At 34.3% G+C, this 144,179-nt stretch overlaps 5 protein-coding genes and 1 long non-coding RNA gene across 13 annotated transcripts in view; 3 read left to right on the top strand and 3 right to left on the bottom strand.

Annotated features, from left to right (window-relative positions):
* LOC143240429 (lysosomal cholesterol signaling protein-like) overlaps positions 1-639 on the top strand; it is a 13,104-nt gene extending 12,465 nt beyond the window's left edge. For all 4 annotated transcript variants that reach the window (XM_076482848.1, XM_076482849.1, XM_076482850.1 and 1 more), the window contains exon 2: positions 1-639. This exon is cut by the window's left edge. The gene's annotated coding sequence lies outside the window, so the exon portion shown is untranslated.
* Positions 640-20,137: 19,498 nt separating this feature from the next.
* On the top strand, positions 20,138-30,446 carry LOC143237018 (ATP synthase subunit d, mitochondrial-like). Its single transcript, XM_076475811.1, has 5 exons — positions 20,138-20,686; positions 25,798-25,894; positions 27,321-27,392; positions 28,602-28,664; positions 30,133-30,446. Exons 1-5 carry the CDS (start codon positions 20,565-20,567, stop codon positions 30,298-30,300), a joined length of 522 nt encoding a protein of 173 aa, XP_076331926.1. The 5' UTR covers positions 20,138-20,564; the 3' UTR covers positions 30,301-30,446.
* Positions 30,447-41,146: 10,700 nt separating this feature from the next.
* Positions 41,147-51,961, bottom strand: LOC143237157 (G protein-activated inward rectifier potassium channel 4-like). 3 transcript variants are annotated; one of them, XM_076476103.1, is made up of 3 exons: positions 51,764-51,961; positions 44,312-45,857; positions 41,147-44,076 (listed from the first exon to the last, which is right to left on the bottom strand). In XM_076476103.1, the coding sequence occupies exon 2, from the start codon at positions 45,607-45,609 to the stop codon at positions 44,332-44,334; it is 1,278 nt and encodes a 425-aa protein (XP_076332218.1). In that variant the 5' UTR covers positions 45,610-45,857; positions 51,764-51,961; the 3' UTR covers positions 41,147-44,076; positions 44,312-44,331. The 3 variants fall into 3 exon arrangements, with proteins under 3 accessions (XP_076332218.1, XP_076332217.1, XP_076332216.1); XM_076476102.1 differs by lacking the exon at positions 51,764-51,961 and adding an exon at positions 51,068-51,755; XM_076476101.1 differs by lacking the exon at positions 51,764-51,961 and adding an exon at positions 49,350-49,488.
* LOC143237158 (carbohydrate sulfotransferase 11-like) lies at positions 49,584-77,679 on the top strand. Of its 2 annotated transcripts, XM_076476105.1 has the most exons (3): positions 49,584-49,809; positions 60,065-60,180; positions 75,947-77,679. In XM_076476105.1, the coding sequence occupies exons 2-3, from the start codon at positions 60,145-60,147 to the stop codon at positions 76,835-76,837; spliced, it is 927 nt and encodes a 308-aa protein (XP_076332220.1). In that variant the 5' UTR covers positions 49,584-49,809; positions 60,065-60,144; the 3' UTR covers positions 76,838-77,679. The 2 variants fall into 2 exon arrangements, with proteins under 2 accessions (XP_076332220.1, XP_076332219.1); XM_076476104.1 differs by lacking the exons at positions 49,584-49,809; positions 60,065-60,180 and adding an exon at positions 72,754-73,579.
* Positions 77,680-92,590: 14,911 nt separating this feature from the next.
* On the bottom strand, positions 92,591-100,787 carry LOC143238563 (uncharacterized). The gene is made up of 2 exons (XR_013020646.1): positions 100,703-100,787; positions 92,591-93,680 (listed from the first exon to the last, which is right to left on the bottom strand). It is a non-coding gene; the product is annotated as an uncharacterized LOC143238563 (long non-coding RNA).
* A 4,001-nt stretch (positions 100,788-104,788) lies between these two features.
* LOC143238562 (forkhead box protein K1-like) lies at positions 104,789-137,325 on the bottom strand. Of its 2 annotated transcripts, XM_076478906.1 has the most exons (7): positions 136,695-137,325; positions 130,447-130,623; positions 129,607-129,928; positions 121,376-121,560; positions 120,965-121,152; positions 106,492-106,650; positions 104,789-106,222 (listed from the first exon to the last, which is right to left on the bottom strand). In XM_076478906.1, exons 1-7 carry the CDS (start codon positions 137,051-137,053, stop codon positions 105,843-105,845), a joined length of 1,770 nt encoding a protein of 589 aa, XP_076335021.1. In that variant the 5' UTR covers positions 137,054-137,325; the 3' UTR covers positions 104,789-105,842. The 2 variants fall into 2 exon arrangements, with proteins under 2 accessions (XP_076335021.1, XP_076335022.1); XM_076478907.1 differs by lacking the exon at positions 106,492-106,650.
* Positions 137,326-144,179: the final 6,854 nt, after the last annotated feature.

Consider the following 144,179-nt stretch of genomic DNA (forward strand, 5'->3'; position numbering starts at 1 on the left):
AATTTTGTTACTACAGAAGAAAGTTATCTTCTCTTCACTTTCACTGTACATCCTAGTAATGGTCATAGCTATCTTTGATATTATATGTATTTAGAAACTATAAAGTTTATACTTTATTGTAAATGAACCAGGGAAATTAATTTTGAATGTGTCAGTAAAAAAAACAACTTGATGAAATGTTGTGCAGGATGTTTTTTGAATTTTTAATTTTGTTTGAAATGTTTAAGTCACTCAAGTTGTAATTTGAGAACCACTTAATAACTGAGACTGTGAGGAAAATTAAATTGTTTGTAAATCATTTTGAAATGTGATAAAAATGTGTATCCTTTGATTGATTTATCAGAGAGGAAGTGTTATTTGAATGCACTATTTTTCAATGTAAAGGTCTGGTGTGTGATTTTATGATTTTAATATTTATGATGAATTGAGGTTGTAGAGGTTTAAAGTGAATAGTTAGTATAACAATGTGTTCACTGATATTTCAGGGTTAATTTAGCTGAACATGAAAATGTTTAAAGGTTAAGAAACAAGCATGTTGTTCCCACTTAAACTTGCTTGTAATTTATGGACTGATAAATGTCTGCTTGTGACAACTCTGTGAATCAAAAGTTTTTAAAATAAACCTATTTTCTGCTTTAAGTAGTGTTTCTGTTTAGTTTGTTCTAAGTTTCTGCAAAGTAAATTATACAAACATTGTGTTGTGTAAAATTTAGAGAATGACCTTTTGGTCAGTGTTCCAGTCAAGGATAAGAGTGAAGAACAGTATAATATAATTCACTTGTTCTCTTTTAATGTATTGAACATTCAATACGTGTCTTCACATCAAATTCCTTAAGAAAGTTTTCTCTCTAGGAATCCATACAATTCTAAAATTTAAATTATTTGACTTCTAGTTATGTTGAGATGTAAATTTGATGATAATTTCAACTTGGACCTGATGTGAAGAACTGATGATTTCATTATTTTGATGTCTGTTTGTCTGACAACGTTGACTTGGATCTGATGTAAAGAACTGATGATTTCATTATTGTGTTGTCAGTTTGATGACAATGTTGACTTGGATCTAGTGTAAAGAACTGGTGAACAGTACTGATGTACTGTGTGTGACACTAGGTGTGGCTTTGTTTTATACAAACAGCTTAATGTACTGTGTGTGATGGTAAGTGTGGCTGTACATGTTTAAAAGAAACAGCATGATGTACTGTGTGATTAGGTGTGGCTGTACATGTTGCTTACATGTGTAGTTGTCACTTGACACCCACTTCAGAAAGGAGTTGAACACACCAATCATATTGTTTGCATCAAAAATTATTGAAATAAAAATAGACATAAATATATCTTTAACCCTTTTACTTCACTTACGATGTATATTTTTCTGTTCACTGAGAAATATATATTTGAGCCACAGTGAATGAGTTAAACTTGTGAAAACATCAACCCACACTACATGTCGATTTTTGATCACCTGTATGCTTGCATGAATTTTAAAGTGTGAACTTTTATTGCATTAAAACCTTAAGTTACATTGAGCCCTTCATTAATAATATATATAGTATGAAACCAGAAGGTTCCACATGAAAATTTGCTGATGAATGAGAAACAAATAAAAATGTCGTAAAGTATATAATAAACTGTAGATGTTCAAGATAAATCATACACCAGTTTCTAAATGAAGTGATCAATGTAGAAACTGTAGGTGTTCAACATAAATGATACAGTAGTTCCTACACCAATAGATAAATGTAGAAACTGTAGAAATTGAAGATAAATGATGCAGCATTTCCTAAACCAACTGATCAATGTAAAAAATGTAGAAATCAAAGATAAATGATAGAGTAGTTCCTAAACCAACTGATATATGTAGAAACTGTATTGAAAATTAAAGATTATTGATACAGTAGCTCCTGAACAAACTTATCAGTGGAGAAACTGTAGATGTTGAAAATAAATGATACACTAGTTCCTAAACCAACTAATCAATGAACAAACTGAAGATTATTTATACAGTAGTTCCTAAACCAACTGATCAATGTAGAAACTGTAGATGTTCAAGATAAATTATACACTAGATCCTAAACCAACTCATCAATGTAGAAATTGTACAAATTTAAGATTATTGATTTAGTAATTATTAACCCTTCTGATCAATGTAGAAACTGTAGAAGTTGAAGATAAATGATACAGTTGTTCCAAAACCAACTGATTATTGTAGAAACTGTAGAAGTTGAAGATTATTGATACAGTAGTTCCTACATCAACTGATCAATGCAGAAACTGTAGAAGTTGAAGATAAATGATACACAAGGTCCTAAATCAACTTATCAATGTAGAAACTGTAGAAGTTGAAGATAAATGATACACAAGGTCCTAAATCAACTGATCAATATAGAAACTGGAAAAGTTGAAGATTATTGATGTAGTAAGTAGTTTCTGAACCATGTGATCAATGTAGAAACTGTAGAAATTGAAGATAAATAACATTACAGTAGTTCTTGAACCAATTGATAAAAGTAAAGGACATAGATCTTTGAGGTAAATGATACAGTAGATCCTAAACCAACTAATCAAAGTAAAAACTGTAGAAATTGAAGATAAATGATAAACTAGTTCCTACAATAACAGCAATAACTACTATCTAGTACACATACATATGTAAATAGCAATAACTACTATCTAGTATGCATATGTATTGAAATAGCAATAACCAGTATCTAGTATACATACACATGTAAATTACAACTATCTAGTATACATACGAATGTAAATAACAATAACTACTATCTAATATACATACATATTTAAATAACCACTATCTAGTATACACATATATGTAAAAAATAATAACCATTAACTAGTATACATACATATCTAAATAACCACTATGTAAATAACAACACCCACTATCCAGTATACATACATATATAAATACCAATAACCATTATCTAGTACACATACATATATAAATGATGATAACCACTAGCCAGTGTAGAGAAACATTTAAATAACCAATATCTAGTATACACGCATACACAAATAACAACCATCTAGTACACATACTTATGTAAAATACTACTTTCTACCATACATACATATGTACATAACAATAATCATTATCTAGTATACACTCATATGTAAATATCAATAACCACTAACTAGTATACATACATATGTAAATAACCAATATCTAGTGTATATACATATGTAAATTACCACTACTGTGCATATATACGAGTAAAAACCTACTATCTCGTATACACATATATGTAAAAAAATAACCATTATCTAGTGTACATACATAGGTAAATAACAATGACAATTATCTAGTGTATACACATATGTAAATAACCAATATATAGTATACATATATATGTAAATAACAATAACCACTATCTACTACACACACACATTTAAAAACACAAATACCACTATCCAGTATACATACAGTCATGTGAAAAAGTTAGGACACCCTATGAAAGCCTGTGTATTTTTGTAACATTTTTGGATATATAGATATTTGATCTCAATATTTAAAATACTGAGGGATTATAGGAATATAACTAAACAATTACAACTGAAGAAAAGACTTTTCAAGATCTTCTGTAAATGTAATTCTACAAAAATGAATATTCTAACTGAGGAAAAGTTAGGACACCCCCACATTTATTCCCACTTAAAATGGCTCAACTCACACACAGGTGTATCACACCAGGTGCACATGATTAGAAGATTATTACTCAGCATTTTGAATGAGGCTTACCCTATTAAAACCTCAGACATTTAGTTTGGTGTACTCCTGACTGTTGAAGTGAGAGTGAGCACCATGGTGAGAGCAAAAGAGCTGTCTGAGGCCTTCAGAAAAAAAATTGTAGCAGCTTATGAGTCTGGTAAGGGATTTAACAAGATCCCAAAAGATTTTGAAATCAGCCATTCCACTGTCCCAAAAATAATTAACAAGTGGAGGGCTTTCAAAATAACTGCCAACATGCCTAGGTCTGGTCGTCCAAGCAAGTTCACCCCGAGAGCAGACCGCAAGATGCTAAAAGAGGTCTCCAAACACCCTAACATGTCATCATTGGACTTACAGCAGGCTCTGGCTACTGTTGATGTGAAAGTGCATGCTTCTACAATCAGAAAGAGACTGCACAAGTTTAACTTGCATGGGAGGTGTGCAAGGAGGAAACCTTTGTCCTCTAAGAGAAACATCAAGGCCAGACTGAAGTTTGACAGAGAGAATGTAGACAAAGACCAGGACTTCTGGAATGATGTTTTTTGGACAGATTAGTCCAAAATGGAATTATTTGGACACCAGAACAGAGGACATGTTTGGTGTAAACCAAATACAGCATTCCAGGAAAAGAACGTCATACCAACTGTGAAGCATGGAATTGGAAGTGTCATGGGTTGGGGCTGCTTTGCTACAGCAGGACCTGGACAGCTCACAATCCACCATGAATTCTACCATGTATCAGAGGGTGCTTGAGGATCATGTGAGACCATCTGTAAGAAAAGTAAAGCTGAAGCAGTCCTGAACCATACAACACGACAATGACCCAAAATATACCAGTAAGTCCACCCAAGGATTGGCAAAAAACTAAAAAATGGAGAGTCCTGGAATGGCCAAGTTAAAGCCTGGATCTTAATCCCATGAGATGCTGTGGAGTGATTTGAAATGGGCTGTACATGCAAGAAACCCCTCAAACATCTCACAGCTGAAAGAATTATGCATTGAGGAGTGGGGCAAACTTTCTTCAGACCAATGTCAGAGACTGGTAGATGGCTACCATAAGCATCTCACTGCAGTTTTCAGTCAAAGGGGGTAACACTAGCTATTAAAGGGTAGGGTGTCTTTACTTTTTCCTCAGTTAGAATATGCATTTTTGTAGAATTACACATACAGAAGATCTTGAAAAATCTTTTCTTCAGTTGTAATTGTTTAGTTATATTCCTATAACCTCTCAGTATTTTAAATATTGAGATTAAATATCTATATATCCAAAAATGTTAAAAAATACACAGGGTTTCATAGGGTGTCATAACTTTTTTACATGACTGCATATATGGAAATAACCAATATCTATTATACATATATATGTAAATGTCCACTATATAGTATACATGCATATGTAAAGCAATAATTACTATCTAGTATACTCACATTTGTAAAGCAATAACTACTGTCTAGTAACCAATCATATGCAACCAGCAATAACTACTATCTAGTACACATATGTAAGTAAATAGCAAAAACTACTATTTGGTACACATACATATGTAAATAGCAATAACTACTATTTGGTACACATACATATGTAAATAGCAATAACTACTATCTAAAGTATATATACATGTAAATAGCAACAACCAATATCTAGTTTATATATGCATGTAAATAACGACTATCTAGTATCCCTATGAATGTAAATAACAATAACCACAATCTAGTATACACACATATGTAAATAAACACTATCTAGTACACATAAGTAATTAACTACTATCTAGTATATATACATATGTAAATAACAATAACCATTCTCTAGTGTATATTCATATATAAATAAAAAATATATAGTATCCATACATAGGTAAGTAACCACTATCTAGTATACATACATATGTAAATAACCACTGTCTAACATACACCCATATGTAAATAACCACTGTCTAACATATGCCCATATGTAAATAATAATTTTTATCTAGTGTACATACATATGTATATAACCATTATCTAGTATACATTCACATTTAAATAACAATATCCATTTTCTAGTATACACATATGAAAAAATAGTAACCTCTGTCTACTAGACATATACATGTAAATAATAATAACTACTATTTAGCACACATTGATAAGTAAATAACTACTATCTAGTATACATAAATATGTAATTAACAATAACCATTATCTAGTATACACACATATGAAAAAATAGTAACCTCTGTCTACTAGACATATACATGTAAATAATAATAACTACTATTTAGCACACATTGATAAGTAAATAACTACTATCTAGTATACATAAATATGTAATTAACAATAACCATTATCTAGTATACATATGTATGTAAAAAATAGTAACCATTATACATTCGTAGGTAAATGACAGTAACCATTATCTATTACACACAGGTATGAAAATATCAAGAACCACTATCTTCTATACATACATATGCAAATAACCAATATCTAGTATACCTACAGAGGTAAATAACCCCTATCTAGTATACATAAAAAAACAATATCCATTATCTTATATACACACCCATATGTAAATAACAATAACTACTATCTAGTATACACACCCATATGTAAATAACAATAACTACTATCTAGTATACACATATATGTAAAAAATAATAACCATTATCAAGTATACACACCTATGTAAATAACAAGAACCACTATCTAGTGCACATACCTATGTAAATAACAGTAGCCATTATTTAGTATACATACGTTTGTAAATAACAATAACAACTATGTAGTTTACTGACATATGTAAATAACATATAAACTATCTTGTGTACATACATTTGTAAATGACAATATCCATTATGCATTATACACACATAGGTATGTAATGTTAATCACTATTTAGTACACACACATGTGTAAATATCAATAACTACTATCTGCTACACATACATAGGTAAATTGCAACAACCATTCTCTAGTATACACACATATGTAAATAACAATAACTATTATCTACTACAAGCAGATATAAAAATATCAAAAACCACTATCTTGTATACATACATATATGTAAATAACCAATATCTAGTATACCTACATAGGTAAATAACCACTATCTTGTATACCTACATAGGTAAATAGCCACTATCTAGTATAGATACATATGTAAACAACCTATGTCTAGTATATATACATATGTAAATAACCACTATCTAGTATACATACATAAGTAAATAAAAATAACCAGTATCTAGTATACACACATATGTAAAGCAATAACTACTACCTAGTATATACACATATGTAAAGCAATAACTACTATCTAGTACACATACATATGTAAATAGCAGTAACTTCTATCAAGTACAGATACATATGTAAATAGCAATAACTAGAAACTGTCAAAGCTGAAGATAAATGATACACTAGTTCCTAAACCAACTCATAAATTTAGAAACTGCAAAAGTTGAAGATACAGCATACAGTATTTCCTAAATCAACTGAACAAGGTAGGAAGTGTTGATGTTGAAGATGAGTGATACCATAGTTCCTAAACTAACTCATCAATGTAGAAATTGTAGATGTTCAAGATAAATAATACACTAGATCTCAAACCAACTGATTAATGTATAAACTGTAGAAGTTGAAGATTATTCAGACAGTTGTTTCTAACCCATCTGATCAATGTAGAAAGTGCAGAAGTTGAAGATAAATGATACATTAGTTCTTAAACCAACTTATCAGTGCAGAAACTGTAAGTGCTCAACATAAATTATACAGTAGTTCTTAAACCAATATCTAGTATACATACATATGTAAATAACAATAACCATTATCTAGTAGACACACACATGAAAATAACAATGACTATTATCTAGTATACATACATATGTACATAACCATAACCAATATCTAGTATACACTTATATGTAAGTAACCACTATCTAGTATACATACATGTGCAAATAACAATAACCATTATTTAGTACTCATACATAAATAAGAATAACCACTATCTAGCATACATAAATATGTAAATAACCACTGTCTAGTATACACAAATATATAAATAACCACTATCTAGTAAACACGTATATGTAAATTACCGAAATATAATATACATACATATGTAAATAGCAATATCTACTATCTAGTATACACACATAGGTAAATATCCTATATTTAGTATATATACATACATAGGTAAATATCCTATATTTAGTATATATACATATATAAATAGCAATAATCATTATCTAGTTTACACACATATGTAAATAACAATAACCACTTTCTAGTGTAGACACATATGTAAACAACCACTGTCTAGTATACATACATATGTAAATAACAATAACCATTATCTAGTATACATACATATGGAAATAACAATAACCACTATCTAATATATATACTAAGTAAATAACAATAACTTCTATCTAGTATACATACATATTTAAATAGCAATAATTACTATCTGGTATACATACGTATGTAAATAACATACATCGAGCATACATAATATGTAAATAACCCCTATCTAGTATACATATATGTAGTACACACAATTACACAAATAACAATAACCACTATCTAGTATACATACATATGTAAATAACCAATATCTACTATACATACATATGTGAATAACCACTATCTAGTATACATACATATGTAAATAACAATAACCATTATCTAGTATGCACATGTATGTAAATAACAATGACGACTATCTAGTATACATACATATGTAAAAACCCACTATCTATTATATCAGGGCATCCCATAAGTAATGCCCGAAAATTTAATACAGAAAGTGCATCATCATTTCTGTCTTTGTAGAAGGCTTTAATTACTAAAATAGGTTGTAGGACATGTATGAAAACGTTCAGACAAATAAAATAAACTAACACAACTCAACTTTTTCATATCGTTAATCAAATAAACCCTTATGAAGATGGATGTGTCTGAGGAGTACATTAGGCATATATTGCTTTATGAGTTTAAAAAGATCAACAGTGCAGTAGAAACTACATGAAACATTCAAGATGTTTATGGTGTGGAGTCACTCAATGATAGAAAATGTCGAAGGTGGTTTCATAAGTTCAGATCAGGTGACTACAGCTTAAGTGATGCGCCACGTTCAGGTCGTCCTGTTGAGTTTAATGATGACTTGCTGCTGGCTGCACTTGATGAAGATTGTGCTTTAGCAGTTAAAGAACTAACACAGAAGCTTAATTCAACCCATTCAACAGTTCACCGCCATCTGCAACAGCTTGGGAAGGTGTCAAAACTTGGAAAATGGGTCCTCCATGATTTGATCAAAGCCAACATACCACAAGAGTGGACATTTGCACTTCTATGCACTCTCATGAACGTATCTCACTTTTTTGGAGAGGTTAGTGAGTGGAGATGGAAAATGGATATTTTATAAACATATTAAGCACTGCAGACAATGGCTCAGTGCAGGTATTTTGGCTAAAGTACAGTGGAAAATGGATTTCCACCCTAGGAAAGTCTTATTAAACATTTGGTGGGATATTGTTGGTGTGATTAACTTTAAGTTGCTGCCACTCAATGTAACGATTACATCAGACTTCTACTGTCAACAGTTATTGCACTTGAATGTTGCACTGAAAGAAAAGAGGCCTGCTTTGATCATTCATAAAGGTGTTATGTTACACCACGATAATTCACGGCCTTATACAGCAAGGATCACATCTGCAAAGACTGAAGAGCTAGACTGGGAAAACTTCCATACCCTCCTTATACTCCAGACACTGCCCCATCTGATTATCATCTATTCTGAAGTTTACAGAACTATCTTGATGGAAAATATCTTGGAACACATGAAGATTTCAAAACTACCCTTTCTACATTATTTTTCTCCAAATCCCAAGAATTTTATAGAAGTGGCATTCAGTAGCTTATAAATTGTTGGCAGGAAGTAATTAATAACAATGAAACATACATTATTGATTAAATAACATTAAAAAGCATTTTGAATCCTTTTTTTTAACCTAAAATAAAACATTACTTGAGGGATGACCTGATACATACATATGTAAATATCCAATATCTAGAATACATACATATGTAAATAACCATTATCTAGTATACATATGTTTGTAAGTACCAGTATCCATTATCTAGTATACACACAAATGAAAATAACAGTAGTCACTGTCTAGTAGACATACATATGTAAATAACAACAACTACTATCTAGTATACATACGTATGTGAATAATCAATAATTACAGGGCGTTCAGAAAGTCACTGTGCACTTATATATTTATTAACAGACAAAACTGCACAGTAACTTTCCTAACACCCTGTAGTATACACACATATGTAAATAACCACTATCTAGTATACATACATATGTAATTAACAATAACCATTATCTAATATACATACATATGTGAAAACAATATCCATTATCTAGTGTACACACCCATATGTAAATAACAATGACTACTATCTATTATACATACATTTGAAAATAACAAGAACCACTATCTACTATACACACATATGTAAATAACAATAACTATTATCTAGTATATATACATATGTAAATGACAATAACCATTATCTAGTATACACACATTTGTAAATAACAATAACAAGTATCTAGTACACACACATATGTGAATAACAATAACCACTATCTAGTATACATACATATGTAATTAACAATAACCATTATCTAGTGTACATACGTATGTGAAAACAATATCCATTATCTAGTGTACACACCCATATGTAAATAACAATGACTACTATCTATTATACACATATATGTAATAACAACAACCATTGTCTAGTATACTTACATATGTAAATAACATGACCACTATACATACGTTTGAAAATAACAAGAATCACTATCTACTATACACACATATGTAAATAACAATAACTATTATCTAGTACACATACATATGCAAATGACAATAACCATTATCTAGTATACACATATTTGTAAATAACAATAACAAGTATCTATTACACACACATATGTGAATAACAATAACCACTATCTAGTATACATACATATGTAATTAACAATAACCATTATCTAGTGTACATACGTATGTGAAAACAATATCCATTATCTAGTGTACACACCCATATGTAAATAACAATGACTACTATCTATTATACACATATATGTAATAACAACAACCATTGTCTAGTATACTTACATATGTAAATAACATGACCACTATACATACGTTTGAAAATAACAAGAATCACTATCTACTATACACACATATGTAAATAACAATAACTATTATCTAGTACACATACATATGCAAATGACAATAACCATTATCTAGTATACACATATTTGTAAATAACAATAACAAGTATCTATTACACATACATATGTGAATAACAATAGCCACTATCTAGTATACATACATGTGTAAATAACCAATATCTAGTATTCATACATATGTAATCTATTACACACACATATGTGAATAACAATAGCCACTATCTAGTATACATAGATGTGTAAATAACCAATATCTAGTATTCATACATATGTAAATAATCACTATATAGTATACTTACATATGTAAATAACAATAACCTTTACCTTGTACACATGCATATATAAATAACAATAACCACTATCTAATATACATACATGTGTAAATAACAATATGCATTATCTAGTATACACACATATATAAATAACAACTATGCATTAAACACACCTATGTAAATAACAACAACTACTGTCTAGTTTACTAACATATGTAAATAATAACCATTATTTAGTATATCTACATATGTAAATAACAATAATCAGTATCTTGTGTACACCCATATGGAAATAACAATAACCATTATCTAGTATACACATATTTGTAAATAACAATAACAAGTATCTATTACACACACATATGTGAATAACAATAACCACTATCTAGTATACATACATATGTAATTAACAATAACCATTATCTAGTGTACATACGTATGTGAAAACAATATCCATTATCTAGTGTACACACCCATATGTAAATAACAATGACTACTATCTATTATACACATATATGTAATAACAACAACCATTGTCTAGTATACTTACATATGTAAATAACATGACCACTATACATACGTTTGAAAATAACAAGAATCACTATCTACTATACACACATATGTAAATAACAATAACTATTATCTAGTACACATACATATGCAAATGACAATAACCATTATCTAGTATACATATATTTGTAAATAACAATAACAAGTATCTATTACACATACATATGTGAATAACAATAGCCACTATCTAGTATACATACATGTGTAAATAACCAATATCTAGTATTCATACATATGTAATCTATTACACACACATATGTGAATAACAATAGCCACTATCTAGTATACATAGATGTGTAAATAACCAATATCTAGTATTCATACATATGTAAATAATCACTATATAGTATACTTACATATGTAAATAACAATAACCTTTACCTTGTACACATGCATATATAAATAACAATAACCACTATCTAATATACATACATGTGTAAATAACAATATGCATTATCTAGTATACACACATATATAAATAACAACTATGCATTAAACACACCTATGTAAATAACAACAACTACTGTCTAGTTTACTAACATATGTAAATAATAACCATTATTTAGTATATCTACATATGTAAATAACAATAATCAGTATCTTGTGTACACCCATATGGAAATAACAATAACCACTATCTAGTGTATATACATATATAAATAACAATAACCATTATCTAGTGTACATATGTAAATAACAATAACTACTTTGTAAAAATATACGTACACACATATCAGGTGGTTACTGACTTAATCCTCAGTGTTTTCTATTAACTAAGCTGTGCAAACATATCAGGTAGTTACAAACATCAAACTCAGCTATATATGAGGAAACAACTGAGGCAAAGAAACTGAAATGTATCATTTTTCAGAAAAATGTTTTGTATAATATCTTTCATCATTAACCCTGGTGATGAAAAGACTGCAAGTCATTCTATATGATCTTTAATTCGTATATAAATGTGATTTAAGTCACTCCACTGTCACTGGAGAATTCTCACAAGGTTTTAATATCTTATTAGCTTTCTTGTAAACACAGATTTTGCACAAAAATCTGCCCAAATAAAGAAACAAATATGGTTAATATAATTTGTTTTTAAAAATGTTAAGAGTCAATTTACTTTTCTCTATAAGGCCCTTGTTAATGTCTAGATTTCCATGCCTTAAATAAGTAAGATATCTATCTATGAGGTAGGATCCTATTGCATCCTATATCACAACAAAAATGTATTACCAGGCAGGAACAAACTGTGAAATAAAGTTAAGTTTAAGGATAAGTACATAAAACAATCACATAATAGTAATTTTAATTTGTAGACAAAATTTAAAATTTACAATCATAGTGAAAAATAAACTGTTGGTTAAACTGGAGGTATTACTGCACTTTTAGAGTGTTATGGTGCCACTACTTTTAACATTTTAGAATGCTTTAAGAGTATTTATAAAAGCATGGTTTAATATCTGTTATTATTAAAAAAATAGAATTAATCAAAAAGTTATCCATGTTCTTGTTCAGATATATATAGTAAACAAAGGTGAATAAACTATGTATTTGATCTTGTACAGATAAATAGGAAATGTGAGATTCAACATTTTCTGATATTAATATATTATATTTGACCCACTATAATACACCCCTGAATGTTGATCTATTGGATTACAAACAGAATGTTGAACTATCTGGGCTATAAGGAGGATGTTGAGCTATCTCGACTACAAGCAGGATGTTGAGCTATCTTGACCACTAGCAGACTGTTGAGCTACCTGGACTACAAGCAGGATGTTGATCTATCTGGACTGCAAGCAGGATGTTGAGTTATCTGGACTACAAACAGAATGTTGAGCTATCTGGACTACAAACTGAATGTTGAGCTTTCTGGGCTACAAGATACAAGTTTTTATAGCCTTTGCTTTATATCTCTGTTCTCAACAAGAAACAAATGAAATATATTGTACAAAAAAAGAAAAAAAGTTATTAGAATCAATGTGTTCTTGATTAAAAGTTTTGAATTATCGAAAACCTTAACTTGGGTCCTTCAGCGGCACTGCGAGATGTCTGCAGACTCACACCTCTAGAAACCAGGTTTTGATACCTGTGGATGGCAGACAACCACTAGCCCATTATGTAGCTCTGTGTTTAATTTCAAATATGCAATTCAGGTAAATATTGTTTAAAATAACTGAACATTCATTCAGCTTGATGAGGACGAATTACTTTATTTTCTCAAATAGTATTTCTAGGAACTTAAACACAGGTTTCACGAACTGGTTGAACGAATTTTCATCAAGTAATTTAAAAGAACATACCAACCATTTCAACGAAAGAACATTCTTATCACAACAACTTTTTGTTTGTTTGGGAATTTCGCACAAAGCTACTCGAGGGCTATCTGTGCTAGCCGTCCCTAATTTAGCAGTGTAAGACTAGAGGGAAGGCAGCTAGTCATCACCACCCACCGCCAACTCTTGGGCTACTCTTTTACCAACGAATAGTGGGATTGACCGTCACATTATACACCCCCACGGCTGGGAGGGCGAGCATGTTTAGCGCGACGCGGGCGCGAACCCGCGACCCTCGGATTACGAGTCGCACGCCTTACGCGCTAGGCCATGCCGGGCCATCACAACAACAACATAGGTGTTATGTCACTTTTGTTTTTCAGAAATCCGTATTATTGTGAAGAAAGTAAATTAACAAAGGTAAATAAACATTCGTCCATCGAAAATAATGAATAATTAATTGTGACTGTATTTTATGTGCTATCCAAACACCAAAGGTGCTGTTGTATACTGTTTTCAATGTTTTAATTTAGTGTTAGTTACATAGTGTATGGCATACTGATTTTCATTAAATATGCATTGATTTATGAGCTCACAAAGAAGAACATTTGTTGGAAATTCGGCAGCAATTCAGAATAACTACTAATTGATTGAAGAAAGAAATACCCAGAATGGCTAAGAATTTGACCTTCTATAACGAAAGCCTAAATTAAAAACATAATGCCCGATGTATTCCAATTAATCGAAAGTTCGAACAGGTATGTAAGATTAAAAGGGGCATATCAGCTTGGTTAAAGCCATATTCCTACTCCAAGATCCTTTACAAATAAGGCCATAACACTGTATTTTCACCAAACAATGTGCTCTGAACACTCTCATACCATACACTGACCATAGAAGACGTATCCCTAATGTTTGTGAATTTCTCAATTCCCAGGTTTTATTGGGTTTTCTCTTGACCAGCACCTTTAGCCACGCTGCCTTAGTTCATCCTTATCAGATAACAACTAACGTTTACTCTTCATCTCGGACTCATTCCTCTCCTTATAGTTTAGTTATCATGTATAGAGCCCAGTTTATGTAGGTATAAATTAGGTCGTGAAAACATTACTGGCTTGTACTCTAATGATCCGAGTTGGAACAGACGAAATCAAGTTTTACTTTCAATCATTAGAGTTCACTAATATTTCAACTGTCTCTATTTAGAGACATTCTTCCAGTTATAAGTTTAAAACTTCACTTTCGTATTTTATAAGTACATCAAGGTTAAGAAAATATTTGCTAAAACAAAATTATCCTCAAATATATTTTAATCTAACTTAATAAAATGTTCTTACGAAATTAAACTAAACACTATATATACTAAATTTACGTTTGTTATTATATCTTAGATACAGATGAATCTTACTAGAATAGACAGCAACTGTAGAGGACGTCGTTTCGAAGATGAAAGAAGGATGAATTTCGAAACGTCTTCCACTACAGTTGTCGTCCATTCAACTAAGTTTCATCAAGAATACTCAGCCTAAACACTCGATCACAGAATATCTAAGCTACTGTAGACGAATTTCATCTACTTATAAATATTCCACTTTGATCTAACCAAATGATCTTGTACTACTATTATTTACAATCACCAAATAAAACTGTGCAGTCTCTAAAACATAGCATTAATTTCCATGATAATTCACACTATATGCTAATAATTGTAATATAGAAATTAAACATTTTATTTCTAGCATCAATGAAACCAACATGTGCACTGTACCTTCAAATAACACCTTCTAGGTTTGTAATCACAATTAATTTTAACACTGAGATCAAATCTTTTGTTTAATTTTTCATTTCTTGGATTCAGAAAATCGCATACATAGTTTTATCATTGATCTGGGCTAGTCTTAGCTAGGTCTGTTGAGACTCCATTCCTTTCCACTACTTGTCCAAGAAACTCTACCCATATTGTTTTAGCCTCATTATAAACCCCACCATTTGAAAGAACTGTAGTTGTCTTTTCTTCCCTTTGGGTTAGATTGGAGTATGAGGGATACAGCCTACCAGATGTATCAGACATGTGCCCACAACGAGTATTAAAATCATTTTTAGCGTTATAAGTTCTCGGGCTTATCATTGTGACACTGGTGGCAGCAAAAGAACAAAGAGTTAAGATGACCAGAATAAGATAATGTTAGACGATTTAGACATCGTGTTGCTGGCATGACAATATATATCTATTTCATAATTTAGAAAAAGAATTACAATGCTGTGCAAAAGTGTTAAGACAAAGTCAACAATTAGATTTCAAGCTACTTTCATTGTTGCAACATATTTAATCAAAGCGTCCTTTGGGATTTTATTCAAAATGTTTCTAATACACTCCCATAATGTTTCTCCGGAAGAAACTTTTGGGTTGTCAAATTTTCGATCTATCAAATCCCAGAACTGCTCACCTGCATCGAGATCAGCATTTTGTGGGGGTCATTGTATCCTTTAAATCACTTCAGCAGCTTCTTTCTTAACTAAGTAATTTCTACACACATTGAATGAGTTTTTGAAGTCATTATCTTCTTGGTAGTAGAATCCTTTACCAATAATATGCAAACCACTAGATATATCACGACATATCAGTATATGCTGGTACTTCGGCTGGCCAATTATTTCATTTATTTTGCCTCAATGCATAGCACCTACCGTGAACAGCATGGGGGTAGGCAGTGTGATGATAGGTGCTATGAATTGAAGCATCTTTCACCGCTTTTCCGTCAGACGTACAACCTACACTTTGAAACAAATATTTAAACTTGGACACACCCGTCTATAACAGATTTTTCAAATTATCAACAGTTCAGTTTTGTACTTTATAGCAAATGTCTGTCTCTTGATAATACCTGAAGATCGAAGTAGAGTTTTTAACTGCTACACGACCAAATATTATATTCTTGTTGAGTCTCCTTAATACTGTAGATCTGAACAATTTTCTATCACTCGTTACATAGTTGTTTATCTCATGCTTGAAATCAGTGACAGTCTTTCATCTGTCCTGAAGGCTGCATAAACGAATATACTTAACATCAGTATCATTAATTTTAGGCCTTCTCCTTTTTCCTTTCCTATTTCCTGTCTTGGTCTAACAATTTAAGACGTCCTTGATAGTGTTTGAGGAATATTTCATGTCAACAATAATTTGTTGGAGAGTCCAACCAGCATCAGGTAAATTCATGATGTCCAACCAACATCAGGTAAAGATTTATCTGAATTCTTTACTCTAATGAGAATTCTTTATATTTTTTGGGTGGTGACATATAAGCAAAACTTAATATATATATATAGTGTTTAACACTATATGTATGAAAATGTATTTATGTAGTGCTATTAAACTGATTATGTTTAACATATACCGGTACCATACGCTAGCTTCTTTCTAAACAGTTAAGACAGTGCATGGAATCCCATGACAGCTATTTCATACCCTAAATTTGATCAGTATGTTTATTCAAACAGAACCCGTATGATATGTCCTTGATACAAGTATTCGGTAATTCTGAAGAATGATAAGTATTCTCACCTTGATTCATTCAATTGTCAACAGGGGTCAGTAAAGCATTACCACATTATTGAAATTTACATTATGTAATGGTATGGAATAATTAGGTGTATGGAATGGAAAGAATGACAAGATATTGTCTTCTCCTAACGCTTATTCACAGTACTGTATATCATTACAAATGATAAAAGATGGTATGCTTGCCTATCATACTGCCACAGCAATAAACAAAGCTTTGTAATGCCCAGAAAATGACACATAACCTGAAAACGCAATAAACGATTTAGAAAAAAAGTTATCTTTTTATTGTGTTATATCACACATCTCTACGTTTTCACAGGACATACGAAAATTCTCTGTTAGAATATTCAAATAATTCCACATGAATTTATATGTGAAATCTTCATTCTTACTAACAAGAAAACTAGGTAACTTGTTTCATATGGATGTGTTAATATTAACACATTAAGGATCCTTGTATCAAATTGCATTAAAGGGTGTGCTAATTCGTACATTGGAGAATCTTTCCAGAAAGTTTCTACCAGATTAAAAAGAAAACTTAAAACCTTCTTCTCTTGTGTTTGAGCACAAGACTCGAAATAATAACGTGTTTTGGAACTTTTAATTTCTTCAGATGATCCACACAAATATTCAGTCTTCTATATTCTACTTCAAGTGTCGTCTATGGCTGTCAAGTGGAACAACTCAGTAGTCGTACACGATTGGCTCATGCTTCCGGTATTTATCAAGACAGGCTTCCAATGCTGAGATTGTGTTGACACCATTTTTTATTCCGAGTAAATTCCATGGTTGATCTATTCTGTGTTAAAATGATTACTTTCTAGTTTGTTCTCTTAATGTATAGTTTTTTACTTTGGTCTCGCGTTTTGGTTTAAGTAAGTGCTGAGTCAAAGTCCTAAATCAATACATTCAAATATTCTTGTCATTAATAACCAGGAAAATTTTAGTATCGTCGGCAAATATATAAATATGAATGACTCATAACTGGTCGCAAGTCATTGATATAAGTAACCATTTTTGTTTTGTAATTAACCACAAATCTATACAGTGGATTATCTGTTCTCTGCCCACCACAGGTATCAAAACATGGTTCCAGCGTTGCAAATTATCAGACATACCGCTGTACCACTTGGGGCTGAAATAACGAATAAAACAGGATCAAGCACATTTCCTTAATAACTTCCAATAGCTGCATCTATATAAATAGAGAATTCGTTACTTGCAATATATACTCGTTGTATTCTGTCAGGCAAAAATGATGTAACAATGTCAAGTATCAGGTATGATTTAGCATTGTCATGTATCTGGTAGCTTTACACTTTTCCCAGTAGTACTAAGTGTGACACTTTATCAGTGGCCATCTTAAAATTTAGGAAAATTGAATCACCACATTCACCATTGACTAACACTTCACAACAGTCTTCCATCACATGCAATTACTGTAAAGTTGTTGAAGACAGTTAAAAAATCCAAACTGTTGTTTGTTGAATAATTTATTTCTCTTAAAATGTTCAATAGTATTGTCTTTTATAATTGATTTAAGCATTTTGTTTATGTGATACATGTCAAACTCATTGTTCTAAACTTCAGAAAATTATATGCATTGAATGTCAAATTTACTAGTCTGCATTCTGTAATGTTACATGCGGTACATGTCAAACTGATTTGTATGCAATTCAATAATGTTACATGTAATACATATCAAAGTAATTGGTCTAAAATTCAATAATTTTGTTTATGTGGTACACGTCAAACTGATTGATCTAGATGCAACTCAATAATTATGTATATGAGATACATCTCAAAATGATAGATCCACAATTTTTAAATAGGTTTATATTTTCTTTTTTAAAACAGCAGAGCCCCCCGCTGGCACAGAGGTAAGTCTAGTGATTTACAACGCTAAAATCAGGGGATTCGATTCCCCGCGGTGGGGAATAATAATTAAATATAATTACTTTATTATACTTCCCTTCTGTAACATTTTTAGTTTGTTTCATTTAAAAGGGGTTTTTAGGGACTTGACATTTTCATTTTGACTAATAAAGGTATCATTTTCATTGTTCTTTCTTACGACACCAAAATTTGGATTTCAATATTCTTGATGGATAAAGCAAAGATTGCACATTGTGTAGCTTTGTGCTTTACAACATCCAAACCAAACTTTGTTCTTTATTATCATGTTTTCTTACATATTCATTATTATTTATTTTTTTATTTACTTCGTAAAAATTATTTGTTGTCTTGAAAAATGTTCAACATTTCTTTTCTTTCTCAATTCTATTATAAGAGTTGTCACATAAAAACAAATAGTGTAATGAATTTTAAGAGAGGGTGGGTGGGAAAGAAACCCAAAACTCAAGCGGTTTCGAATATTTGACTAACCTGTTTTATTTTTCTGAAGAAGATTAACCAATTATTCGAAAGCGCTAAAGAGTGCTTTCCCCCCCTCACATTTCCATTTTTTTTATTATTCTTCTACATTCAGATGTATTCACCTGACGAGCCCTCAAAGCTAAAATCCACAGATAGATTTCCTGATGTGAACAAAACTAATTGTTTCCCGATATCACAACAGAATGTATACATACTTACAACTCTAAATTCAGGGGTGAGATTCCCCTGTGTGAACACATCGGATTACCCTAGGAGGCTTACTTATGAGAAAAGACACACACTCAGCACACCACCTGACGATGCTTAGTAAAACTACCGAAGTATAGTATTTGAAAAGAAATTACTTGTTTTATCCGTAGATAACATTTTAATTTGTATTTGAATTATTGCAACAACTTGGTCTGAAGCGACATCTACAATTCTATGGTAAATTATCTAAACTACTAATTGTAGGTAGGTGCTTGATCTCGGTCAAGTTAAGAAGGTGAAAATGGCTGCACGAAGAATATCTAAGTCTGCAATCGACTGGGTGGCTTTTTCGGAACGTGTTCCAGAAACTCAAAGAACGATGTATCAAGCCTTTAAGTCTAAATCAGATGGATATGTAAGGAAGTAAGAAGCTTTGACTCATATTCTGTTTTTCACTATCAGCTGTACAGTAATGAGCAAAAACTAATCCTATTAATATTGCATTATTACTATTAATAATAAAAATAATATTAGTATTAACTAGTATCCGGAATGAGCTGAACCAATAAGTTTGTGCACAAATTGGATACCGGTAGCAACGTAAAATTTAAATATTACTTCAGACATGTACTATAATTTTTTTTTCGATGTATAGAAACACATTTCTGAATAAGTTAATCCAATCAGTTATGACTTTAAAGAATAAACTGTTACCTACTACTAATATTTTACTAAAGCGAACTCCTGTGGCCACATTTACAGGACTATTATAATACAATCATAATGCTTCAATTACTATTTAGTACTTTTTCAGTTTAATGATAATTTCCACTGTAACTTGTATAATGCAAGTTTAATGTATTTAACCAAATGACCAATGGTAGTTATCATGCCTACTTATTTACATGCTCTAACGTAAATCAGTGTTAGATTTGGGGTCTGCTTTCAGCGAAATCCCATAGAAGTGTTTGTAAAATGCTTGGATTCCTAGGATGTTGACTGAAAAGTTGAACATTTTCACAAACCTTGCATCTGATACTGTTTTGTATTTTTTAAATTTTGAAGATTTCAAAAGTTCAAAACAGGTTGTTTTTTTAAAACCTTGGGTTACCCCAAGGGGTGTGATGGAACATTTTACCCTTTTGCTAAGCTTGGGACCAAAACGATTCATTCACCATCTAGAAGTTTGTGTGACTGGTAGTGTAGGAGCTAAGTGTCACACAATACACTGAATCGTACTCTATACATTTGGCAGAAAAACTGTTGGTTAAGATGGTTAAGTTCTGTCAGTTATAACTGACAGGGTAGGAAGTTTTTTTAATTGGTAGTTGTTTTTAGTATTTATCAAGCCTTCTCTTACTCTTGTATTGACTTCATCTAGTACATTTGAAGGCTAACTATTCCAAAGACCAACCACTATGTTACAGAGTTTGAAGAATAAAACTTTCTTAGCTGAAGATGACTTTGTGTTGCCACAATTTGTATATTTGTCTTCTAGTTTCACCAGTATCATTAGTAAATATAAAAGATGATGCCTAAACCAAGGCATTAACTGTCTTAAACATCTGTTAGATTCTCTCAAACTTTTTGTTTCGAGAGAAAATAGTTTCAGAGATCCTAACTTATGCTTTGTGATTTTTCCATCTGTGACATGCAAGTAACCCTCTTCTGAACTCTTCTTAACAAGTCATTGTCCTTTTTAAGATAAGGCATCCAAGAAAAAATACAGTATTCTAAATTTGACATATTCAGTGAGATATCAAATTATAACCTATTTAGATTTGTTTTCAGTACCACTGTAGATACAACTTAAACATTTATTTGCCCTGCCACAAACAACATAACATTGATTGAATGGTTTTAGAGACTGCTCAGCCAGAACACCAAGATCCATTTCTTTGAAACTGTTATTCTAAACCAAATTATGTTCATCATTTGCAAAATGATTCAAATCCTTTAGTAAAGCAGCAGCATACTAACAACTTTACTTTTGTTGATGTTAAAAATGTATTGACCATTTCTTTATCAATGTCTCTGATGTAAATGAAAAAGACAAGGATCCTAACATAGTCTGTATTGGCTTTATATTACATCAAACTGAAAGATGTTATAAAACAGACCTCAACTAGAATTAAAAAAGTAATAGAACCTTATAACAGTTTCCTAAATCACTTCTGTAATGGAAAAATGGTACCTTTTTCCTTTTTGTTTAATGTACCTTAATTTTGCACATTTATTATCATCAGTGACATTCTTTTAAAAAATTCTTCTGAAATCTTGGTAAAGTGAGTTTACTGCAGAACTTCGAAGTGAGTTCTCCTAGTGAAGAATCATTGTGTTATTTCAGAATAAAGTGACTGTCTGTTAGAGAATCCAAGCATACATACACTATGAATTCAATTGTTCTGGAACCAAAGGGACCACAAGTCTTTTGTACAAAGTTCATTACATACAAATTAGCAGGGATTCTCCAGTAACTCCATCTTTGTAAATTACACAAGTATTTTTTATTTCAACATAAGTATAGTGATAAAAAAAAGAAAATTGCAATGTCAAAAACTCTCAAATGCAAAAATGATTTATCATGGAGAATGTTTAGAACTTTCAGAAAGAAAATGAATCATGAGAAGGGAACTTACAGAAAGAAAAATATCAGCTTTCTCATGATTTTATGAGACTACATCCAATGAGAAGAAACCAGGAAATACCCAAAATAAAGAAGCACACCAATTTGCTTTGTAGGATGCAGGTAGAAGTCTGGAGAATTCTGATACAGTGATGTACATTGTTGAGGTTATAACTATCTTAACTGACAGCCATTACTAGTTTTCTATAATTCTTCATTTCTCTACCATTGCAATGAGTATGTGATCAAAATTTCATTATCACTGATCTCCGCATACAGTAAAACATCAGACCTGATTGGACAATCGAACCTTTCACACAGACGTTTACCAACCTCTACCCAATAGGCCATTTCTATGCTGAAAGTAAAAAGTCTTGAATAGGTTAATAGGTTCTCAAACCTTGTCTTTTCTCATAACTTAACATCCATGAATCACTTGTAATAATTCCATAAATAACTGAGCTCTTTACTTCATAGTTTCATCTAGTTGTTTGTAAAAAATTCCAACAAAAAATACATTTTACAACCACCAAGAGAAACTCCACAATTCCACCTTGTTGCTATCAGTCTGGTGAAGAGTATGTAACTCGCATGTTACATATAAAGACATTCCTTCCTATCTTTAATACTCTATTAAATAATCTACAAACCTCTATTTCAGTGAAGTTCTTGGCATCAAACATCACAATTGCCCAAATTTAACTGGATGTTACTTATTCACATTACATCTGTTCTGGCCAGTATTCTAAAACCATCTGTTTTATATCCTGTACTTCTAGTATTACAATAGTAAGTTACCATTAAAACACTTTACTTCATTCCTGTTCTATCTTTTTCTCTATATCATATTTTTCATCAGTATTTTGTCTGCCACTAGTATGTAGTTCTAGTTTTGAAGCTGTCATACTTCTAAACAAGCCAGCTTTTTCCCTATCCATGTATAAACTATCTATTTCAAAAGTGCTGTCTTATGAACTGATCCCATAAATGCAACCTGAAAACCTGGCCTGGCAGCAAGTCGTACTGACTTACTTATTACTTTGTCCACATAGTTAAGCCTTGGAAATAACTAATGGAATAAAATTATGAACCATTTCTTTCTCTTTATTAATTCTTTGTAGTTAAGAAATAACTCATCTAGTCAATCCTTCTTTGCATCATTAGTTTCTGTATGTGCACTAAAAAGAAAATATTACTGTTAGCACCCTTTACTGTGTCACTTGTTGTGTGTACTCCATCACTCCATTTTGGATAACATAAGTAATTCAAAACAACCTGCTCTTTACAATTAAATCCACAATTTCTAACCATATCAATCGCATTTCTATATTATTAGATTCTATATCCTTTACATGCCTAGTAATGTTTCAGTTATTTATCTTGTAAAACTAAAAATTCCCCACACCCAGGCATCATCTGGTTCATGTTTCAGCAGTTGGACAATGTGTGTGAAAAATTGTGTAATGAGATCTTTGCTGTTTCTAGGAAGATCACTGATACAGTAATTATGGAGGGCAAACTCTACATCACGTATTAGGACTTCGTACAGTCAAGTAATAACTTTAATCCATGATGATGAGAAAACCCACTTGTAGAGAAAAATTATATATTTAAAAACAGCTGATATAGGCAGAGAAGGCACTAATAGAGGAGCGAACAACTTTTTGATCTTCTTTGGTCATCGTCAGGTTCACAAAGAAAGAAAGGGTTACTGACCATTAGCTGACCACATGTTTGAAGGCAGTTGTGTAATTGTGTGTAGGAATGTAGAGGATGTGCTTAGATGTTGGATTATATTTATCAATATAGATATAAAGGTGTTCCTTTGTATTGGTTTATAACTTTTATGAACATTTAAGATTTGGTTTCAGTACCAAGTTGTTGAGTCTCTTCATTGACAAATTATACTAATTATTTAAAAGTGATAGCAAATATTTGATTATTTTTGAATTTTGTTTATCCAAGATATGTTCATAAAAGGAGAAAAAGTTTAATGGAAGGAATAAAACCTAATTGGCTTACTAAGCACTTGAAAGGAGAAATAAGTACTGTTTGTTTCAGTTCACAGATATGTTGTAATACTTGCAGAAGAGTTAGGGATTTGGTTTTAAAAAAGTGGGAGAAATTAGAGTTTGTGCAAACAGCTAGGGGATATTGTTAAAACATGGATTGTGTTGATGGCAAAGTTTTTGTTGAAAGATTTGTGTACAGATGCTGTTGGCAAGGCTTTCATTTATAACTAGAAAGACTGGTGAAATAAAAGTATATAAAACAGTAGGACTAGATAAATGATCATTTTAAAAGAGATTAGGAATCACTTCTACAAGTCTTTCATTTCTGTTAGGTCAGCAGAGATGTGGACAAGTGCCAGAGTTTGGATAGATGTTTATCTCAATCCTTATGATAGGTGTTGCCCTGATTAAAAAAAAGGGTCCATCTTGTAGAATATTTGGATGTTTATAGTATTGAACTTGTTTTATTTAGGGTTTTAATTAGTATATAAATGCATTCAAAAACTGAAAAAAAAAGACCAGTTGAATTTCTGACTAAAATCCTACCATGACAATAAACTTTATTACTGGGCTTTAAGATAACTTGATATAACTTTAAAGTTGTAGGTGTTAATGATTGTTGGAAAAGTTTTGGCTCTCTGTTTACATTTGTTATATGGAGAAAATAATAAATTTCTTGGGTAAACTATCAAGGAGTAAAGTGGATGTATATGTAAATATTTCATGAACATGAACTTATCATTTAGATAAATAACTTATCAGAATGTATTCTGTGAGAACAGCTGAGACACCATCTGAAATGTACATGTAAGAGTAATGTTCCTGTGTTATGTAAAAGTTTTAAAAGTAGTTTGGATGTCAGAAACTTTCTTCCTCACTTAGTTTTGTTTCCACAGAGTATGGAGTTACCCTGAAAATCCTCCAGCAATAGACTTTTCCTTCTATCGGGCTCGTGTGGCTATGCCTGCCATTGTTGGTGAATTTGAAAAGGCTGTAAGAAAACTCTTCAGTTTTATTGTGATATAATCAAATGTACAGTAGAGTTTATTGCATAAATTGTCTTTTTTTAATGTTAAATATCTCAACATTGTATAACATCTAAATGTTGAACTTTCATGAAAACAATGAAAGTTATGTAATTAGTGTTATGTAATCTTGTTTTTTGTTTAAAATCTGTTTAACTTGATAGAAAAAGTATGCTGTTGTCAGAGTCTCAGTTTCTGAGAATAAATTTATCATGATTCAGTTGTTATTGTGGTGGAGGTAAAACAAGTGGAACATTATACTTTACCATTTGAAATACTTCTTGTGAAATCAAGAGACTGTTGGATATATAAACAACTTCCAGTTGCATAGATTGGAAAACATCCAAAGAGTTTATTTTAAATGATGTATCATATAAAAAATTATACATATTTCATTATGCTGAGATTCAGGGTTATCTGGTTTATTGTAAGGTAGAGCCTAAACAGTTGTTAACCTGAAAATCTGTCTCCAACTTTTGAAATGCTGGAGTCAGTTGTAATAAGCCATTTGCCTCTTCTGTGTTTGGTATATTATTAATGACATTGTATCCAGTTGTGAAAGACTTAACACTTGTCACATCAAGTTGTGAATAGTCTTACACTTGTCACAAAAAGTTGATTCAATTCTTGATGATAAGAAACCCACTTGAATTAAAAATGTATTTCAGAATGGCTGGTATGGGTATTAATACTTTTACTAATAAAGCAGAGAACAATGTTTCGAGCTTCCTAGGTCATCTTCAGGAAATTTTCTCCTTTTCAAAACCAAAGTTAACTTAGCAAGTTTCAATTGTTTTCTGTCAATGCAAAGTTTTTTGTTGGATCCAGAAAAGTGCAAAAATTGTCTCAGTACAAAGATTTTAAAGACCCTGTGGTATATATAAAAATAATCTTAAAACTATCTTTGCTAACCTGAAGATGGCCTAGGAAGGTTGAAACATTGTTCTCTGCTTTATTAGTAAAAGTGTTAATACCCATAGTGGCCATTCTGAGATACAAGTTGTGAATGAGCTCTTCTTTTGTTCTTGGGTACAAATGTCACATAGATTTACCTATGAACACCCACCTCTCTAATAATCTTAGAATGTACATGAACTTGGAATCTGTGGTTCATAAGGTACTGTACTTGAGTTATTTAGATAAAAAAAAATATTGGTGGAGTTTGTGAAATGTTGGGAACAATTCTACTGACTGGTTTTTATGGCAACTGAACAAAAACTAAATGGCCAGTTTAGAAGTCTGTGACTACACTGCAGAAAAAAATGTAATGTTTTCCCATTAGGGTTTGGTTATATGAAAATCATAGCAATGTTTCACTATTTCTTTTCCTTGTTTTGTAAAAGTTTTCTGTGTAAACATGTGCAAATGCCTTATAAGCACATTGTTTTATTTAGTATAAAGCTCTGAAGGTACCTTACCCATCAGAAAAAGTCACTCCACAGATTGATGCTCAAGAGAAAGAGGCAGTAAGTAAAAATTATGGTAACTGTATTTTACTCAGGATACTAGGTATATAGTTAAACTATATTTTCTTAGAAGAACACAAACACTTTATGTTGTCTTGTTGATTATATTGTTTTCATTCTGATGTTTTATTGTTTTGTGAATTAGTTTAAATTAAGTAAAAGCAATAGAGTATAATTTACAGTACATAACACCAGTACTTTATCTATGTTAAGCCCTTTATGTTTGTAGAACACTATTTGCATATAATAGGTTTGGTCATCTAATACCTAAACTGATCTCTTGTCATATTCTGCAAGGCAGTTAGTGAGAACAAGGAGTGTAATACTCTACACACTTGTTAAGCAAGTATGTCTTTATCAGACTTCTTTTGTCAGACATCTTTCACTATTGAATAATCCATCAAAAAGGAATGTCTGTCATAAGATAAAACTATTGGCTGTAATGTAATAGACATTAACCAAGGAAATAGCTATTTGACCTACCTTTTATAATATAACTATCAGTACTTGCATTGTATATTACATTAAATATGACAGTTTTCAACTTTATAAATATACAGTTTGTGATTACAGAACATACAGCAGGTATACTGTGAGTGGACCAGTTTGTGATTACAGAACATACAGCAGGTATACTGTGACTGGACTAGTTTGTGATTACAGAACATACAGCAGGTATACTGTGACTGGACTAGTTTGTGATTACAGAACATACAGCAGGTATACTGTGACTGGACTAGTTTGTGATTACAGAACATACAGCAGGTATACTGTGAGTGGACCAGTTTGTGATTACAGAACATACAGCAGGTATACTGTGAGTGGACCAGTTTGTGATTACAGAACATACAGCAGGTATACTGTGAGTGGACCAGTTTATGATTACAGAACATACAGCAGGTATATTGTGACTGGACTAGTTTGAGGTGATAGAACATAGAGCAGGTGTACTGTGAACGGACCAGTTTGAGGTGACAGAACATAGAGCAGGTGTACTGTGAACAGAGCAGTTTGAGGTTCTATTCTTGCTAAAATGAATGATAAAAGGTAAAGTTAGTTTAGGATGGAGAGGGTTAATTATGTGAATCCTGTAGACAAAGTATTTATTGTGTTTATTCCTACACATTTATCCCATTATTGTTTTATGTACAAAGTTTGATATGTTTGTAATGATGTATATATAACTGAAATATTTTTTTTTATATATAGCAAAAGGAGGCTGAAGTGTTCAAAAAAGAATCCAGTAACAGAATAGAGGAATATAATAATCAGGTATGTTTAATACTTAGAGGAATATAACAATCAGGTATGTTTAACAATTAGAGGAATGTAACAATCAGGTATGTTTAACAATTAGAGGAATATAAGAGGTATCTTTAGCATTTAGATGAATATAACAAATAGGTATGTGTATTGATCTAGTGGTAACAACATATATTATGACTTAATGTATTTACCTTAAAGTATCATTCTATCAACAGTTTAGTGTGTAAACTTACTGGCTACTTTCTTTAGCAGATCATTTTGTCAATTTGTGAGTGTGTATTGTGATTAAACTTTCAAATTCGAATTTTGTCAGTATATAATTTCATTTTTATCCTAAACAAACACTAGAATATCTATATGTTCATCGTGATGTTGAAAACAACATACATGTAAACAGATCTAGCTTCCTGGCAAACGATACAAATGATAAAACACTATCATATCAACACACATTTCCAAAGACCCCATGATAGCATGTAATCCAAAGAACTTTTAAATATTCTGGTTTTTGCAGCTGTTTACAGGTAAAATCACAACTAATACATTTTGTAGGTAATTCATCAAGGGACTGTGTCCTGCCACTACTTCTCTATATAATCTTTGTTAACAATATCCAACAGGAGTACCACAGGGCTGTGTCCTGCCACTACTTCTCTATATAACACTGAATAATTATTACTGGACACTTTGAAAGTTGTACACTGGATACTAGTATTTTAAAAACTGAAGACATTATTAGACACTGAAAGTTGTATACTGGATACTAGTATGTTAAACACTGAAGACGTATTACTGGACACAATGAAAGTTGTACACTGGATACTAGTATTTTAAAAACTGAAGACATTATTAGACACTGTGAAAGTTGTATACTGGATACTAGTATGTTAAACACTGAAGACATATTACTGGACACAATGAAAATTGTACAGTGGATACTAGTATGTTAAACGCTGAAGACGTATTACTGGACACAATGAAAGTTGTACAGTGGATACTACTATGTTAAAATCTGGAGAAATATTACTGGACACAATGAAAGTTGTACAACGGATACTAGTATGTTAAACGCTGAAGATTTACTACTGTACTGAATAAAAGTTTGCTTTACAAACCTATAAGACACGTATAGCAAACCATAGAATATAGATGTCAAGTCATCAATTTCAAATTATCTAACAATATGCTCAAGAAACATCTTTAATAATATAGTTTTGCAGTTAGTCCTAGGATATCCAATTTACATCCTATTTACATGAATTTAGAAATATTGTTTTACTACTAAAAATTTAAGTTAGCACAGAATTACTACATTAAACCAGACTCTTACATCTTCACGACAATCAATATCACGTGCACCACAGAAGATGTATATGTCTGTGTTGGTACAAATGTCAGTTGGAACATCCATCTGTGTGTGTGTCAGTTGGAACTTCCTTTTTGTTTTATACCACTCAGTATATTTGTTTTCTAGCTTGCATGGTTTAAGAAACTCATACCATTTGACCAGATGACAATGGAAGACTTCCGAGATTATTTTCCAGACATTGCAGTGGATCCTTTAAATCGACCAACTTTTTGGCCCCATGATCCTGAGGAGGAAAAAGAAATTGCAGAGTTGGAAGCTCAGAAACACCATTAACCTAATTATATCGTATAGGTGGACAAGAGAAAGTTATTGGATTGATACAGTACTTAGCTTGTAGAAAGTTCCATTAGAAAATGTTTATCTTATGGCAATTCAAGTATATCTAGTATGAATAATAAAGATTTGTTTTTTGAATGTTACTTTTGTTTGTGAACCATATTTCTCAGCATTAATGAAACATTAACAACAGTTGTATAACCTATGAGACTGATAATGGAGTGCAAGTTGTTTATTCATGTTGAAGGAATTAAGCACATGTGAAATAATGTCAAACTAGTCCAGCTACAAATATGGTCAATAAAATTTAGTTCTGATATACAAATATGGTCAAGTGAAACTTTGTTCTAATATACAAACATTGTCAAGTGAAACTAAGTTGTAATATACAAATGTCGTCAATAGGTTGAAACTATTGATTAAATTTTGGCTGTACAGGTCTTTATAACAAAAAACAATTTTCATTAGTTTTGGTCCTGATGAAGTTAATATTTTTTTATTTTTTTAATTACTCTTGACTTCCTAATACAAAGAGGGATAGATTGTATTATATATTTTTAACAGGTTATATAAGTTGAACCCTAAACACCTCCAGATACTTTTTAGTTTGAAAAAATACTTAAGTTTTAGGAACAACTGTATGGTTTGTAACAGAAATATATCTTAGGTAGTGAAGGTTTATGGCTCAAACAGCAGTACTGGTAAAACAATGCATTCTAATATTTACATGAAACAGGTATGTTTAATGATTCAGATGACTGGGTTGATTTGATTTCTAAGTACAAAAAATATTTGATTAGAAGATATTGAACCTTCATCTGTTAATTTTACCTTGAAACCTTCAGTTCTTGTGTACGTTTCTAGTCTTCTGACAATAGAGTGGATACATATTGTATTACTGTCACTTCATTGTTTCAGGTATAACGAGAGAAAACAAAACCACTTGTGAATTGGGATGATAGCAAAGAGGAAGTCTAGATAGGGATCTTATGATAAATAAATCTTAAATTATTATGTATGTATAAACACCAAGAATTTTGAAAGCCACGGGAATGTTTTATTCTCTTACGGAGCATTTGGAATACACACTACATCAGTCTTATCAGGTTTCTCCCTTCGGTGTGGATTCCTGTACGTGACAAGGGGGGCCTCCCAAGGAAGGTTCTGTTCTTTCAGTTTACCTCCTCTGGGATCTAAACATCCACCCATGTATTTGCCGTGCATGGTAATCCGTGAAGGGCAGGAGAGATCCTGGTGGTTTAGGGGTTCAACCCTAACACACCACTTTGGCCTTGATTTCCTGTAGATGGGCAGCCTTGGGATGGCACCCCTATGATCAGACGGCTGGTCCACCTGTGCTAGGGTCAACCAGGTACCAATGTTGGATGTTCTCAACAGGTGTTTTGGACGTTTTATCTGATGCTGGTGTTTGGGTATAGTGCTCATGAAACCCTGGCATTGCTGTAATGTCTTTTTGGCATTGTAGTGCATCCCCTCATAGGGCTCCATGGTGGGTGGGATCAGTGGTTATCGAAATATTCCTTTTTTTATTATGGATTCTCCAAATTAAAACATAAATAAAATAGTGATAAATGGTTCATATATATAATACCATGTCTTGAAGATTTTGAGGAGCAATCTTCAACATCTTTAACACCTGTTGTACCTCATTTTCTTATTTTACGTTCTCGTTCAGACAATCCTTTAGGGCAAATGTCTCCCTTTTTCATTCAGAAGGGAGTTGCTGGCTCTCCGAAGTCAGTAAAAAAGCTTCATTCTGGTGACATATTAGTTGAAACGTCCACATCTCAACACAGTGAACTCTTGAATTCAAAGGCAATTGGGGATATACCTATTGAGGTTATACCTCATGCTCCTTTGAATTCATCACGAGGAGTTATTGTCGAGAGGTATTTGAATAACATCCCAGAATTGGAGATTCTTGCTGGTTTCTCCACCCATGGAGTTTCTGCAGTGAAGCGTATCTCCACTTGCAAAAATGGAATTATGATGCCGACCAATATACTCATTCTAACATTTACATCACCACATCCACCTGCCATCAAGGCAGGTTATCTTAATTATAGGGTACGACCATACATTCCAAACCCTCTAAGATGTTTCCAGTGTCAGCAGTTCGGTCACTCAAAGACGTCATGTTGTGGTTCCTTGACGTGTGCTCAATTCAGTGGCAAGGACCATGATACCTATGAGTATGAAATGGACCCTTATTGCATCAATTGCTATGGCTCTCACCGTTCCTACTTTCATTCTTGCCCTTAATGGTTGGAAGAAGAAGAGGTGCAACATTTGAAAACGATTCATAACATTACTTATACTGAGGCTCAAAAATTGCTGTCCACCACTTCATCTCAAACGTATGCTGCTGCACTTCATTCCACTACAACAGTGGAAGTACAGACGGATCTCTCTGTACCTCCAAAAGAATCGTTCTCAAAACAAATGAAAAGTCTTTTGACCTTCATGGTTAAAAAAGTTGATGAATCAACTTCAACACCCATCTCTGTTCCTTACATACATTCCAACAAACCCCAAAATCCACTTTCTTTGGTTCCAAGTACAGGAATTTCCTCGGATATATCTTCTCCCACTCCAAGATGCAAAAGGATCATTCGTTCACTGGAATCTATCTTCTTCCAACAGCAAAGACCTGCCCAATCGACCCAGGGCAGGACCATGGAGCTCAATAAACCTCCCTCGAACAAAGACAGTAAAGAAAAAAGACATGGTCGTAAACAGAAGGGTTCTCTGCCCAACTCGCCTACACAAGTAAAAATGGCCATTGATACAATGGAACTATCAAGGTTTATGTTCTAATCTGGATGATATCAAAACATTGATTGTTTCCTACCGTCCTGTACGTCTTTCCTCACAGGGAACATTTCTGAAACCTGCCGATACAGTCACCTTTCAGTTAATGCCACCTGACCAACATGCCCTAGTTGAAGCTGGATGAAAAAAAACTGGTCCTCTTTCACTGCTCTCTCAGAACTTGATCCTGCCATCGTATGTAACCCATCAGTCGACTATGTGGCAGCAGTAACTGACTGTATTATACAGGCAGCTGCTCAGTGTATTCCTAAAACCTTGACACATTTTCCACGATATATTTGTCTGTGGTGAAATCGTGCCTGCCACATGGCATGGAAGGCTCAAAAACGGACCTGGGATAATTTTCGTAGCTATAGCACTCTCACATTGTATCACTTTCCAGCAGGCACTTGCTCTGTGAGTAAGACGTCATAGCCAGACGTCTTGGATTAAGTTCACAACCAGCATATCTTCTACCACCAGCTCAAAAGTCATATGGGACAAGATTTGAATGGACAATATAATTCTGCCCACCCTTCAATCTTGCTCTCTGATGGCCAGAAAGTAGCTGATACCCGGAGGAGCGCCGATACTCTAGGTGAAGGCTTTTGCTGTGTGTCTGGAACTTCTACTTCCTCCACCTTCTTAGGTATCAAGACTCGTGCAGAGTGATCATCTCTTTCCTTTCGTGCTGATTGTCGCTATGAATATAATTATCCCTTTACACTGGTGGAACTCAAACTGGCCCTTCATTGGTCAGGCAGTAAATTGGTTGGACCTGATGATGTACAGTAGAAATTACTGTGCCACCTGTGTCCTGCTTTTGTTGCTATTTTTTTTATTGTTTTAACCAGATCTAGCAGGAGAATGTTTTTCCTGCTGCCTGGCACCAGACCATTGTCCTGCCTTTAAGCCTGGGACGGATCCCAAGATTCCTTTGAACTACCATTCAGTTGCTTTTAATGAGCCATCTCTGTAAGACCTTAGAGAGAATGGTTAGTATAATGATACATAACACTTTATCATAGTAGAAGAACTGTGTAATGGTACACAGCAGTTATCAAATATGAAGGTTAGTATAATGGTTAATGCTCATCTTGTTTGGTTCCTCAAATCAAACAACCTCCTCTCACCCACCCAGTGTGGGTTCAGATGACAGTGCTCCACCATGGACCACCTTATTTGTCTTGAAACATTAATCAGAGAAGCCTATCTCAAACGACAACATTTTGTATCAGTATTATTTGACATTGAGAAGACTTATGGAGGTATAACATTTTGCGAGACCTCCATATATATGGGTTGCATGGCCATTTGCCCATTTTTATTTAAAAAATTAATGACAATAAGATTCCAAGTTCGTGTGGGTTCGACACTTTCACGTTCTTTTCTACAGGAACTTGGAGTTCCTCAGGGCTGTGTTTTGAATGTCACACTTTCCAGTGTAAAGATTAATGCCATCACAAAACAACTCCCTCTCACTGTTGCAAACAGACTCTATATTGACCACTTTCCCATCTCATGTCAGTCATCGAACACGAGGTATATTGAACAGTAGCTATAGACTGCCTCAGTCGTTTACTGAAGTGGACCACAGCAAATGGCTTTAACTTTTCTCTCTCTCTAAAACCATTTGCATGCACTTTTGCTGCCAAAGGGGTATTCACCCTGATCTTGAACTCTGTATCAGTGAAGTTGTGGTCCCTAAGACAAAGTTCCTGGGGCTTATCTTTGACCATAAGCTGACCTTTATACCACACATCAAGCAGCTATGGGTCAAATGTACAAGAGTACTGAACATCATTTGTGTCCTCTCTTCCACCACTTGGAGTGGATCGATATTCTATGCTAAAGATATATCGTGCTCTTATTTGATTGATACTCGACTATAGATCACTGGTCTATAGCTCTGCCAGAACCTCGGCCTTAAAGATGCTGGACCCCATTCATCATAAAAGACTTTGGCTCTGCACTGGGGCTTTCTGCACTTCCCCAGTTCAGAGCTCATACCTAGAGTCTGATGAATCTTCTTTGCACCTCCACCGTTTTTAACTGTCTTTACTGTATGCTTCGAAACTTCATTCCTTATCAAAACATCCTACCTGGGGTTGTGTTTTCCTTTCTCAGTGGGCCTTACTTTTTCAGAACAGACAATTTGCCATTGCTCCTTTTGGCCTTCCTATCCAGATGCAGTTGGAAGAATTGGGTCTGTCCTTGGACAACATTGCAGAATCTACTGGTCAACCCATCCCACCATGGCTTCTTACAGTCCCCAAATGTGACCTATCTTTACGTCATCTGAGAAAAGCAGACATTCCCGATTGGAAATACTGTCTGTTATTTGCTGAACATCTTTTGAACCATCCTTCCATTCCTATTTATACAGATGGTTCGAAATCAGGTGACTGTGTGGGCTCTGCCATGGTTTATTGTGGTTTGGTGGTTGCGTGCAAAATCCCCTCTACAGCTTCTTTGTTCACTGCTGAACTGTGCGCCCTTTCTCTTGCCCTGGATCACACAGAAGCTAAGCAGTACTCAAACTGCACTATTTATACTGACTCGCTTAGTTCTCTACTGATCCTGGAATCGCTTCATGTTAGTTCACACACCGTTCTCGCTGATATTCAAAACCGCCTGGCCCACTTCTCTTTAACATCTACTTCTATCCAGTTTTTCTGGATATCGGGCTTGTTGGTATTCGCGGGAATGAGCTTGCCAACACTGTAGCTAAATCAATTTGCTGTGGCACTATCACTGCTGTGTCTGTTTCATACATGGACTATGATCCTGTATTCAAGGCTCGGCTCCATGCCAGCTGGCAGTCGACTTGGAGTGAGCAACGTGAAAACAAGCTTTTCCAAATAAAACCCTATATTGGACTTTGGCTCTCTTGCTTCCTTAAGGATCAGAAGGAAAAAGTTGTTCTAATTAGATTACGCATTGGTTACAGTTTTTAACTCATTTTTTATCTGGAACTAATGCACCAATGTGTAGTCTGTGTGACACTCGGATCACAATAAGTCAAATTTTACTTTCTTGCCGTAGTTATGACTCTCAACGACGGCACCATTTGAAACATATTCTGTCCCAAAGTTTGTCCATAACGTTAGACAGTGTTATCGGTGATGGCGACACTATCCACCATGGAAATGTTTTTAGCTTTTAAAGGCCATTAATATTTTTAATGCCATTTAAGTTTTTTAATTTATGCATTAGGCCTTTTTAATGTGATTCCTTTTTAAGAATCACAGTCCATCTAGTTCGATTTGAAATTAGAAAATCGCCGTAACGTCAAAATACTCGAAACCAGAACTGGAAGGGCCAACTTCAGGTGACTAATGCTGCTGTTTGAACTACCCGTTCGTTATTCTGTCGAGTTATGATAATTACAATTATGCTACAGCAAGTCTTTTGCAACCTGTATTACTGTAGTTTTTCTATTAACGTTGTAGACTGGATGTAAACATTGGTTTTATGCTATTATGATTTCTTTAAGCTTTGTTTTGTTTTACTTTAATTTCCTTTTATCAGTTTTATTAAATTTCCTTTAATCCGTGATGACGAGACAACCCACTTGTAGAGAACACAACAGTTTTTCAAAGAAGGTTAGTATAATGGTACACAACAGTTTATCAAAGAAGGTTACTATACTGGTACACAACAGTTTATCAAAGAACCTCTTTCTATATGTTGAAATTGATGCATACTTTTTGAGGTATGATTTCAGGTTATTCTTCCAATTTTACTTATCTACCTCGAGAACAAGTGTGATTTTGATGCCTGTGGAATTAACCTTTAGCGGACACTGGTGTTGACGTTTCTGTCCTAACATTTGATTTCAAGGATTTGGTGGGTGCATCTCTAACGGAATCCCTCAAGAAGTTTGATGTGTCTTCTGTGCAATGTCCACGTGTCTCTGCCATACAGAAGAAGATGACCACCTCATTATAAACCACCAACTTTGTTTTCTTTCTCAGATCTTTGTTGTCAAATATACGTTGTCTCAGTCTTTAAAAAAATACTCACTTCCTTATCATTGGTGGTATTCAAAGATGGATGTTTGACAAAATTCAGGAAATATATTCCAGTAATTCTCCATCGATAAAATTTCTGGTAACATTGAAGTTTGGTCTCGAAGTTTCTGGTTGAAAGATGGTTTTGTCTTTTTCGTATTCATGAAGAGTTCAAACTTCTTGTAAACAGAGTTAATGAGATCCGTCATCGTTTGGATGTTGATGGGATCATGGGTGATTATTACACAGTCATCCATGTCAATAGGATTATGGGTGACCATCACACAGTCAACAGAGTATTGAAGATCACTGAGGATGATAGGTGTAGCTTTAGTATTGGCCTTTAGAATAAAAAGCCTCTCCTGATAATGATAAAGAAGTTGTACAACAGGAGGAAGGTATGAGACAGAAGCTTGCTGACAAGTAAATGTTGAAGAGTAGTCACACATCCTTGCTTCACGTTTATACGGATGTTTTGACAGAAGCAGTCATGTGATCATGAAGTCTCGATATTCTGATGAACCTTCCAGAACAGTCATATTTTTCGAGAACTTTCCATAGTACTTCACCGCTGAGGTAATGTGATGTTTTGGTCAGGTCAGCTTGGGCTTGGTCCCTACACTTTTCTTGCACTTAAAGTTCTACGAGAAATCTGAAACCACACTGAACATAGTCCATCACAGCACAATCCAGTGCCTTTATAGAACAAGAGTCTATGTTTATTAAGTGAAAACCACACTGACTGTTAACTCCAGACATTGCCACCTAGTTTTGACCATAGGTAAATGTTGTGTTTCCAATATCTGTAACAACAAAGTATTCAGTTAATCCTTGCTGTTATATATGTTCTCACAATTGTAAATTGACGTGAGATCACAAAAACTTTATCCACCACCTAAAATTTACTGGTTATTTGCTCCAGTGCGTGTTCGTGACCATCACTAAATGTTAGTTATTCTGTCAACGACACTAGCTTGATTTATGCTATACTTAACAGAACATGCAGTACCTATTCATGATGACGAGAAACCCACTTAAAGTAAAAATGTATCCCAATATGGCTGGTATGGGTATTAAAACTTTTATTAAAATAAAGTAAAGAACGACGTTTCGACCTGAAGATGACCTAAGAAGGTTCTTTATTTTAATTTAATAGACGTTTTAATACACATACCAGTCGCCTTGACATACACAGTACCTATTGTTCGTTTATAAGCTCAAGAGTTACACCAGTGTTTCTCCTGAGTATAACCTCGCAGCCAATCTTTATCGTTGCATCATTTTCCAAACCAGCTCAAAGAGTACTGTTAGTAGGTTTCTTTAGAGTTTTGAACTAAGATACTCAGCACAAACAATCCATCGTATCTACAGCCATCGAAAAACCCATATTCAATAATATTTTAAAGTAGTTTTTTGCTTAACTTGTTACACATATCTTTAGTCGGTAAGAGACACACTATGTCAGTTGGAAGGTCAAAAAGTACTTTTTACTATTCATTTCATTCTTCAGTATATGCTCTAAATATTGAAACATAATTTTAGTTCTTTCAGGATCATGTAATTATTAATAGTAATATGCTCAAGACGAATTCTGCATAGCATAGAAACAAAACTTTGTTCTTATTTCTGTCGTATATTTATTTATTTGCTGAAACCACGTGTCCGATGTGTTGTGAGAGATCCACTAAAAACAATAGGTTTAATCGACAAAGCCATTCATCTTAGCTTCCGTAGTTTGAAAACATTTCAATAAGATGAAAATGTGTGTTCAATACAATCAAACCATTGACCATCAACGATGAGCAACGTAGTTTATTTTCCACTTTTCTCTAGTATTTCAAACCATCCAATAGGTTATCTTTACGAGCATTAAATGCCTTGTTGTAATTAAAAATGTCTCCTATTATGCAATTACATGATTTCCAGGATTTCAATAACATAAACATAGAATAGAAGAATTACTCCAGTTCTCGTTGTAGGTTATATCCACAGTGGTTAATTACGTATAGTTGTATCCTTTTTAAAGAAGCAATAAAACGTAAGATTGGATGCAGCATTATCAATAAGCTGTTTGTTCACAATGTCATACCAAGCTAAAAAGTCTTATAGCTTAGCATCTTCAGGCTCAAGTATCAACCCAAGAAGGATGCAACGGACCTTCAGAATCTTCAGACAACCAAATTATATGGTTCTCCTTAATTACAACTGAGAACCATGTTTACGTCTATCCATATCAGTACAGTGCCTGGATCTTTGGTAAGGCCCAGTAAGGTGTCATCAGCTGCTAGTGTATCCAATTATCGATGAGAAAGACTTCTTAGTGCAACTTTCCATAAACAACTATTTAGTGATTTGGTAGAGATTATCTCAGTAAGTGTATTACTGCCACAACAGATTTTTGCTCTACTTGTGTACTCTGTAATATACTCTTCAAGAAAAGAAATGCAAAAGGCAAAATATGAGATAAATTGTTAACAAGTTTATTCCGGGTAGTTCTGTATGATATGTGTGAAACTTTGCACATTCACTGCTGAACATCCAAAGTCTGCAAAGGCGAGAAGACCACGCTCACAAGGTGAAGTTTAACGTCACTCAACGTCAATAACGAGTATGCCCCCCGTGAGCATCAATAACTGCTTGACATCTCCTGCCCATGGAAGCGATGAGATGAAGAATCACATCCTGTGGAATGGCTGTCCACTCACCCTGCAAAGCTGCTGCAAGCTGAGATAGAGTCTGCGGTTGAGGTTGTCGCCGTCGAAGACGTCGGTCCAACTCGTCCCAAAGATGTTCGATAGGGTTTAAATCTGGTGATCTGGAGAGCCAGGGAAGAACGTTGATGTTGTGGTGTCTCAAGAAGATAGTGGTGAGTCGGGCTGTGTGAGGACGGGCGTTGTCATGTTGAAAAACGTCGTTGACGTTCACCATGATGGGTTGCACATGGAGCCTAAGAATCTCGTCGACGGTTGCGTACGGTCTGATCGGAAATCCTACGCAGCCCTGGTATGGTTGAGGCAGTAGACGTCGCAGTGGTGGTCCTATCCCGAAGGTGACGTAACCGGATGTTGCGATCTTGTGCGGGCGTGGTCACACGAGGTCTGCCAGATCGTGAACGGTCACGAGTTGATCCATGTTGTTGGTGACGATTCCACAGCCTTGTGATGGTGCTTGGGTGGACATTCACAGCTCTGGCAACATCTGATCGAGATTCGCCTGCTTCCAAGCAACCAATGGCGTTGTTGCGTTGTGCTGTTTAGCCATTTATCATAAACTCATTGTCTTAGTGTGGAAGATCGTATCTGTGTGAATTGGCAATAAATGCTTTCCTTCTGTTACAGTAGCTCTCACTGTTTGTATTCCATCATCTTTGTTACAGTATCTCTCACTGTTTGTATTCCACCATCTTTGTTACAGTATCTCTCACTGTTTGTATTCCACCATCTTTGTTACAGTATCTCTCAGTGTTTGTATTCAAACACACAATAACATTTTGTTACAGTATATCTCACTACGCATATTTAATTGTGTTTTTAATACATACCCCCTCGTTGGATAGCAATAATTCATGGACTTACAAAGCTTAAATCCCAATTTTAGATTCCCATAGTAGATGCGTCACATAATCGAATGCGGCTTTACGTTAAAACAAACTTGTAATACACCTTTATATTATCATTAGGTTTCATAAACAGCGAATAAAGGACATAATATGGTCTTGAATAAAGGACGTAAACTCTTAAACAGTTTCTGTCTTTTTAAGAGGTCTGACCGTTATTCTTCTAACTTATAAACGACCCTAAAGTGCTGAACGCGATCGCATTTTGGAAGTTTCTCTCTGGTCGGGAACCATGGAACTTCAGCTCCTCGTTTTAACACACTGTACGATGCACCACATTAGACCCAACCAAGTACTTTCAACAGCTTTCAAACGTTTAGGGAGTTTTTATACTTCGTTCATTTCATGAAGGTGCGATTAATTTTAGAAGATAAATCACAGAAAAGGTAAAACATTTTATTAAGTACAACATTACAGTTTACTTTAAAACAAAGTATTTTTTTATATACAAACAACAGAGTGAAATAACAGTAGTAGCATAATTTCCATATCAAATTCTAGGCTTATTATATAGTTAGGCCGAAGTTGACATACACCACGTAAATCCTTTTTGACAAATAATTATTAAATATATAAAAATGTCAACAATATACATTAAAAACCAGTTTTGCTTTTCTCGTATAATATTCTTGAAATATGACCAATGATTATGAGATTCTTGCAATATTTGTTTAAAGTCGAGGAATCTATGACTTAGCAATCACAGAGATCCTGGTTTTGTCAGTAATTGAAAGATTCTCATTATCACAATTCCGAACGTTAAAAGAGCTTATAAAATAAGGCATGATTCTCTTAACTAATCAGATTTATGTGACTAAATACGTATGAATAACATTAATTTCTTTATTCTTAACATTACATGATATTCAACACCCAGTGATGTACATTATTCACGGTCTCATTTTATTGTACTGCTTAGCGAACCATCAGAAGCAACTTATGTTTACCATAAACTCACTTATGGTCCTAGACGAAATACAGGATCCAAGCAAGGTAAGAATGCCAGATTTATATGATGTGATAACTCTAGATAATATAGGAACCAAGCAAGGTAAGAATGCCAGATTTATATGATGTGATAACTCTAGATAATACAGGAAGCAAGCAAGGTAAGAATGCCAGATTTATGTGAGGCGATAACTCTAGATAATACAGGAACCAAGCAACGTAAGGATGCCAGATTTACATTACGTGATGACGCCCAATAAAACAGTGAGATAAATTAGTAATTATATTGTAATGAAATGTACACTCGCGTAAGAAAGTACGTATATAATTCACAGTAATGAAACAAACAGTGAATACGTTAGTAAGTAGGAAGCACTATATATTTTTTATATCTGGCATAAATGTGAAAAATGTTATATTTTTGTACAAACCACTACTGACAGATCTATACAAATTTTACTAATATAACCATAAAAACATTACTAACAGATCTATACAAACATCACTATCATAACTATACAAACATTACTGACAAATCTCTTAAAACATTAAAACGCTATAGATTAGTTACCGAAACAATTAGTTTGGCATTTATTCAAAACTGTAACCTGCTTAGACTGTTACTAGAGCCATGTAAATGAAATTTCTAATGAGGTCGATCGATAATACTCGGCTAAAAATTCTACAATACACACTGTTAACAATGGTGATAGAAACTTTTATTAATTATTATTTATACACACTGTTAACAATGGTGGTAGAAACTTTATTAATTATTATTTTTACACACTGTTAACAATGATGGTAAAAACTTTATTATTATTTTTACACAATGGTAAAAATGATGGTTGAAGCTTCTATTAATAATTATTTTTACACATTGTTAATAATTATGGTAGAAGCTTATATTAATAATTATTTATACACTGTTAACAACGACGTTAGAAACTTTTATTATTATTTATACACACTGGTAAGAATAGTAATAGAAACGTCTATTTATTATTTATACACACTGGTAACAATGATGGTAGAAACTTTTATTAATAATTATTTATACATTGTTAACAATGGTGGTAGAAACGTCTATTAATTATTATTTTTACACACTGGTAATGATGATGGTAGAAAATTTTATTATTATTTATACACTTTTAACAACAGTGGTAGAAACTTCAATTATTGTTTTTCCACACTAGTAACAATGATGGTAGAATATTTTATTAATTATTATTTATACAAACTCTTAACAGTGGTGGTAGAAAAGTCTATTAATTATTATTTTTACACACTGGTAACAATGATGGTAGAAGCTTCTATTAATAATTATTTTTGCACACAGTTAACAATGGTGGTAGAAACTTCTATTAATTATAATTTTTACATACTAATAATAATGGTGGTTTAGTTTGGATTTCGCGCAAAGCTACACGAGGACTATCTGCAATAGTCGTCCCTAATTTAGTAGTGTAGGACTAAAGGGGAGGCAGCTAGTCATCACCACCCACCGCCAACTCTTGGGCTACTCTTTTACCAACGAATAGTTGGATTCACCGTCACTCACAACACCCCCACGGCTGAAAGGGCGAGCATGTTTGGTGCGACGTGGATTACGAGTCCAGTGCCTTAACACCAGGCCATGCCGGGCCAATAATGGTGGTAGAAACTTATATTAATCATTGTTTTACATCCTTTCGGTAGAATGTTGAATTATTCACAATTTCTTTAGTATTAAGTTATCTTTTTACAGCAGAACGTATTGAAATAACATAGTTTTTAATGCTTCTTCCTGTGTTTTATCCTGTTGTTTTTATACTGTTGAACGTATTAATTTCCTGGTACGATATTATTTTCCTTGTTTGTATGTATGTGTTTGGTATTATCCCCTATGAACTGGTTCACAACTGAAATTAGTTACCTACGCCTGTACTGAGGTTAATATTTAACATCCTGCTCACGCTGTTCCTCTACTGGTAGATGTGTGGGTTAATTATTTGTTTTACTTTTGAAGAATAAACAATTGTTAAAACTCTTTACGTCTTTTAAGTGATACAATATAACTAATATTAAAGGATGTGACTAGACCATCTCTATACTGTGTAACCCTGGGCTTTCTATGATGGGTTTTGGTCTAACAAGTCAAGTATGTTGATCCCAAACAAAATCTTGTTTATTATCAAAATATTAAAATTTTCACCCAAAAATAGTTTGAAAAGTGGCCTTCATATTCATTTATCTCGTCTTGTGTGCATTCAGTTCCTGCTGTACACTGGTCCTTATAAAAAATATATATATATACATATATATACAAGTCGACTAACGTATTTATTTACGTCTCACTAGTTGACGTCTTCTTGACGTAACCTGAAAATAAACATATGTCAATAGTTCACACAATGTTCCCACTTGTTGCCATACAATATTTATAAAAGAGAAAAAATCTGAAATTACTATTTGTACATCTTGCCGAAAGGTGCTTTAAAAGAAGAGCTAAAACACAGCTTTATATCTTGAAGGCGACCTCCAGGGGATTAGAGGCAAAATATGTGATTTCTCCTTTAAAGAAATAAGGCTTAGGTAATAAGACAAATTTGCTTACCTATTGATTTTTTTAACCAATTATATAGAGCAGGTGGACCTGTTGGCCATAAACTTGCGCACAGACGCCATTTTCTTCAGTTTTTCTTCTTCCAAGTTATAGTTTCCATGATCCAGGCTGTATGAGCTTTGGAACTCATATAAGTGTTTAGCACTGCAAAGGGGAGTTTCAACTTCGTAAGTATTGTTGAGTTTTCCAAAGTCAACTAGAAATTCGCTAGTGTCTCTGGTGTAAGTGAGTAATTGTTCGAACTGGTGACCCCAAAGAATCTCGTTGGGCAGATATGAGATTTTTGCTTGGAAGAACTGACCAGTCGACTGTGAAGTTCCCTCCAAGATAGCTATTATTTCAAATGTGTCCTTCAAAAGATCTTCAGCCGACATGGTGTATAGTGGGCTGTTTTCATTGACTTCATGGACCACTACAACTGGCCACGACAGAAGAGTGCTGTTTTTAGCACTTTGGTGCTGCACCTCTAAAACAGAATGGTAGTATGGCATGATCTCATCTTCTGCTGTGATCTTTCTTTTAAGTAAATGCAAGCTTACTTGAGGATCAATTACAGTCGATTTTCGCATGTTACCAACACGGAACATCAGACAAAGTTTACCGTCATGAAGGCAAATAATGGCATTTCGACTGAACATGAGAGTCTGTTGGCGCTTCTTTGGTCGAGAGAACTTGGCGAATATCATGCCTACAATGAAACACTGAATTAGAACTCCAATGATGGACTGCATACAGAGAACAAAGATAGCTTCTGGGCATTCTTCATTAATATATCGGTACCCATACCCTATGGTATGTTGAGTTTCCAGAGAAAACAGAAAAGCTGATGTAAAAGATTTGATATTGTGAACACACGGCTCCCAGTTTTTATCATTCATATGTTCAAAGTCTCCATGTGAGAAGGTAATCAACCACCAGATGATTCCAAAACCTAACCAGGTGGTGATGAAACCCATTGCAAACACCAGTAGGTTCCATCTCCACTGGATATCAACAAGTGTTATAAAGAGATCCTGAAGGTAGCGCTGCCGTCTTTTGGAGATGTGCTTAATAGTAACATTAGTGGTTCCATTCTTCAATACTAGGCGTCTTCTATGGTAGCTTGGTATGACCTTTGTCTCCCTGTACCGAGACACCTGTCGGCTTTTATTAAAAACATCCAGCAGGAAAAGATGTTTGGTGAATCCCTCATGTGTCTCTATGCTTGCAAAGTCATTGATTTCGTTTTCAGATCTTTTTTGTTCTTGGATTCCCATATCTTGTAAGAAGCTATCCTGTTTCACATCCATTTATTGTATTTCGATCAATAACGTATGAACTCGAAAAAAAATTTACTCATGTTGAACGCAAAAGACGGGAAATCTACGTGCCTTAAAAGTTTTTGTTTTTACACTTCTGATCGTCAGTGTACAAAGATTTAAGTTCCAATTTATTCTCGCTCCCAGTTTAATTGTTAGATGAAGATGTTAGCCTCCACTTTTCACACCAGGGTTAGGAAGAAGTAATTCTAACCAACAATTTTCTTCGTTTCTATAACCTACAGTAACAAACATAACAGACAATAGTTGATATCTCTAGGAAGTACATAATAAAGAAAAACTAACTTAATAGGAATATTCAGTGTTATTAAGAAACCAAAGAAGAGTTAACATATTGTAAAGACAGATTTCAGTATACAACATATTGAGCTGAAACAGATGAAACCATTGCGATTTCTTGTCTGTAAATGCCACATAAAACCACACCTTCGAGACAACTACGTTATCCGTAACCAATTAGAGTATTTCAGAACTGGCTTACTAGTTAAATTGTAACATCTACTGTATTTAAGACGTGGTATGTACAGCCAACCTTATATACGGTATTTTGGTCGTAAAAAGAATAGCCAGTTATAACATATACGTTGTTTTGGTGGTTGCCTGTACAAACAATTGTGTACCCATTAATGTGCTATATCTGTCAAAGTGCATCTATCGTTCACACAAACACTTAATTTGTGATACTGAACAATATGAAGCATTTCAAAATACACCTAATTTGAAAATATTTATCCACTAGCAAAACTTTTTTGTGTTACAAGTGATCTCAGGCTTTTATCAATCACGTTAAAGTGTAGCCCAAGAAATGGCGGTGTGTGATGTTAATTAGTTGCCTTCCTCAGGTCTACCGTTGCTAAATTTGAGACGGCTATCTTAGATAGCCCTCGTGTAATTTTTAGAGAAATTAAAACCAAACGAAACCGAACATTTAAAGAATAACATACCACTTAAACTTGAAGGTGCATGTAGAACACCACAGGTTACATCTAGTACACTACAGATGGCATATAGTACACCACAGGTTACATCTAGTATACCATAGATAACATATACTACACCAGAGGTTACATCTAGCACACAACAGGTTGCATATAGTATACTACAGATAACACGTAGTAATCCACAGGTCACATCTAGTACACCAAATATAACATATAATACAACAAAGGTAACATCTAAAACGCCACAGATAACATATAGTACACCAACGGGTACATATAGTACGCCACAGATAACACGTAGCAAATCACAGTTCACATCTAGTTCACCAAAGATTACATATAGTACACGAGAAAATACATATGGTACACCACAGAAAAGATGTAGTAAACCACAGGTTACATATAGTACACCGCAGATAACATATAGTACACCGTAGATAACATATAACACACCACAGGTTACATATAGTACACCACAGATTCTATATAGTACACTAGAGAATACATATAGTATACTACGGATAACATATAATACACCACAAGCTTCATATAGTACACTACATATTACATATACTACACCACAGGTTACATATGATACACCAGATATTACATATAGTATACCACAGATAACATATAGTACACCATAGGTTAAATATAGTACAACACAGACTACATGTAATACACCACATATTACATATAGTGTACAACAGGTTACATCTACTACACCACAGATTACATCTAGTACACCATAGACAACATATAACACGCCACAGGTTATATCTAGTACACCACAAATAATATCTAGTACATCACATGTTATATATGGTATACCACAGATAACACGTAGTAACCAACAGGTCACATCTAGTATACCATAAATTACATGTAGTACACCAGAGATTACATATAATACACAACAGGTTACATATAGTACATCACAGAAAACATATAGTAAACAATAGATTACATAGAGTACACTACAAGTTGCATATAGTATACCACAGATAACATATAGTAAACCAGAGGTTACATAGAGTACACCACAGATAAAATATAGTACACCAAATATAACATACAGTACACCAGAGGTTACATATGGTACATCACAGAAATATTATAGTACACCAGAGAAAAGATGTAGTAAACCACAGGCTACATAGAGTACACCGCAGATAACATATTGTACACCAGAGATTACATGTAGTACACCACAGACAACATATAGTACACCACATATTACATACAGTATACCAGAGATAACACGTAGTAAACCACAGGTCACATCTGGTACACTACAGATTACATATAGTACACCAGAGATTTCATATAGTATACTATGGATAACATATAGTACACTACAGATTACATATAGTACACACATATTACATATATTATACCAGAGATAATACGTAGTAAACCATAGGTCACACCTAGTACACCAGAGATTACATATAGTATACTATGGATAACATATAGTACATCCCTGGTTACATTCAGTACACCAGAGACTAGATTTAATACACTCAGGTTACATATAGTTCATCACAGATTACATACAATATACCACAGATAACATATATTGAAGCACAGGTTACATATAGTACACTACAGGTTACATCTAGTACACCAAAGATTACATGTAGTACATCAGAGGTTACAAATGGTACACCACAGAAAAGATGTAGTAAACCACAGGTTACATATAGTACACCGCAGATAACACATAGTACACCACAGATTATACATGATACACCAGATATAACATATAGTATACCACAGATAACATATAGTACACCACAGGCTACATGTACTACACCACATGTTACATCTAGTACACAACAGGTTACATATAGTACACTACATATTGGTATCATTTATTACGCCCTCTACTTAATTCTTCTATTTAATTAAACTGCTTTAACTGTTAATCAGTATACGTTACATTTTCATTAAGTTATAAAACGACGTTTTTTGTACGAATGTAGAAACAAAGCTCACACAGTTATAACCCTGAATGTTTAAAATGTTTTTGTTTTAAATTTCGCGCGAAGTTACATGAGGGCATCTGCACTAGCCGTCCCTAATTTTGAAGTGTAAGATCAGAGGAAAGGTAGCTAGTCATCACCACCTACCGCCAACTCTTGGGCTACTCTTTAACCAACGAATAGTGGGATTGAACGCACATTATAACGCCCTAACAGCTGAAATGGTAAGCATGTTTGGTGTTACGGGGATTCTAAATCGCAACTCTCAGATTAAGAGAGTTTATAATTAAAACGGACAATAAACTTTTGGTTTGATCGACATTAATATTTAAGAGTTCTTTTTGATGGATTGTTTACAGTGAAAGACAAAGGACTATACTGAGATTGTGTTGGTACCACGTTTTTTTTTCTCTGAGTGAATTCTATGGTTGATCTATTCTGTGTAAAATATGGCCCGGATCGCCAAGCGTGTTAAGACGTTCGATTCCTAATCTGAGGGTCGCGAGTTCGAATCCCGGTCGCACCAAACATGCTCGCCCTTTCAGCCGTGGTGGCGTTATATTGTTCGGTCAATCCCACTATCCGTTGGTGAAAGAGTAGCCCAAGAATTGGCGGTGGGTGGTGATGACTAGCTGCCTTTCCTCTAGTCTTACACTGCTAAATTAGGGACGGCTAGCGCAGATAGCCCTCGAGTAGCTTTGAGCGAAATTCAAAACAAATAAAGAAATTCTATGTAAAAATGACTATTTTCTGGTTTGTTCTCTTTTCTATTTTTTTTTCTTACTTTGGTCTATGGCTGTCAAGTGGAACAACTCAGTAGTCGTACACGATTGGCTCATGTTTCCGGTATTTATCAAGACTGGCTTCCAATGCTGAGATTGTGTTGACACCATTTTTTATTCCGAGTAAATTCCATGGTTGATCTATTCTGTGTTAAAATGACTACTTTATAGTTTGTCCTCTTAATGTATAGTTTTTTACTTTGGTCTCGGTGGGTTCAGCAGATGGCCTGATGTGGCTTTGCTATAAGAAAACACACAAACACTTTAGTCTCGCGTTTTGGTTTCAGTAAGTGCTGAGTGAAAGTCCTCATTATTTAAATGATATAATACAAGCCCAGAAGCCCTTCGATGAACATTTTCGAGAGCTACTGTATAAACTTCATTAACACACTCCAAATGACGTCTTTCAAGTTTTATACAAGTCCTTTACATAAATTCAAGAAAACGGCTTCATCTGTGGAGGTAAATGTCGTCCTTATAAAAACTTTAAACTTGTTATTATTTTATTGTATATGATATCTAAACGATAACTGAGGGTTAACTAACACGAGAGCTTTAAACTTTTATATTTATCTGAATTAAATTTAATATCCAATTATCAGAACGTTTTATCAATACATTCAAATATTTTTGTCATTAATAACCAGGAAAATTTTAGTATCGTCGGCAAATATATACAATCTGAATGACTCATAACTTGTCGCAAATAATTGATATAAATAACCATTTTTGTTTGTTTTGTAATTAACCAAAAAACTACACAATGGGTTATCTGTGTTCTGCCCACGACGGGTATCGAAACCTGGTTTCTAGCATTATGAGTCCACAGACTGTGCCACTATGGGGCAGATTTATTGAGTGCTTTTAAATCAGAGAATGTTATGCACACTATTACACAATATTCCTTGACTGAATTTTCACTGTAATCGTTTACGTATACTAAACCTTACTTATAATACGTACGAATTAGGCCTACATGTCACAGATTACATCTCAACATTTACCTTTTGTGAAAATAAATCTGTAAATTGTAATATATGCACGAAAAGTAAAAACTTTACCCTAATTCATTGCTGAATTATGAATTATTTTTGTTTTATAAATATCTAACAAAAATATTCTTCATTTTAGTTTAATAACTCAAGTTTTGTACTTTGCGATAACTACCTTCTATTTTCAAGAATTCCAAAATTTAGCTACCTTACTTTTATGTGTTGTTTGGTTGGCCTACAACCTCATTATAATTAGAAGTTTCACTTACAACTTTGCCTTTTCCAATCAAATCTTATTTTCATCTCGTCTGTTCTTTTCCAAATTTAACATGGTGTAAAACCTATTGTAGTTTTAGTTTTATTGCTTCTAGTTTCCAAAATGGAAACTTCTTTCACGATTTTGAATTCGAAGAGCAAAAAGTGGCTATTACGTGTATGAACAGACAGACGGTTTGTTAGAGCATAAACTCCGCTTAGCAAGGTTGTTTCGGTTACAACCAAACCGTGAACTTCTTGCCTCTGACGTCAGGTAGTTATATAAATTTCTGGCGAGCAACCAAATGGAGAATAGCACTCAACCCCGCCAAGACTCAAACAATAATTCTATACCGCAGACTAAACAAAAGATTAAAACAAGTAAAACTAGCCAAACTTAACCTTATATGATACTCTCACCACATTCACAAAAACGCTAAATTTTTAAGTACCACCATTAACACTAAACTCACCTGGTATAACCATTTCAACGAAATCAGAAAGTCAAAACCAGAACAGCATACCTCCAATAATGTACATATACTAAACATTCATTAGACCATTAATAGAATACGGTACAATGTTAACATGTAACATGAACAAAAACCAACTATCTTTACAAAAACCGCGTGATACCATCGCCCACCTCACTACGCACCAACAATGTTGAAAACCACACTACAAAACAAACAATACGTGACCGCATAAATAAACTCGCCACCAAATATTACAAATAGGCCACGCACCGAAACTCTCTAACCTCCGACTTCAGTAAAATAGTTGCCACACATGAAACCTGGTGGAAATATTCATTTCCACTTAACTTCATTCTCAAGAATACCAGCACACCTAACTGATTTTCTCGTCGAAATTACCCATGTATAAATATAACATATTTTCCAGTCTCGTTTCAGGTTCCGCATTTCACTAGCCTTTTACTCGGGCACTAGCCGGGCTTCATTCGGGTCCCGACTAGTGTTCAAGAATCGAGCCGTTTGGCTGGATGTTTCGTCTCGTCTACCGCCAACTTGCTTCTACTTCCCTTTCTTGCCTTTGCCTCCCCTCTGCCAAATGCCACGTGTACTGGCCTCGCTCTCATCAGATTAATATGAAACACATCAGCCCATTCGGCCGAAAAAAAGTGTTAGCAACTCAGCTAAAATACAAACCTTTTATCTCGATCGAGGTGAAGGGGGACTGTTCAGTCTTCCAACACCCATGGGAGTTATTTATCTTCAAGAAACATTAACCTTACTTTAAAATACCTGCCAGAAAGAGAGAGAGAATTCTTAAAGAAATCATCGATATTTTGTCGTTTGGACCTTATTATTATTCCCTCACGTGACACCATAAATTCTACCCTTGAGTGACCTCCCACAACAACTATATGTTAATAACACATAAGTCTACGTTATGATTCATTGGACAAAAGTTTCCGTGACGTAGGCCTCAAATATTTCACATCAAAAGGAAAAAACCTTCGTTCAGCTTTGGTTTTAACGTCAAGTATCGTCGTAAAATTCACATGTTTATTATTATTAATAAAATAAGCAAAGTTATGTAATCATAACAATTAAATCCAGAAGTAATTAATACGTTACTGAAGTACAAAATGGAGGTTTTACTTTCTTCTTGTTTTCTTGTAATCCTGAAACTCTGATCTCGATGCCTGCGGTGGGCGAAACACAGATAACCCATTATGTATCTATGTGGTTAAAATGTGTACCACTAAATTTTGTTGCCTATTGATATTTACCCTAAAATGGCTCAGAAGGCCATCTGGAGAGTCATCTATTTCAACTTTTCTCACCACTTTACAGTAGTGTATCGTCCGTCGGTTATTCAGTAGACATTAAAATGTTATCACGTGAAAGATGCTTAACGTTGAAATTTGCAGTGTTGCAGCATCAGTAAAACGTGCGCATGCCATGAATCACGAGAAAAATTATACCGGCTATAGATAACAGTACAGCATGACACAAGAACTTCAAAGACAAAAATACAAAGACTGGTTACACTTAGATTAATATACTCTTGACATAGAATATTTTCAGGCACCTTTCAGAAGTACATCTGGTAACAATAACATTTACCGCACATGATGCTGTATTAAATTACAATGTTTATCCTGGATTTAGTGATATTATTACATAACAATGTTTCTCTTGATTTTATTAATGCTATTAACACTGTATTAAATTACAATGTTTCTCTTATTTTTATTAATATTATTAATACTGTAATAAATGACAATGTTTATTCCTCTTTTATAAGTTTAATAGCTTACTGAACTTCCAGAGAGAAGTGTATATTTGCCGGTCACATTTTCGCTATAAAGAGTAATTGACAAAATGTGAATACCGCTTTTTCATGACCATAATGACTTCCTTCAAACAAGTCCTTCACGAATCAAACATCGTCTCTTATTCAATAACTTTCAAGTGTCAAACGATATGCATTGGAGTTCAAACTATACATTTCCGAGTTTCTGCACTTACGTAGCAATTAGCGAACTTTTACACAAACAAATAAGTTACCATGTTTAACAGAAACATATCTATTACTATCTTTTTACACTAACATATAATTTACCATGTTTTGCAATAACATACGTTATACAAAACTTTTTCACTACCATATGAGATACCATGTTTTACACTAAAATATACATTACTATCTTTTTACCCTAACATATAAGTTACCATGTTTTACAGTAACATATATATTACTATGTTTTTACACTAACATATAAGTTACCATGTTCTACAGTAACATATACACCACAATCTTTTTATACTAACATATAAGTTACCATATGCACAACTATACTTTTACACTAATATATGTTACCATGTTTTAAAGTAACATATACATTACTATCTTTTCACACTAAGATACAAATTACCATGTTTTACAGTAACATATCTATTACTATATTTTTACACTAACATATAAGTTACCATGCTCTACAGTAACATATATATTACTATGTTTTTACACTAACATATAAGTTACCATGTTCTACAGTAACATGCACACCACAATCTTTTTATACTAACATATAAGTTACCATGTTTTACAGAAACATATATATTGTTACCTTTTTACACTAACAAATATGTTACCATGTTTTACACTAAAGTACACATTACTCTCTTTTTACACAAACATATAAATTACCATGTTTTACAGTAACATATCTTTTACTATCTTTTACGCTAACGTATAAGTTACCATGCTTTACAGTAACATATACACTACTCTGTTCTTAAAGTAATATATAAGTTACCATGCTTTACAGTGACATATACACTACTCTGTTTTTAAAGTAATATATAAGTTACCATGTTTTACAGTAAAATATCTATTACTATCGTGTTACACTAACATATAAATTACCATGTTTTACCGTAACATTTACACTGCTATATTACCACACTAGTATATAAGTTACCATGTTTTAAACTAACATATACATTACTATCTTTTTACAGTAACATATAAGTTGCCATTTTATACCGCAACGTATGTATTACTATATTTTTTCACTAACATATAAGTTACCATGTTTAACCATAACATACATATTACTGTCTTTTTGCACTAACATGTAAGTTACCATGTTTAACAGTAACATATACATTACTAGCTTTTTACACTAATATATAAGTTACCATGTGTTAAAGTAAGATATACACTACTATGCTTTACACTAGTATGCAAATTACCATATTTTACATTAACATATACATTACTATCTTTTTATCCAAACATATAAGTTACCACGTTTTACAGTAACATATACATTACTATCTTCTTACACTAACATGTAAGTTACCATGTTTTACACTAACATATCTATTACTATATTTTTAAACTATCATATAAGTCACCATGTTTTACACTAACATAAAAACTACTATCTTTCCACACTAGTATATAAGTTACTACGCTTTTCAGTAACATATACACTACTCTGTTTGTACACTAAAATATAAGTTTTCATGTTTTACGGTAACATATCTATTACTGTCGTTTTCCACTAACATATAAGTTACCATGTTTTACAGAAACATATATATTACTATCTTTTTACACTAACATGTAAGTTACCACGTTTTAGAGTAACATATACGCTACTACCTTCTTACACTACTATAAAAGTTACCATGATTTACAGTAAAATGTACATTACTATCTGTTTACACTAAAATGTAAGTTACCATGTTTTACCATAACATATATATTACTACCTTTTTACACTAACATATGAATTACCATGTTTTACAGTAATATATCTATTATTATCTTTTTATACTAACATATAAGTTACCATGTTATACCGCAACATATGTATTACTATATTTTTTCACTAACATATAAGTTACCGTGTTTTACAGTAACACATGCAATACTATTTTTTACACTAACATATAAATTACCATTGTTACAATAACATATACACTACTATCTTTTTACACTAACATGTAAGTTACCATGTTTTACCGTAACATATTCACTATTGTCTTCTTACACTACTATAAAAGTTATCATGATTTACAATAACATATAATTACTACCTTTTTACACTAACAAATATGTTACCATGTTTTACACTAAAGTACACATTACTCTCTTTTTACACTAACATATAAGTTACCTTGTTTTACAGTGTCATATATATTACTATGTTTTGCACTAATTTATAAGTTACCATGTTTTACAGTAACATATACATTACTATCCTTTACACTAACATATAAGTTATCATGGTTTACAATAATATACACATTACTATGCTTTTTACAGTTACATACACTAGTTAAAATACCCATTTTCTAGACAAGTAAAACTGTTAGTTACAGAAAAAGTCGCGGGTTTCTAGTCTTTCTAAAATTTCAATAAAACATTTTTATCGGAATTTTAGTTTAGAAATGAGCTATCTTCATAGGATTGCACCACAGAGTATGGATAATTATTACAATGTTTTTACAGTGTCATACACGTGACCGTCCCTCTCACAATTATATTTATTTACAAAAGGTTTCTGTGACTTGTTGGCGATATAGTTCTTTGCTTTAAAATAATATATTCAAAACGAGTTAAACGTATGTACAAAAACTCGTTTCACTATTGGTCATCAAAGTTGCATCTAAAAGTTAAAATGATTCTCTTTCTTGTTAAATGTTCACACAGGCTGGTTCAGAATCCAATTGACAAAAATAATTACTTTTCTTTACCTTACAATCTGTGATATATTTGCCTTAATGATAGGTTACTCCGGGTCACCACATTTGTATCCAGAACGTTAACAACTTGTATCTTTTTCGTCAAAGTCCACACAGGTGGATTCAATTCCTTTAATTTAAATATCGCCCGTTACGGGCGCAGTCTAACTTCACATTCACTAACTTATAGTTTTCTGACTTACCTTCTCTTGCTTTCACTTGGGCGATACCCAACTGGGGCCTAGAACTTTCTACAAACTACGAGACACTATGATGTAACAATACTTATTTAAGGCAACGAGAAAGATACAGAAGGTTCAAGTAATATGACGTCATACAATTAAACTACACACGCGATACACGACCCTTATCGAGCTGTTTAACAAAATTTATTACAGCTATTGCTTTTAAAATAATTAATTTAAACTCGTTTGTTATGAAAACTACATAATTATTAAATATCAAAATCACTAAACAAACTAAATACTAACTCTTCCAATAAACAGTCTTGTATCATGTTCTTACACTTACATAAACATTGTGTCCTTTACAATTATACGTTACTGTGTTTTTACAGTTATATATATATATATATTACCTTTTCTTTTACACTTTCGTGTACAATGTCATGTCTTTCAGATTTGCATGTACGCTAACATGTTTTATCTTCGACATGAACGTCACAAGTTGGCCTCATTGCGGCTCAATAGTGAAATATGAATGTTTACCACGATAAAATTTGATTTCGATATACGTGGTTGGCCCTGTTAGTATTATTTCTCTATAATGTCTCGTCTCTGTTCAAGTTCTTTTCCATTCTTTAAGAGGCCCGGCATGGCCAAGCGTGTTAAAGCGTGCAACTCGTAATCTGAGGGTCGCGGGTTCGCATCCCCGTTGCGCCAAACATACTCGCCCTTTCAGCCGTGGGGGCGTTATAATATTACGGTCAATTCCATTATTCGTTGGTAAAAGAGTAGCTTAAGAGTTGGCGGTGGGTGGTGATGACTAACTGACTTCCCTCTAGTGTTACACTGCTAAATTAGGGACAGCTAGCACAGATAGCCCTCGAGTAGCTTTGTGCGAAATTCAAAAACAAACAAACAAACCATTCTTTAAGAGGGTGTATGTTAACTAGTTTCTTAAAATAGTTGTTTCTTCCTTTCTTCTGTTTCAAACCTAGAAGAACAGTAATGGTAAATTTATACACACACTTTTTTTTGCTGGATCTTTTTTCATAAATATACACTGCTGGCCAAAATCTTAAGGCCAATGAACATAAAGATAAAATATGCATTTTGCATTGTTAAACTCAACAACTCATTTGAGTAGAGCTTCGAAAGACGAAAATAAGAAAAGGGAAAATAAAAATAAAAAACTTTTTTAGCATTTAATAGAGAAAATGTGAACACGATGAAATGCCCAACAAGAAGTCTCAGTATTGAGTTGCACGACCGTTATTGCGAATAACTTCAAACATTCGCTTTGGCATGGTCGATATAAGCATTTGCAGAAAGATAGCTGGAATGTTATTCCAAGTAGTAAAGATGGCTTTACGAAGACCATGCACTGTTTGGAATTGACGTCCATTTCTATAGACTACCCTTGCCATCCACCCCCAAACATTTTCAATGGGGTTTATTTCGGGCGAACACGCTAGATGGTCCAAATGAATCACGTTATTCGCTATGAAAAAGTCCTTTGTCTTGTAGGCATTGTGGATTGCAGCATTGTCCTGCTGAAAGATCCAGCCATTTCCACACAAGCGAGGGTCTTCAGTCAATAAGGATGCTCCCTCCAACATGCCAATGTAGTCAGCTGCTGTTTGACGCCTCTGTATAACCTGAAGCTCCATTGTTCCATGGACAGAGAAAGCACCCCAGATCATGATGGAACCTTCTCCACTGTGTCGAGTAGAAAATGTCTCCGGTGGGATATCCTTATCGTGCCAGTAACGTTGGAAGCCATCTGGACCATCCAGGTTAACGTTTTTCTCATCAGAGAACAAAAACTTCTTCCACTTTTCTATGTCTCATGTTTGGTGCTTCTCAGCAAAGTTTAACCGAGCTATTTCGTGGTGTGAAAGGAGGCGTGGCCTTTGAAAACGTTTACGGTTTTTAAAGCCTTTCTCTCGTAAATGCTGTCTAATTGTTCTTGAGCTGCATCTGCATCCGTAAGGGCCTTAATCTGGTTCGACGATCGGCTTGTGTCTTGCCGGACAACCCGTCGAATCCTCCTGCTCAACGCCGGCGAAATTTTCTTGGGCCGACCACTTGAAATACTCGTTCCTTTTCCCTCAGGGTCTTTTAAGAAATTTGCAACAGCAGTTTTACTACGTCCAATCTCGCCAGCAATGGCACGTTGAGAGAGACCTTGCTTTTGCAGCTCGACAATTCTGTCACGTTCAAACTCTGTCAACTTTTTAGCTTTTCCCATGTTTTTACCCAATGTAACACAGGAGATGTCAGAGGGAGATGTTGACAACGCTAATGCTTGAACACAAATGACTAAATTTCGTTACGTGTTTATCGATTAACGCTTCGTTTCAGTATGGTCTTAAACTTTTGACCAGCTTGTATTTAAGCTAATTTCATAGTGTTCACATTTTCTCTTTTAATTGCTAGAAAAGTTTTTATTTTTATTTTTCCCTTTTCTTATTTTCATCTTTCGAAGCTCTACTCAAATAGGTGGATGAGTCTAACAATGCAAAATGCATATTTTTTCTTTATGTTCATTGGCCTTAAGATTTTGGCCAGCAGTGTATGTTTCATTCCAAGAGTTTATGGTAGGTCACGAAACACATACATGGAACGGTTCATGCATTTATAAACTGAAGGATAAACGTCATTATGTCTATAATAATTTTGAGCTGAAGTCGGTTGAAAGACTGAAACTAGGTCGATTGTTTACGTGTCAACAGGACAAGGATCTTAGACAAAGACAAACCAGTAATGGTTTCGGACAAACAAAATTAAAGTAATTGACTGACCAAGCCAATGGGTAAATATATCTCCAGAATATTCTACAAAGCTCGTACAACACGGCTTTCTCTTGTCAATGCTACCAAAAAACCTTCAACTAAATATTAACTGTATACTCATGTTATTGATATAAACATTTGTAATATGTGCTGTCAAGATTTTCTATGTTGTATCAATAAAGTGAGAAACCTTGTGTTCTTTGTAATCGATAGAAACTGGTTTCATATTAATACAACAAATATTGATGGCCATTCGAGTTGCATCCTTCACAAGAAAATAAATAAGGTTCGCTACCAGTACAGGGAACGAAGACTTCTATAAGGCACTGTACAAGTTCACTTTGCGAGTCATGTTAGAGACTTTACTACATCACCTATCAGTTCGTTCTGGGAGTCATGTTACTGACTTTAGTATATCACCTACCAATCGAATTTCTATATTCTCTTCTAAAGTCTTTTCTGCAAAACGGTGAATATAGTAAACATGAATGGCTAATACTTGTCAAGTGTAGAGACAATTGTATAATCTCAGTGAACAGTCTACTGCCTTGAAGCCCACTGCTTGTCACGTGTAGAGACCGTTTTACAATCTCATTGAACAGGTTACTGTCTCTACACGTGACAAGTAGTATAATCTCAGTGAACAGGTTACTGTGTTGAATCCCAGTACCTGTCACATGTAGAGACAGTTGTATATTCTCAGTGAACAGGTTACTGTCTCGAAGCCCACTACTTGTCACGTGAGTCCCATAATGAATTCATAGCAACATGTACGTCACATTATTTTAATGGAAGGTATTGCAGGAAAATACATCACTATCACAGATGATTCATATTATCAAGAACAGAAAACTTTTATCCTTGTATCCATGTCATTGCAATGCTAATCCTTAGTCATCGAAGAATTTTTTTAAAAAATTATTGATTGCAATTAGAAGACTGAGTCTGATGTTAATAATTTAATTATTGTTATCAAATAATTACCAATAACTGGTTGCAGCGGCCAAAGATATAACAGTGGATCCGACGAGGACTAGTGAGTATAATGGTGTTCAAGTTCTATTATCAAAGTTAATCCTCTGACTAGATTCTCACTCTGTTCTTGCCATAGTCACAATCTTTGTAGAACACAAGTTGTAGAAAATTGCACAGAGACTCAGACATTTTTTGGAATAATTCAAAACTTTTCTATTTATTTAGTTGTAGTCCACAGCGAAGGAGAATTCTTCTCAAGAATATAAACTCTTCTCTTTGTAACATTTCAGGAACACGATGGACGGAGTGGACAGCGTTAGTCCTTTTGCAGCTCATCTTCGTGGGATTTTGGTCGCACTACCAAAAATTCATGAACCAAATCTTATATCTTAAACAAGAACTGAAGGTAAGTGTATAACTGACTATCTGCGGTGATATTTTTTTACATCTTGATGGCTGGAATCTAGTTATAAGTACTTGTGATCATTGATCAGCGCAGTCAAGTATTGCAGGCCCACAAAGATACCACTGATATTGAAGTGGGCAACATTGAAAGTATGTTGACTGATGTAATGACACTGCGTGAACATTGGAGCTTAATTATTAATTAATTATTAAGGAAGCTAAATTGATTACAAATAATACGAATCTTCTGCCACAACTGATGTAAAACAAAAAATAGTTCCCAGGTAGTTTCACGATGACAATAAAGATGACCTGATTGTGAAGGAAATTAACCTGTAGACAAGACAAAACTCAGACGAAACACATTTTATGAGATTATAGATTCTGTTCCTGTTGAGCTCATTACAAGGTATAGAGTACCATGGATATCAATCAGACTTGTTCTGATATCTAAATATATCACAAAATGATCTACATTCAAAAAGTATGGAATTTCTCACCAAATATATATCTGATGTGTCAAAAAAATTCGTGAAAGAACTTAAAATTCTAATAGCCATCCACAAACGTTGCTGGTACTATATCAAGTCCTTTAGATCTCCTAAGGAAACTATATAAATTCAAGCTATATCCACTTTCAATTTCGCATTTTCTGAACATTTCCAGCCACAGTTGTAGAAGGGTAGAAATCTTTTAGCAATATGAAACTGAGAAAACATTATCTGCGCTTGACCATTGTCCAAGACTGACCGACTGACCCAGATCCCTTACAGCTGAGAACTAGTCTGTACATTGTATGTCAGCAGAATCACTGATCACATTGCCAGACAGAAAGCAAGAAAAGTACACTTCTAACAATGAAAATCACAGAGTAAACAGTCGTAATAACAATAAGCCCACTTGTGTATAGATCACACAGTAAACATTTGTAATAATAATAAACCCACTTATGTATAAATCACAAAGTAAACAGTTGTAATAATGACAGACCCACTTGTGTATAAATATGACATCATAAACGTGATTTGTGTTCAACCAGTTCTATCTTATTTTACTGTTAAATATATGAAAGTATGGCTTTCATACATTCCCCATATTAAATAAACATGAAACTCATTGTAGGAGCATAGTTTTCTCTTTATTAATTTACTTAAAATTATTTAATCAGTAACTTCCTTTTAAGCAGCAATGTGTTTGTATGTTAGTGCATTTGTCAACCGTAAATTCCTTACAAACTGTTAGCCCATTTTCATATGAGCAGTTTTTTGAAATGTTACTAAGAGTAACTTGAACATATATGTATGTCATGGACTTCAGTGGAAACACACATCAATTTTTTGATGGAAGTTATGTAATGGACTTCACTGGAATCAGCTATCAGTTCTTTATGGGAGTTACATCGCTGACTTCAGTAAAATCACCTCTTAGTTCTTTATGGGACTCATATTGTGGGCAACAGTAGAATTATCCCTTAGCGATGAGAAGAAGCATTTATTAAACGTTTAGGAATCCTCATATTTCTCTCATCAGTAACCTCGAGGTTTGGTTTGAATTTCGCGCAAAGCTACACAAGGGATATCTGCCCTAGCCGTCCATAATTTAGCAGTGTAAGACTAGAAAGAAGGCAGCTAGTCATCACCACCCAGCGCCAACGAATAGTGGGAATGACCGTCACATTATAACGCCACCACGGCTGAAAGGGCGAGCATGCTTGGTGCGACGGGGATTCGAACCCGCAACTCTCAGATTACGAATCGAACGCCTTAATACACCTGGCCATGCCGGGCCAACCGGGAACAGTACTTGTTATTACAACAGAGTATCATATACATGAGAGGTAAAGATGTACAAATATAAGACGAGAGAACGAATAAAATAACTTTAAATCAAGTAAAGACTGTGTGTTGTTTAGGGACATAAAACCCTATTCCTGTCCCTGAATAATATACTGCAGAACATATTTTTAAAGAATATTTCATTTAGGAAATAATCAGGTTTCGATACTCTTAATGGGCAAAGCACAGATAGTTGATTTGTATTAAACTACAAACAAACAGAAATGAACTTAATTTGTGTATTCACCAGCACACACGTCTAGAATGAAATATTAGTCCGATCTGATTTCTCTAGACTCGCTTGTCTAAACTACTTCCAAAGCATAACAATGTAATATAATATTTTACACTACAAATTAACAGGGTAATTAACTAGAAACACAATAACTAGAGATTGGGAATATAAGCAAGTATGGTGTGATTAGAAATAGAAGAATAGCTACAAATAGCCAACATTCATGAAGAAATACGGGCATGTGACATCTATCTGAGGACAAGTACGTTGAAACATTTATTACCAACAGCCAAAACCGAAAGACCAAATACAAACGTGTGGTATATATCTGAAGACAGATACGTAGGACAATGAACAGAGTTTTGTTTACATGTTCTAGTAGAAATTAATGGAAAAAACTGAAAATATCAGAACCACGAGAATTCCACAAGACCCATTACTTCCGTTACCAGAAACGGAAGCCAGGTTTCAAGCATCTCTAGCTCCACTTGATCTATACGTCAAATAGTTGTTACAGAAAATTCAACTAATTGTTATGTATGTAGTCTAGATTACTTCAGTAGTTGTCTAGGAATAAGAGTTGAAGTTCCCACCCTGTCTCTATAGATATGATAACTGGGCAGATAAATCTGTGCTACCATTTTGCAATTTCCTAATAAGTTACAGAAAAAAAAATAGATCTAACGGTTATTACAGTTTTCGATTACCTTGTGTAATATTTTTGTGACGTTTACTAAATTTTAAAAAAGGTCTTTGGTTAATATATATTTATTGTTTACTAAACTTGAAGGCAAGGTCTTTAGTTGATATTTATTTATTGTTTACTAAACTTGAAGGCAAGGTCTTTAGTTGATATATATTTATTCTTTACTAAAATTGAAAATAAGGTATTTGGTTGATACATATTTTTTTTATTAAAATTAGAGGTAAGGTCTATATTGGCTTATATTTATTTTTGTTTACTAAAATTAAAGGTTGATATTTATTTATACTATCAAATAAAATATTATTGTGACTCTACCCGGGTCTGTGGTTAATATTATTTTCAATACCTTTTATAATATTTTTGGGTTCATATACGTTTCTTAATTTAAAGTTGTTTTCCTTTGGTTGATTGTTTATACATACGCGTGGCCCCCCAGTGGCTCAGCGGTATGTCTGCGGACTTACACGCTAAAATCCGGGTTTCGATACCCGTGGTGGGCAGAGCACAGATAGCCCATTGTGTAGCTTTGTGCTTAATTAAAAAAAAACAAATTATACATAGGCGACGATTGTGACATCTATCAATTTGATGATAACAAATGCCAATTAAATACCCAAATATTTTTGTTGTTGTTTTTTATAAAATTAAGCACAAAGTTACACAGTGAGCTGGCTGTCCTCTGCTCTTCACGGATATAGAAACCCGCTTTATATCGTTGTAAGTCTGGAGACATTCCACTGGCACCCACCTCGATGTGAGTGAGTGAGTGAGTTAATCAGTAAGACGTAGTTTACTTCTCAGTGATCGAGTTATTGATCGATTAGCAGTGAAATTCTGCGAGTACGTTTATAATTAAGTTAGGTGTACATTAGTTTCGGTGTTTCTGTTTAAATGTTGTTTGTGAAGTTAGGCATACTAGTGAAAGCAGCCTGTACAAACATTATTGAACGAATAAATTACATCATTATCGTTATATGGGCTGTACTTCGCATTATTATTATTATTAGCAGGTAATCCAAAAGAACCCAACCAACGATAAAACACCTGTTGCTTAGGATTAACTGAATCACAGATGCATTAGTTCTATAAATTTATTAATTGGCAATGTATTGTATCACTCGCTGAATTCTCGTTAACAAAATTATCTGTCATTTTTATATTCTATTCGAAAGTTTCAAAAATTTTAGACTTTATGAAAGTTGTAATTTTGACCTCGCTGGAAGTCACGCAATGAAGTCAGCAAGCCCCCTTTAAATGAATGGCACCAGTATAAACTTAGTGTTATCTATACATTGTAGAGAAGCTCACATTTCGTAAAAAGAGGGAGTTATTGACGTGTTTGTTTTTCTTTGTTTTGTATATTTACAGTATAAGTGAGAGTAATTTACTAGCTTAACCACGAAAATTGTTGAAATATTGTGGAATCATGTGCTTGTTTTCTTCGCTGCATTACACACCCAAAATTAAAGTTGAAAAGTTCCATTACTTAATATACTAGAAATAACTTGAAATTTTGAACGTTATCGAGATGAAGTCACCGCAATAATGTATCAAACCTCTATATTCTTGTCAACGATAATATCTATCATATGCTCACTTCCGTTTCACAGGAAGCCAACCAGTCGATCGATACCATTTCACGGGTAGCCAACCAGTCGATCACTACTGTTTCACAGGTAGCCAGATATTTTGTAAATCAGCAGCATTTTTTTCACATCCAGCAAAGCAAAAGACCTTAATATAATATGCGAATTTGAGTAATTTATTGATAATTCCTTCATCTATGTCATTTATGTAAATCCAAAAGAGCAAAGGTCGTAATACTGAGCCCTGAGGTACAACACTTATAACATTAATCGAGTTTAACTGAACTCCATTTGCAACAACCCTTTGCTTTCATCCATCCAGCCACTCTTCTATCCAATATGCTAACTTTTCCCTGATACGTGTAGAAACAATATTTTAGAAGTATTTTTTATATGACACCTTGTCAAATGTTTTCTGAAAATTCAGATACTCCAAATCTACACCTTTTCCTTTCTATATATGCAGTGACCTTTTCAAAGAATGTCAAAAGACTTGTAAGGCAAGATTTTCATTCATTGAATCCATGTTGACTATTAAATAAAATTCTAGACTTTATTAAGTGAATTAGCAAAACATTTTATTAGACTTTCTAAAAACTTTTCTAAAAACTGATTTAAGATTAATAGGGCTATAATAACTGGGAGAGTTTTTACCATTAAAAGAGGAGTTACATTAGCTAACTTCCAATCTTCTGACATCTCTCACTGTTCAAAGGCTGACAAAAACAGTAGCAAGTGACTCACATACCCAATCTTATAAACCCTTGGAAAAATATTATCTGGCCCAGAAGTTGTATAGTTCTTTAAACTTCACCATGTTTTCTTAACCAGCTCAGAAATAATGCAGACATCTTGTTTTCATTTATCAGTTGTTCAAGAAATGGACTACTGCATAAATATTCATTAGTAAAAGTTCCCCAGTGGTACAGTCTGTGGACTTACAGCACTAGAAACCATGTGTTGATACTCATGGTGGGCAGAGCTCAGACAGCCCTTTGTGTAGCTTTGTGCTTCACTTCAAATGAAAAAAAAAACAACAACAAAAATTATTAGTAAAACCTGAAGAAAAAGCAGAAGTTAATAACCCAGCCATCCCAGGAGTTCTATCCCCCTCCTAAAATTTCGTTTATCCTTAATATATTTAAAGAAATCCTTACTGTTAATTTTTATATTTTCAGACAACTTTTCTCATACATCCTTTCTGATGTCCTAATTTCCCGTTTCACAAACTTTCTTCATATTGTAAGATTCCTGTCACACCAGTTAATTTAAATTTCTGAAATTTATGATTTTTTAAAATATTATTTGTTAAACCTTCCATGAACTAACCTGCATTTACTTGCAGCTACACTTTGTTCTATAAGAAATATGTCTACCTTGAATATTTGAAAAATTATCTTTAACTATTTCCATATCTAAACCATGTCTCCAAATAACACAGTTACCCAATTCACAAGAAATAATTATTGTCACATCTTTTCACAATTTGCTTCTTTTTTAAATTTGCAACCAAAATATACAAGAAAACATTGAACCTTGTAAAGCAGCAACCACTTGCAACCATATGTTTCCCAGATTCTACTCTCTTGATCTTTTCTGTATTATAAGTTAACACTGAATCTAAAATAGCATTGTTTCTAGTAAGTTCTAACTGGAGAAGAAAGCCATCCTGAACAGTTTCTAAAAACCTTTCCCCCTCATAGTTTGATTCTAACATTTTCCTATCAATATGTATGAAATTAAAATCATCCATAATTATGAGTTCATTAACAGCTGAAATCTTAATCTCAGTGTAGTTTCTAATTTCACTAGTATCATCTGAGTCTATAATAAACTTCTTCTGAAAACTTTTTCCCTTTATATCCATTAACAGAAAGAAACCCAAATGAACTCAATCTCCTTGCTACTATCTTCCATATCCTCAATTTCGACAGGATATAACTCGCGTTTTATAAATAAAGCCAACTCCCTCATTAATACTCTATCCCTGTTATATAGCCTATTAACCTTGTATTTCAAAGAAACTTCTGTCATCAAAATCATCTACATTTAACCAAGGTTCATTTATTTCCATTATATCAAAATCTTCTATTCTTACCAGTGATCTAAAGATATCTATTTTATTTATTATACTTTTATCATTACAATATTAACAACTAAGCCTATCTTTATAACTACTTCTATACTCACTTTTTACGCTAAATTTTACTCTGCCTCTTATTATTTTTACATTTAGTTTTTCCCGGCCCTTACCACTGTCTAGTCCTAGTTTAAAACTTCCCTTACAGCTGAGTTAATAGCTTTAGTAAAAAAAAAACAATCCTCTACCATATTTAAATGTAAACTATCCATTCTTATAAAAACTCCCTTCTTTCACTGTACTGACCCCACAAGTACAAACAGCCAATTTGGTAATTCTTACATACTAACCTATAGCCCTAGTGACTTACTTACAACTTCATCTCCAGAGTTAATTCTGTGCAGCATTCCTGACAAAATAAATGTATGGTCTTTTAGTTTAAATGTCTTTATCAACCCCTTGTACTTATTAATTAGCTCCTCTGATCTGTTTCGCCACATCATTAACCCGTAACTGCACCACAAAAATTACATCTCTGCTACTCCTTTTTATTATATCTCCAACTTGAGTATAACAAATTTGTTTACCTAGTTACAATAAATCACGCTACCTTGTGTATATCACATCAATATGTTTGTTATAATGTTTGTTAATGTGTTTGTTTACTTAACCGATTACATTAAATCTCGCCCAATTTGGTATATCAAGTTAACATGTTTGTTTTATTTACCTGAGTATAATAAATCCATCAAACAGAGGATATCATGTTTGTATGTTACAATAAATCTTGGGTGGATCGTATTAACACATTTTTAATCAACTGATGATAATAAATCGTTACACATTGGGTATATTATATTGAAATGTTTTCTTCATTAAGTCCCTCACGATAAATCCCACGAATTTGAGTATATCAATTTGGCATGTTTGTTTTAGTTAGCCTATTAAAATAAATCTTGCTAACTTGGGTGTAATATCATGTTTCTTTTATTCTGTTGATCATAATAAATCACGCTAGGAGGAGCATATTTTATATCTCTCATTAAAATAACGGTACTTAAGAGCAATAAATGTTGAACTTCTTAGAATAAAGATAAAAATAGATAACTATGAAGTATACAGACTATTTTAAGAGAAAGGTTTGGTCCAGTGTAAGAGTGTAATAAAACACTTTTGTACTAACTGTAGGCCTAGCATGGCCAAGCGTGTCAAGGCTTTCGACTCGTAATCTTAGGGTCGCGGGTTCGAATCCCCGTCACACCAAACATGGTCGCCCTTTCAGCCCTGGGGGCGTTATAATGTGACGGTCAATCTTACTATTCGTTGGTAAAAGAGTAGCCCAAGAGTTGGCGGTGGGTGGTGATGATTAGCTGCCTTCCCTCTCGTCTCACACTGCTAAATTGGATACGGCTAGCGCAGATAGCCCTTGAGTAGCTTTGCGCGAAATTCAAAAAACAAAGAAACAAGAACAAACAACGCATGGAAGCCAACCAAACAACTGTTAACAATGATAAAACAACGAAGACAATTAAGAAGACTATTCATGGCAACAAGAGAACAAGAAATAAAAACACAAATTAACAACATTTGAAAGAAAATTAGAGCAGAAATTAAACAGCTAAAATAAGAAAAATGGGATAACTTCTGCTCCCAACTAAATGAACAAACCGACCCTAGAAAATTCTGGCTACACCTAAACAGATTCACAAGTGAACCCACGACAAGAAAATACTCAACACTGGAACATAACAACACCTTAGCACAAACCAACAAATAAAAGCAGAAGCCTTCAGACATCAATTACAAAACACATTTAAAACACATAATGACCTGGATATAAACAACTATTACTACAACAAAGTAAACAATCATGTAAGAAGTAACATAGAACTATACAAACCACATTGTTCAGTCAACATTATTAGCAGAAACACTAATAACACACATGACTATACGAGGGCTGTTAAAAAAATACGCGGACTGTTTGAATTGCGCGGCTCCAGTTGGTTCCAAGGGAATCCGCTTGGTGTCGCTAGGTTCGCACAGATCAGCTGATTACGACGCCATTTCCCGATTGCAGATATCTTCATTTGTATATTAGCTACGCGGTTTTAAGTGAAGTGCGATTTTTTCGTTTGGCGGATTTCAGAATGAATGACCTGAAGGAGCAACGACTCACTGTGAAATTTTGTGTTAAACTTGGAAACTCTGCGACTGAAACTTTTGCTATGTTTAACACGGCTTACGGTAATGTTGCTATGAAGCGTACGGCATGTTTCAAGTGGCATGAACGTTTTAAGGATGGTCGACAGTCCATTGAAGATGATGAGCGTTCTGGACGTCCTTCCACGTCAACTGACGACCCACACGTCGACAAAATCAACACCCTGGTGCGGGCAAATCAACGTCTGACTGTCAGGGAGCTTGCTGAAGAGTGTGGGTTATCAGTTGGATCTTGTTACGAGATTTTGACCGAAAAATTGAAGATGCACCGCATTGCTGCGAAATTTGTGCATCAGAACTCGTGAGTTTTTGGCCAAACACTCGATCACTGTTCTTCCCCACTCCCCCTACTCACCTGACCTTGCTCCTTGAGATATTTTCTTGTTCCCCAAACTCAAAAGACCCTTGAAAGGAAGAAGATTTGAGACGATTCCCGAGATTAAGGCAAATGCGACGAAGGAGCTGGAGGACATTACAAAAGAAGCGTGCCAGGACTGTTTCAACAAGTGAAAACACCGTTGGGATAAGTGTGTGCGTTGGGGAGGAGAGTACTTTGAAGGGGTCCCAGACCTGTAACTTGTAAATAAAGTACATTTTGTTTTATGACGTCAGTCCGCGTATTTTTTGAACAGCCCTCGTAATACTCTACTACTCGCCAAAAAATCACCCCAACTGAACTCAAAGAAGCAATCAAAAATTCAAAAAACAAAGCACCGGGTAATGATGGAATACAAACAATTATTCTCAAAAAAGGCACTCCAAAATTATTTGACCACCTATTAGCAATATTTAATTTATCTCTATACTCTGGATACATCCCGGTTTCTTGGAAGCAAGCTAATATATTAATGTTCCACAAAGAAGGAAAACCAGCCAATAAACCAAACAGTTATCGACCGATCAGCCTGACCAGCTGCGTAGGCAAAATTCTTGAAAGAATAATAAGTAATAGACTCTCCACATTTTTGAAGTATACTTCAAAATTACCATTGGAAAAATACGGATTTAGAAAATAAAGACAAACAACAGATCCATTAATTAGATTAACTGAAACGATAATAAATAGTTTTAATAAAAAATAATGCACTGTCGCTTGCTTACTCGATATTGAGAAAGTATTCGACAATGTATGGCACAATGGTCTTCGGTTCCGTATGTATGAAATGGGACTACCGCGTGGAATTATTCGCTGGTTATCTAACTTTTTGGAAAATAGAAAATGTAGAATAAATGTAGAGGGACCTTTCTCGGAGTTCTTCACTCCACTTAAGGAGGGGTGGTTAGCCCTATTCTCTTCATCATGTATGTAAATAATATGCCACTTAAAGACCTAAACCATGACTACGCATCACAGTTCGCTGATGATGGAGCAATTTGGAAACGTACCCCTACACCAGAAATAGCAGCCACTAACTTACAACCACAACTAAACAAATTAAGTGAATACTGCCAAAAATATCACAATTAGTGATATTTTCAACACCAACGAAACATCAAAAAGTTCAACCCCAGATTTACATGAACGGAGAGCTTCAACAGAGTGCTACATCTGCAAAATTTTTAGAGCTAGCATATGATTCTAAATTCACCCGGATAAAACATGTAAATAACATAAAAACTAAAGTTTGGCGAAGAATAAACTATGCTAGGAGTCTAACTGGTAAATTGTGGAGCAACACCTGAAAACATAATTAAAATATACAAAACATCTGTTAGACCAGTAGTAGACTATGCAGCTCCTGCATGGATTAACGTAAGTGAAAAACAATTGCAAACCAAACTCCAACCATTACAGCATACATTAATTACATCAGCATATAGAGTACCTAAAACCACTTCCTCAAAGTTCGTGCACAAATACTCAAATACACAAACAATACCAGATAGACTTCTGCATAGTACAATAAAATATTTTGATAAAAATTGGCGAAAAAATGAGCTGTTATGCGAACTGGACAGTTTGTGTTTCTTTTAAGTTTTGCGCGAAGCTACTCGAGGGCTATCTGCGCTAGCCATCCCTAATTTAACCGTGTAAGACTAGAGGAAGGCAGTTAGTCATCACCACCCACCGCCAACACTCTTGGGCTACTCTTTTACCAACGAATAATGGGATTGACCGAACCCGCGACCCTTGGATTACGACTCGAACGCCTTAACACACTTGGTCATGCCAGGCCTCGAACTAGACAGATATTGCATATATGATGAAGACAGACCTAAACACTTCCCCGTTAAACTTGTAGGTACGTTCTTGACTTATTAAAAAATATATATATATAAAATAAATAAATAAAATGAAACAACTATATACATGAACATTGCGCTGAAAAGGACCAGAGTTAAGAGTTATGCTATCACTCTGGCCCTCTGTATTTACTTTAAATAAATTGATAAGTCCATTCAAATAATGTAAAGGAAGGAGGAAGAGGTCTTGTGTACCTGACCCTCCTGGGTATACCAATTTATATAACCAAACACCTAGCGAGAGAGAGAGAGAACAAGGTAAAAGGATTAAACTGCAAAACTAATAACGTTTAAGAAAACCTTCACGTAACATTACGGGATGAGAATTCCACCTACAATAACCGTTTATATTATAATAGAAATTTTAGGTAACTTTAAACTTAGATCCAACATTCAAGGCAACAAAGAAGTATTCAACGTTGAAGACATCGAGCCAAGACTTATTCACAACAAAATCTAACGCCAAGGACACCAAGTCAGCACTTATTCACAAAATCTAATGCTGGGAACATTGAGTCAGGACTTATTGACGACAAGATCTAACGTTGAGGAAATCAAGCTAGGACTTATTTACAAGAGCTAACGTTCACGACATCGAGTCAGGACTTATTCACGAGATCTAACGTTGAGGACATCGAGTCAGAATTTATTTATGGGGTTTAGGCTTCTATCTAGTTGTGATAAAAAAGCATTCACCAATACTGTTAACTTAAGATAAACTGGTTGTAATAATACTAACTAGTATCAATACTGCTATCATAAGATATAGATACTTTATGGTGGTAATTGGTTTTCATATCAAAATTATAACTAGATTTGGGTATCGACATCATAAAGTGTAGAAGATGTATGCTATTAGTTGAACAATAAAATTGTTACCAAAGATAAAAAACGCTGTTTTGTAGCAGGTGTAATATAAAATTAAAATATAAATATTACTGTGAACTGACTTTCACTATTTAACACGAAGTATCACGAGAGAAAGAAGGCTGTGGGTGGCTGTTGTTTGTAATTAGAAAATCAGGTATTAACATAGTTTTCATATAATTTAATAGTCTCATAAAACTTGGTCTTAATTTTAAGTACAACATGACTCTGTTGCTTGTTTCTTTTAATGCCAATTTTCCGTGTTATAAATCCTCAATAATATAGTTGAGACATTTGTTGTTGTTTATATGAAACAGTGTATTGTAAGTAAAACGTATGGTTTAATTTGTTTGGAATTTCCCGCGTAGCAACACGAGGGCTATCTTTCGTTAGTCATCCCAGTTTAGCAGTGAAGAAATAGAAGAAAGGCAGGTAGTTACCTCTACTCTCTGCTAACTTTTGAGCGACTGTTTTATCAGTGAATAGTGAGATTTTCAGTAACATTATTGCATGCAATCATGTTAACCGAATAAGCAACCTTAATGTAGGAATTCAATGAACATCATTTATTAAAGTTTACCAGCACTCGTGACTGTGATAAATGCAGAGATGCCAACTATTTCAAATGACTGAGCGTAATGATTGTAGACAGAACCCTTTCACAGTTTTAGTCCTTTTAGATTTGCCGGAAACAAGACAATCTGGTGAACGAGGCAACTTTTTTCCAACTTATGAACGACCACATTGGCGTTTCTACGCCGCTTAGCAAACGAAAAATACCCATCTACGCGAGCGCTGATTGGCTGACAAGCACTGATAACGTAACTATGGGTTCCCTCACGTATCCAGTATGGAGAAACCACACTCAAACAATTAGTAGACGTCGGAGATACAAATATTTTTTTATTATTTCAAGCACAAACATGATTATCGCAAGTAGCCATTTGGACTATGTCTTTTACTTATTATCAAAATTTATTTGTATCTCGCTTAAAATTTTCTTTTCATCCTTTTCAAGCCCTGGGGGAACAATTTATCACTTTATTGTATAGGCCTATATAATATATAATAATTTGGGAGTCGTAATATTTCTCTGTATGAGCGTATAGTCGTAATGTATACAAAATCGTAATGATTACGCTCAAATCGTAATGGTTGGCATCTCTGTGAATGTAGGTCAAAAGGTAGGGAAGAAACTTGACATAGTAACTAGTCATCACGTGATCTTAGTTGTAGGCAGATTATCAGTACCAGTGTATCCACTATTCCTGAAACAAGTCAAACTACAAGGGCTTTACAGGGAACAGATGGCTAAATATTTGTTTGTAGAGAACTAAAGTTTGAAGATATTCCTGTATACGTGCTGACGTCAGTCTTACAGCTGAATAGCTGCTTGCCATGCGATGATACATTAAACCTACAAAACATGAAGCTGCCAAGTTCAGATATTCAACATTCAACCGCTCCAAAGAGCCCATGTCCACCGTCCAGAGTACAGATCTTTCTTATTACCGTTATCATTGTGGCCACTTATTGTTTGTACTTATCGGGTACTTCTTTATCTTCCCCAACTGGTCTCTTACTGAAAGATCGTAGAAACGAAACTGGCAACACAATAACGCAGGTGAGTTACGTGTTTTAACATAACAAATAACATTCTAGTTTGTGACAGTACTTTACGTCAAAAAACTGAAGAAATTATCCATCGAAAACGTAGCTGCTTTAAACTGTTTCCCGTTTTAGAATTATTAAAGATATCTACTGGTTAGACCAGGTCACAAACGTAAAGACTTATTATTTTCAAATTGGGCGAGATATCTCTCAGGTTTATTGTTTTCAAAACTGAAATAATATATATACTATTCAGTAATGGAAATTTCCCCACAAATGCTGCGCTAATTTCATAATTACCTCTACTTTTCACAACATGCCGACTAAGGTTTCTTTCTTGACAACGTATATCGCGCGTGTGACCTATTCCTGACCGCTGACTACACGTTCCATCACCGTGTTAATCTCCTACAATGTGCTAGTTTTCCAGCTAACGTTCTAACGTGGCCAACTTTCATCAATAGAATGATGTTTTAACATAATTATTCTTTAATGTATAAGTGAACGAGGATATAGTTTCGAACTTTTAACTTTAAAAGCAATAATTCTGAAGTTCTATAATTCACCATACAGTAACCTAAATTAATTTAGGTATTGTTTGTTTGTTTGTTTTTGAATTTCGCGCAAAGCTACTCGAGGGCTATCTGCGCTAGCCGTCCCTAATTTAGCAGTGTAAGACTAGAGGGAAGGCAGGTAGTCATCACCACCCACCGCCAACACTTGGACTACTCTTTTACCAACGAATAATGGGATTGAGCGTCACAGTATAACGCCCCCACGGCTGAAAGGGCGACCATGTTTAGTGTGACGGGGATTCGAACCAGCCACCCTAAGATTAGGAGTCGAACGCCTTGACACATTTGGCCATGCCGGGCCCTAATTTAGGTAATTTGTGGCAGTGTGTCAATTTGATTATTCGAAATTGTACAGCAACATCTGCATAACAGATATTTTCAACTTAACATATGGTGAAAACCAATTTGTAATATCACATTTCAGATTAAAGGTATGCCACTTATTATTAGAAATCACGTAGAGGGAGCTGTTTTAATTTAATGAAAATTTAATTCTATGTTCTTCACAACTATAGCAGGTTAAATAGATCAGTCCTAGACCATGAATATATTTACATTCGTATGGATGAATTCCACGTAAATATACCGTTTTCAGAACGCGAAAGGTCAGGTTACACTTTCTTTAAAGTATGGATTTAAATAACGATGTTTGAGGTGGAAAAAGAAAAGAATTCCCGGCCATCAAATTAAATGTTTCTGTAGACTTTCATGCCTCCTAAACACTACAAGAATGATTGGCACGTTAGGTATATGTTACGATAGTTTTCTCAATTACTCATGTTTTCCTTGAGATTATTAAATTTATTTTAGCGTAAACTCAACCTGGAAAAACTTCCCTCTACTGTGGTGAACGTGCCTTACTGAACTGAACCTTGGGAACACTTCCCTCTACTACACACGAATGTACCTTATTGAATTCAATGTAAGTTAAGCCTGGTGGCCCCACTAACTCCAGTAGTTACTTCCAAAACTTAGGACACATCTTCTATCCCACATTATATTCTGTACCATGTTGATCCTTTTTAATACATACAGAATTTTGGTTTGAATTGTTAAGGCTTGTTTTAGTTTTTAAAACTTGGTTAAGTACATATATTTATAAGGATGTGTATGTAAATCTAGAAATATTTAAAGAAAAGAATACGTACATATATATATATATAAATAGAGAGAGATGAATCTAATGGGATTTGTGTGTGTATAAGTTAGTTATAACTTAACAAACAAGCCGAAACAAAATTAGGGTACATTTATAGTTTGTACCCTGGGAACTTCTCAATTAGTGCAGCATTTGTTGTTTATTTTTGGTAATATGATCAGTCAGAGGGTGAAGAAAGATGTTAATTATCCACATATATCTGATAGAGGAAAGCATATTAATAAATATGGTGCACCAATTAATAATTTTATCCAGTTGGTATACCAGTCTTTCAGTACTTACTTTATTTTTACATTTCAAACATTTTCTAAGTAATTAACAAGATAATTAATATAAAAATTACTTAACATTCTGGAAAAATAGAGTTTATTTTATTAACCTCTGGCTTAATGTAATTGGTACCTGTATGTTTATTTTAGTAATCTCTACCTTAATGTAATTGGTACTTTTGTTTATTTTAATAATCTCTAGCTTAATGTAATTGGTACTTGTATGCTTATTTTAGTAACATGTAGCTTAATGTAATTGGTAGTTGTAAGTTTATTAACACTCCTTGGGTAGTTAAGATTTTACAAACCATTCAATTGTATCTTTAAAATAAGTGTGTAACACAATAATGAGCCGGATGTTTTGTTCTTCACACCAGAAGCCAGAAAACGCTTTCAATGATTCCATTCTAGAGGCACTGGAAAATAGGTATAAAGAAAGATTACGTCGAGCCGAGAAGGTATGCAATCAACAAGAACCTGCCTTGAAACACAGACTTTGGTCAATTGCAAGTAATGAAGTGGACGGTAAGCCTCGTACATGTTCAACCCGAAAGTGCACTATTTTAGTGGACAGGACCAATCTTATTTACTACTGTTTTATTCCAAAAGTGGCATCTACTGCTATAAAAACATATTTTCTCGAAATCACAAATAAAACCACTTCACATTCTGTCCATGATAACAACACTGCTTTTCATATAGAAGCGAACGACGCTATTACTCGTATAAGTCCTCTGTTTTACTCTCGTCAAACGCGACAACATTTTTACAAGATTATTTTCGTTCGACATCCATTCTCAAGATTAGTGTCGGCTTATGAGAATAAAGTCCTAGGGCCACGGGATAAACTGTCTTTTTTTTATGACAATTACTGGAACAAAGTAATGAAGAAATATCGAGGCGTTGAAGAAATATCGAATCGTGATGCTCATCCAACGTTCGAAGAATTTGTTCGCTATTTGTTGGACACTCCCGTATATAAGTACGACAATCACTGGGTCCCGTACACGAAACGATGCGAACCCTGCCTCGTCCATTATGATTTCATTGGTAAATTAGAAACAGCTGAACAAGACTTTCACTACGTTTTTCAACACGAGTTAAGCTTAACAGAAACACCACAGCTTGAAAACAGAGGATCTATAACGACAGATAAAGTTAAGTTTTATTTCCGTCAAGTGCCTAAAAGTGAAGTTCTAAGACTCTACTATATATACAAGATGGATTTTGATATATTTGGGTATGATATTAATGATTTTGTAAAATAAAAGAGGATACATTTAAAATATATTTTATCTTCCATGGTATTTCCATACAGCTTATTAAATATATTTAAGAGAATGTAGATATACAAGTCTAATTTTTTTCGATCTTGTCAATGGGTAAGGAGTTCAATTCGAGAATTAAATGGTTACAGACTTATTTTTATTTATTTATTTAATGATGATCTACCATTTTATGATTGCTTTTGAAACACTGTGCATACATGCAGAAATAGCATTTTCATACTTACAAGAAGAAATTTATTTACACTGTTAGTACAGGAACCACTACATATTATTTACACTAGTGATAATTTTCGCCGTCCCAGACAAACCACGCCTTTGGCGCCCTTTAAGAAAATTTTAAAAATAAAAGAATAATATTCTCAAATAATTTTATATATTCTATATAAACAAAAATACAAACAATGTACTATTTATAGAGTAGATATATACAGAAATGAAAACTAAATTTTTATTTCTTTTCTGTGCTAAGAACATGTTCATTAATTTATCATAATTTAGTATTTTCGCTGTTTTGTATTCTATGGAAATAATTCCAAACGAATTAAGTCAATAGTAGCATGTTTATGCTCGTCGATAATTTTTAATTTAAGAAAGCTTCGTTCAGCCGAAGCAATTGGAACAAGTAACGTTAAGAGTATTTTCAACAAAATGTAGATATTGGAAAACTTCTCTGAAATCACTTTTATCAAGATATCGTAGCATTTCCATTTGGTACATACATATTTTCTGTGATGTTAGATTTTATCAAATTGTGACCTTAACTCAGAATGTAGCTCCATGAAATCAATATCGCTGGAATAAAATTCACATAAGATCTTACATGACGTCGTAATTTCGTCATCATTTGAATTTAATAACTTTAGATAAAATTGATTTTTTTTTTCTAAATTGCGTTGATTACAATAAACATGTCCTTTAATTCGTATCTAAACTTTCAATCGCTCTCTTTGTTAACCTGAAGATTACCAGGGAAGGTCGAAACGTTGTTCTCTGTTTTATTAGTAAAAGTGTTAATACCCATACCAGCCGTTCTGAGGTGCATCTAACGTGGATGAAAGTTTAATGAATCTTTGCATGGTTTTTGTCTTTTATTTACTCCTGTTGAAATATTTAAATTTTGACAGGCTCTTTTAGCTGCTTGAAAGCTTTCAATATTTTTTCAATGCTTTTGATTTTAGATTCTAAATCTAACAAATGTGTCAACACATTCTGAAGATTACGATATTTATACACTACCACCTTTGTTTTGTTAATTTGTTGCCAACAAGTCCCAGACAACTGAGTAGACACTGAATTCCAAATCAATTATAGAGATATGACTATCTCCAGCTGCATCATTTGTACTGCGTTCATTCAAGACTTCTAAAAGTTCGAGTTGGTGTCTAATAGCTCCCACACCATCAGCTTAAAAGCTCCATCATGTCGAGCAATGTTGTTTAACAAATTTTTATTTTCTTAATTATTTTATCCCACGTAGATGTTGATCCCAATAAAGTATAGAACGTATACGAGTAGACTTTTTGCTGGGTTTTTCAAAAGTATAAATACTCGATACATTTAAACTGTGTTTACAACATGGTATAGAGTGAGTGTATTTAGGCTTAAACATTCTTGACTGGACCCCATGTTGCGTCCGCTCATATTTTTACCGTTGCCATATAATTGAGCGCGCATCATAGCAATATCCACCTTGTAAAATACCACCTCAGACGTGCCACAAATTGTAATTCTATTTCTTCAATATCATACTGGACTTCCCTGAACTTCTTACACTATAATTCTTCAGTAACGTTTCAACAAGGCCACTTTTAACTTATCATAGTCCATTGCATTTTATGATGCCATGCCTGCATACACTTGCAGGCCTTATCCTGTGAGAACTGGTTCGAGATAGGCTACCCTATCACCTTTGTTCCAGCTTTGTTTTTCGGTTATTTTTTTCATATCTCTTCAGGAAAGCATCCATGTCATTTTTGTATTCATCAGAGTTAGGCCACTTAGATCCATTATCGTTCTTAGGTCCTTCATTTCTTTCTGTTGGGTGAGTTTTCCAACCTCTGTTTGTGCTTTTATTCTCTCCTCTTCTTTTCCACTTGTTCTATTTCTATATTATCTTATTCTGTCCTCTGTTGATGCTCTTCTCTCTCTCTAGTTCTTGTTAGTTGTTTTTTAACAGACTCTAATAGATCGCTATCTTAGAACCCAACTTACTTCTTTTTACCCATTCGTCAAAATTAGTTGACATGATTATAATCTCTACACTGTTTATGTCATCATTACGGTTGTGCACATAAGACCTACTTCCATTACTGTTTACGTCTTCTTTCACTGCCATTTACCATTATATAGTCCTGACTAGCTCGCCAGTGTCAGGTTTTATAAGGCTGCCATTCTTTCTAGTCGGTGACTGTGGTGTGTTGACGAAAATTTTCAACAGAAAAACAGCGCACAATCCACTTGTTTTAAAATAATACATTCAAAACACATCAAACGCATGTACAAAAATTGTTTACACTGGTGATTAAAGTTATATCAAAAGCTTTAAATAATTCTCTCTTCTTTTTCTTCAAAGTATGCACACAGTTGAGCTCAATTACCTTAAAACATCATTTAACAAATTGTTCTTTTCTACTCTGTTATTAAAATATAAGGCGTTAAACTCACTTTAGAAATAACTAAATAAGGTTGAACTCGCACGCAATCTAAATTCATATATATTTTCACTTCCACTTACTTATTTACTTGCACTAACTTGGTCGCTATATCTATACATACGCAAGTTTGTTATAACCAAAAACAAGCCGAAACAAGTTTGTTTTTTGTTTTTGGAATTTCGCACAAAGCTTCTCGAAGGCTATCTGTGCTAGCCGTCCCTAATTTAGCAGTGTAAGACTAGAGGGAAGGCAGCTAGTCATCACCACCCACTGTCAACTCTTGGGCTACTCTTTTACCAACGAATAGTGGGATTGACCGTCACATTATAACGCCCCCACGGCTGGGAGGGCGAGCATGTTTGACGCGATCGGATGTGAACCCGCGACCTTCAGATTACATGTCGCACGTCTTAACGCGCTTGGCCATGCCGGGCCTTAGCCGAAACAAAAAACATAAACGCTGAACTAACTGAATGAATCCCAGGGTACAAGCTATATTAAACAATCGGCCATTTTATTAAATAAATTACTTAATATTTTACTTGTTAATAATAAAAACGTACTTTAGGATAATAAAAAGCAATCAACCTATTTTAAACTATCCAAGTAATTATGAACAAATAAATATTCAAACATTTGATTTCACCACGTTGTACAACACATTTCAATTAAATGATTTAATCTTTGTTTTAAAAGCATTAATAAAATAGTTCTGTTATCCTTTCATATTAGTGGAACAAAGAATATTTAGCACCAAAAACATAAAATATACAAGTTTCTATATTTACAATAATTATACATTTTTCAATAACCAGGGTTTTAAATAAGTAATAGGAGTTCCAATAAAAACTCATTACTCTACTTGTATATCAAATTTATATCTTTACTATTGTGAGAATATATACTCTTCAAAAAAAGAAACGCAAAAGGCAAAATGTGAGACAAATTGTTAACAAGTTTATTCCGGGTGGTTCTGTATGCCATGTGTGAAATTTTGCACATTCACTGCTGAACATCCAAAGTCTGCAAAGGCGAAGTCCACGCTCACTGGGTGAAGTTTAACGTCACTCAACGTCAATAACGAGTATGCCCTCCTGAGCATCAATAACTGCTTGGCATCTCCTGCCCATGGAAGCGATGAGATGACGAATCACACCCTGTGGAATGGCTGTCCACTCAGCCTGAAAGCTGCTGCAAGCTGAGGTAGAGTCTGCGGTTGAGGTTATCGCCGTCGCAGACGTCGGTCCAATTCGTCCCAAAGATGTTCGATGGGGTTTAAATCTGTTAATCTGGAGGGCCAGGGAAGAACGTTGATGTTGTGGTGTCTCAAGAAGACAGTGGTGAGTCGGGCTGTGCGAGGACGGGCGTTGTCATGTTGAAAAACGTCGTTGACGTTCACCATGATGGGTTGCACATGGGGCCTAAGAATCTTGTAGACGGTTGAGTACGGTCTGATCGGAAATCCTACGCAGCCCTGGTATGGTTGAGGCAGTGGACGTCGCAATGGTTGTACTATCCCAAAGGTGGCGTAACCGGATGTTGCGATCTTGTGCGGGCGTGGTCACACAAAGTCTGCCAGATCGTGGACGGTCACGAGTTGATCCATGTTGTTGGTGACGATTCCATAGCCTTGTGATGGTGTTTGGGTGGACATTCACAGCTCTGGCAACATCTGATCGAGATTCGCCTGCTTCCAAGCAACCAATGGTATTGTTGCGTTGTGCTTCAGTCAGTCTTGGCGTAACTGTATTGCGTGTCGGTAGCTTAACACTGAGCTATGGAAACCGAGAACCCGTCACTTTTATAGGGATTTTGCACATGTTGCACTTGCAGAACATGCAGATCTCTCAAACAAATTCATTGGACACGCATGCGTTTTGGCGAAAAATCCGATGTTTTCCTCCGTTTTCAAAGTGCACAACTTTTATTGTCATTTTGGTCTGACAATCAGTGCCTTAACACGTGTAACATCACATACTCTAAGCTTGTAACGTTATTACACATATTTGTCTTTAAAATAACAAAAATATCCCTTTTGCGTTTCTTGTTTTGAAGAGTATATTTGTTGAAAACTACACAAATCCAGGTACTTTTAGCTTAACTAACAGATATATAGATGATTTAATTAGTATAAATAATCCTGAAGTAAATAAAGTTATTAACAGTATTTATCCAGTAGAAATAGAAACTGAAAATGCTTCAATTTCTAATATACAAACACATTATTTAGATTTAGAAATTCAAATAATTGATAAGGATATCAACATAAATATTTTTGATAAGAAAATATTTTGTCTTTCCAGTAATGTACCATATCCATCTATTATAAACATTATAAGTTCGCAATTATTCAGACATTGTAAAATTTGTAATAAATTACAATATTTTATGAGTAATGTTGAAATACTGACACTAAAATTAAAAGTTAATGAATTTAATAAAACAATTTAGATAAAAGTAAACTATTCTATAACAAATACAAGGTGTGATAAAAAGTTCCAGTACTTCACTTTTATTCTAAAGAATAATGTACATACATCAATATTATTATCACTTTCAAAGTAATCTCCCCCCACCTGATACATTATTGTTCCAACGTTCCTGCCAGTTTCGGAAGCAATGCTAGAAGTCTTCAACTGATATGTAACTGAGTTCTGCTTTCACATCATTATGGATAGTTGGAATGTCATGGGATCTCTTTCCTTTCACCTTAATTTTTATTTTTGGAAACAGAAAAATATCGCACGGAGCAAGATCAGGACAAAACGGGGGGTGTGATATCACAGGAATTTTTTTATGCCAATAAGACTTGAACAGACAGCAGCGTTTGAATGAGTATTGCCACGATAAAAAATCCAGTGATGCAAGCCAGAGGAAATCTCCAGTTCATCAGTAGTTTTGTGAATAGGTAATCGTCAATTACTTAGTATTTTTTATTTCACCTTAACGACCGTTTCATCAGTATATGATGTCAAAGTCGCCCAGAACGTGTGTCACGTTTGACAGATTCCCGGCCATTCTGAAAGCGTTTTATCCATTGATTAACGACAGCCTTACTTTAGCAGTTGTCACCAAAGACAGGCGTATCTCTTGTCCTTGTAGTAATAAAAATGTACAGAAAAGAACAACGTGTTTGCATCAAGGTTTGTGTGAAAAGTGATAAAGGAGTAACAGAAATCCTCGACATGTTAAGAACTGCCTTAAATCACTACAAATAGTGCTTTACCCCACGAACAAGTCATTTCTCCAGATCTTATACTTGTGTTGTTTAAATCACTATTTGTACTTTGCACACACCTCCGTGAAGTTCACTGCCTCTGTACTGGCACCTGTAACAGAAGAAGTCGAAGAATGTTTTGATCAGACCTCGTAAGAACGTATTCAATAAATATAAAATAATGAAAATTAGATAAAGTTTACTAAACATTTCTAATATCTATTTTTAGTAGTGAATAAGGTCGTTTAACAATTTGGCACTACTATATGTAGACATACACCTTATCGCATATGAAGGCTTGTTTAGAGCATGATGATTACAGTCGTGGTTGGTTGCGAGTTATGCCAGTTACTTTAGATAAGTGGATGGGCTGATTGATTGATTGTTTTGGAATTAAGCACAAAGCAACACAAAGGGCCATCTGTGTTAACTGGATGGGACCCTTCATACTACATAGTATAATTTGTTAACTGGGCTACCAATTAGTTTATTTATACCATAATAGGGGCTGGAATGCTTACCTCAAGAAGTAAGGTTTTTAACTTACTTTCTTCCAAATGATGGTACCTTATTTTACCGACACAATACTGTGTGAATGTTAAATTTAGTATTTTTAGAAGCAATAATTTATTGCAGGTTTACTTAACGTAACTGTTTATAAATCATTTGCTGTTTTGTTCAACCGTTGTAAATTAACATGAGGTTAAATAGCACACTTACTTACTAAATTTGTAATATTTTAAAATGAGGTGCAAGACTCGAGCACTTTCAAATAGTGAATTGTTTTTTTTTTTTCTCAGGAGATAAAAAGGTTATGTTTAATGAGTGTGATGAAAAATATAGACTCGTACGTCAACATTACATAAACCGGATTTTCAATATGAGTTGGCCTTGTGGACTAGCCAATCATAACCTAGAGCTGTTTGTATCAAGTTTAGTTTTGTGTCAAAGGGATGTGTACAGTTTATAATAGTTATAAGAATGGTTAACTAATTTATATAAAGATAAAATAAACAATAAAAATAAAATTAAATAACGGCAAAAGCGGTGGGAAATATAGAACATAATAGTGTAGCTCAATATATAGAAAGTCAAATCAATATATATAGAGAGATATGTGAGGGTGAATAACACTAATAATGTAAAGTAAGTTTAACCATGAATTTAGTTTTGGAAATATTTTCAGAGACATGTGAAGGTCAACAACCCTGGGATCTAGATTAATACCAGTTTGTGTTACAGTATTTAAGAGTGCTAGCCAATAAGATTTTTTTTTTAGTTTCTCTGTTTCTGTTAGATGTGAAAGTTGTATATAAACTTGTTAGTTTAATATCTGCAAGAGAGTGTCCTGGCATGTTAAATTGTTTTGTGACTGGAGGTTCTTTGTTTTATGGTTATTAAAACGTACCCTTATAGTTGTTTTGGTTTGATCAACGTGAAGAAAATAACATGTGGGGCATTGGATCAAATAACGTTTTGAATAGAAGAGTTTATGGAAGTAGTTATTTTAAAGTACTTTTGTTTGTCTTTGTCGGAACATTTATCTTTTCTTACACGAACTCCAAGGTTTGGCATTACTTGCTAGTGTAAGGTTGTCTTTCACCTGGTGTCGGTTTAGACTTTTTACTTTAGCGTGAATTAAGCGTGAATATAAAATTGTATTCTTTCTCAAAGAAACGACAGGAACAGATTTGAATCGATCATAAAGTGGAAGGAGGTAAAACTGTTTTTCTTAGTATCCAGGGTCGATGTTTTAGTTTTGGGTGACAGGTAGTAACCAGAGGAACACGACAAGACATGGTGTCAGGTGATTGTTTCATGCTAGATGCATGTGATATATTGTTACCTTTTATCGACATGTTGGGTGATAGTGTTTTGTTTATATCCTCTTTCAGCTATAGTCTGTTTCAAATAATTAATGTAGCGATCATAGTTCTTACTGTAAGGGTATATCTTCTTTAATTTAAATACTTAATTGTATATGATATTGTGTTTGGTGTGTGGAGGGTGACAGCTGTGATTACGTCAGTATTGTGGTTTATCCGTTGGTTTTCTGTACAAGTCAGTGTGTAGAACAACATGTTTTAATGTTAGGGTTACATCCAAGAAATTTATTTGGGTAGTGGAATAGTCTAGAGTAAACTTCAATAGAACTGTGAAAGGTGTTAATGTCTATAAAATGACCTTAATGAATCTTCGTATCCTATTCAAATGAAAAATGTAGCGTCTCCAAAACGTTGGGTTGTCTGTGTAGTTTTCCAAGTTTCTTCCGAGCCTTCCATCAAAATGCTGGCATATTTTGATGCCATTTTTGTGCCTTTTGTTTGAATGTAGAATTCATTATTAAATTGAAAACCGTTAAGTGTAAGTATTACTTCAGTTAAGTCTGTAATAATTTGAATGTTGGGTTTGTCTAGTTTTTGCAGAGAAGATTCTAGGGCTTCCCGACCATTGTTGTGGGGAATGTTTGTGTATAGAGAAGAAATGTCCATAGTACAGAGAATAGTGTTTAGAGGAAGTTTTCTGTTGCTCTTAATGTTAGAGATCGTGTTTAGAAAATGTGTAGTGTCTTTAATGTACGACGTCAAACAGGGGGGGAGGGATATCTTTTATGTGGTGACCAAAATAAGGATAAGTTTTCAGTAGGCTTACTATCATTGGAGATAGTACGACGACCAGGATTGTTAGGTTTGTGTATTTCGATCAAAATTTCCAGTAATAAGTTTAAATGAAACGGTTATCTAACAACACTGACTAAAACTTTTGTCTTCAATTAATGTGAAAGTAAAATAACTAAATAAATTGTAACAGATTAAACTGGACGGAAATGTCTTCTTTTTTTTTTCATTCATTTCTTTACTGTCACCTATATAACTTCAGCATTCCAATGAAGGAAGATCTGAGAGACTTGTATAGTTACAGTTCACTGGGTAGATAAGTAATTAGTGAAATACCTCTCTGGCTGTATCCTGTGTGGACTTAACTGAAATTTTAATTGTTTCAGATTGTACAGGAATACCTCAGACGTGACTATGACGTTGAATTTGAATGGGGTACTGGACTGTATTGGAGTTTTAAACTTGTCTGTTTGAATTCACTAGCAGTTGGACATTGTTAGAGTTGTGGAACCTGACTGTAGTATTGAATTTTGCCAAAGCTTTTCACTGTATTAGAATGCTTTTTTAACTGGAATATTTGTTTCTGGATTGTTGCACATTAATTAGAAATTTGTACCTTAGTACAATGTTGAATTTGACTGGAGTGTTTAAATTTGATAGAATAATAGATTCTACTGGATACTTGAACTTTAGTATGGATTTCAGTTCAATGTAGGTACTGGATTTTCATGTAATTTTGAAATATTTGTGTGTGTGTATTTGATATATAAAGTCAAATTCATTCCAACATTACTGAACCTAATTACTTGTACAATCTTTAATTAACTGAAACACAATTAGAGTAAAACAAGACAAGTTCAAAAAACTTTTTATCCTTTTATTGAATTTGTTCTTTAGGATTTTTTACCCAAAATTCTCTAATACACAAATGTTTGGGGTGAAACACTTTACTGCAAATGTTGTATACAACACTTCCAACTTCCTTCAAAGAAACAAATGTTTTGCCCAACAATTTGGTCTCTGTATTCTACACAACAAACTGTAACTTTGGTTTTCCAACACACTTGTTTGACAGCGAATTAAGAGCTTTATATTCAGGAGCTTTGTTCCTTCTTATTCTGATTGTACATCAGAGTATGTTATGTGTTGGTAAAGTTAACATCCATTGTTTGGCAGTTAAGTACTTTGTATGGTCAGTTTATTCCTACAGTTTGTAAATTGTAACAACAAATAATTTAGACAGTTATTAAGGTATATAACTTTAGCATGTACTCTGTTTGGTCTGTTTCATTGTACAGTAAGTTATGCTCCAACAACAAAAAAAAATATTCAAATTGTGATGTTAAGATATCATTCAGACAAGGTACCTATCTTTGGCTCACAGATGTAGCTATTCTTACTGAATCCTGCCGTCCATTTGCAAAAACTGTTTGCATGCTACAAGCCCTTCACTTCCACTTACCTTTCAATTCACATGGTTTAACTGATTTTTCTATTCAACAAACCTTGTAATAGTGGCACACACCAATGCAGCTTTCTCTGTGCCATTATACCTCAGAATAATATTTTTGTTCAGCAGTAATCATGTTCAGGAATTAAGTTTGTGCTGACTTCAGTTAGCTTCTTCCACATGAAAGGGTGAAGGGTTGCAGCATATTCATTTTGCTTCTAACACAAGCAGCTCAAGTGGTTGGATTTTCCAATTGAATAAACTTTTACTATTACTTATTTAACCTCAGCTACTTGGGAAGTGTCTTTTTCAATACCCACCTCCATCATAAAACATCTATTCTAATCCTTAGAATGCATTTGTGGAGCTTTCTGTTATCCACATCATTACAACTCACTATCTTGCCACTAACAAGGTTCTAACATATTGAGGGATGAGCTTTCTATGTAAACACTTATCCCTTTGTAATTTTTTCAGATGCAGCACAATCCAACAAAATAGAAAAGGTATTTCACTAGGGCTCCTTTATTCTTCAATTTCCTACATTGGTGATCAAACATATGCCACACATCATCTGGTTTACAAATTTCTTCCTCTAGTCCAAATTTGTTTTTCTTTCCTGATTCAAATCTCTAAAGTTGGAGTTGTAGGTTAACCAGCAGGAAGCTTCAGGACAATGGTCTGCAGAGGGAAAAGTTTTACCATGTTAACTCCATGGTATGTCGGGTAGTCCAATGTACCTAAGTTCACTTTCTTCCTCTTTTCTGGTTTTGACTAATGTTTCATTCCACCTATTTGATGGTAGTTGCATATTTCACATGTCAAGAGGCAATCATTATTGTTTTCTTTGGGGTATACAATTGATCTTAGTTTTTGAACCCACATATTTGACATATATTTTCTGGCATGTCATGTTCTAAGTGCATTCATCCTTCTTGCATATCACTTTTCCAATTTTGATATACTTCACTCAAAGAATGGCTTCTTGATCTTCAAATTTCCAGTGGTCTTCATCCTTTTTTTGTACTCCTTCAGGGAAGTGATTAACTCTGTTTTCTGGATAGCAAAGATATGATTTGTTTTGTTTTTTTCTATTCTGGACCAATTTTACCAACATATACGTTGGGAGCTCATGTGGAATGTTCTTTTCATCATTTTTGTTTCTCAGTATTTTATATATTTATTCTCAGTTGGATCCAATCAACCTTCTCTGGTTATTATTCAAAATATCTTTCTTTGATAAATTTCCCATTTTTTTTTCCATACTAACCAATGAACTTCATGGGTAAAGCAGAAGAGGGATTGCTATCCATCACTGCTATTCCTTAGATTGAATAAATTTAATTTTATCTGCTTTTCAAAATAGGTTTTTATTGTCACCAATTACAGTCTATACAGTGTAAACCATCCTCTGGACTTTTCATCATGTGTACTCTCATCCTTGCTAGTTCAAAGCTACTGAGGTGGTGGACCATGGAAGTAACCTCCTGAATGAAAGATATAAACAATAAAGACTCCATTTAATTAGAGTAGTGGTGGTGTTCTACTAGTGTAGGTGACAATGTCCTACAAATAGATACCTCATCTTCTCATGGGTTTGTCTTAGGAGATGTTATAGTTTTTGAGTGCACTGTCATATTGATTGGGACCTCTCATCCTGCCCTTGCATGGAAATTAGTTCTTAACAGTTTGGGTTTGGATTTAAAGCTGAACCAATCAACATACTGTCAACATTCATGTTCTGATTGTGATCCTTCATCCTACGCCTGCCTCAATGTCAATTTGCAGCAGCTGAGTTTGGAGTGAGAGCTGAGCCAATTCACATAAGGTACTCGCATGTATAGTGTGATAGGATAAATGAAGCTCGCCCATTTGACTGGAATTTTTCCCATGGATGTAAGTTCCCATCAGTTGAATTTTCGATTTAGATGTGAACTAATTAACATAATCCTCACACATGTGTTCAAGGTGCCCCTAGTCCCTCAATCAATTTGCCTCATATACACTGCCCCAGTGTTGAGTCATGATGGATGCACTTTTTGATTCCTCTCAATCTTCCTCTTCATCCATCCATCCATCATGTTTTTGTGCCAAGGATGTTGCATCATGTCAGCTGGTAACACTAGAAACAGTAGCTACAAGATCAAAACCATGGTGGTACTAAACTTTGTTTCAGTACACCTGTGAGATCTAAATATTTTGGTAGCTGGTACTGTGCTTTGTTAGTTTCAGTACTTCTTATTAGGTAATAATGTGTAATGTCACTTTATTGAAATGTGATGTCATTCAGTGTTAGCATGTGGAATCTGTTAGTTTTGACATGTGGTGTAACTCTGTATTAAAATGTGATGTTCAACACTTAAATGTTGTATCATTCAACAAGCGTTTGAGTATCAAAGTTTTTGAATTACCTTTTGCAATGTTTTTAAATAAGAATATTTTTGACTAATTGCGAGAAGTCTTTTCTAAAGTATAATTCTGTTTTGACGTCATATAATGCTGAACATGGTTTGTGTTCTTAATATAAATACTGTTCCTCGAGATATATATCTTTTAGGATTTCTCCAACATCTCACACTGACTTGTAAGTTGTCTTGTTGCATATTTGTAGCTATAAATAAATATCTGAATCTTTTTTTTGTGTATCTTCTGGAGAAATTAAAGTTTATTAAAATAGTGTATGATAAGTTTTTGATATTTGATCTTTCATAATTATTGGTGTAATATTGAGATATTTTATTCAAATGTATATTTGTGTTAAGTTACATAAGATAAATTGATAGAGTAGTATCTTTTACTTGACAATAATATTTTTCAGTTGCCACATATCTTTACATTATACTAAATGCCATTTAAGCTTAATAAATGAACTTGTTTTGTTAATTCTGTTTCATACTTACAGACTTAATGGTAATAAGCCTGGCTCTACGTTAACTCGAGACCTTTATACTCGACTTAATAATCTGATGAACTTTATGTCAAACTACATATCATTCATTATATAAAGGTATGTGAGCTGATATAGGAATCTATTAAAATATGAATGAATCAATGAATAAAATGAACTTACAAATTTGAGTTACATTTATTCTGGCTGTTATTTATGGCTTAGGTTTTAATTCTGTATGAGATGGTAATTTGTTATTGATTCTTTTATGAGCACTAGTAATTAGCTTGGTATTTAAACAAGCACACACAGAAAAATTACTAAAAATATTGTAGTGTCATGTGGTGGCCTGATCTTGCACAGTTGGTCATTTTACTTCCAGTCCAATGACTATGAACAGCCAAATCAACTGGGCTGATGCATTCTTACAAGGTGGGTGCAGGCTTTACAAATTATGGAAACTGAACCTGATGACTGCAGGTATGGTTAAGATTATTTGAAGTAAATACAGTAATATACAACTACACAAAGTAACAAGTCTAAATAATCTAATGAATGTACTGTAACTCCTTTTATCAGTCTTATCTACAAAATAATTATATTAAAGAAGAATACATTCATTGTCTCAATTACAAAATTTATCTTTAGTGATAAAATTTACACAATTAAGTATTTAACTTTGATATAAGACTTGCACTGATAATTTTATTCTGTTTTTTCATAATAATTTGCGTTTTAAAAAAATCAAGTACAATCTGTCTTTAATTCCTAGACATTTCATGAATCACCATTATTGTTATTCATGGGTAATAAATAAAACTAACCTCCTTTACAGTAGTCAAGTTGAAGACAGGGTATGAAAATGAAATTAGGCTAATATCTCTATTCAAGACATTCCAACTGACATTAATATACTATAACTGGAAATGATAAATCATTGATTTTTACCTACCATTAGTTTCATTTATTATATATAGATAACACTAACTATCAAAATGTTTAAATATTTTTGTATTTCATTATTAGTTTAGTTAGCTTTGTATGTTTAGAAGTACTATGATTGATACATATTACCATGGCAATTAAACATTTCACTGCAGCACCTATTATTTTATTTGTGTATAGGAATGTGGTAAATAGAACTCAAATGTAGAGGAGTTCTGTACTCTTGGAAATGTGAATCTATATTCGAGTTCTGAGTTCCAAATCAAACTTTGTTTTCATGATATTATTGGTGGATTCAGTTTGTTTATATGATATTAATGGGGGATTCAGCAATATTGTGGTTGCACAACACATTACCAATTTTTTGCCACTTTATTTTTCTTCTTTCTCTCATTCAAGCTATCAGTAAATTTGTTTAGACTCTCATGGAACCAAAGGGAGTTCAGGCAATACTATCAAGTGGTTGTTTATCAAATGGTGTTAGCATGCTCTCATTGCTACGAAACTAAATACGTATAGTCCCAATTTCTGGGTGAAAACAGTTGTTAAATTAGGTTATATAGCCAAAAAGGCTTTTCCTTCTTGCTGTACAGTGCTGTAGTGATGAATTAGATTAAACCTATTCTGAGACAAACTGCTTCACCTATTGATATCAGTCATTATTTCTATTTTACTTTCATTCATTGGAAGAATCCAACTGAGTTATAGTTATTTATTCTATTATTTTAATGATTGAAGTTTAACTGTAATAAATATTTTATATAAGAAGGTTTAACATGAAACTTTTTTAATATAAATCTGTATTCTACCATAATCACACAACTGACATATTCCATAAGTTATCTATATTGGACCTGGTTCTTAGATCTGAAAATATTCCTCAAAGCATGTCCTAGAATAAAGGTATCTTACTTCCTTTCACCTCAATGTTTTGTTTGTGTAAGCAAAAACTGAGTCAAATACTTGTAACTGTAGAACTACTGTTGGTCATCACACTCTATGTATTGCTATCAGTCACCATTCAGTTACTTTATTTGATAATCCTGTAACTTATAGATGATATTTTCACTTGTTTATCTGCAACTTTAATGGTTCAAGCTCCATCACCTGTATAGAGCTTTCTCTAAGGATGTAGCACTTACTTTGCTTCAACCTGATTCTCATATTTATGTATGTTATAGCATCTGTAAATTGTTAACCAAGTCATCATTTCATGTGGCCCATCCATGTGAAATAATTGAAGACTTTTCCAAGTCTTCTGAAAGTATGGCTACGTTCTGTTATTTTCTCTGTACCATATTTCAAAATTTTGCTCTGGACTCTTTCTTTTGATGTTTCACTCTGAATGTGTTGAATAAGGCAGACATCAAACCTTGATGGCTTTCAACTGGGACACTGTTACCAGCACTAATTATTTTAAATGGACAATAATTTAAACAGTTTATTGTTCACTATTCCACTGCTCATGTTGGAAATTATTTGGAACTGAACATAATGTACCACACTGGGTACCACCTTATTGTAGCATGTTCATCTCTCAGATGATGATGAAATTGTTGGCTAAATTCTGAAACTGCATTTATTAGTGTTATGATTGGAGTACTCCAGGAAGTACTTGAAATAACAGACAACCAACTAGCAGTGGTAATGAACAAATGGGATATTCCTGTTTTGTAGTAAGTTGTGTTTTAAGTTGGAGTTGTGGCTGGTTTAATCTTTAACATCTTACTGATTTCTTATCTACCATTAAATGAACTTTATAAACAAAGCCAATCACTACAAAGTTACTTTACTTATGTCTTCTGTATTGAAGCTTTCCCCCATTGAATGCATTTCAAAGCATTTAGTAACCATTATCGATTGCTGGCACCCTTTAAGAGGCTGCACCATAATGAAGAAAAGATTATGGAAGATTGCTTGGTAAGGTTGCATTAAAATAATTACTGTACACTTTGGGCTAGTTTTTCTTCACTTCATAAATAAATTTCTTTGTTTATAGATTGAAAACCTTTTCATGTATGTTTCTACACTTGTGATACCAGTGATATAACTATTATTAAATGCTAGCTTATGAACTACTTAATTCTACAATACAACAACAGTAACTGGTCATCTTTCTAGTACTATAGTAACAACAGTGTCACTGTCATCTTTCTATAATATTGATGTTTTCAGCCATGTTTGAACCTATACATTTGTTTATCTTCTTTTCTTCTACTTCTTTAAGTGATTTCTTTCATCCTTGACACTTTGTCTTAATTCCTTCTGATTGGTTTCTTGTGGCCATCTCAGCTGTGCTTTCACCAGCTCCAGGTTCCTTCTTTGCTAACTTCAGTCACCATTTTTGTATTTAGACCTGCTTGTCTTCTGATCATTAACAAGGTCACCTGGTTTTTCAGGATGGTTAGCCACTTTTCTGGCTTGTTTCATTTGAACTTTCTACCTGGAAGTTTCTCAACACAATGGAATCCTTATATCATTGGTTTCTGGGTAGAGGATTTCCCCCTGATCAACCTACTGTTTTGCTTGTGGATTTCCTATCTTGCCTTTTGAATTGGGCTCTTTTATCTTATTGGTTTTGGATTTTTCCTGATCCTGGAAGTATTTCCTTCTCCTACATTTTATCTGTGGATTTGATCATTCTGTCTTCATTATCTTCAATGGGAGTCAGCTCTTCCAGATTGTGATATTAATTCAGTCCTGCACTGCCTCACTTAGCCAATGTTCAGACCACTCTCGAAGTGCCCCTTGTTTCACCTTCCCTCGTGTCTTCCTTCTATTTGCATGTGGATGTCAGTAGTCTGGTTATTTATTCTCAGTGTTCCACATACTCTTTATCCTTCTGTGTATTTTTGTACTTTATCCCAATCATTTTTTTTCCTCCCTCACACTTCATTGGCACATGAGGATATTTTACGTACATGATTAATATTTGCGAAGATAAATGGTGAGATTAGCCTGCTGAACTGGATATCATGTTTTTGATCTGTGCTAAGTTGGTTGATTAAGTGATTTATGGCACAAAGCAGCTAGGCTATCTGCACCAAACATCTGGTAAAAAGGTAAAAGTAAAGTAAATTGTAGTAAAATTCATAAAAGGAAATGAAGCTAAAACAAAACAGAGTTTACAAACATAAATAGCATAAAACCAATGTTGAAGTCTAGTGTACAACGTTAAGAGAGAAACTTCGGTAAGAGAAGTTGTAAAGGACTTTCTGTAGCATAATTGTAATTATCATAACCTGCCACGAAGACTAATAGAAACCACCGTCAGTCACCTGCAGTTGGCCTTTCCAGATCTGGTGTTGAGTTATTTAATGTTACGTCCATTTTCTAATTTTAAATCAAACTAGAGATTGATTCTTAAAAGAGAAGCACATTAAAAAAGGTGTAATGTATAAATTAAAAAACTTAAATGATGTTAAAAAGGTTAATGGCCTTTAAAAAAACTGAAAACTTTATTGAGGTGGACAGTGTCACCATCACCAATAACACTGTCTAATGTTATGGACAAACCTTGGGACAGAACATGTTTAAAATGGTGCTGTTGTTGAGAGTCGTAACAATGGCAAGAAAGTAAAATGTGGCTTATTGTGATCCGAGTATTACACAGAGTACACGCTGGTGCATCAGTTCCAGGTAAAAGAAATCTATGAATTAAAAAACTGATCAATGCATAGTCTAGTTAGAACAACTTCCTCCTTCTGATCTTTACAGAAGCAAGACGGCCAAAGCCCAATATAGGGTTTTATTTGGAAAAGTGTTTGTTTTTGCATTTGCCACTCCAAGTCGATTAACAGTTGGCATGGAGCTGGTCCTTGAATAGAAAACCATAGTTCATGTGTGGAATAGGCACAGCAGTGATAGTGCCAGAGCAGATAGATTTTAGCTGCCATGTCTGCAAGCTTATTCCCGTGAATACCAACATGGCCTGGTATCCAGAAAAATTGGATAGATATAGATGTTTATGAGAAATGGGTCAGTTGGTTTTGAATATCAGCGAGAACAGGGTGTGAACAAATGTGAAGTGATTCCAGAGCCAGTAGAGAACTAAGCGAGTCAGTATAAATAGTACAGTTGGAGTACTGCTTAGCTTCAATATGATCCAGGGCAAGAGAAATGGCATACAGTTCAGCAGTGAACACAGAAGCTGTAGAGGGGATTCTGCATGCAACCACTGAACCACAACAAAACATGGCAGAGCTCTCAGAGTTGCCTGATTTGGAACCATCCGTATAAATTGGAATGGAAAGATTGTTCAAAAGATGTTCAGCAAATGAAAGACAGTATTTCCAATTGGGAGTGTCTGCTTTTCTCAGATGACTTAAAGAAAGGTCACATTTTGGGACTGTAAGAAGCCATGGTGGGATGGGTTGACCAGTGGATTCTGCAATGTTGTCCAAGGAGAGACCCAATTATTCCAACTGCATCTGGATAGGAAGGCCAAAAGGAGTAATGGCAAATTGTCTGTTCTGAAAAAGTATGGCCCACTGAGGAAGGAAAACACAACTCCAGGTGGGATGCTTTGGTAAGGAACAGAGTTTCGAAGCATATAGTAAAGACAGTTGCAAACGGCGAAGGTGAAAAGAAGGTTCATGAAACTACATATAAGCTCTGAACTGGGGAGGTGCAGAAAGCCCCAGTGCAGAGCCAAAGCCCTTGATGATAAATGGGGTCCAGCATCTCTAAGGCTGAGGGTCTGGCAGTGCCATAGACCAGTGATTCATAGTCAAGTTTCGATCAAATAAGAGCATGATATATTTTTAACATAGAATATCGATCTACTCCCGAAGTGGTGGTAGAGAGGACACGGAGGATGTTCAGTACTCTTGTACATTTGACCTGCAGCTGCTTAATGTGTGGTATAAAGATCAGCTTATGGTCAAAGATAAGCCCCAAGAACTTGGTCTTGGGGACCACAAGCAGTGCAACTTCATTGATACAGAGTTCAGGATCGGGTTGCATACCCCATTGGCAGCAAAAGTGCATGCAAACTGTTTTAGAGAGAGAGAAATTAAAATCGTTTGCTGTGGTGCACTTCAGTACACGATTGAGGGCAGTTTGTAGCTGCCGCTCAATATATTTCATGTTCGACGACTGATACAAGATGTGAAAGACGTCGACATAGAGCCCATTTACAACAGCGAGAGGGAATTGTTCAGTGACAGCATTAATCTATATACTGAAAAGTGTGAAACTCAAAACACAGCCCTAAGGGACTCAAAATTCCAATAGAAAAGAATTGGAAAGTGTCGAACCCACACAAACTTGGAATCTCCTGTTCACTGAATTTTTTAAAATCAAAATGGACAAATGCCCATGTAACCCATATATGGAGGTTTTGCAAAATGCCATCATTCCATGTTGTGTTATAAGCCTTCTCAATGTCAAAGAATATTGATACAAGATGTTGGCATTTGAGAAAGGCTTCTCTGACTGATGTTTCAAGTCGAATTAGGGTCTGTGGTGGAGTGCTGTCGTCGGAACCCACACTGGGTGGGTAAGAGGAGGTTGTTTGATTCGAGGAACCAAACATGATGAGCATTCACCATCCTTTCTAAGGTCTTACAGAGGCAGATCGTCAAAGCAATTGGACGGTAGTTTGAAGGAATCTTGAGATCTTTCTCAGGCTTAGAAAAAGGTAGGACAATAGCCTGGCGCCAGGCATTAGGAAGAACATTCTCCTGCCAGATCCAGTTAAAAACAATTAGAAGAATATCAAGAGAAGCAGGAGATAGATGGTGCAGCATCTCATAGTGCACATCATCTGGTCCAACTGATGTACTACCAGACTGATGAAGGGCCAGTTTCAATTTCACCTGTGTAGAGGGACGATTATAGTCATAGAGACAATCGGCTCGAAAGGAAAGAGGTGATTACTCTGCCCGAGTCTGGATGGCTAAGAAGGTGTAAGAAGAAGCAGAAGTGCTAGATACCCAGTAAAAGCTTTCACCTAGAGTATCAGTGCTGCTCTGGGTATGAGGTACTTCCTGGCCATCAGAGAGCAAGGTTAAGAGGGGAACAGAATTATATTGTCCACTGACCTTTCGAATCTTGTCCCATATGACTTTGGAACTGGTCTTATCCATCGAGCACGGGCCCGCTGGAAAGCAATGTGGTTCAAAAGTTTGGGATATCTACGGAAAATATTCCAGGCGTATTTTTGAGCCTTCCATACCATGTGGCAGGCGGGATTCCACCAAGGACGAGGATATAGTGGAAAACGTGTTGAGGTTTTAGGAATACATTGAGCAGCTGCTTGTACAATACAGTCAGTTACTGCTGCCACACAGTCATCTATTGATGCCTGACAGATGATGGCAGGACCAAGTTGTGCGAGAAAAGTGAAAGTGGACCAGTCTGATCCAGTTTCCACTGGGGCACGTCGGTTGGATGGAATCGACCACGGCCAAGTCTCTCAAAATTATAGGAAATTATTATTTATTATAGTGCCTCCTGGATTATTGCCCACCCTCCATGAAAAATGATAGAATAATGCAGGGGAGAAAACAAAGATCAATACTAGTAATGGACTGACAAGGTTCGTGAAAATAAGTAGAAGAACCAGTATTGAAAAGAGAAAGGTTGTGATCATAGAGCATATGCTCTACAGAGCGACCCCTCCTTTCAATAACAGCACTTCCCCAGAGGGGATGATGCTCATTAATGTTCCCCAGGATTGAAAAGGGAGACAGCAACTGTTCAATGAGAGCATCAAGGTCTGATTGATCATATATCTCTCCAGGTGACAGGTAGAGAGAACAAACAGTGATGGTATGACCCAAGGAATCACGGATGGCTACGGCTTCCAAAGATGTGTTGAGTGACAAAGACATGGTGGGCGCATGCTGATCAACCAACAGTGCCACACCTCAATGCACTCGTCCATCACACAGCCTGTCATTTCTGTACAAAGAAAACTGCTGAAAGGTGACTGTATTGGCAGGTTTCAGAAATCTTTCTTGTAAAGAAAGACGTACAGGATGGTAGGAAGCAATCAGTGTTTTGATGTCATCCAGATGAGAAAGTACGTAAACCTCGACAGTTCCATTATATCAAGGTGGCCATATTTAATGATGTGTAGGCGAATTGGCTGGAGAACCCTTCTGTTTATGACCACGTCTTTTTTTTACTATCCTTATTAGAGGGAGATCTATACTGCCCTGGGTCGATTGGGCAGGTCGTTGTTGTTGAAAGGGGATTCCAGTGACTGAGGACGTGGACGAATGATTGTTTTGCATCTTGGGGTGGCAGAAGATGTATCCGAAGAAATGCCTGTACCTGGAACCAAAGAAAGTGGATTTTGGGATTTGTTAGAATGTATGTAAGGGACAGAGTTGGGTGTTGAAGTTGATTCATTAACTTTTTAAATCATAGAGGTCAAAAGGCTTTTCATTTGTTTTGAGGATGATTCTCTTGGAGGCACAGAGAGATCTGTCTGCACTCCCACTGTAGTTCTGGAATGAAGTGCAGCAGCAGACGTCCAAGATGAGGTGGTGGAAAGTAACTTTCAAGCCTCAGGATAACTAATGTTATGAATCGTTTTCAAATGCAGCACCTCTTTTTTTTTTTCTTCCAACCATTTATGGAAAGAATGACAGTAGGATGGGTGAGAGCCATTGCAATTGACACAGTGTGGGTCCGTTTCACACTCGTAGGCATCATGGTCCTTGCCACCACAATGAGCACATGTCAGGGAACCACGACATGACATCTTTGAGTGACTGATCCTCTAACACTGGAAACATTGGAGAGGGTTTGAAATGTACGGCTTTACCCTGCAATTAAGATAACCTGCCTTGATGATACAGGTGCACGTGGTGATGTAAATGTCAGTATGAGGATATCGGTCAGCAATGTAACTCCATCTTTGCGAGTGGAGATAACGCCTAACTGCAGAAACTCCTGGAAAGGAGAAACCAGCCAGAATCTTTGACTCTGGGATGTTCTTCAAATCCCTCTCAACAATAATTCCTCGTGATGAATTCAAAGTAGCATGAGGTGTAACCTCGATAGGTATATCCCCAATTGCCTTTAAATTCAAGAGGAGTTCACTGTGTTGAGATGTGGATGTTTCCACCACTATGTCTCCAGATCAAAGCTTCTTTACTGACTTTGAAGAGCCAGCAAGTCCTTCCAGTCCCTTCTGAATAGAAAAGAAGGGGACAGTTGCCCTAAAGGTTTCTCTGAAAGAAAATGTAGGATAAGAAAATGAGGTACAACAGGTGGTACAGATGTTGAAGATTGCTGCTCAAACTTCAAGACGTTGTTGTTTATCTATTGACTGTTTTTCAGGAAAAATGGAAATTTCGGTGCTCACTGACTCCACCCACCATGGAGCCCTACGAGGGGACTCACTACAATGTCAAGGAATGGACACTGCAGCAACTCCAGGGTTTCTTGAGCACTACACCCAAACACCAGCATCAGACATAATGTCCACAAATCTGTTGAGAACTTACAACACTGGTACTTTGTTGACCCTAGCCCATGTGGACCACCTGATTGACCCAAGGGGGTTACCCAAAGGCTGCCCCCGTCTACAGCAATTCAAGGCCAAAGTGGTGTGTTAGGGTTGGACCCCTCAACCACCAGGATCCTCTCCTCCCTTCACGGGTCGCCATGCACCACAAACACATGGGTGGATGTTTAGATCCCAGAGGAGGTAAACTGAAAGAACAGAACTTTCCTTGGAAAGTCCCCTCACCACGTAGAGGAGGGATCTGTGCTAAGAGAGAAAAACTTGCTTCAAATATTAGATTTAGTTATTAAGTGTTCTATTTCCAGAAGAAAATGGACTATTTTAAACCCATATTTTGAGATTTATTATAGTTTTTTAGATGCGAGATATAAGCCTAATATTAAACGAAGTCATAATGGTTAGAAGTTGTAAATGTCTGATACTGTTACTTTTAACACAAACCCACCTATTTTGGTGTATTATACTGTCCTAAAATAACATTTACCTATCTTAGGTAGTAAAAGTTTAAAGTTGTTTTTATAAAGAACCTTTATGAAACATAAGATTTATTAACATTTCCAATTGAGTTTTAGAGAAGAATATTACCTCATTTCCTAGTTATATTGATGTTTTTGTGCTTGAGAGATTGTATTTCCGGTTAATGATGTGACATAGATTAATTGGGTCAGGGTAAAGAAGAAAGTTTATGTTTTCAGAATTTCAATATCAGAATGAATAAAAACACACGTAAGTAACGTGGATAAACCTTTGTCTTCACTAGGGCTGTGAACACTGGTCAGTTCCAAAATACACTTAAGTTTGTTTTAACACAAAAGAATAAAAGATAAAAGCAATTTTCTCGCACTCCTTCCTGTAAGAAATACATCTTGAGAATACAATACAACGGTTTTTAGCTTATGAAAACTTGACAGGAAAGTACAATACAATACAGTGCTTATTTTTGCAACATTTCACCTTTTAAAACTTGTATGCTGAAGTTCAGTACTTGTACCTATGGTAATTATAAACCTTGATTTTGTTCTATATTATGGGTAATTTGCTAATCACTTAATGTCCTTACATTTAAGCCCATAATAAATAAATCTCATATTTAACAATCCTTTGTTACCACCATGCTTTGGAGTTATTACAACCCATTGGTAAATTACTGTTTAAAAATCTAAAATATTCATGTTTTATTATCACAATTTTTAATTCGTTAACAATTGTGATAAAAACTTCTGTTTAGATGAAACAAAATTTACTTTATAACATTTAACTATTTTCACATATTTAGGTTATTCTCTAATCTAACCAGAAGCCCATAATATAAAATAATACAAGTTTTATTTCCCAGAAAGGGAGTCAAAGGTCTTCTGGAAGGTGTTACCTATTTCAAGCACTTCCCACTCTACAGTATTGTGTTGTCTGTCAGTTGGTGAGAAGACATAAGAATCACGTTAGAAAAGTGACACTAAACATTCCAATTTCTTCTCTCATAATGTCTGTAGAACATGCGCACACCATGAATCACAAGAAGAAATATGTTCGGTGTAAAGTGAAATACGTCATGACATAATAATTTAATGCAAGAAATTAAAATATTTCTTACTCTAATTTTGGTTTTATTTACTGCAAGCTGAGGTACTCGTCCGTTGTCCAGGTTATGAACTTTGAAAGAGTGTTGGAATGGATGCTATGATAAATAACACAAAAATCCTGACTTTCATACAACTTATTTATAACATAACATATTATTACATTGTTCATTATTACCTCATCACAAGATTTGTACAAGCTTTAAGAAGTAAATATATATATACTAGTAACACTCTACAATATCAAGATATCTTTGTATTAAAAGGTAGTGAACAAAGTAGTGGCAATAATGATTCTTTCTATTACTCGTTTTCAACACAGCTTTTAATGTCCTTCCAAAGTATTTCATGAGATTAATTAGTTGACGGTCCTTGGCCGTAGAAATATCTTATAGACTAAAGTTGAAACGTCACCACTTGAAGTAGGAAACGGCTCTTCATATCTGACTTATGATTACTGCCATAGTGCCAGGATTCCCCTCTATTGCATATCTCCATTTGTATGCCATCCTCCACACTTTGTCTATGTTGTGATATAGAAATAGGCCTGGCATAGCCAGATGAGTTAAGGCGTTTGACCCGTAATTTGACGGTTGCAGCTTCAAATCCCCATCGTACCAAACATGTTCGCCCTTCCAGCCAAGGGGTGGTGTTATAATGTACGGTCAATCCCACTTTTCGTTGGTAAAAGAGTTGCCCAATAGTTGGCGGTGGGTGGTGATGACTAGCTGCCTTCCCTCTAGTCTTACACTGTTAAATTAGGGACAGCTAGCACAGATAGCCCTCGAGTAGCTTTGTGCGAAATTCAAAACAAACAAGCGATAGAAATTTTAATATTTTTTATAAGGACATGGTGCCTTCTGTTACTTTAGATAATATTAACTTACCTTAAATATAATAAATGCTCAGTTATAGCAATAATGAAAAGCATGCAGGGATTATTAACCCGTGATTAGATTCAGCCAGTTCACACCAATTCATAGGAACCAGTTTCACGAGTTCACTGAACTGGTTCGGGTTGTTACTGGCTTTTAGCCCTCTGATGCTTCACTGTATGATGGTTTGATTGTTCGCAGTAAGAAACGTGGTTATGATCACTGCACCAAATTTGATTCTATAAACATGAAAGGAATTCATGTATCGATGAAATGAAAAAGCTACAGTGTTAAAGCATAAGGAATAAAACCGTCCCGCAAGCATCTCTCAGGAAAAAAATGAATTAACATTGTTCATCGAAGGCACACAATATATATGCAGTGCAATTGAAAAAAGATCGTGCAGATGATGCAATTGCCAAATGTATCCCAAATTTTATTCCAGATAAAATAAAACAAAATAATATCAGTTCTACATGTAAAGTTTTTAATACAATCTACAGTGTTGCAAAATGAAGCAGGTCATTTTCTAATGTTGAAGATGAGATTGAGCTACAAACAAAAAAATAGGTTGAACATAGGAGTGGAATTCTATTCTCAGAAAACTGATGTTTAAAATAGTTGATCACATTGCAAGGGAAATTAAAAATGAAATATTTACTAAAACAACTGAATAAAATATAAAACAGCAGTTTCACTACGCCCAATCTCACCACCGATAGCATGTTCAGAGACCTTCCTTTTGCAGCTCGATAATTCTGCCACGTTCAAACTTTGTCAACTTTTTAGCCTTTGCCATGTTTTTACCCAATGTAACACAAGAGATGTCAGTGGGCGATGTTGACAACGCTAATGCTTGAACACAAATAACTAAGTTTCGTAACATGTTTACCGATTAATGCTTCGTTTCGGTAAGGTCTTTTGACCAGCTAATATTTAGGCTAATTTCATAGTGTTCACATTTTCCCTATTAAATACTAAAAAAAGCTTATTTTTATTTTCCCTTTTTCTTTCGAAGCTCTACTCAAATAGGTGGTTGAGTTTAACAACGCAAAATACATATTTTTTCTTTATGTTCATTGGCCTTAAGATTTTGGCCAGCAGTGCATATACTGAAGCAAAACAAACTTAAACGTAGGAGGTACAACATCTGAAAATTAGACGAGATGATTTATTTTATCAGACAAGTTTCTATACTTGGAATCCTTTCTATTGTTAATTTTTCTGGAAGGTTCATGACAAATTAAGAAAAATGAAGTGTAACTTGAAAAGCACATAACTAACGCATCATTGTACTTAAATAACACGAGAAAACAAGGGTATAACCTTGTTAATCCTGATGAAAGAATTGTTTTAAAACACACAAAAGGTACTCATTCTAATTAATTGAAACGTTTAAACAACAAAACAAACAGGCAGTTTATAGTTTCTCTTATATGGCAGAAGAATAAAATATAAGATGGACTAACTTTCAAAGACGACAAGATGAACTTTAATAAAATCAGTGCTAGCGGAAATAGTCATGACTTATCAGGCCTTCTAGCTTAGAGATTTTATTTTAAAAAGCGTATAAAAATGCCTTTTTCTAGCGGACTAAAAAGATACATTCGATGTACGTTTCTGAAAACATGACTCGTTCCCTTAAAATCCCAAAGATATAAGTAGTAATTTTTGATTTTGTTTTTCTTTAAGATTTGGGAAAGATAACTTTACATATTAAAGTTTCAATGTTTCAGTCCTCTCATTTTTCTAAGAAATCACTTTTAATTTTGTTTTAAAACACACTTTTATATGTTTCATAAAAGTAATTTCCTTCAACTTCAAAGTGTTTACCTTGGTATTTTCAAAACTTTTTGCGTGTTATTCGACTAGAGTTGCACTTCATGCAAGTTTTTTAAAATAAAACGTTTTCCACGACAACTTCACTGGTTTCAAATGGCAATTTGCAATCAAACTACCATAACATGGTAGCTTACATTTCAACCTGATGAATTGTTATTAATTATCACCTCTAAGGAATAATTTAGTGTTAAGTGAGATACCCTATTACAATATTACACCAGTGAATTTCGTCAGTAACTTGTTTCACATTACAACGGTTTCTCTCCCTTTACTGGAGGCAACTCAATAGGAAAGATCAATCAGTTGTAAAAAAAAACAAAAAAAAATCTTCTGGGTTTATCCAGTTTTAATGGAGCATACAAAGGATGTAACATATGACCAGATGTGATGATTACTATTCAGCTGATGACAGTAGTTTTTGTTATGGAACTTACAAGTCTGCAATATGAATCTCCATCATCATCCATTATTGCCTATAATCTTGAAACTAGAGATCAGATCTTCAAAAAGAAGCTTCAAGCCTGCTGACCATGTCTTGAGATTTACTCATTGCCTATACTCTTGAAACCAGAGCTTAACAAATCTTCAGAAGGAAGCTTCAAGCCTGCTGACCATGTCTGAAGCTTTACTTGTGTTCAGCATATCATCAATCACCATTTTCTCTTAATTACCTACACATGCCAGATTTTTCCAGATGTTATCACAGTCTGTGCAGCCACTGTGGATGGAATGATGATTAACTTTTTGAAAAATTGAAACAACTCCACCTACAAAGCCCAAAAGATGTTGTGGCAAATATAGTACTCATAGGAGCAGCATTAGTAGCCTTTCATCAGAACAAAACACCAAGAACAAGATCTTCAAAAGACAATGAAGAAACATCACGTAATTTAAGAAAAAGAAAACAGAAAATACTCAATTATTGTATGTTACTGTTGGTGGTAAGATGGTGTGGCCACTCTCAAACTTTTTTTTTTTGACTGATAACAGCTCTCAAATGAAATGCATTACAATCATATTTAAACACAACAGACTTTCAAATGGTGGTGTAGAACCTCTAACAATAACCATAATATCTCGTTCTGTGCACTTACACCCAAACACAGTACTTCACCTAAGGTTGATCCTTTTATATTCTGGTGTTTTACACTCTGTGACATCAAGTAAACAAAGTCTTAGCAAAGTTTGCTTTTAGTTTAAATCTACTGTAATAATGAAAGTAAAAAGTACATTAAGGTACTAGGTATGTTAACAAGAAGAAACATCCTTTAAAGACACTATAATGTACTGTTATGTTTATGTAATTACTTAGGTTACTTTATGTGATAATGGCAATTGTTGTTCATGCTTACTTTGATGAATGAAATCAAAACAAAAACAAAATTTACATACTCAAATATAATTCCATTAATATAACATATTCAGTGCTACAGTATGAATTAAAACACTTTATGGTGAGCTTCTTACATAAATACACACATTATTCATACAACATCAATGTACATCTAGGAGTTCATCACTCACACAGGTCATTCTATTAGACCTTCACAACGTCAACATACGTGTAGGGGTTCATCACTTACACAGGTCATTCTATTAGACTTTCACAACATCAACATAAGTTTAGAGGTTCATCACATAAACAGGTCATTCTATTAGACTTTCACAACATCAACATAAGTTTAGGGGTTCATCACATAAACAGGTTATTTTATTAGACTTCTTAATACACAAAATATTTTTGAATAATTATGCTATGTTTTTGTGTTCACAACTTTTATGACAATATTAGAATATTTTTAATGGAATCTCACTATATAACAACAACAGTATTTCTACATGACATAAGGAAAACAATACTGTTTACAAGTATATACCTTACAAAGGTAACAAATACTGAAAAATCCCAGTTTCTCTAATTCATGGATCTTTGAAACATCATTAAAATATCATGAATTATTTGTGTAACTTTTGATACTGGGTTCAGTTATTATAATGTGTAATTTAATGTAGGATCTGACTACATGAGCTATGGTCTCACCTATAAGACTACACGACCTGCCATTGTAACAATTTTCACAGCTTGAAAAACAGTTTAACAGATCATTAGACAACATGATCTGTGTTCCAACTGATCATTAGGCAACATGATCTGTGGTCAAACTGATCATTAGACAACATGATCTGTGGTCAAACTAATCATTAGACAATATGATCTGTGGTCAAACTAATCATTAGACAACATGATCTGTGGTTAAACTGATCATTAGACCACATGATCTGTGGTTTAACATGTAATTATAAAAGACAATCTGCCATTGCAAGATTTTCACAGATGGAGAAGAAATTTCATTGGATAAAAAGTGAAGATTTGAAATGTACCAATAATTAAGTAAAATTTAGATGGGAAGTAAATACGTTTTGTAACAAATTCTAGTCAAATATTAAAGAAAGTTGCTTCTTCAGCCCGTGGTCGTTTAACCTCACTTCTATCTCCAGTAGAACTAACACATGTGTCTTGGTTACTATGGCATGAAGTTTCTGCACTAATAAAAGATCTTTTTGTTGGGACTGCAAGAGCTGGCTTAGACACCGAAGATGTACAAGAGGGTGTGACAAAAGTAAGTCCTTCAACCTTAGTGGAAGAAACATAGGATGGTGAAATAATGGTAACAGAGTTGGTTGTGACACCAGAACAAGGACCCTGTACAATCACCGTGGGTTGTCCATGCAGAGGAGAGATTGAATGTTGCTGAGGATTAGAAGAATAACCATGAACTTCACTACTGTTTGTTCCAAGCTGACTGTAAGATTCATCTGAAACACAAGCAGGATGTAAGGAGTAAAGCATTTTTAAACATAGAAAAACACAAAATTCTGAACATATATTTCCAACATACAAAATTCCATTACTTGTTCACACCATTAGAAGCAAGATTAGTTACTCCAAAACCTTTAGGGTTAATACAAGAACAGAACTAGAAGGGAATCGTTACATATAAAAAAGAGAGAATTTGAATGCACATTTTACTAGTTTCATAAATAAATAAAAATTAAATTTTTTAAGTAAAAGAAATGACCTCTACCATGGTTTCCAGTATTTTGCCAGTTGTTTTCAAAATGACGACCATTGCTAGTTGTGCCGTTTGTCACCATAGTGACAGGGTGACTGCTGGTAAAAACTCTCAGTTTACTGGTTTGTATAGACCTACTTGATCCTAAGACAATGTGCGCCTGATGAGCACCTGTCAGGAAGAACTTACTGTGAGGTTTAGTTCCATATACCAACAGTTAACATGCACTAAAGTAAAATGTAATATTAAAGTAATAGATATACACAGATCTTCTGACCAGTTAACACACATTAATATGAACTAAGGTGAAATGTAACATTAAGCTAACTAATAATACACAGATCTTATGATCAGTTAACACACCAAAGTATGTACCAAAGTGAAATATAATATTAAGCTAACTAATAATACACAGATCTTATGATCACTTAACACACCTTAGTATGCACCAATTTGAAATGTAACATTAAACTGACAGATATAAACAGATCTGACCAGTTAACACACCTTAGTGTGTACAAGGTGAAATGTAGTATTAAAATTTCAACATTTTGGCTAATGTGTATATGACACAAAGATATAAAATTCACTGAGATACACCCTGACATGAAAGATAACAACAAATTAAAACAATAATGACTGAAATACTACAGAGTAACACTGAATAAAGTGAGAGAAAACACTTGTTATGACATGACAGTGTTGAATGGTAAAGAAAGCTAGTTTATCCATGACCTATACTACAAGGAAACACTGGTTATGACATAACAATGTTGAATGTTAAAGAAAGCTAGTTTACCTATCAAATTCTGGTGTACTTCCATGGTTCATAGTGCTTAGTTCAACAGAAGTCTATTGCAAGAATATATAAGCTATGGGAATAAATACATCCCATAAAAAGCAACTGTCTTTTTCTATGTGCAAGTACATATGCTGCATTTTCTTTTTGAATGTGAAATAAAAGAGATTCTTTTCAGTGTCACCAACTTTGTCATTATTTTACAAACACAAGGAATATACAAATATCTGATCAGAATCACTCTCTCTACTTTTAGAGAATAAAATTTATTCACTCCATGAATAAATCTAGTTATTTCCATTTACCACATGCTGTCAGGCAATCATAAATTGTTACCTAAAATTACCACAGTTAGACAGGAAAGATATTCTGGTACTGAGATTTGTTATGGAGTTTATGAAATGATATTGTGCATACAAGCCCCTTTTAAAGTTTGAAGACTTTTAAAGAACACATCTCCTTCAAATTATGAATAATTTTGAAAGTATAAATACTCATAATCAAGAGAGAAAGTTTATTATGATAGAGAAGTGATTGTATGGAAAAGAATGCATCTAGAGAAAGTTCTCTCCTCAACATTGGACTTTCACTGATACTGTGAAGATCAAGGTTTACTCATGTTTGGTGCACCCATGTAACCGAACCAAACGGTAAACCTGACATTTGATCTTGGCTGCTGAAAAACATGAATGACCCAGGTTTGCAGAAATGGTTTGGCACCTGAAAAGTTTGAGACTACATGATGAGGTCCCAGAGTTTTCAGGTTGATGCCAGTCTCAAATAAAGACAGGAAATTATGGTCAGAGGCTGGTTTTGTTGCTTTTGGATAACTTCTGCAGTATTTACCTAAACTGTAAATGATTCAATAGGGTATGGTATTTCTCAGATTCACCATGACATTCACATCAACAGGGATTCTGCTCAAACACCAAGCTTTCAATATAAAAAAAAATGAGGAAGATAATAATGTCGGAATTTCATTGTACAACCAAAGTTGAGACAATAAAATCTGCATATGATAACTATCCAATCAAGTGAAATGTCCACTTCCATCCCTGTCCTGTTGTTATTTTATTTCAAGTTTGGTAGCCAGCCTTGAATACCATTTTTATTTAGCAATAAATTTTGTCCTTATATGTGTACACTATCTACCATACTACAACAAACACCTAGTTTAATAACCATACACAACCACCATACAACAAACACCTAGTTCAATATGTTATACACTATCTACCATACAAACATCTAGTTCAACAAACACCTAGTTCAATATGTTATACACTATCTACCATACTACAACAAACACCTAGTTCAATATGTTATACACTGTCTACCATACTACAACAAACACCTAGTTCAATATGTTATACACTGTCTACCATACTACAACAAACACCTAGTTCAATATGTTATACACTGTCTACCATACTACAACAAACACCTAGTTCAATATGTTATACACTGTCTACCATACTACAACAAACATCTAGTTCAATATGTTATACACTGTCTACCATACTAAAAAAACACCTAGTTCAATATGTTATACACTGTCTACCATGCTACAAAAAACACCTAGTTCAATATGTTATACACTGTCTACCATACTACAACAAACACCTAGTTCAATATGTTATACACTGTCTACCATACTACAACAAACACCTAGTTCAATATGTTATACACTGTCTACCATACTACAAAAACACCTAGTTCAATATGTTATACACTGTCTACCATACTACAACAAACACCTAGTTCAATATGTTATACACTGTCTACCATACTACAACAAACACCTAGTTCAATATGTTATACACTGTCTACCATACTACAAAAAACACCTAGTTCAATATGTTATATACTGTCTACCATACTACAACAAACACCTAGTTCAATATGTTATACACTGCCTAGGCTTCTGCTAGCTATTAGCCACATCGCCATTGGCAAAAAAAACAGCCTGTGGCTAAAAATCTAGTCTTGGTTTTGCCACAGTGGCAAAAGATGATAATTCTTCGGTCTTGGATGGTTTTCCTTTATTTATTCTGCTCAAGATTCGGCCTTAATAGCTTTCGTGGTTTTTATTGCCATCCACACCATTAATGATGACAATTGACCAGAGGCGCCCCCCAGCGAGTTGAAGAAACAAGAAACGTCTTTAAAAACTACCACCGACTGTTATCTATATTTTCTTTATATATATAAAAATATATTATTTCAGGGATATGACAACTAACAAATTAAATTTTAAAAAAAATATTATTACTCAGCTTTGCTAATGATTTCTTTTATTTGTATTTCTTATGCTACATGTTTGATTCTGCCCGTGGTACACAAACAGTAATCAGAGAAAACCTAACTTTCATCAAACCAACATATGGTCTGTATCAAAGTGGAAATCATAAGTTTCGTTTGATGTGTTTGAATTGAGATAACAACTCCTAGATCAGATAAAAAGACATCTAAACAGTTAGATATATCAAGTTTTTTTCAAAAGAAGGTTGAAAGAAACAACATCAACTGATGGTGGGAAATCCACTTCGAAAAGAAAAGACAGCTCTGAATAAACTGAAGCTTGCAGCAGTGATCAGACTGTCGATGTTAAAAAAGTATACCCTCAATTTTCACAGAGTTGTTAAAGAAACTTGGTTTTCACAGTTTCCTTGGCTGGAACATGTCTCCCAACAAAATATATTTCATTGCAAATTATGCATGGAGAACAAGAAGACTTATATTCATGCTACCACTGGGAAAACTGCTACTAAGCCTAAAATAGATGACTTGGTGAAGCATGCACGGTCAGAAGATTATTGTAGTGCAGTAGCATCACAAGTTTTGAAGAAGGACATGTCAACTGCTGCTGTGAATGTGTATGTGGGGTGTAAAGGTGGCATTCAGACACAGATGGCCAACTTACTTGTACAAGCAAAGCAAGCCATCCCAACTGTGAAGTTTCATTCCCTCCTTTCACTACAAGTATTCAATGTAAGAATATTCTTCATTCTAGTATTAATAAGATACTTTCTGTTTTCTACAGTATTTTCATAAAACAAAAGGCAATTTGACAATTTTCTGAAAGTGAAACATTTTGAAAATATCTATCAAAAATTAAGTAGCTAGCCAACTCTTCCAAATATCTTTGTTTATTACTTTAACTGGTGGTCTTATTTCAAAACACAAGTTGTTATATATAGTTTTAACAAAGAGTGACCTCTCTAAAGAAACTACAAACTCAGTCACAAAGTGGAACAGAGCTTCATATACACCCACAGCCAGTCTCTGGATGATATGTACAGTGCCCTAAATCATGTAGTTCAAGATGAAATGCAGGCAGACTTTCAGGCATTGCCTTTCCAATTTTTTCCTCTTGAAGCAGATGAAGCAATTGATGCAGGAAACACCTCTATACTGATAATTTGTACCAGGTATCTTTCATCATTACGTGAGGTTACAAGTTGATTCCTTGCTGTGCGTGAGCTGACCAACACTGGGGTTGATTCCATCTACAACACAATGCGCCCTGTCATGGCAGATCGAGGATTGTTTGATGTTGACTTGGTTGGACTTGCAACTGATGGTGGGAATAAAAACAGGTGTTTCTACAAAATTTAAGGAGGAATGCCCCTGGATAATAACAAGTCATTTTGTGACACACCGATTATAGTTGGCAGCTGAAAAGGCAACAAACCAGGTGCCATACATTGTGAAGTACATTTCAGTTTTGAACCAGTTTGCAAAAAGCCTGAAATATTCTCCTAAGTTGTGTCGGGTTCTGGAAGAGAACAAAGCATTGCATGGAGAGAAAAGCAACAAAATCAAGCAAGTGTTCTTCACACGATGGTTCTCTTTTAATGATTCCATCCAAGCACTAGTCAACTGTATTGCATTTATGATAAGCTACCTGCAGGTCGTAGCAATGGAATGTGGTATTTCAGGCCGAGTCTTGCTACATGGTCTAGTCCAGCAAATGTCATGATGATACATTTTCTGGCTGACGCTGTTGGCATTCTTGGACTTTTGTCAAAATCTCTACAGAGAGCTGATTTATCTTATGATCAGGCTAAAGCAATTATTGATGGGTCAATTCTGTCGATTCAGTCGCTGGTACACATCCCTGGTCCTTACACACAGACTACACTGAAGGAACTCCCACAAGCTCCTGATGCCAGTGGTTACACTTCTTACAGAGGCCATGACATCAAAGATATTGATAAACAACATGAAAAGTACAGATCAGCTGCTGTGTCATTTGTTGAAGAGGTGGTCACAAGACTACAAGTAGCATTCCCAGACACTAACATCAAGTCATTTTTTTCAATATTTAGCTCATGTCACAGCAGAGCAGTATCTGATGAGGATGATCTGAAAAACTCATCCAGCACTTCTCTCCTTTTGTCAATGAGGATGAGGCACTAACTGAATGGCTGCTACTAAGGAACATAATGAAACAGGATGCTCACAAAAAAAGAAACATGAAGAGCTTCTACAATGAATACATCCACCAGACCCGTCAAACTTTTACAAATCTGTCTCAGCTTGCAGCAATTGGATTAATAATTCCAGTTACATCTGTTGACTGTGAGCAGTGAATTAGCAAGTACAACAGCATCAAAACAGATGCCAGGAGCAGTCTGTCTGTGGCCAAGACAGAAATGTTACTAAGATTTTCCATGGAGTCCAAACCTTTACAGGATGCTCACAAAAAAAGAAACATGAAGAGCTTCTACAAGGAATACATCCACCAGACCCGTCAAACTTTTACAAATCTGTCTCAGCTTGCAGCAATTGGATTAATAATTCCAGTTACATCTGTTGACTGTGAGCAGTGAATTAGCAAGTACAACAGCATCAAAACAGATGCCAGGAGCAGTCTGTCTGTGGCCAAGACAGAAATGTTACTAAGATTTTCCATGGAGTCCAAACCTTTACATCATATTAACTTCGACTCTGCATTCAGATACTGGGTCACTCACAAAGACAGACGTGGGTACCATTCCCTGTTGAAAAATGTGCTTCAGAACCTCAGGTGTAAAACTTCTACCACATTTTCTGTTGAGAATGATTTGGCTGAAGAGCTGCCATTGGATTTATACTTACTAGTCATGCTACTGTATTCTAGTTTTAAGTCATTTTTTTCTGTTTCTGTGTTATTTTGAGAAATGTATCTCTCTACTTTCCTCTTTATCATGTTTATTTTGTTTTTTGGCAGGGAAGATTGCTGAGGAATAAAAAAGTAGTACAAAACTTAACATCTTGTAGATTTTCACATAATTACAACTATTTTTTACTGGATGGAATTGATGCATATTAAAAGTTATGCACCACACAGTTTTTGGCAACCTAAAATTGTGGCTAAAAGAAAATTACTTTGTTTAGCCACAGTGACTAAGAGAGTTATTTTTCTTGTGGAAGCCCAGACTGTCTACCATACTATAACAATCACCTAGTTTAATGTTATACACTATCTATCATACTACAACAAACACCTAGTTTAATGTTATACACTATCTATCATACTACAACAAACACCTAGTTTAATATGTTATACACTATCTATCATACTACAACAAACACCTAGTTTAATATGTTATACACTATCTATCATACTACAACAAACACCTAGTTTAATGTTATACACTATCTATCATACTACAACAAACACCTAGTTTAATATGTTATACACTATCTATCATACTACAACAAACACCTAGTTTAATGTGTTATACAATATCTATCATACTACAACAAACACCTGGTTTAATATGTTATGCACTATCTATCATACTCAACAAACACCTGGTTTAATGTTATACACTATCTATCATGCTACAACAAACACCTGGTTTAATATGTTATGCACTATCTATCATACTACAACAAACACCTGGTTTATTATGTTATACACTATCTATCATACTACAACAAACACCTGGTTTAATATGTTATACACTATCTATCATACTACAACAAACACCTAGTTTAATGTTATACACTATCTATCATACTACAACAAACACCTAGTTTAATGTTATACACTATCTATCATACTACAACAAACACCTAGTTTAATATGTTATACACTATCTATCATACTACAACAAACACCTAGTTTAATATGTTATACACTATCTACCATACTACAATAAACACCTAGTTTAATATGTTATACACTATCTACCATACTACAATAAACATCTAGTTTAATATGTTATACACTATCTACCGTACTACAATAAACATCTATACACCCCCCTGAGCTAAACTATCAAGGCCACAGGTAGGTAGGTAGGTATTTTATTTTATTGGCACAAAGCTACTATGCTATCTGCGCCAAACAAGATGTAGTATACTATAATGGTATATGGAAACGAAGGTAAAAATGCATAAAATATATAAAATTAAGACCTGCCAAGAAGACCGAAGCATTAAGTTCAAACTTGCTCTCAGTCACCTGAAGATGGCTGTTCCAGTCCTGGGTTCAGGTCAAAATAAAAATTAAAATATGTAAAAGAAATCATGCTAAAACAGTGTATAATCCAATAAAAACCTTAAGTTAAAAAGACCAATGGCTCTTAAAAATGTAAAAACATGAGTGAGGCAGTCAGTATCACCTATGACATTGGCTAATGTCAAGGGCAGACCTATCTTAAAAATATGTTCAAAATGGCGTCGTCGTTCTTGGTTGTAATGACGGCATGATAATAAAATATGTATGATTGTGACCTGAGTGCCACACAGACCACACATTGGTGCATCAGTACCAGATAAAAGGAAGTGGTGAGTTAAAAAACTGTGACCAATGCCAAAACAACTTCTTCCCTTCGATTTTTACAGAAACAAGATGGTCAAAGAGCTAAAGAAAGCTCGATTTGAAAAAGCTTTTTATTTTGTTGCTTCCTCCAGGTCAATTGTCAACTGGTGTATAGTTAGATTTTGATCACTGGATCATAGTCCATGTATGGAACAGGGATGGTAACTAACATGGAATGATGTCAGGGCCAATAGACAGCTGAGTGAATCAGTATGGATTGTACAATTTGTATATTGCATAGTTTCAATATGATTCAGGGCAAGAGAAATGGCATACAGTTCTGCAGTGAACACAGAAACTGTAGAAGGGATTCTGTGTGCTACAACCGAACTATAACAAACCATGGCAGAACCTACAAAGTCATCTGATTTCGAACCATCTGTATAGATGGGAATGGACAGATTGTTTGAAAGATGTTCAGCAAATAAAGATAGATAATTCCAATCAGAAGTACTAGCCTTCCTCAGATGACTCAAAGATAGGTCACATTTGGGGACAGTAAATATCCATGGTGGAAGAGGCCGAACTGTTGATACTGCTATGCTATCCAATTTTTCTAATTGTGCCTGAATACGAAGGCTAAAAGGAACAATGGCAGATTTTCTATTAGAGAAAAGTGTGACCCACTGAGGATGGAAAACACAACCCCAAGTGGGATACTGTGGTAAAGAGTGAAGTTTGAAAGCATACACAAGAGACAGTTGCAAACAATGAATATAGAGAAGGAGTTCATTGGATTCCACATACAAACTTTGGACTAAAGAGGTAAGAAAGGCCCCAGTACAAAGCTGAAGCCCCTGAAGGTGGATAGTATCCAGCACTTTCAGTGCTAAGGTTCTGGCAGAACCATAAAGCATAGACCCATAATCAAGTTTGGATCAGATAAGGGCATGATAAATTTTAAGTATGGAGTATCAATCCACTCCCCAAGAGGTGGAAGAGAGGACACGGAGGATGTTCAGTGCTCTTATACATTAGACACAAAGTTGCTTAATCTGGGAAATAAAGTTTAATTTACAGTCAAATATAAGACCTAAGAACTTTGCCTCAGGGACAACAGGAAGTACAGCATCATTAATACAAAGTTGTGGATCTGGATGAATACACTGTTGGTGGCAGAAATGTACACAAACAGTTTTATAGAGAGAAAGTTGAAAACCATTTGCTGTAGTCCATTTAAGTATATGATTGATTGCAGTTTGTAGCTACCATTCAATAAACCTCATGTTTGATGACTAACAAGAAATGTGAAAGTCATCAACGAAAAGACCATTTGCAACTGCAGGGGGTAGCTGTTCACAGAAGATATTAATCTTTATAATGAAAAGTGTGACACTCAGAACACAGCCCTGAGGGACTCCAAGGACCTGGAATTGGTGGTTCATTAAAAAATGCTTAATGAAAAGTGGCAAATTCCCAAGCAACCCGTATGAGTGAAGGTTTTGCAAGATGCCATATTTCTACATTGTATCACAAGCTTTCTCTAAATAATAATAATAAAAAAAAAACAAGATGATGTTGCTTCAAAAAGGCTTCTCTAACTGATGTTTCAAGGCAAATTAAGTTGTCTATCATGGAGTTTTGTCTTTGGAACCCACACTGAGTGGGTGAGAGAAGGTTGTTTGATTCAAGAAACCAAACAAGAAGAGCATTAATCATCCTCTGTAAGGTCCTACTGAGACAACTCAAAGCAATGGGATGGTAATTCGAAGGAATCTTTGGATCCTTCCAAGGTTTAAGAATTGAAAGTACAATAGCTTGACACCAAGCATCAAGAAAGACATTCTCCTGCCATTTCCAGTTAAAGACAGCCAGGAGAATAGTAAGAGAGGCAGGAGGAAGTGGCATAGCATCTCATAATGTATATCATCAGGTCCAACTGATATATTGCCAGACTGATGAAGCACAAGTTTGAGTTCCACCAATGTAAGAGGGCAATTGCAGTCACAGGGATGATCAGTCAAAAAAGAAAGAGGCAGATGTTCAACTCGTGTTTTAATAGCTAAGAAGGAAGGGAATGAGTTTGAAGAGCTAGAAACATTCACCAAAAGTATTGGCAATGCTCTGAGCATCAGCAACTTCATGACCATTGAATATTAAGATAGAGAGGGTGGCAGATCACCTTCCCTTCCAGATCTTGTCCCATATGACTTTTGAACTGGTAGTTGAAGAAACACTGGAGGTATATTTAATCCAAGATCCCTTCTGGCTTTGACGTCTAAGTCATCAAGCCTGTGCATGGGCTTGCTGAAATGCAATATGGTTTTTAAGTATGGGATATCTATGAAATTTATCCCAAGCACGTTTCTGATCTTTTCCTCTTATAGAACAAGCAGAATTCCACCAGGGGCAGGGATGCTGTGGGAGAGATCCAAAGTTTTGGGGATGCACTGAGCAGCTGCTTGGACAACACAGTTAGTTACTGCTGCTACACAATCATCTATCGATGATTTACATAAGATGGCAGGATTAAGTTCCGAGAGAGCAGTGATAGAGGGCCAGTTGGCCTGGTCCAACTTTCATTGAGGCACTGACCATGGCCACATCTCTCTTAATATGATAGGAAAATGATCACTACTCTGTGGATTGATGTCAACCTCCCAAGAAAACCAAGTGAAAAGCAAAGGGGAGCAGGTAGAAAGATCTATAGCAGTAAATGACTGACTGGGTGCATGAAAATAAGTGTAAGAGCCAGTATTGAAGAGAGACAGGTTGTAATTTAGGAGCATATGCTCTATAGCACGACTCCTCACATCAATACTAGAACCATCCCAGAGGGGATTATGCCCATTAAGATCCCCCAAAATTAAAAAGGGGGTTGGCAGTTGCTCAATGAAGGCATCAAGGTCTGAGGGATGATAAATTTTTCCAGGGGGTAAGGTACAGAGAGCAAACAGTGATGGTATGACCCAAGAAGATGCAGATGGCTACAGCCTCCAAGGGCATATTCAATGACAAGGATCAGGTGGGCACATGTTGATCAACCAGCAGTGCTACTCCCCCATACCCTTGTCCTACACATGACCTGTCATTTCGATACAAGGAGTACTGTCGAATTGTGACTGTATTAGTAGGTTTTAAAAATGTTTCCTGTAAAGAAAGACATTTGGGATGATAAAAGTCAATCAAATCCTCAATGTCATTCACATTTGATTGAAAACCTTGACAGTTTCATTGGATTAGCATGGCCATTTTCCATTATTTTGGAGGAGAATATGGCATGGAGACCTTCTACTTGTGACCGTGCTTTTTTTTTTTACTGGATGTGGGTTATTCCTTCTTTTAGTGATCCTGCTCTGGATCGAGTGAGCAGGTCGGAGTTTGTAGACATATGTTCTAGTGATTGAGGACATGAACAAATGGATTGTTTAATTTTTGGGGCATCAAGAGAGGAATACCATATGGAAACACCTGGACTTGAACAAGGTGAAGTTGGGCAATGATTGGAAGATGTGGTATGGACAGAGATAGAAGTAGATACTTATTCTTTAACTTTGTTGATTTTGAAGGATACTAGATTAAGATGCACTGTCAAGGATTCTGTAGGAGTTACGGAAAGGTCTGTCTGAATTCCTACTGTACTAGTGGAATGGATTACAGCAGCATAAGTCCAGGATGGAATTGGGAAAAGTAATTTCTGAGCCTCTTGGTAAGTAATATTATGAACTGTCTTTAGATGTTGTACTTCTTTCTCTTCTACCCATTTAGGGCAAGAAGTAAAATAGGAAGAATGTGGACCATTATAGTTAATACAATGTGGTCCTAGTTGGAATTCAAAAGCACCATGGTCTTTACCAACACAACAGGCACATTTCAAGGAACTGCAGCAAGATATTTTTGAATGACCAAATCATTGGCAATGAAAACATCTAACAGGGTTAGGAACATACGGCTGTACCTTACAATTCAGATATCCTGCCTTGATTGTGGTAGGAGGACGCAATGTTGTAAATGTTAATATTAGAATATTTGTCAGCTCTATAATCCCATCTGTAAGAGTAAAAATTTGGCACATGGCTGTAACACCTTGGCTGGTGAAGCCTGTGAGGATCTCTGACTCTGGAATGGTCTTTATATCCTTCTCAACTATAACTCCTTTGGAAGAATTCAAAGTAGAATGAGAAGTAACCTAAATGGGTATATCCTGCAATGGCCTTTGGCTTCATCAGGAGTTTGGAATGTTGTGATGAAGCTGTTTCCACTAAAATGTTCCCAGATTGTAATTTTTTTTTTTTTACAGATTTAGGTGAGCCAGCAAGCCCTTCTAGAACCCTCTGAATACAAAATGGAGACATCTGCCCTGAGGGTTTTTCAGTTAAAAAATGTATAATTAAATATTGCAGGACAGATTTGAGTTGTGAGTTTGACCTTACAAAGTCATCACTGAGAGGTCGTTTGCCAGTAGTTGGATTTTTCTCTATGCTGTCATGCTTGTTATTTTTTTTTTTTATCTGAAGTGTATCCATAATAAAAAAAGAATATTTCGGTGCCTACTGACCCCACCCACCATGTTGTCCTATGAGGGGATGCACTTCAGTGCCATATAAGGTCACATCAGGGTTTAGTGAGCACTATACCCGAACACCAGTATCAGACACAATGTCTACTACACCTGTTGAGGAAGTCTTATGCTGGCACTCAGTTGACCCTGGCCCAAATGGACTAGCCAACTAATCTTGAGGGGGAGGGAGACACCCCAAGACTGCCCATCTACAGGAATTCAAGGCCAAAGTGGTATCTTGGAGTTGGACCCCTCAACCACCAGGATCCTCTCCTCCCTTTCATGGGTCACCACGCACAGCAAACACAGAGGTGGATGTTTAGATCCCAGAGGAGGTAAAGTGAAAGTACAGAACTTTCTCTGGGAAGTCCCCTCACCACGTACAGGAATCCACATTGAGGTGATCAAAGCTACAGAATTTCACACATACACTATACATTCCCTTGAGCTAAACTATCAAAGCCATAGAATCTTGCACAAACTATACATTCCCTTGAGCTAAGCTATCAAAGCCATATAATTTCACACATATACTATACATTCCCTGAGCTAAGCTATCAATTTGTATCAACTAACCCTTTTGCTTTAAATATATATAAGCAATACATTGACTACAATATTCCACATTACTCTAATTTCATCTTGTTTCAAAAAAATGTCAATAAGTCTCACTAACATTTCCTTTAGAAAGACAAGATTTCAGTTTAGTCAATGAGACATGGCCATCAGCCATTAAAGTATCAGATTAAAACAGTTAAACACTGGACCAAATTTGTGAATTACTTAACTCACTTGTAGCATAGTTAGAAAGCATAAATTCTATTAATTAAGACATTCTACTTATAATCATTAGAATATTCTGTATTCTAAATTGCATACTTGAATTAGAAAGGTTTACATTTTGGTATACAAAAAAATTTCCAATAAATGCTTACCTCCCCTCACATTTTGCCAAACCACTTCATTAGGATAAAGCTAAATAGTGAGAGGAGGTATGCTTCAGAAACAAGTTCCAAGACCATGCTATCATTACTATAACTTAGGCCTAGAAATATGATTCCTATCATACTGTTAATAACACAAGTTCATAAGAAAGCTAGAAAAAATGTAATAAAATTTCTTATAAATATATATATATAAAACACACATTTTATTTATCATCAAAAATCAAATATAAAAAGTGAACATTAATTAGGTCAAAGTTAAAATAAACAAACTGTCTTTAATATGTTCTCAACAGTGCAAATTAGGCTTTGCAGTTCAAGCATACATACTAGAAAAAGCAATGTGCAGTTAATTCTATATAGCAAAAAAAAAAGTAACATTAATTTCTTATATTTCTGTTACATGATGGTTACAAGGTTAGTCAAAGTGACCAAGGCTGATACAAGTAGTGATAGGATAGGTTATTCCTTATGTTTATGTTACATGGTGGTTACAAGACTGGTCAAATGGACCAAGGCTGATACAGTTAGTGTAAAGGAAGATCATTCTTTATGTTTCTGCTAAATTGTGGTTACAAGGTTGGTTAAATGGACCAAGGCTAATACAATTAGTGTCATAGTAGGGTGAGAAATAAAAAATATTTTGACATTCACTTAAAAGGTTCTAGAGGTTAGAAAACCTTGAGATTTTTGAAAATAAGTCTATTAATTCTTAACACACAAGGTACTTACATGGTCAGACAAACTGAGGAATATTCTGAATGTATTATTATAAATGTACAAATTTGTGTTTATATAACATGTTGTACAAAAAAAACCTTTTAAAGTTGTAAACCAAAACAGGTAAATGGAAATTATGAATGCTGGAAACATATATAACATAACCTTTAACCAAACAGAAAATGTCTGTACAAACAAGTATCATTAACTTTTGAACAAAACAAGCTGTCTATATAGAATTATAACCAGAAAATAGTTAATTTAACTTCTGAACAAAACAAGCTGTCTAGATAGAATCAAAACCCAGTAAACAGCTAATTTGTAACTCAGAATGGCTGGTATGGGTATTAACACTTTTATTGATAGAGAACAATGTTTCGACCTTAAGATGACGTAGAAAGGTCAAAACGTTGTTCTCTCCTTATCAATGAAAGTGTTAATACCCATACCAGCCATTCTGAGATACATTTTTATTTCAAATGGGTTTCTTGTCATCAAGAGAAACAGTTAATTTAACTTCTGACCAAAACAAGCTGCCTACATGGAAGTAAAACCTAATTTAAAATATTATTCCTGTTCACACTGATTAGAATACACTATAGTTGACCATACCCTTGATGTAAGCAATACTTTCATTTAATACAAGATTATACTAATAGTAGCATACTAAGTACAAAATCCATGTCTACCATCAGTGAACTTACCAGGAGAGCCTGGAGCAGACTGAGTTGTTTTGATTTCTTGTGACATAAAGTAGGAGCTGGGGTTCAATAGGGTTGCCCCTGATGAATCATCGGCTATGATTTCAGACACTGGGCTTGGCTCTCGTGACAAAGAATCTGGCATGGTTAAGCCACTGAAACTGCCATGTGTTGGTGAGGCAGGAGCTGATCTGTTAAAACATGGGTAACAGTATTCTACATACACAGTTAACAGGTACCTTTTCCTCATCCTACATTAAACCTCTATAAAATAGAGTTCACACTACTCATTTGAATTCTCAAGCAAATTAATAGAAAAAAAAAAGTCCAGTAATTCTTGTGAAGTAAAAATACAGTACAAGAAAATTCTAGTTATCTTTTCAGAGATCCAGTTTTAAAAACACAGGAACTAACCTTGAAGAAAGTGGAGTTCTAAAGCAAGGAACACCTCGCTGCCGTCGACACCTGAAAGCCTGTTCTATCAGTTTGGACTCAGAGTGAGGATCTATCCTCCAGAAAGAACCCTTTCCTGGCTCCTCCTGAGACCTTGGAACTTTTACAAAGTAGCGGTTTAGAGACAGATTGTGCCTGATCGAGTTCTACCCAAGAAAGTACTGTATTAAAACAAGGTTTAATCTTTCATTTTTATAAAACAGCAATTAGTGTAAGACTAAAAACAAGTTTTCTCGATATCAGTTCAATGTAGTCAGAATGCTAATTCTAGGTCTCCTAAGAAATGATACAACTGTTAAATAAACAGTGAGTTACAGAGGTTATTAATACCATAGATTTATAGGGTTATATTATACATTATTAAAGTATACGTGAAGGAACAGAACATCATTTCCAAAGCTCTTATAAACGTTCCATGATAAACACAGTGCTTTCAGCTGTTAACAGTGTACTAGTCTCTATTGATCATACATGCAACTCAGTTGATTACATGGACCTTGAGATCATAAAGTGACCAGTTTCCTCACTAGAATTTTATAATATTTTGTGTGTTTTCATGAAATTTTTCAAGTTTTTAATAAAGACTAAGTCTATTGTATGTGAAAAATAATTATAAATTTTAATAAAATATTTTTACTCGAACTTTGATGTGAAATATGTTGACCACTTAAAGTGATGTTCATGTTAATATCATAAATACTTTTCTCCATCAAAAAATGTTCAAATTTTATTTGCATAATCTCTATAACTTCCTAAATAAACAAAAAACTTTTATATTTTATTTGTTATTTTGCCACCCCAACTCTATACAGGACTGATAAGTTTGACCAGCCTCATAACCACCGTAAAAACTTAAGAAATCTAAAGTTTACAAGTTTATAAACATTCTTGCTTCTTTTCACAGAATAGCTTTTCCAACCTTATACTGTCCTTTAGATGTACAAATATTTGCTCATCACTAGCCTTGATATTTCCATCTACCCTCATGTTTTCACAACGTAACTGCAATAGCATGCAAACAAATATATCACAACTCTTTCTCTATAAGTATGCATTATAACTCCAAGCACAGCTGACTCCCTCTATGTAGCATAGCCCTGGATCACTGGAAGTCAGAAGGAAGGACTAGAGAGGATGAGAAACTATCAGAAATGTTAAATTCCAATATCTTACTTCCACTCAGATAATACCAAGAATCCCACACTGCCCTGATGGAGAGACCAGCATAAGATTACTTAGATAAGCCCCCTTCAGGCACACACATGTAAGACAACATTCCTCAAGTTGGGTATGTTATTTGCCATTGAAAATCATGTATCATAATAACAGCTGGATCACAGTTGGGCCTCTCAGTGTAGTGGTGCAGCATACTGTAGAGAAGAGTTCCATAACAAGAAAACTGTGATAGAACTTTTCACCTCAGACACTGGAAGAAACTTCAGTTCCAAGGTTCTGTATCATCACGGGTGCACGTTCAATGCAACCAACACCAGTGACCCTCAGGAGCTGACATTTGGATGACAGTAGGATGGTGGACAACAATGTAGCAGTTCAACTCCCATCCAGAAACAGGTGACATTGGAAATGAATCATCCAGTCCGTGGTATGAGGAGGGCACTGGGCCACTCTCATGTGAGGATTAATGTGGTTGATCCAGTTCCAATCAGTATCAGTACCCCTCAGTAACTAACATTGGGGTGATGATAGGAAGAAGAGTGTCCTGCTGGAGGGTTGAACTGCATTTTGGCAAATATTGATGTCCACACATCAAAACGTGGAAAAAAAGACAGTAAATAGAGATGAAATAGGTTAAAATGGAAAGAAGTTTAAAGGCATGGATTACAATGATGAGTTTCAAAGCAGGGAGAGTGATAGGACACTGAGGCCAATAAAAGAACAAAAACAACAGGATGAGAACTGAAGAAGACATTGCAAAATCTTGTGAAATACAAAGAAGTTGACAAGACTACATAATATCCAGCAACAGTCAGTACTGAAAACCATTCATTGAAAAACCAGGTAAGGAGGGAAGTCTGGTGTAGAATAGGTCAGGATGGATGACACAAAAAAAAACAACAACAACTAATTACATCAAAAATACTGTTTCTACATTGGTAAACTGATATGGAGGAACAACATATGAAATAAGAAGCCACAGTAGCAATTGACATGGAAAATCTAGCCAGTTTGATGACAAACCAAACAAAAACCAAGTACAAAGAAGCACTGGAATGGAAGGATGTAGAGGGCTCAATGAAGTTGTATGGGTGAGAGAAGTAGATGAGGTGTAAGAGGTATGGATGCAGAAGTGTAAATCATGTCAACACTGGTGCCACCAAAAGGATGAGATACAGTGTGGCTTGAAGGAGAGAGAGGATAAGAGTCAGATGATAGATGGGTGGATAGCATAGAGATAATGGCCACCTCTATCCTGACTGAGAGCATTGATAGCTACAGCCAAAGGATGTGGAATTGAAAATCAAACTCTGGGTTGATTGGTTGGTTTGGTGTTTTATGACACAAAGCAGCTAGGTTATCTGTGCCAAACATTTGATAAAAAGTTAAAATTTAAGTAAATTTAGTAAAATTCATAGAAGGAAATTAAGGTGAAAGAAAACAAAGTTTAAAAAACAACATAACTAGCATTAAAACCAATTTTTACATCCAGTCCACAACAGCAAGAGAAAATCTTTACAAGTTGTAAAGAACTTTCTCCAGCATGATTATAATTATCATAACTCACCAGGAAGACTAACAGGTAAGTTCAGAAACCACCATCAGTCACTTGAAGTTGGCCTTTCCAGTCCTGTTTCCAAGTAATTTGACATTATGATCATTTTCAGAAAGTAATAAAAATTTTAAAAGACTTGTAGCAACATTTTAATTATAACTCGCCAGGATGACAAACAGGTAGTTCAAACAGCAGCTTTAGTCACCTGAAGTTGGCCTTTCCAGTCCTGGTTTTGAGTTATTTGACGTTACAGCCATTTTCTGATTTCATATCAACTAGATGTACTTTGATTCTTAAAAGGGAATCACATTAAAGAAAGTCTAATTTTAAATTAAAAACTTAAATGGCATAAAAAGATTAATGGCCTTTAAAAACTATAAACATTTCCAAGGTGTTCAGTGTCACCATCACCAATAACACTGTCTAACGTTAAGGATAAACCTTGGGACAGAACATGTTTAAAATGGTGCCATCGTTGAGAGTTAAACGATAAGACAGTAAAATGAGGCTTATTGTGACCTGCGTGTTACACAGACAACACATTGGTGCATCAGTCCCAGATAAAAGAAAACGATGAGTTAAAAAACTGCAACTAATGTGTAGGCTAGTTAGAACAACTTCCTCTTTCCGATCCCTATGGAATCAAAACAGTCAACGTCCAATATAGGACATGTGTAATGTTAGCTAGGCATGTTAAAAGGCCAGTATAATAAAAAAATATATATAATGTTAGGAGATTTAAGCTACTTACAATAAACGTTTGTATTTTTATGTTATAATATGCAGTCATTCTACCATGAAACAAAAACAACATAATATACATTTCCTAATTATTTTTCATGATGATTACAAGTTTGGTCAATTGGCAGGCCCAACAAAGGTTATAAAAAAATAACAAAGCATAAAGTCTAGCTAAAAAAGCCTTTGAAATTTATTTAGGAGATTTTAGAGATTACACAAATAATATCCGAGATTTTTAGGAATACAGTTTTTTAATCATAACATGAAAATCACTTTGCACTCAGACTAGTAACAAAAAAGACTGGATATTTTCACAAACAAATCTTTAGTAAAAAAATTTGGGATCATTACTAAAAGTCAACCAAATTTTGTGAAGGTACAAAAAATTATGCTATAAATACTTGTAGTGTGCAAATATGTATACAAACTTAATGTATTTTATACTGAGCCCATTGTGAAAGGGTTTATTACATAATACACCTACAACCATAGAATGACAACACAAAAAACACAGTGCTTTAACTATAAATCTTTATGGCTTTCTAACTATGTAATAACACCAATGAAAAATTCAGAAAAGTTTGTTAATGTGATTCCTGTAAGAAAGAAATTTGGAACTAGAGGCAAAATAGACAAATTCTCTATACAGAAAACAATGTAATATAATAAAAAAAAACCTTGACTTTCTGTTGATATGAGAGGTATAAAACACTAAAAACTGTTAGCAATCTGTGAAAGGAAGAATATAACAAGTGGGTGTGTCAAGTCAGTCTGTCTAGTTTATAAAAATATATCTAAATAAGATTGAGTGCAAAAAAAAATCATTCTTTACTTGAGTAATATTTATATTAATTTACATTACATTCTATCAATCTTGGAAGAATAGTAAATAGATAAGAAATGAGAGGACCTTGGGAATAAATGCTAAAATTCTGATACTGTAGCAAGACCAAGGATTTTTATAAAATTAAACCTGATTTAATATTAACATTTGCATTACTAACAATCTTTTGATACCACGTTCATTGGTATACAGTAACAATACAGCAGTTTTATTTAATTTTCAAGATAATGCTCTAAAAAATTGTGATATGCACACTTTGACCTCCCATAACAAAAGGGTTAAACTAGTGTGAGCATTCTTCATAATTGTCTCAAGTCATATACCTTTCTCAGTGAGCTGGTGTGAACATTTTACATTCAAAACTGTTTATACTGTTCACACATGTAACATTTCCAATAAATTGTCATGAACAATCTCTGTTCATTACTCTCTCTACTGATCACACATGCACCTTTCTGAATCAGATGCAGGCCTCCCCTGTTCAAGACATTTACAATAACAATACAATTTAATAATGACAAGAAATTCACCTGAAGTGCATTACTGTTAAATCAAGTTCAGTCTAACTTCACTATTACTTCCCTTATATTACGAGGAATAATTTGGTCACATATATATGTATATATACTGACTGACACCTAAAACTTCCTACAAACTATGAGAAGTTATATTGTAATAATACACACTTAAAGCAATATAAATTCACAAAGTTCAAGTAACGTGATATCAATTCATAACAAATGAATGATGCAATATATGATTCACCAACAGTTAAGTAAGTAGACTTGGCAATAACTATTACTAGGTACGAACACTTAAACCTATTACAATACCATAGAACCTTACATAATCAGAGCTTTATTAGGATGAGACAAGCTGTCAGTCAGCTACAAGGTTCATAACTGTGGTTAAGTGATATGCTAAGATTATTAAATGGTTATCACTTTCCAGTACAGAAGGTTGAGTGCCTTAAAACACAAATACCAGAACTTGGTTCCCCTTTGTTTGGTGATACAATCGATGACAGTGCGACTGTCAGAAGAAATCATCACAACCCACCTCTGGATGAGCAGGAAGAAATGAGATGTAGCCAGATAAGCAGCCAAAAGTTGAACGAGGTTGACATGGAATGTGGTTTCCATGACTGACCACTGCTGTGAAATCTCTCTGGAATTGAGGAAAGCTCCCCAACCTACCAAGGAAGAATTTGTGAAAACGTGATCATCAGGACAAGGTGGAGGAATGTGAATTCATATAATGGCCATTTCCCTGTGAAACCACCTTACAAGGTTGGTCCTAAATCCAGATGATACAATTATAGAAAGATTCAAGGGATCATAGAAGAACTTCCACTGGTTGATAAGCATCCATTGAAGAGAATGCATGTGTGCACAACCAAAGGGAACAAGAACTTCCAAGGAAGCCCAGATCCCAAAAACAGATAGATCCTCTTACACAGTGAGAGAAAGTAAATGTATTATTTTTGTGACTGGATGTTTCATACCCTTGAGCCAAAGTGGAGGAGGTTAGGCCTGACTAAGATGGAAATCGAAGAGAACCCCCTAAATGAATAACATATTGTGTAGGGGTTAGAAACGACTTCTTCAACTTGGTAAGAAATCCCGCCTTTATAGCTTCTCAAAGAAGTAATTAGGTACAAGAGACTGAGTCTGTAAAGAGGCAAGCACAAGTAGGTTGTTCAAGTAATGAGTTTGAAGACCATAACTGTGAAGATGAGCAAATCATTCAACAGAACATATACGGTGCAGAAGCCAGACAAAACAGCAGTGCATGCAACTGAAAGAGTAGTTAAACTGAAGAAAATAAAGTAACTATGGAAATATGAAAAATAGGTGTTGGTGACATCACACTTGGTTATCAAGAGTCCTGGAGAAAAAACAAAGGAGAAGGTAGGACTCCATGGTGAACCAAGGAGTCTCAGGAGAGGTTTTCAGGTAGGACACATTTGCAAGGAACCTTTAATTTTCTGTCTTTTGAGGGACAACAAATAGAGAAGAGTAAAATCCCATATGAGTGGGTACAAACTGTTTGATAGCACCAATGTGTGGGTGGTCTTGAACCAGCTTGGGGAGATGACTGGTGAAGGCATGATCCTGAGGAAAAGGGAAGAAAACTGTGGAAGAGGATAGGAGACTTAAACTAAAGGCAAAGACCCAGAGCCCAAGGACCCATCATGAAAATATGTCAAACAGTTAAGAATTGTTGCAACTTGGTCTCCATCTGCCCTGAAAAATTCATCACATCACCTATACCACTAAACCATGCAGGAACAGGAAACATTAGGGTAAGATGGGAATGCTTGGAATAGGAATAAGGGGCAAAGAAAGGAAGAAAAAACATTGGTAACTCAAACTGGTGAAGCTTGGGTATGAATATCCAGATGAGATGTGAGGGAGGACAAGGAGGAATGCAACCTTGCTACATGAACCCTGGACTCCAAAAACTGGGGACAACTCCCTAAAAACAGTTTCACTCAGAAACAGGTCTGACAGATCTCTCAAATAAGATGCACATCCCCTCAAGTAATGTGTCTCTCCCTCATTAAACCCCAACAACATAATACCCAGGCACTTGGAGACAGTGCATATACAGATAAATGGGCCAGAATGGACCATAGGAAGGTCCTTATTTCATCAGAGAATTGATAACTGGAAAGAGGTGTGAGACAACTGTAATGAAGAATTAATATACAAAAAGGTTGGTCAGGGCAAGACAAATCCTAGAAAACTGAGATTGATTAAAGTATATTAAGCTCCCTAGATTCAAGCCCCACAGGGAGAGGAGAGGGTTCAGATATTGGGAATCAAGAAAGGGATTCAAGACCAGCTAATAAGCTAAAGAACATTGGTCCATCAACTTGGTGGTGGGGTACAGGAGATACTTGCATTGCATAAACTTGTAGTTCAGGTGAGGGAGAAAAACATAATAATCAGAATGATGTTCTTCATCCAACAAAGTAAGAAATAAATCAAGGGCTAAGAAAGAAACATTTAAAATTTAACGTAACTGATCAATAAGGTAAGATCTACTGACTGACAGCATCACATGATGGACCAAAAAAGACCAGGGCTAGAAAATTAGTCCATGTTATCTTAACCCTGAATAAATTCTTTCTCAGAAGCTTGTTCAGGGAGAATGAATGAACTGATGAGTAAAATATTCCAACTCTCTGCAAGTTATCTCTTGAACTTCCATCAGTAGACATTGTCAACCTACCTTGCTGGGGAATAGTGACAGTACTATCCTCAATATTGGTGGGACCTTCCATCATTCTCAACTGTAAAATTTGAATTTATATTTCAAATTATAATACAAGTTATGGAAGAATTCTCTGAAAAAAAACCAAACATTCGGAAGCAAACACCGAGTTTAAACTGGTGAAGGACTGAAATGCAATCACAACAAAAAGTAAGCACACATCTATAATGACAATTGATAAAGTGAGGATTGTGCTCAAATAGTAGAGAAAACTACAGTTTGTGCTGTACGATCAGTGGAGGGTAAGTCATATAATATACACAGGTTCTGAAGTGGAACAAGAATAAAAAGGTACAATAGACTAGTGTGCTAATAGCAAAAACTTTAACAATGCTTAGAGGGCAAATCAAGGTTGAGATAGTTTTGGGTAAGTAAAGGTGGAATCTTTTCAGAAACAATCTAATATATCAAGAAAGTTACTGTACTAATACAGTTTAGCACAAAAATATTTACCATTCTAGTGTGCTTGAAAAATAAAAAATATTTCAGAAAGTCAAACTTTAAGGCACAAAAAAATTTACTAAAATTGGAATTATTATAAAATATTAATGTTCAATATATTTTCTGTCTATCAACATGAATATTTATTACTCTTACTTGCCAGCCCTTGTCTGCTGTGCGATAATATGGGTAATTCTTTGTAATGTAAGAATAAATTCCACTTAAAGTAAGTTGTTTGTCTGAGGCTGATGAGATGGCCTGTACTATAAGCTGGGCATAAGAATAAGGTGGTTTATGGTCATCTTTTGAATTGGAAGTTTCTCTACTTGTTGCAACTGAGTCACTGACAGTTTCTGTTTGTTCTTTTTTTTCTTCTGCTGAGGCTGCTTCAGCATATGATGCTGCCATCTGTAGGTCACTAGTGACATTACGCCTGTGAGAACCACCCCTCGGACTAGCAGGACACGAGTTAGCTGCACTATGAAACAGCAATTTAAATATAGAACAAAATAATGTTATTATATATAGTATATACACTATTATATTAGCAACACTAATCAAAGTTTATAATAAAATTATACAACCTTGCATCTTGATACTGCTGAATGAAGCCTGTCCTTCACACAATATTTTAATCAGATTATCAGACATTTTATCATATGTGAGACATACTAAACTATTAATATTTAGTTTCTACACTGGTCCTATTTTTAATCCCCAAATTAAAAAACAACACTGGTAGAATACAGATTCAATACACATGGTACTGGTTCTATACAGGTTCACTACACATAAATATAAGTTCTATATAGGTTCACTACACGTACTTCTAGTTCTATACAGGTTCACTAAAATAATACTAGTATAACTAATTAACTTTGCATAATTACATACAACTCAACCCAGATGTGCTTTCAACATGTACACTTTGTGTCAACTAACAACAGACAGATAGTATTATTTAGATGTTCCAGAACTAGAATACTGTTGCCTTACCTGAGGGTGGCAGTGGGAGATGGAATAGGACTTGCCATGTTTTGCTCTGGTTCTGGTATGGTTATCTTGAGTGGTTTTGGTGAGTCAGGAAACTGGTAATGGATTGGAGGATTTAGCTCATCAACCAGTGACTGGAACATGACCTTGATACTGGTACTTGGAAACCTAAAAACACATCTAAAGCAGAAAATCAAAATTTACACAATATGTTGAGTAAAAATAATTACCAAAACAATAAGAACTGAGGTTTAGCTTAGTGAAGTGTTCTTACATAAGCTTGAACCAAGCATTTAATATGTTTCTCTACAGTCATTATGAAAGCAGGGATAAAACAATAATAAAACATGTAGCAAGCACTGTTCTACCAATTCCAGAAATAAGATAGTCTTCACATTGGAAGGTTATGTTTTATTAAGAAGAAATATGATAATTATCCAACCTGCCCAACTTACATTTCCCTAGTTAATCAATCATATATGGTTTTCAAGAAATAAAAAATGAGTTTGTTTTCTAAAGGAGTTTAACTTGATTCATTTTTTATCCTAAACTGATACCAGGAAACTATGATACTTGATACTAGTGAAATGGAACCAGGAATGAAAACTACTTTCAATAAAACTTTGAAATTCATAATTACATGAAACATGATGAAATTTAGTTGAATGGACAAAAATGCCTGTCACAGAAACATAGGTGCAGAGGATATTTAGAAAGTCTTCTGCCATTTGTCTTTAGGACTTGAATGAGAAACCAACCAAGACATAAAAAGATGTAAGACTTGACTCCTTTCAACAGATTTACTGATAACCATGAAAATACAGGAAGAGAAATCTGTAAAAGGATGAGAAATGCATACAACAGGAAATGTAGCCATTAGGACCAAGACTGCCACAAACCAATGTTGGCAAGAAATTAAATCTGTTGTAGGATGCAGAATAATGGAAACAGGACATATAGAAGAAGAAAATTAAAGCTCTCCAATACTAAACAACTGATCACAAACAGAAAGAAAAGGTCTCAGAACCAAAAGAAAAAAAAAAGGCCATACTGACCCTGAAGAACAGTTACTGCCAAGACTGACAGTCTTTGAACGATGGAAGGATGAATCGGATGAGAAACAGGAAGTGGTAACAGAGAGAAGAGAAAGCAATAGGATAGGAAACAGGAAGAACCAAAGATGAAGAAGCATGGGAGAGACAGTAAACCAGTGAGGATAGGGTACAATCACTTGCATACAGCCCCCACACAAGAGAGAAAAAACAAGCATACCAGTGAAATCACACAGGCACATAACAGAAGCCACAAGAAGGCATAAGAGATACAAGAAAGGCAAAAGCAATTGGAGAACAAGAGCATCACACCTCAGTCATCTCTAACAAACAATCAACCAAACAAGATGTGAAAATGCTGAGGAAGATAAACATGTCACTGCAGAAAAAATATGTGAAGGAGCATCTGACAAAAAAAACCCACAAATGAATGGTAGATTACCATGAAAATACCGTTAAGAAAGAATAAGTAACTGGAAAGGGAAGTGTGTGTAATGTGAGAGTAGGAAAACCTAAGCCTACGTAAGACAAACAAATGACAGAATATGACTACCAAGTAAGAATAAGACACTAACAAATTTAGAAGTCAATGAAAAGCAATACAGTATCAAGTCATTTCTCACCATATAAGGAAATAAGAAAAGAGGGTAAGGCATGTAAGCCTGGTAAGTAATGGTAAAAATAACTGAAATGTAAAAAATATACCAGAGAAACTAAGTCCAAAATCATAAGAAAAGGCCAAGATTGAATCAAGATAATATATATAAGAAGAGGCAAAGATAAGTGGGGAAAACTAGCAAAATTTCTATCATGAATAAGACGCACATATGGAGATATATCAGGGACAAAAGACAGCATGAAAGAACTTAGAAATCACCACACAAAAACCATTACCTTTCCCAGCTAGGAAAAACCAACAAAATGCTAATGTACATATTAGCTTAGCATGAGCAAGGTTGTGCTGTTTTACACCACATAAAGTGGAAGTTACTAACACTTGTGAAATCTCTTTGTAGATACTTCCAATCGAAATACACCTATATCCAATAATACACATCATTACACACAAGTGACAAATCAGAAAGTGGCAATTATGGTATATATATATATATATATATATATATATGGAGAGAGAGAGGGAATCAGCTATGCTAGGAGTGTGTGTTCCACTCCTGTTGGTGGATGGTTGATGCATGCTACAACTTAGCCATATCATGTTTGGTGGGAGCCACAAAGCTACTGGTGAGTAAAAATTGTAGAAATAGTAGATAAACAGTAGATAGCACAAATCAATAAAAACTAATTAGGTTTTCATCTACTGTTTTTATAAATTGGTTTTTGACAAAGTCTGTAATCCAAAAGAGTAAGGTTTTCTCAACTGAAAACTTGATGTGAACAATTCCATATATTTCATGAGTGAAGTACACAGTCCTACACCACTATCTAATAGCTAAAACACATCAGATATATACATATACATCAGTTGCTCAATATACATCAATCCTAAATCACTTTCTATGAACCACAACAAACTAGTTCCAGTATGTACATACATCAATCCTAAATCACTTTCTATGAACCAGAACATAATAGTTCCAGTATGTATCAAGACCAACAAGAAACCTGTTTAACTACATATATACACCAGTCCTGTATGAGTTACCAAGACCAACAGGAAACCAGTTCAACTACATATATACATCAGTCTTGTATCAGTTACCAAGACTAACAAGAAACTGGTTTGACTACATATATACACCAGTCCTGTATCAGTTACAAAGACTAACAAGAAACTGGCTTGACTACATATATACACCAGTCCTGTATCAGTTACTAAGAGAATGGTTCAGTTTTGACTCATCAGTTTGGTAATAAATTTTATTAAATAATTAGAATTTACCATGATGTGGCTTTCCTTAATCTGATATGATAATGTTCTGATTGAATATAATACAGAGAGTGCCCTTTCAGTGACCTGGCCCACCAGTTATTCATGTAAAAATAAAGACCTGATATACACTATCATGTTACTCCTAACACATAAATGTTATATAATTACATCTGCTTAAACAAACAAATGACACATAGCAACATTTACACCTAACACATAAATGTTATTCATTTATGTTTAATATTACATACAAGTTAATTCTTTAATTTAAAAGTAACTATTAAAATAACACATCTGAATATAATTTTTAGTGAGTAACATGATATGCTAAATATAGCACTGTTTAAAATTAGATAATTGTGGTGTCAAAATACTAAGTCTATAGTTTTGTACAAATTAGGAACTCAAATTATTAATACTGACAAGCTAGAATATAAAATAAGAATTTCATATTTTATTTTGTTGAGATATGGTTTATGTACTGAAATCAACACAGTAGCTCAATTCAACCCTTTGCTTTTTAGAAATGGTCCCTTACATTTTCTTACTACAATATATGGGATGTGAATAACCAATAAACAGCTCAGAATTTCTCCCTAGTGTTTTTCTGAGCCATTTTAATCTGTAAAAAGGCAACCACATCCTTTCAATCTTAGATTTCAAGGAGATAGGTTATGTCTCTAGTCTGTTCAAAATTTCATACTTTTGTAGGCCTAAATACAGCTTTATGATTTCTTTTGGTTATTCAATTGTACATATTAAACCTAAAAATAAAAATTTAGTTTGATGTTTTCCATATGCAAAATTTTAAAAGGCTTAGCATTATTCAGTAGTAACCAAGTTGAAAGGTTGTACCTAGAAGAGATAATTGTTTGCTTTGCTTCTTTATTTATTGTTCTACGATTTAAGAGAAATAAAGATTTACAACATATTTCTAAATAGTAATAATATATATGCATATATGTATAATAATTTATGTGTTACTGTATAATATGATGTACTAGTCCACTAAAACACAGCCACGACCAGGTTAGTTTTATATTATTGAATATGGTAACATAAGTGCATTTCTCTTAAGAAACATGCAGACTCTAGTTGTTTACCTTGAGTACTGACATACTGTCTGTTGAACTGTACCTTAATCACTTACCCTATAAAAATAACTCTAAGCACAGTCCAAAACTAAAAACAGTATTCTAAATGTGACAGAGATGGAAATTATAGTCTCTCTTAATTTTATTCAATATTTCTGTAAGTACAACATATAATCTTATTTTCCCTACCACTAGTGAATAGAACATTCCTTAAAATGTTTAATGGACTGGTGAATCTGAACACCAAGATTTGTTGCTTCCATGATAACACTGTTGTTAAAAGTTATTCCCATCATAATGCAAACAATCCCACGTGTATTCTCTTTCCATTTATTTACACAACTCGTAAATGTTCCCATCATAATCCAAATAATCCCACGTATTATATTTCCATTTAGTCACACAACTATTAAATGTTCCCATTATAATCCAAACAATCCCACATGTATTCTCTTTCCATTTATTCACACAACTCGTAAAGGTTCCAATCATAATCCAAATAATCCCACGTATTATGTTTCCATTTAGTCACACAACTATTAAATGTTCCCATTATAATCCAAATAATCCCACATGTATTATCTTTCCATTTATTCACACAACTCATAAATGTTCCAATTTTATTAGTAAATCAGCTGTACTACGTCAGCTACATTAAATGATGTACAGAAAGAGTTAACTCTTAGATTTCTCAAGTAATCAGTTTATTTTTGTGTACAAACTTAAACAGTACAGAAGTACTGGTGAGAAACGATTTCACTAAATATTTATCCACACAGAAATATACCTTATATTGGGAAGTTTCAAAGTCTCTATCACATATTGGCATGTAAGAGGATATATGCTATAACCTGAAAGTCACCAATAAGTATAACAAATGTAACTGGCCTATAAAACAATGAAATCAGTTCCAAAACATAGAGAGTTCCAGCACATGCCACCATATGGTCAGTCAAATGAGATACCTAAATACCCAGGTTTCACAGAGTTAAATGCATATGGTAGCATGCACAAAGGTTTGGTAATTGTTTCAAGTACAGAGAGATATTCCTGCCTGTCCCAGTAGAGGGAAACATTTTTGGTAGCTGTAGGATAACTCTGAATTTTGCTGTTAATGAATATAAATTTTTATTCCAATATATCCAAACTACATAACCAAAGGGTTAATTTACCTTAATATAGATTTCACTGTGTCCTTAACAACCTTAAAACAGATTTTCTCATGGTCCTTAATTACTTTAATATAAATCTTCTTCTGTTCTTAAAAACCTTTGTTTATGTAAATGTATGTACAACTAAAAGGAATACAACATTAACATCATTACACAATAAACAGACTGGAGTAAAACTCTGTTGATCTTCCACTACAAGTGGTTGATTCCCTGTCAAATATATAGGAGTCTGATAAGTTTTCCATGGATATGCTCATGTTAGTTTCAAGATGCCTGTTATTAAACTTTGAAACAACTAAATTATTTATTTTTTCAGGAGAAACTTTTGGAAAAAGAAAATTGACATCACTACTTATTAAGGACTATAGGCTATTAAAAGTCAAGGTTTTTAGAAACAGGACCATGTTAGAATCTCCAGAATAAATATAATAAACAATAAATCTCATTGGATTAATTTCTGTGTATTTTTGTAAAGTTATAGTAGAATATAATTATAACCACTGCAGGTGCTGTTTATTACAATTATATAGTTATTATGAATAAAGTTAATCAAATGAAATTCACTTTTAATATTAAGAGGTGGAAACATGTTTTGAATTTATACACGTCTGAGCAATTCACCCAACATGTCTTTTAACAAACATAAGAACGTAGCTTGTTATTAAAATTGGAACTTGCATACATAACTGATATCAGTAAGAGAGACCATAATAAAGCTATGCGCGGTAGTTGTAGATATTCTCAACATAAACTCACTTTAAACTAATCACTAAAAAACAAGACTTTCGAAATGTCCTCTAACTTCTGTTCCTATAATTAGTCGCCGTCCATTCAACCAAATTTTATCAACTAATAAACTTACCCCTATGTATAGCTAAAAAGTTTCCCAAATTGAGTGTGATTACAGCAAAATTATCAGGCAATGTTTGTGAAACTTAAGTTACACAAGAAAACTGATATGGAAAGTAAACAAGCAAAACAGTAGTTAACTAGCAGTGGCAAATATTGCGATTAGTATTATATTACGCATACTATTACTTACGTTTTTGGCAACTGTAAAGGCGGCGCACCTTTCCTTTGAAAAATTCCATCTACAAACACTCCATTTTTGCCGTTACAATTCATGTAAAAGTGTGGACTATCAAAATAAACTTCTAAGTGTCTTCTAGAGATAAAGCTCGAGTGCCCCATATTCACGTCTACCTCGCCTCGGCTACTATTTCGTCCTATTGTAATCCGATATTGCCGAATCATATATTCAAATTCTCTCCCTTCAAGCCGTGCTATAGCGGTTCCTTTTGGTTCTGGACTCCACTGAATCTTAGAGGGGCTAACTGGAGCTGACTTAAGTGCCAAAAGAGCCCAGGCGTCATTATCCGATGGTTTCTGTATCGCAGACATCGGTACTTAACTTCTCTCACACTCCAAAATGGCTGCCTCCACAGACATGAAGAGATTCATCTCATCATATTCAATAAACACAGCAATAGAATCATCTTCCCATAATGCATTGCGATTTTTTTTCCTGTGGGAATGATCACGTGATATCTGTTGTGAAATTTACACACCCTACGCGATCGTGCAGTGTTTACGATATGAATGTTTTGACGCAACAAAACTGAATAGTATTTTTAACTTACAAGTTACGCATTTTATTTTCGCTGTCTTTATCTACAGTTACGCAAATGTATAATCACAGCGCCGTCTATATTTTCATAAATTAATTGCCTATTAAATGAACTCTGCAAATTGTATAAGACTTTTTATTTAAAATTAGCAGACAACAACAAATATTAAAATAACGGATGATAAAATTGTATCAATGTACATGTCGTACGCACATGTAACATTTCTACCAGCTTAAACACTGTGACAAGTTGTAGGTCAGGTTTAAAGCCAAGCTAATTCTACTAATACAAAGTAAAATAAAATTCAATTTATTGTCTACAAAATAGTTCATTATTGCGGTCTATAGTGTTCAATAAAAAAGGCATTGGTTGATTCACTGTATCGTTTAGACACAACTCTAACTTTTCACTTTCGAATTTACTAGAAAACTTGACGGCGCTTCTTTACAACTTTCTATATTTATATATCGTTAAATTTTTAGATCTTAAAAACTCAAAGCTACCTTTAGAAGGAAAAAAAATCAAAATCCTAAAACGACTCACAATACCAACTTTTCCTGATTGTAATATCCCTTTAACAATTTAAGTATAAAAAAAAACAATGGTAAATAGTTCATCCACCAAGTGTCTTGATTAGTGATCTTCTCTTCCGAAGCTTGTGGAATACAAGGCATCATGTTCCCTGTCGCTGCTTGCTATCCTGTTCTAGAGACATGGGTGAATTCAGAGAGCTTGGGAGCTCCTATTCATCATAATTCCAAAATTTGTGTTTGGTTTCACCTGACTGTTTAAATTGTACACGAATGCTTTTCATTTTATTTGAGAATAGTGAATGGAAGAATAAGGATCAGGCCCACGTTGAGTCCACCTAGTATAGCAGGAGACAGATGAGTAACAACGGCTTACTCTCTGTTTAGTGTATATAACATTACAGAACAACTACCTACAATAGCATATTTTAGGTCCTCAAGTCTGTTGTCTACTAGCTCCCAGACCTCTAATCTTCATGGTCAACAGAAGTCAGCTAAACGTATTATCTATTACACCTAAAAGTTAACCTGAATGCCTATTGTTAAGGAAATAAAGAGACAACAATGTAATCTTTATTAAATATCTTTTATTTGACACATAAAAAATACTAAATACATTAGAATAATCCATGTCATTGCAGCTCCTTATTTTACTGAGTTTCAATGCAAAACTTTAGGATATACAGTGCTCTCAGTTCTTCCCCCTGCTCGTGACCATTAAACATATAATTATCCATGGAAAAAGCAAAGAGAGGTGAAGTTGAGTCCAGCAACCTTCAGTGATTCACCTTAGAATTGTTGACAAACATAGCAAAACTGATGCGGATTGGAAATTTAAGACATTTAAATTGAAAAGGTACATCAGTTGGGATACTAGGAATTCTCGGAATGAAAAATCTTTTCCTTAGCATGGTCAGTTATAATGATTGTTTCAATTACATCTGAGAGCATTTGTTTTATTCTGAGTTGTGTGTCTTTTTAGAGCTTGGGAGGATCCAAGTTTCATTTCTAGCTTCTGTGAATATAATCTAGGAGGTTCCAAACAGTTGAGGAATTCAACTAGATAATGGACAACTTCGTTCACATCGCAAATTGAGTCAACTGCCTTGTAGCAATCGGCCTAATTGATACTAGTTTGTCTTCAATTTGTTCCTGTGATTCTAAGTATCTACTTTTTATATTTATCTTAGCTTCAGATGATCGACTTTCTGTGCAGTATTTTATTTGATAAATACAAAATTCCCCAAGATTAATTTTCGCAACTCACTCCTAACAAATTCTTGCCCCGAATAAGTAAAAGTTACATATGTGACTTTGATATCCAATACTGAAAGTGAACTTCATATTTTCAGCTCCAATCATGAACGACAGAACTAACTTTAATTTCCAATATTCTTATATTACATTAACTGAAAACTATCAGCCTTATCTGCCTATTTTATTTTTAAAGCTACAAATCATTCTAAAAACTTTTTAGTATCTTACAAATGTCAAAAAAGAGTAAATAAGGGCAAAATTGTTATGAAACAGTCTAATTTTTTTCCGTTAAAATAGCATGAAAATCAAATCATTCTAAAACTCACTAATGTCTTAGAAATGCCAAAAAAGACAGTTAATGTACTCGAACAATCCATGCAAAAGGTTTTACAAAACAGATAGATGTTTATCCTCAACAGCTTGATGCCACATGGATATCCAGATTGTTTCCATGAGTTAGTTGACCTATTTCCAAAGTTTTGAAAATCCTGACCACAAAGTGTTTCTTGACATGTCAGACTTGTTTAATCAGTACTTTACCACACATCTTACTTCTTCGACTTTTACCACTAAACAAAATATTTCTTGACAAGTCAGACTTGTTTCATCAATACTTGAACACACATCTTACTTCTTCGACTTTTACCACTAAACAAAATATTTCTTGACAAGTCAGACTTGTTTCATCAATACTTGAACACACATCTTACTTCTTCGACTTTTACCACTAAACAAAATATTTCTTGACAAGTCAGACTTGTTTCATCAATACTTGAACACACATCTTACTTCTTCGACTTTTACCACTAAACAAAATATTTCTTGACAAGTCAGACTTGTTTCATCAATACTTGAACACACATCTTACTTTTTCGATTTTTACCACTAAACTATTTTCATTATCGTTTTAAAAAGTCTTTATATACGATAGTAACATGATATTAATAGTTTAGGCACACTTAAACTACAGAAAGAATGTCTCTGTACTGAAGCATTATAAACAATTTTAAAGCTAAGTTATACATAACTGATTAAAATGTTTGTATACATTGCACTATTAATTATATAACATCATTATCAATACCCCAGCATTGTAGTCAGTGGCGAGATTCACAAATTTTAACAACCGGTTCTATTTCGATTTACACATCCTAATTTTTTGCAATGAAAAATAATAACAAAAATATCTTAGTGAAATAATTTATTTACCATATTTTAAATATTTCTAAATCTCCAATTGACTGTCACCAGAATCTTTACTCCTTCCACATTTGACCTTGTTGTCATCACTTGTGTGGTTTTTTTTAGTCACGTTTCAAATGAAGTGGGATCCCATGAATCCAATGAGAGGCCAATCAAATTAATTATCATCAAGTTTGCCACATTTTTAACTGTAAGGTGGCTTCTTTTATCTGAATATATGATATTCATCATTGAAAATACTCTTTCTGCCTCTGTAGAACTAAGAGCAACAGTTCTGGTGATATTTAGCCTTTTGTACCATACAGCAAGTGTTGATCTTGGGCTGCAAGCAGCCCATCTTGGTCCGAAAAACTTTACCAATCTTCAGAATTTACAGTCCAGTTCCTTCCAAAATATTGAAAAGTTCCATTTGGTATTTGTTTGATTGGTGAATGATCATGTAGATCTTTTCTATGAACACTTTGAAGTGATTCACTTATTTCATATCAGTAATAAAATAATATAAAACCAGTTACAAGCGGCGATTTACGTAATGCCAAATTGTGATGTCAGGAAAATCATTTTTAAGTTTAGTTCTCACCCCTGACTTGTCGCCAAGCATTACACTTGCACCATCTGAGCAGAATCTGACCAACTTATTTTTCAAATATCTACTATTAAATCCTGCATAATGCAAACGTTTTAATAGAGATGTTTATATAGTTTCCGCATCCTGTTCTTTCAACTGAATCAAATCAAGAAAAAGTATTGGCGACAGATCACAATCTCTAACCTTTACAAGAATTATGATCATTGGTTTACTAGATATGGTTGATGCTTCATCAACGATGACATGTAGTTTTATATTTTATTCAGTTGTTTCAGTAAATACTTCATTTTTAATTTCCTTTGCAATGTGATCAACTATTTTAAACATCAGTTTTCTGAGAATAGAATCCCACTCCTATGTTCAACCTATTTTTTGTTTATAGCTTAATCTCATCTTCAACATTAGAAAATGACCTGCTTCGATTTGCAACACTGTAGATCGCATTAAACACTTTACATGTAGAAGTGATATATATTTTGGTTTATTTTATGTGGGATAAAATTTGGGATGCATTTGGCAATTGCATCATCTGCACAATCTTTCAATTGCACTGCATATATATTGTGTGCCTTCGATGAACAATGTTAATTTATTTTTTTCCTGAGAGATTCTTGCTGGACGGTTTTATTCCTTCCTTATGCTTCAACACTGTAGTTTCTCTGTTTCATCGATACATGAATTCCTTCATGTTCATGGAATCAAATTTGGTGCAGTGATTGCAACCAAGTTTCTTGCTGCAAACAACCAAACCATCATATTTTTTTCCTTGAACTCCTCGCCTTATTTCATACTCCAGCAATCTGGAAGAGCAGTTGCTGGATCTTCACCATCTCTAGTTTGTGCAGCATTAGAAGTGGAAGTTTCATTGTTTTTTGAAGTTGATGGTGTTAGATGTCCAATTGAATCTTGGTTTGAAGTTTCAGTTCTTGGGGTTTTTCTTATAAAATCCAGTATATCATGTTGTCGCTTCATTTTAGGGACTGAAACCTGAAATGCCAAAATTCCATAAATAAATTATCAATATAACTTCTTATTAAACCTCCACTACAAGTGCTAGAAATATAGATTTTTGTAATTATTTTTTAAAAATAAATTTTCATATGAAAACTATTTTTATAATAATTTTTTAATTTTTTTGGTGGCATATAAAAAAAAAGAAAATTAATTAACGTTTAACTGTTGTTGCAAATATTGTTTTTAGGTGACTCTGTTCCGCTTACATAAAATTTTTTGTATAAGTATATATCAACAAGCATAAATATAGTTTTACCAAGACATACAATTATAACACAAATGTAGTACTATGGTGTTATGGTTCATGTTAATATCTATTATTGCAATAGCTTTTTCTACGTGAGTACTAACCTACTAAGCCTAGGAACCAAATATCATATCATGTCAATATCAAACCACAAGCAATGAGAGATTCAGTATCCTGAGCAAAAACATGAGATGTATTTTATTCTCTTAGAGGGTCAGACGCCATCACGCACCACGTTCAACATTTTTAATAATATGCACATTAAAATAACTTGCCTGTGTCTGAATAAATTAAATGTTTAACTAGCACAATTTGACTTTAAAAAGGTGAGGGGCAGCAATATTAATCAACCAGTACTGAAAAGATCGACAAGAAAAGGTCAATCCAGGCTAAATCTTCAATTTATAAACTTTTAATTTTGCTCTAGAATAATCAAACCTACAAAATAACATTAAGCATCACAGTTTAACGTTAATAGCATAGAAGTCTACACAGACTACGTCATTTTTCAAACTCACCTTCTTTTTTACTGTTTGCTCGATGTATGATGGATGATTGATACCAGATGTTCCCACATGAAAATGTAGGCCTACATTTGTCTACGGCAATGCTATTTTTCCTTCGCATAAGATGGCTGATTTGTCATTTGTAGAACTTCTTCATTTGTTTGTCAAGTCTTTGTAGTATGAACCATATTTAGGTCACATTAAGCGATTTTTTTCCATTTGTCTATTTATTGTCTATGATTTGCAACCATGCATCAAGACTGGTTTGATGTAGCAACAATAGAAAACAAAATCTTTAAGTGAGATATGACTATAGATACAGTCATTAACTTTATCGGCATACTTCGAAACCAAATCGTTTATGAATTTGTAATTATATTAATAAAAATGTTTTATCTAGATGTTGAAAAATATAATAAATGACCAATTTCAGAATTTTAGAAGGATTTTCATAATCTTGGGATTAGTCCAACTGAATCATAGAAGCAATCCGGATATCCACGTGGCATCAAGTTATTTCGAAGATAAACATAAATCTGTTTAATAAAGCTTTAAGAGCCAATAAAAATGGTTAGATAATCAATACGTACATCAGTTGCTTTTAACAAGCTACGTGTATTAACTTTAATATAAACCTTGTGTTACACTTGGAACTGAGAAAGACTAATTGCATGCCATATAACATTCCAAAATTTTTCTACTACATGCACATTAAAGAGAAAAACAGACAAGAGGCTAATAAATAATAACAGCTTCCAATCAGTCATCAAGCTATGTACTTAGAGTAAAACTAAAATGAACATTGTCATCAGCATAACTAATTAAATACACTTTTCTGACATTTCTACTCACAAAATTGAAAATTCATTGTTTCGTCAGTTGGGCATTCTCTGTCAACAATATTTTTGGCTGTAATCCCACCTGAGATTCAACCATCTGAGGAGTTTTGGGTTAATCGTAAATATAGATTTGAAGCTAACAATGCAAACTAATTTTTAAGAGTATAATAATGCACGGCAAAATAAAATAAAAACTATACTAATATATTAATTAATACAACCAGAATTATTAGTAAAAGCAACAACAAATAACCTAAAAAGAACATATTCTGTCACCTTTGTCTGCTACCAATATCACTGTAACACCACTTGTAAACATCAAGGCTGGATCATTCCTAACAGTTTACAAATGTGTAACCCTCTCTCTTAAATCGTATATTTACATACAAGTTTATGTTTTTCAGTCTTGCAAGTTACTGGAATAGCGGTAAGTCTACGGATTTACAACCTTAAAATCGGGCGTTTAATTTCCCTCGATGGACACAGCAAATAGTCAGCTGTGGTTTTGGTATAAGAAAAACACACACAAGTTGCTACGAAAAGAAAATTTCTGTTTTTTCTAAAGCTTCACTCCAAGTCATAATGATGCACATTGATCTTTTGATTTTTCGTGGGCCAGTGGACAGTGAACAAGTGCCTCAAAATAAAAGAGCTGTTAATGTTACTTCTGTTTTTAAAAGGGTGATAAAAGTTGTCTTTGAAATTATAAATCAG

This window comes from Tachypleus tridentatus, chromosome 13 (assembly GCF_004210375.1).
Source record: "Tachypleus tridentatus isolate NWPU-2018 chromosome 13, ASM421037v1, whole genome shotgun sequence".
Classification (NCBI taxonomy): Eukaryota; Metazoa; Arthropoda; class Merostomata; order Xiphosura; family Limulidae; genus Tachypleus; species Tachypleus tridentatus.

Coding starts and splice junctions, on each gene's coding strand:
- LOC143237018 (XM_076475811.1), top strand. CDS start 20,565: ATGGCTGCACGAAGAATATCTAAGTCTGCAATCGACTGGGTGGCTTTT. Junction 25,895..27,320: donor TTGGTGAATTTGAAAAGGCT/GTAAGAAAACTC, acceptor TGTTTTATTTAG/TATAAAGCTCTGAAGGTACC. Junction 27,393..28,601: donor ATGCTCAAGAGAAAGAGGCA/GTAAGTAAAAAT, acceptor TTTTATATATAG/CAAAAGGAGGCTGAAGTGTT.
- LOC143237157 (XM_076476103.1), bottom strand. CDS start 45,609: ATGGATGTGAAACAGGATAGCTTCTTACAAGATATGGGAATCCAAGAA.
- LOC143237158 (XM_076476104.1), top strand. CDS start 73,382: ATGAAGCTGCCAAGTTCAGATATTCAACATTCAACCGCTCCAAAGAGC. Junction 73,580..75,946: donor CTGGCAACACAATAACGCAG/GTGAGTTACGTG, acceptor TCTTCACACCAG/AAGCCAGAAAACGCTTTCAA.
- LOC143238562 (XM_076478906.1), bottom strand. CDS start 137,053: ATGTCTGCGATACAGAAACCATCGGATAATGACGCCTGGGCTCTTTTG. Junction 121,561..129,606: donor CAGCAGACAAGGGCTGGCAA/GTAAGAGTAATA, acceptor TTTCTTGGGTAG/AACTCGATCAGGCACAATCT. Junction 121,153..121,375: donor AGAACTCCACTTTCTTCAAG/GTTAGTTCCTGT, acceptor ATGTTTTAACAG/ATCAGCTCCTGCCTCACCAA.